The sequence below is a fragment of the Epinephelus lanceolatus genome, chromosome 15 (assembly GCF_041903045.1).
Source record: "Epinephelus lanceolatus isolate andai-2023 chromosome 15, ASM4190304v1, whole genome shotgun sequence".
Lineage (NCBI taxonomy): Eukaryota > Metazoa > Chordata > Actinopteri > Perciformes > Serranidae > Epinephelus > Epinephelus lanceolatus.
The window spans coordinates 27,975,570-28,119,748 of NC_135748.1; the positions used below are offsets into that span (position 1 = coordinate 27,975,570).

The following is a 144,179-nucleotide window of genomic DNA, read 5'->3' on the forward strand; positions in this document are numbered from 1 at the left end:
CGGTGGTTTGATCCCTGGCCCCTGCATGCAAAATGTTGCAGTGTCCTTGCACAAGACACTAAACCCTGAACTGCTGCCGGTGTGTGACTGTGTGAGAATATTTAACTGATGAGCAGGTGGCACCTTGTACGGTTATCTCAGCCAGTCTGAGTTTATGGGTAAAGAGTGCCTGTGAATGGCTTTAAGTGACTGCTATGGCTAATAAAGCGCTGTATACATGCAGTCCATGTATGACTGTACCATATAATGGAGTGATGGTGTCCTGATCAGAGAATGCAGCTGCACTGTGTTGCATTCCGAGCCTGTCAGTTCTTTGATGTGGTAAATGGTTTGGTGGTGCGTGCATATTAGTACATGTTAGTGCAAATGAGTCCCTGTGTGTGTATCCCACTGGCTATTGACGCTGCCCTGCATTGCGCTAATACAGCGGTTACTGCTGGTAACACTGTCCTGACCCATGGGGACGTTGAAGAAGAAAAATCACCCACCCCTTGGAAGAATGACTTTAAAAAGTTTGGTGCCAATCTATTGATTACATGAGATACTATACAGGACTGAAAATGTCAACTTGCAATAGAGAAAAAGAGTCATTAGGATTTAGCATCTGGGGGCCATGAATGTGTGCCAAAAAATTTGTTGCCAATGCATTAAATACATGATGTGATATATGTTACTGAATTACTGCAAACTCAGGTCTGCTGATGGCTAGATGAAAAGTCAGGGGACCACCAAAGTCAGTAAGATTCATCCTCTGGGGACAATGAACATCTGTACAAAATATCATGGCAATCCATAGATTAGCTGTCAAGACATGTCCATAAAAAAACAAACAAAAAAAAACAACAAAAAAGGCAATGTTCTGGTGGCACTGGATGAAAAGTCTTCATCCACTGGGGACCATGAATGGCCATGCATGGTTCAGAACTAGCAAGATCTCCTGACTTTCTATCACCTTGGCAGCACGTCTTTTAACCTCCCACCATGAAATGTACTCTAACAATGACCCTTTGACCCTTGTTGCCAGCAGTTAGAGAAAGAGAATAAAGAACAATTGATCTAGACAAGGTCACCCCACTGGTGTGGGGAGAAGAGAGAGTTTTATTGTTTAGCGGAAATTCCAGGGCTTACCTAAAACCAGCCTATCAGAACATCTGCTGTCTCCACTGCAGGTGATAGGGGTGAATGTCAGGAACACTTTCCTAAAGAGAGATCCCCATGACACTAACAATGACTTTAACCAGCTGTGAACTTCAGGAATGAGGAAAGCAGAGCAGCACTTCCTTGAAACTGTACTATGCACTTGGTTCGACCAGGAAGCTGCAGGTTTGCAACCGGTGCTGCTTTGCTCCCTGTATTGTGTTACTCCTTTTATGTTTTTACTTCCTGCATTTTAATTGTTTGAAAGCAGTGCAATCTATAAATGTCATCTCCAAGTCTCTTCGTCATCCACCCCGTCCTCCCCAAGGGTTCGGAGGAATTCCACGACACTAGGTGGAGTCAATCATTGAGACGTCTTTACTTCCCATACATGCCGTGAACACAATGGGCCAGATCCCCCTTGGGTACGGGCTATAAAGGGAACATCAGAAGCCGCAGTAGAATAGTTACAAAAAGGTAAGCCTTCACGTCCGCGCAAATGAGTCTTGCGTCTCTGTGTGCTTCAAAAGTTTTCTTGGAAGTTAGTGCTGTCAAACGTGACAGTTTAAGTGTCGGATTGGGAGCCACAAGAACAGGATGTTCTTGCAGAAATTCACTGTTCCCACTACACACCTCATCTGATGTCACAAGTGACTGGAGGGTGGATCCATGCTCAAGGGCTGCTGAAATGCAGTGTCAGATATTAATGATTCAGTTCTTTGGGGTTGATTGTGAAAGTCGACTACATAATTAAATTATTAGATGAAATATGCACAGTAGCAGGGCAGATGTACATTTTCAGATTCAAGGAATGTGCCATCTAGGCAGACGAGTCTGTAGGTTTTTATCCCAGCATTTAGAGAAGATGTTAACCTATTGTAGTTTTTGATTGGAACCTAATTCCTCATACAAGTGAGCCTCGAATTCACTGCCATGGCTTTACTAACACTTCATGAAAAAGGAAGATGAGCAGCATTTGATTTGTCATTAGGCGTTCTTTTGTTCACAATTAGCATCCTCCTTTCCAGGTTGTTTACCTGACCTCATCAAGCAATTGTCCAACCTTTAAACTGTCACCTGCGCTCACAGTCTGTGCTCACAGTCTGTGCTCACAATTATCATCATCTCTCTAAAACCTCCCTTATTTAACCCACGCTGCCATTGTACACCACACTACTGTGGACATCAGGTGGTGTGAGCAGCTCCGCAGTTACCACGGCCACTAACACCTCCATATCCCAGCTGCTCGGCAGGTGACAGACGGTCGTGTGCGGCATCCAAAGCGTGCAAATAGACAGACTGTCTGAGGGCGTTCTCTGATCTAATCTCCTCCTCAATCTGGCACTTGGTTTTCTGCTGGGATGCCAGGTAAACATGTCAGATTTGGGCAAAGAAACCTTTGGAGAAGTTTGGAGGGCACCAAGCGGAGGGCTGCGGAGGAGACATGGGGGAGTGCAGGTGGTTGTGCACTGCCCTCTAGTGTTGAAACATAGGCAGTGTAGATTTAGTATGTATGCAAGTTTTAAATTTTTAAAGAGTTAGTAATAATGGTAAAGCTTGTGCTTTACGGAACAAAAAAATTGTATACACTGTCAGGATTAAACAATAAAAGCACTGACAAAACACAGAACATAAAACCATATAAAACAGTATGTAAAAAAATAAAATAGGCAATAAAAGAGGGATAGAAACTCCCTGTAGAAGTAAGTTTTGAGGAGTGATTTAATAGAAGGTACTGAGTTTACTAACCCAAGTCCATCAGGTAGGGAGTTTGTATCAGATTCAGTGCAGTAAACTCAAGTATGGAGTTTTTCCGTCAGTAGATCTGATGACGCATCTCACAAGCTCAGAAGAGCACTGATATATAGACTCTAGGGAGACATGAGGAAGAACTCTATCATGCTCTCCAGACTAAAGAGGCTTTCATGACCAAGACAGCGAGTCACATTTGACTTATCCTTCTAGATACACCATGAGCTGGAAACTGAGGACCTTAAAGGACTAGGCTGGAAATATTCTATCTTGTTCTTACTGTCAGAAAATTCTGTGAGAAGACCAAATCCAAGCAATCCTTCGAACAACCTGTACCATATACTGTGAAAAAAAGTTGTTTTTACAGTTAAAAACTGCCAGAATTCATCATAATAGATACGGAAGAACCTTTTCTACTATTACAGTAAAAGGATATTAATATTGCTGATTTCACAGTCAAGGTTAATTCAATTCTTTTTTATCTATAAAGGCCAATATCACAAATCAGAGGGCTTTACAGCATACAACATCCTTCTGTCCTTTGCCCTCACAGCGGATAAGGAAAAACTCTCCAAAAAAAAAAAACCCCTTTCACTGGAAAGAAATGATAGAAACCTCAGAAACAGCAACCGAGGGATCCTACTTCCAAGGTACGACCACGGCAGCAGCCCAACCACGACCCACGATCTAGGGGTAGCCGCAATTTGAGGGAACCTGCGAGACATTCGAGCACAAAGGCTCCGAAGAAGAAGAAGCAGAGTTAGTGACATGCAGTAAAACCAAGTTAGTGATAAGCATTAATAGGACGTGAATGTTAGCAAATGAAGAACCTTTCAGAATCTGAGAGAGACAGGAGAGAAGGGGCTCAGTGTATCATAGGAGGTCCCCTGGCAGACTAGACCTATATCAGCCATGACTAGGGGCTGGTCCAAGGCAAGCCTGAGCCAGCCCTAACTATAAGCTTTATCATAAAGGAAAGTCTTAAGTCTAGTCTTAAATATGGAGACGGTGTCTGCCTCCCGGACTGAAACAGGAAGATGGTTCCACAAAGGAAGAAGGTTACAGTTTGATTCTACATTTTACATATAAATACAAGATTGTAAATGGAAAACAGAAGACACTGTAATTAAATAAAAATTACTTTATTTTTTAAAATAAATGCATTTTTTACAGTCAGAAAACGAAGCAGCAGGACATGCACTGCTGCTCCTGACACTGGAGGCAAACAAAAACGTCAGAGAGAATAAAAACAGACTAGGCTTGGTTTTCTCTTACATCTGTTCACTTTTGCTGATTCGTCTCAAACTCCAGGGTCTAAACAATGTGAGTCTCCTTCATACGGACATTATTAAATGGCACACTTCAGCTGTGACAAAACCAGACAAGTAAGTGAAGTAATTTAAAAAGGCACTGAGCAAATCCAATTTGCAGCAAAAATTAAGTCACTGTCAGTCTACAGGATGAGCTAAAAACACAACTCAGAGCCACAAACTGACAGAAGAGGAAGCAGAAAATCAATAAAATGAAGCAGAAATGCAAAAAAAGAGCACATTGAAAAGGCATATGTAGTTGTATTTAAAAAAAAATTATAATATGTACTCGACAAATATCTTAATCAAACCTGGAGTTTGAGACTAGTGTTATCTTCATATATATATTCATATTTATCTTCATCTGAAAACTCAGTAAGGACACAACATAAGCAGGCACAATTCTGAATACTACATGTTGACACATGGCTTCCCCCCTCGTTTCTGAAAGGAAAAACTTCCAAACCCCAAAAAGCAGAAAAAAAAAAAACTGTACAATTCTATAAAACGTTTGTGTTTTTACATTAGTTACAAAAAAATAATACTTCATTTACTGATCCTTCATACTGAGGACAGAAGAAAAAAAAATGTTGCATATTCATTCTTCAAACTTGGTGACCTTTTGCTGGTGTGTAATGATAAAAATGATAATAATAATAATAATAATAATAATAATAATACTATATGGTGTGAGAGACAGAAGGGCGATTAAGTCAAAAGGTGGTACAAGGGAACAATGATCCCTCCTGTTAAGTAGTGCACATGCACTTAGCAATGAGACGTCGGGGTTTCAAATCTTTGGATGCAGTTTCAAACATGCTGTTGAGATGTAGCAACGTGTAGCTGTGGTCAGAACAGCAGACATAAACAGACATGTTTGGTGAAATGGTAATGCACTTTGGCACGTTATTTTTACATGCCAGGTCAGAGGATGAAAACACCTTTGCTGTCTAGAGTTGGGAAAAGATAATGGACATCTTGAAAAGTCATGTAGCTTCATGTTCGGTCTTCAAATAGTTTTTAAAAACAAGGGGATTAGATATTTTAAATACACATGAACACATGATCTACCTCCGTTCAAGGTCTTAACAGATGAAAGTTTTTTAACGGAACAGTGTTCAGGATTTAGGGGGTTTAGTGGCATCTAGTGGTGAGAACTGCAGATTGCAACCAGCTGGACCCTCTCTTGGTTAGAATTCCTTCGGTGTTTACTGTTCAGGACATTTTTACCGCATGGTGAATTATCCGCAGAGGTCTCTTCCTCTCCAAAACAAACATAGCTGGTGATTCAAACTTCTGATAACTCGAGATCCAGATGTTCAGGTGGATTTTACCAGGAGCTGAATTATCTGCAGTGGTCTCTTCCTCTCCAAAATAAACACACCAGCAAAAACACTGAATAAAGCAGTTTCATGTCATAAATCAGCGTTTCTCCTACATGTCGTAGATAGCCTGGTTATCCAGCACCTTCTTATGTGTGCTCACCTTATTGCTTATCTAGACGTTCGGGAGGTTTTTACCGTGAGACGAATTATCCACAGAGTTCTCTTCCTCTCCAAAACAAACAGACCTGGTGATTAAACAAGTACAAACACTGAATAAAGTGGTATCATGTTAGAAATCAATGTTTCTCCTAGGCTGCCTGACATGTTGGACATAGGCGGCTAGCTTAGCACACTGGAATGTATGCTCACCTTTCTCTTCTGGTAATTCAATGTGTGTTCACCTTTTCTCTGATAACCTAATATCCAGATGTTCAGGAGGTTTTTACCAGGATTTGAATTATCCACAGAGATTTCAACCTGTAAAAAGGCTGTAGCAAAGTGACCCACGTTTTAGAAACCGTTTAGAAATCGCTCTTGTCGCAGAGGGAATGCTAACTACGCAAATGGCCCTACCTAGAGCCAGAGTTCGGATCTCCGTACATGAGGACCCACTCCCTACGTAGATATAAACGGCTCTTTCTAAGATAACGAAACCAAATGATTCTTATTTTCAGGTGATTACATACTAAAGAATACATACTTGTTATATTATATTCCACTGCTGCCAATAGCTCCGCCTAAATGATACACATGGGACCTTTAATACTTGTTTTCAAGAAACATCAGATACACTCAACACTTGAACTAATGACTTTTCAAGATGAACATTTTTGCAGAAAGGACAGTTAAATCAATTGGAAAAGATTTTCAAACCCACAGCACGCTCATCCCAGTGCACTGAACTGTAGTGTGTTTCCAGACATGCTCGCTATTGAGCAGTCTATTAAATACAAAACAAAACTCACAATGTCACACCTGCCAGCTAATACAATGACAATTCATTAGAGAGACTCGACGCGGAGGAGACAATCGCTCTGGACGAGCTCTGAAACAAAGACGACAGACATCAAAAGCAAATTTAACATCAGCTTATTCATGAACAGGACTGTATAGTGTCGAAGTGCTTACATGTGACTTCAAAGAGATTAAACCCTTCATAGAGTGGATAGGATGGACATGTAGTGCTTTGGATTGGACTCTCTGATAAAGTCCGTCCTTTAGGATAAATAATTCGATATAACTGCACGTATCTGTGGCACTACGATTACAATACGTTTTAATGACAGTTTGATGTCAGCTCCTTCAGTCCAGTTCTAGAAGAGAGAAACAAAAGGCGGTGAAAGAACGAGTGAAGAGTGGACAAAAAAATATCTTTGGGATTAAATCTGGTGTTTGATTGGCTTTAAAGGGTTGTCATGGACGTAAGTTGATGGCCATCAGTCCAGGAGGAGAGGAGGCAGGCGGTCGTAGAGGAACAGAGGAACTTCCCGTTTCAGGTTTGTGTAGCTTCTGCTCAACCACAGGAGTTACGGTTCAAAAGTTCATCTGGACTGTGTTCACCAGAACATTAGTGTTGTAACAAAAGACCTTGTCAGCGTTAATGCAACAACAAAATAAACTACAACAATAAAATCGGTGTCAGCCATGGCAATTTTAGTGCTGCTCTGGACTCTTCAGCACAGCTCCAAACAATTAAACAGACTGAGATAAAGTAGAATAAAATAAACCCCATACACTGTGGTTCCACCCCCCCAAGACCCACCCACAGCCACTCCCCCTCCTGGCCCCTGACCTACAATCGTTGGCCCCTGGTGGTTCGGGGCAACTCAGACCCAGCCGCTGGTCAGCTTATAGAACATCTCCTCGTCTAGAGACTCGTTCTGGTCCTTGGCACGCGTGGACAGGAAGATGTAGCCGCCGATGAACTCGTGGACCACCTTACAGTCCACCTCGGCACAGATGAAAGACAGACTGGGCTCGTCTGCAAATTCAACCGTCACCTGAGCGCAGAGAGAAGCACATCAGTCATGTCTTTTAGCCTAAATAACCCATAATGCAGCTCGGTTGCCGACATTTCAATTGGAGATCTGGGTGTGTTATGCTAGTATGCTAGCCTCAAGTTGAGATGAGGAGCATGCTACAGGGGTCTGATGAGCTCACTTCATTTTAACCACAGACATTTTTCTTTTTCAAACTTGTAGTCTTCAACCCCAACTGACGCCAACTCAAGGCAAATTGTCAGATTTTTCGCAGCTCCCTCTTGAGCCAGAAAAGGCATTATAAAACTTTTCTTTTTCACGTATGCAACAGTACTCCCAAACTGTAAGGGAACTTTAGCCCCGTTTCCACTTTACACTTTTGGTATGGTACCTTTGGAACAAAAAGTAACCCTTCAGACATGGGACCTAGACTCTGGGTCTGTTTAGCGTTTCTACTGAAAACTGTACCCCTAAATGGGGGCGGGGTTGTTGTCACTCACTGGGGCGGGGCTTATGATGTGAAAAAATGGTGGCGTTCCCCTTAAATTGACAAATGGTTTCAGCTTGAGAGACAATATTAACTTCCAACACTGAATGTGAGTAGGCCGCGAAAAACCTAAAGTTAAAATGGTCGTGTTCAGTGGTTCCCCTACCATCTTGATCTCCCAGTTGACGTTCCACTGTTTCATGTTGCTGAAGCGCCAGGTCTTAATAGCATCTCCATTGTTGGCATCCATCCGGATCAAACGGTTGTAAGTGATGCCGATCAGCTCCTCCCGCTTTCCACCCTGGAACCTGCAAAGCAGAGGAAGACAATCAACTGTGAAATGAAAGAGCGCACATCAAATGAAAATCTGAGTCACTGTCAGCCCATAAAACAGAGAGAGTGGGCGATGGAGATATGAGTGTGAAGACACATCAGCTTACTTGGCGAGGAAGTGAGTGATTCCAAACTCAGGCAGGGACTGCCACGCCTGGATGAAGCGCATCTTGGCCTCAATCAGACTCATCTGGGCCACATTCTGGTGGGCTTCAAGGATCCGGGCTGAAATCTGACAAATACACAATCACACAGGTGACATTTTAGCGTGCTCCCACCACTTGAGGCTCGACAAACACTAACCCACTCTCCACTGTAAATAAATGCATCCCATCACCACACACAGAACCACCTGATGCGCCCAAATCAACACACAAACCCAGTGCGTAAACAAGCTGTGGCTAATTCCAGAAAGCCATCAGCACACACAGTGTCGGCCAATAAGCAGAGAGCTGTCACAGTAAAGGTCTACATCACATAGCTACAAAACAGACAGACAAATATAAAGCTACGAGGCCCCTGAGGAACCAGACTAAGGTTAATGTGCGAATGTGTGAGTGTGCATGCATGTGTGTATTCCCTTACTGGACCTACATCTTTTATAAAGCTGAAGCCCAACATTTTAATCAACTAATTTAACTAGAAGAGCAGCAAAACAGAGACATCGTCAGTAAGTAATCCATCACAGTGAACTCCCTTCAGCAACCTCCCACATGTTCCAGCCAGCTACTGATTAGCATTCATGAGCTTCATTGGAAAAAATCAAAGGTGGAGGAGAAACCAAAGCAAATATGGGTGTCAGGAATCAATTGATGAGTTTGATAATTTGTTCAGAAGCAACACTCTTTGACTTAGCAGTCCCTGTTCAGCTGCTTTATAATAAAATAAATAGAAAATATATGAACTTTACTGTGATGGATCACTTATCTTCAGCAAGTTTCTAGTCTCTCCCTTTCATATTTTCCAGACCGAAAAAGTAAAATATACTACTAAAAAAACACATTAAAGCTGCCATCAATCTAAAAACCTGTGATTTACTTCAATACATATTCAGCATTAATGTTAGGTATGTAGAAGTGCTGATAAATGGGCTAAAACATGCAAAAACACCTGCACGTTCCATTGACTTTATGTCAATTGCACCACCATTTGTCCCCACTAATGATGTAATGTAAAGTATAACACATAATACAGATGCCCGACTGTTGTTTCACTACAGTTATGCGTCATTTGCTTGTCTTGCGACACCCTGAAAACATTAGAGCTAGTGAAAGTAACAAACAAACGAACAAACATGGAGGATTCTAACTATTCTACTGAAACTACCAGCCACTATGAAATGTTATACCGCTGCACCACTTTTGGTTAGGTGTAGGGATGCACTGATACCACTTTTTTTCCCCGAGTACTCACATTTGGGTACTTGCCGATACCGAGTACCGATATGAATGCTTACAGTTCTAACAATAACTTTGAAAACATGTTTTATTTTCACTCCTCAGAGGGGTAAACCGATAGTGAAGCGCTTCAGGGGGATGTCGACGATATGAGTGTTCATCTTTACTTATAGTGTGTGTCACGAGTCTGAGAAGGGGGCCAGGATTGGTGGAAATAAAGAAGGGGCTTAAAAAGACTACACATGTTGAAAACTAGCACACCTCATGTTCTGCACAGTTACTTAATGGATTAGGTAAACTAAAACGGCTCGTTACTTGGAAAGTGCTATCCACATACTCATAGAACTGGAGTTACATCCAGGTAACTAGTCACTATTTTCTGTGAAGTGATAATGGCTGGAAATATCATGTTATGTCCAGTAATGTTACACTGAGAAGAAGAGCAATTTACTGGGCTTCGGTTATTTTTTGCGTCCGTTGCGTGTCTCTGGACATTTTTGCTTGCTTCTCCAGCGTTTGCGGCAAAGTTGGTTGCTGTTTCCTGCTAGCATTAGCAAACTCCTCGACCTCTGAATCGTGTTGGTTCTTTGGATGTTATATCAAATTGCTGATGAGCTATTTTCTCACTCTTTCTTGATAATTTAGCAGAGCATAGTTTGCAGACTGCTCTACTTTTGTCATCATGACAACAGGTTAAGGTCACACTGTTGTAAAGTGGTATTGGGTGCTGCTGTAACAGAGTCGTTTTATGAGTACTATTAGTACAATAGCACAGTATCGGACAAAGACCTGATACTGTTATTGGTATTGGTGCATCCCTAGTTAGGTGAAGCAACCCAGACACAAAAAGTGTTCAGAGTTTAGACAAACATGCATAAACATGTATCTAAGGCTTGTAAAGGCACCCAGTGGACACATAACTCAACTTACCAAGTCCCTGATATAGCCTGGCTGAAGATGGGAGGTGGGGATGGGAGAGGGGCACAGAGGAATGAAGGAGATGCATACAAGAAGAGAGGAAAGAAAGAAAGATAGGACAAAGAGAACAAGCAAGTAAGATCAATGTCGAGGGAGGAAAGATCCAAAACGATAAAGTAGGAGGCCACAACTGTAATAACAGAAACAAAGTGGGGCTCTGGAGTCTGGAGGTCATGCAGTATTCAGCCACAAGAGGGGGACAGAGTACAGCGGCAGTCAGACTCTTGTTTGAAGGGGAAAGAAAGAGGTTACACAACATTTGTGTGGTTTCACATTACGGAAGTAGGCACGGGAACTGTACATTTTAGGTCTAGATAATGGCTGTTTATTGTTAACATACTTTCACAATGAGCCATTAAAATTATCACACAACTTCCCCTTTCATCCACAGGGTGGCGGTACGTGCCTAAAGCACCAAGAGGCACCAAGCTGTAGGAGTGCCATGTCTTCACACTCCAGGAGTTTATTATTGTGCCTTTAATGCTTGTTTTCTTTTGTGTAAATGTATCAATTCGGCCAGAGACCACACTGGTCAGAGTAATCTAAAAATTCCTGTGTGTGTATCCGCTGGGAGCTGCTGCACGGAAGTCTCCTCGGACTCGTCTCGCAACAGGAAGTCCAGTTTTAGTAAGGTGGGGAGGGGGTCGCAGATGACCGAGGTTGAACGGGCTTTTCCCAGACAGTTTTCCCGCGCAGCATACTCAGGCACGGCTCATTTCCTGATGCCCCAACGTCCACTCAAATGAGTACACATGTGTGCATTCACATACTGTACATATGCCACTACTCTTTCATGTTGTGTGCCTGCTAGGGATACCCCCTGTCAGACTGGGATAATGAGTGAGACTGGAGCCAGACCAGGAAGAAGTATGGCCCCAGTTGGACACACACCCTGCAGAGCTAATACCCCTAAAAAGGCTGAGTCCTGCCCCCTGTTCAAGTTAGCCTCTATTCTAGGCAGTGTGTTACGCCACAGAGGTTTTTTTGTCCCCATGTCTTTCTAAAAAAACAAACACGATACTGACTTTTTTGTCCATATTCTAAAAAAACAGAAACTGTCTGCCCATGTCCTAAAGTGCAAGGGTCAGCGAAAACTGAGCAGCTCATGATTTCAACTAAGATAAAACAACAATTATCATGTTAACTGTAGTTCCCGTGAGGTTTTAATAGCATGTACATGGGTCATGGGAGCATGGGAGTTTTTGAATGCTAGAAAAATGATAGTTCGATCTTGATTAAAATGCTAAAATATCACTGTCCAGCTCAGTCTTTTAGTGAAGAATATATTTAGGAAACCTCAATGTCATGTTTCAGCTTCTCAGGAAAACTAATACAAGAAACCCTCTATGGCAAAAGCAGGTTATAGAGATGCAAATGCTAGTGGAACCGAAGTTAACCAAGCCAGGACTAACATACTGGCACCATGACGTAGGTTAAACCCACAGGTTGGCTGGTGTAAATGGGTCAATGTGCATTATGTGACCTGGCTTTGTGAGCCTTTCTTAACTTAAACATGGATTGGTCACTCCTCGGATTTATCAAACAGGCTTTACTGTACGAGAATGTGAATTAAATTCATGTAACTGACCCCAACTATATTTAATGGATTTCCCTACTGCTAAAAAAGTGATAAAGTTAAGACGTGGAGAAAGAGGGAACTGAATCTTCATTTGGTACTTCTGTAATTTTAGATTTATTCTCATTTTTAGCAGCACTGTTTGTGCAACTGAAGTTATGGACTTGACAGCAGTCCCATCTTAAAGGGTCCACCATGACCTCAATAAGACCACATCATACTCACATTTGTTGTGTTGCTGGAGTATTAAAGGATACATTCAGACTGCTGCTAAATCAGTTTCTCAAATCAGATCGCTAATACAAACTGTCCGCATCGTTATTTGTATGTGAAGACACCAAACTGGTGTGTCCTCCAGACATCATGGGTTGCATGGGTTGCTGTGATATTGACATTAGAGTCAGTAACTATGTGGCTACACTGGTAACAGCGCTTTCCAACACGGAAGCATGAGAAATGGCGGTCTGTCATTTCACCCACCAAACAATCGCGCTGTCAAGTCATGGTGCGGAATTCCTTTGTCACAAAGTGCCAGCAGTCGAATTGTTTTGGCATCTGTCCACAGACTGTTGTTCTCCATGATTTCCTCCAACAGTGCTCTGCTAGTAGCAGCATGGATTCTGCTCAGCACTTCAGTCACTCTAGATGTGATGTCTTTGTGTGTCGCATTACGAGTCACGCAAAAGACACTTATTTGAGAGGCGAGAGCATCTGGACTGAGACGCGTCAGTAGAAGTCTGATTGGAATCACATTTTAAATCACCAATCCAATTTGAAGAACACAAAAAAACAAAAGGCATTTTATGCAGTTTTTTTTTTGCTGTTCAGATGTTCTGGATACAATCTGTGTCTGCCAAAAACACATTTGGGCCAAAAGGACAATGAAGTCTGGTTTGTATTTTGGCCCACAAAGGGAATGTTTAAAGTGCCTGCAGCTTACAGACTCATCCAGCAATGCTGACACACATTTACAGGACCCGCATCTATCTTCCCGTCTACCTCTCTTTCTTCAGACATTCAGTATATTTCAGGCCCACACCACTTCTGAGTCATCACTTATGGTACCAACACCCTCCAAAAATCCCCCCAACCCCCTGGCAACATTCCGCTTTTATACTACAACTTAAACAAATCCAGACTGAGTGTGTGAGCTATGGGAAGTCAACTCCCCCGACCTCCCTCACCCACCCCCAGCTCACACAGCTATGGCAGCCGTGTACTCAGCTGTTTCAGTGTACACACACCAGCCTGTTGCTTACATGCAAATCTGCTGGGCACATTGTGGTATTCTCTCAACGCTTACAAGAAAGTTTACTGAAACTTAGTGCTTAAATTCTACACATAGTTATTAAGATGTTCGCTGGTGGTGCCGTACTGTCACTCAAAAGTGGCCGCGCTTTATTACCAGGCTAACTGAGCATCTACAAACCCAGTGGCTGAGATCTCTGCACTTTTGTGTATAAGCACACAAACTGAGAGCAGACAAAGTATCTATTACAGTCTGACATGAGCAACTCAAAATGTAAGCAAGTTGAGTGGTTTGGACATCTACTGTCCTGGTTTCCCCTCGGACAGACAGGGGTGGGGAGAAGGAACAGAGGGAAGAGGAGGAGGGAGGAAGAGAGTAAAAGAGGGGGAGTAGAGGGAGGCTACATTCCAATGCAAGACAAGCCTGATGCCAGGAGGCGCCCATCTGGGAAGCATCAGACGCTGCTCCGACTAACTCCACAATCGACTCATCAAACAAGTAAACAACCTCACAAGAATACACATTACAGCAGATAGTTGCCTTCTGAATGTCTGTCTCTTTGTAACTATACACTTTACCCTCCACGTGTACAACCTACGGAGCATTCAGAGGTCCTTTGTTGACGGAAACACATGGCTTACCTGCTTGTTCTTGTACTTCTTCAGATAGCGCGGGGACACCAGGCACTCTGGGTTGATATCGGTGGTGATGGGCTCGATGAACTGAGGATCGGGGTTCATGTGTTGCATCTTGAGGAAGGACAGAATGTTCTGGACCTCCAGGTTGTAAGAGCTGTCAGCCATGGTCTTCCCTTTGGAGGCCAGGCGACATGCGGCCATCCAGTGGGCGTACTGTTTCTCCTGGAGAAGCAAGTCAAACACTGGTTATTAAATATTTAAAAGGACAAGAAATGAACATAAATGGTACACTGACATCAGTCTTACCGTGTCACACCGAAGCCAGATCTCATTCATGCCATCAGCCACAGGGATTAGCAACTTGATGTTGAATTTCTGACCCGAGATGTTAACATCTGGTGTTACCTCACAACCTGCACATGGAAGCCAAAGTGCAGAGCGGAAGATGAGGTCAAAGTTCACACCCATTGTTTAGACAGAAAAATGAGGCATTACATTCTTGCACGGTTGTGAAATGACATCTTCTTTGTGTGTGTTCACACCTCTAAGATTCATTTGGTGGGCAGGAGTCCCATGTGCCTCCTCTTTACTCTTGTAACAGGAAATTGTGATATCCTTGAATGTGCACCAGTACTGCTTATAGCCCTTCAGTGTCAGTTTCTTGGGTCTGGAAAATATATAACAGACATGTCAGATGGAGAAAACAGCCATTTTCTTTATTAGTGGTCAAGAGGAAGAGCGGGGGAGGGGACATCATAAGAGAGTACTAAGGAGAGAGGAGAAAAAGAAGGAAAGCTTCTCAAGTGCAGAGTCAGCAAGGTGAATGGGAGAGGATCCAGCATTGGACACGAACATTAATGGAAAACCATTAAAGAGGAAATGCCTCCTGATAGCACCCCCCCCATGGTTTATACATTTTATGAGACAACCACTGCAGGGGCCACCCTGGCTTAAAGCCAAAAATGAATATGGTTAAAAATCTGCTTGGTCCAACTTTAATCACTCTGAAAAGCTAAACTGAAGCTCAGCCTGTAAATGTCCTCTGGCAAAACAATGGAACCTATTACGCTGATGCAAACCAGGCAACAGGTTTCTCATTTAGCCAGAAAATGCTATTTCCTGGTTCTCTGATAGACTCAATATCTTGTGACAAATGCAATCTTTGCACGATATCATACTGGGGTTGGGTATTGTTTGTAGTTTTTTGCGATACTGAGGCCAAGAAAATACTTTTAAAATGGTATCTGTGCCTAAACAGTGTCTGAACCAATTTCAAAATACCAATAAAATACCAAATCCTATGACAATTTAACACTTAAATCACAGTTACAGTAATAACAGCAAAGATATGTTTTGAGTTGGGATCAATTATTGTGTCCTCAGCAGTTGCCTGAGGAAGATTAAATTACCTAAAATGAATCATTGAGCTTCCACCTTTTATAAGATAACTGCTAACACGAGAACTTGCGAGAACCTCAGACTTATCTAGCAGAGGAAATTAAATTTGAATATTGATAAGGATTCTTGGGCAAGGACAATCTCCAGTGCAGGCTGGTTCACAAGAGAAGCTCGGGGTAAATTTATACATTATAAGATACTTCATCATTATTATTTTACACCTGTCCATCTTCATAAAATATGTTTACTAGAAAACAATCTATGCTCGAAATGAAAAAGGCAGGAAGGCACCTTTATCTATGCAAAGTTGACCTGTCCTCTGGTCCTTCCTTTCTGGAGACAGACAATCAAAACAATGCAAGAGTGTCTAGGTGTGCCTGTTCCTGAATCTGTTCATCTTTGTCTCTTGGGGGAAAGGTCATGCTGACGCAAGATCTCCAAACCAGCATTTATCTCAGCTGCTAGAATCATCCTTTGCAACTTATAAAAAGGACAAATCATGTCACAGGAGCTAGGCACTGTACCGAAATGAAGTACAAGCCCTTCTGTATGGAGTTAACATGTGCTCCCTGTGTCAGCGTGGGTTTTCTCCAGGTGCTCCAGCTTCCTCCCACGGTCCAAAGACATGCAGGTGAAGTGGTGACTCTAGATTGGCCGTAGGTGTGAATGTGAGCGTGAATGGTTGTCTGTCTCTATGTGTCAGCCCTGTGATAGTCTGGTGACCTGTCCAGGGTGTACCCCGCCACTCGCCCAGTGTCAGATGGGATAGGCTCATTGCACTGCGATGTTTAACTTCATACTCTCTGCACCAGTCGCTGCAGCCTTACTTTTACCATCACGCACACACTCTTTCTTTCTCTCTTTGTTGAACACACACTTGCTACTCACACAATCTGGCACCAAAGTGAGGCACCAAAGTCTGCGTTGTGATTTGGTCTGGGTTTCTGTACCCAACTCTAACCTATACACAGTTCTTTTTTTAATAACAGTGAAAGTGTGTGTGGTCTTGTGGGATCAGGTAGCTCTGGATGTGGACTTACTTGAAGACTTTGACATAGTCCGCTAGCTCTGGAATAGATGTGATGTCACCCTAGGGGGAAGTGGAAAAGCACACTGTTAGTATAAACCTGGGAGATTTCAATACAAAAGAACAGGGTTGAACAAAATCGAAGCAATGACCTCAGGCTCAACTTTGTACATTTTCAATGTCACTGCTCAGTTGAATATGCTAAGGACAACACTTCTTATGTAATATCTCAAGGCTCAGTTTCCTCTGATAAGCTGTATAAACTTAACAAGTTCTTGAGGCGGAGCTGCTGTAATAATAGGCCCATATATTCTTAACGTATTCATGTAACTTGCAGCCTTTGTTGGGTTTGTTTCAGTGTCAAATATCTCACACCCCCGATCTTTTGTCAGATGCAGGCCTCATAAATAACCGTGTGAAATTTAGCACTTCCAGTGAGATTCATTGTAATTTCCCCTCTCCAGGGTCAGTGTACAGTGTCTGTGTAGGTTTCCGCTCTTGTTTAATGTGGCTGATGAAAGGAGGTTTCATCAGAATACGGTAGAGACACAAAGGACTAAACGCACTGCCAAGCTGCTGCAACTGGAAAATAAATTCACATTCTGAGTTTGGAGCCCAGTACATGTTGTCCACAACCAAGAGGAGTTTCCTGTAGTGAAGGCAAAGATGTGCCAGAGTGGTCATACCAGTGTGTTGGACGTCTTCCCTCCCTCCAAAGTGATTTCCAGGTCTGACAGGGCTGCATCCACCTCATCCACCTCCTTCTCACTGTTATTCATGTGGTTGTCTGAAGACATGATTGACAGCTTGTTGATGTGGTACTAAGGAAAAGAAAGAGAGGTAACTCCAGTTAGGCCCATTCTTAAATACTTTTTGAGCGCTTAATTTGCTGTGGTATGTTCTATTTTGAGAATACATGACATTTACAGACTTCTAATACATTTAATTTTTCCGTTCAAAAACTTTTCAGTCTAGAATCATCAAATGAATTGTCCTTATGTTTCTAGACTTCTCAGTCATACATATGAACTAGTTACATATGGAGACATTTTAAAGGGATACTTTGCTGATTTTCAATCAGCCTTGTATCTTACCAATGTGGGCAGAATGTGTAAATGAACTGTGGTTATCTAAGCAGCACCCAGATCTCCCAGCTTAAATCTACTGGATGACCTGTTTCGCATCATCTGGTAGTTTTTTGATGGCTGTTGCTTGAACTACAGATTGCACTTCCACATTTTCGTACGCCCACCACCACAAACACAAAGAGTAGGCAGTGCTGATCAAATATAAACCAAGATTCTGTTACTCTATTGCCTATTTCTTGCCTTAAATGTCTCCAGAAACATATTTTAGTGCACTGTTTGGCTGTAATACGAGAATTTATTAACAAGAATACTGTCTGAAATCATACTGTGTCCTGTATTGTAACAACGAAGGCTGAAAATACTGACATCAAATGGTAAAACTAAGCAGTGCTGACCCAACATGGATCAAGATTCTATTGCTGTGTTGCCTTTTTCTCGCCTCAGATGTTTTCAGAAACATATTTTAGCTTATCATTTAACTGTAGTTCAAGATTGTTTGTTACCAGCTGGGCATATTGTTTCTTGTGTCAAAACGGCCGAGCTTACATTAAATCACCCACCAGTGGGAGCGTTTATGGGTCTGGTGCGGTGCAGTGCATTCTGGTAGTTGTAGGTTTTCTACCTCTTGAGCAGAAGCAAACACCAGAGCACTTCTTCTGTTTTCTCTGGTTATATGGCACTAATTTTAAAGGTAACTCTGTCTTTCCACTGCCTAGATAGCCTACTTTTATGAAAAGATCATGTTAGAGCAGAATGTTTTTCTAAATTTAAGCAGGATTTATACTTCTGTGTCAAATCGACACTGTACCTATGGTGTAGCCTGATGTGCACCTACCCAGTAATGTAACTACACGACGTGGCGATGCAGACCTCCTGTCTGTTTCTGTAAGCTGAAACCATTTCCCTCGGTAGAAACAAAGCTTTTATTTATTGTAATTTCACAGATAAGTAACAATAAATTGTGAAGACAATAGAGCCTCCACAAAATAGCATTTTAAGTCTTGTGTGTTATCCTGGCTTCATATGGGTAGAGGAAAAGTCTGCTAGCTGCCAGGCTAATTTATACAGTATAAAATACCATAGGCTTGTGCTAATAACGTTAGCATGTTGTATGTATGGGGAAAATGTGTCCAGTAAAACACAAGTGCTTTGTCTGTGAATGCTGCGAGTTATAGGGAAGCCAACTTGTGTACTTGTGTTTTAAATGGTCTCTATTAAGCCATGTTTAATTTGTGTTTTAAATCAACTAAACTTTATAGCACTTCACAGAAACCCCACCGCCAACTAGTGTTTTGGAGGTGTAACTGCAGAGTGACACAGGCACATCACCGCACAAGTAAAAATGCTCACAACAGCAAAGGCAACGAGCGTACGCTATGGCGTAGACTCTGCACAGAGCTGAGGCACAAGTATAAATCTACCTTTACTCCTGCTTTTAGACATACAGGTTCAGTTTGCACTCCTCCACAGGTTTTGGAGAACAGTTGGAGCAAAGTCTGTGGTGCTGTGGACAAAGTTTCAAAGTCTTGTCCTCACAACACTGTTAAAACCTACAATCTTCCAGTTACATGATGTGTTTAAACTACTAAATTAAATTGTGGTTAAAAAAAAGTCCCACATACTACCTTAAAGTAAAGTAAAAAAGGTAACAACTAACAATTGCTCGCAAAGTCTACCTCCAACTCAAACACCGTCATCAACAGTTCTGCTGATTTCTACAAAGCTTCCTGCTGTTTATGCTACTGGTGCACAAACCCTTCAACTTAATCTTCTAAAAGTGAAAAGGTCTGTGATAATAGCCACATAAATTGTTGAAGAAGTGTTGGTATTTATTAAAGCAAGTGCTGCCAGTGTGCACCTTTGAGTTTACCAGTGATAAAACAAAGACTTTCATCTTTGAAGGAGATAAAGATGAGTTTCAGGATGAGAAGACGAAGTGCTTGGTGATGATGATTCACTGAGAGAGCTGAGGAGTACAGTTTGAACAATGTGTTCTCAGCATGTCTTTGGGCTGTAACAGGCTATGAAATTGTTTTTACAGGGAACATGTGTTAGACTGGGCCAATAAGGAAAAGAGAACACTGGAAACAGCTATTCAGCAGGATGGGGATGTTCATGAAAACCTGGCTGTGTTTACCTCCAAGTGTGAGTCACAGACACTAAATACAACTTGTTGACAAATGGTATTTATAATGTCAACCAGCCACCAACCCCCCACCAATATATGAATGAACAGCTGTCGAGAGAGTGAAAGATACAGACTTTGAGAGAGATATGTGAGGCTTTGGCCCAGATAAGGTTACAGAATGTGGGACAAAGGGCTTGCCATGACACTCCATTCCTCCACCTCTTCCACTCTGACGGTCTTTTAAAAGCTGCAGCACTGAAGGGGGGGTTGTTTCCTGTTTGTGTGCATGAGTAACAAGTACAACTTGTGCCTTAAGTCGGTGACGATGAGGTCGGTTACTGTTCTTGACTCCTGATTACCTCATTTCCATGTAATGCCAAAATAAAACATCCAGGTGATAGCATGCTAACACAAGCCAGCAGCATACTAGATGTGGACAATCACTGCTCTTTATTTAGACGCCGTGTATCTACTCTCACCAGTGAAACCTTAGCCGAAAGCCCTGAGCTAATACTACCCAGTTGTAACATAGTAGTAGCTACCAAAGTGCTAACAGACAGGTAGCGACAGAGTAGCCGCCTGTCTAAACACCCCACTCGGATTAGCATCTCTCTCAAGAGGCGTAATAAGACACCAGTTTAAGTGTCATTATAACCGGTCTAATGAAACGCACCTAACACCTCACAGTGTAGGAGGACTTCTGGGGGAATGTGAACAGGTCTATGAGATGGTGTCTTGCAGGGGGTGGGTGGTCTGGGTTGGGGCACTGGGTCCCATGGCCCGAGATGCTCTATAATTACCCTGGGGGTGAAGACAGGGTGGCGTCCTCAGGTCTTGGCACCCACAGTTTATGAGGGTCAGAAATAGCAGGGGCACCACCCCTAGACGACACGGGGGCTACCTGAGGGGGATGAAGGGGCTCACATCTGTATCATACGTTCACTGCTTCCTATTTCTCCTCCTCTTGATCTGCCTTTAAACTCAAGAGAAATACTTCTATGTCTGATACTGTCTGTGGCTCCAAAGCACAGGGCAGATCAGGTCTGTATGAGTGGCTGCGGCAAAGGGCCTCAAGGTTTGTAGAATTTACTTGATCACATAAAGCCTTGGATCCTTTAGTATTAGTTAGACAATTTAATATTGGAGGAATAATGCTGGGGATTTCTACAGGTTACTGTATATAGACAAGAACATTTAAAGGAGCAGTGTGTAGGATTTAGTGGCATCTAGCAGGGAGGATTGTAGATTGTTTGCCAAGCATGAACTCCTGGTTAGGGTTCTTTTAGTATTCATTGTTCAGGAGGTTTTTACCAGGAGCCGAATTATCTGCAGAGGTCTCTTCCTGTCCAAAACAAATGGACCAGGTGATTCAAACCGGTAAAAAACACTGAATAAAGCAGTTTCATGTTACAAATCCATGTTTCTCTGACACTGTTTGGCTCTTCGCAGATGGGTTTTCTGATGTTGCTCATCGAAGAGGGGCTGCTAACTATGGTGGCTGATGCGAAAAACTCAAGTGGGCCTATCTACAGCCAGTGTTTGGTTTGTTGTTCTGGGATACTGTAGAAACATAGATGCAACATGGCGGACTACGAGGACGAGGACTCACCCTGTAATTCAATATAAAGGGTTCACTGTCAGGTAACGAAAACATACAACTCTTATTTTCAGGATGTTATACACATAAGAAAACAAACTTATTATATTATGTTCCATTTCTGCCAATAAATCTCACCAAATCCCACACACTGGACCTTTAATGAAATTTAAATACGATAGTTGAACACCATGTTTTTATTTCTCTGCCATTATGACTCACTAGGCCTGGTTTCCAGGCATTTAAAGTGCAGTGATGTTGACAGATTTTCAATGTAGTAAATCCCCGGGACCCACAGGTCGTGAACTGAGTGGGTCCTGGGGATATTCAGTGGGTCCCCAATAAATAAAATAATAGTGTGTTCCTGGGACGCATCCATAGTGAGTTTATGGCATCCTTTCAGATTTTAATGCTTCAGGGATTCAAGACTTGTACCTAGCAACATCACTAAAAGTGACACTTCACTCTGGTTAACTGAGGTAAATGCATTAATGTCTTTCAAGTCGACTGGCATTAATTATTCACAAGAGATCTTTTGTTTTACCCTAATGCCTCCCTTTTTTCTATGAATTCTATAAAGTCAGAAATACAGGGATTTGAATGATATTGAGGCATATTTAGAAGCTCAGTGGGAACGTGTGATAATGCCTCCATGAACTAATTCTGCATCAGTGTGCAATAGTCAGGTTTTAGTGTGCGTGCTGCAGCAGAACTGGCAACCATATGTCTCAGCTCTGGGCTGGAAGCCCATCCAATTCATTAGCTTGCGGTTGAGAAGGCAATGTGCCCATTGCCCAATGAAAAGAAGACTGCAGGTCTTCAAATATCAGAGCCTGACTAACGAATGCTGAGACAGGAAAATTAAGATCAGGCACTCACACACACACACAAATGCACAAACACACACAGTCTCTGTACCTGCAGGGCAGCAAACATCATCATTTCCTCCTCCGTGCACTCAATTTCCTCCAGAAGGATGGCCCACTTGGACTGCTCATAGAGCTGGTTCACTCGGATGGCATCATACTGTGAAGAGGTTTGTCGTGGCGTTAACAGGCATGGAAACAAACAGTGAATAAACACAGACTCACACGTTCTCTTCACACCTGATACCCACAGGGTTGTACACCAAATACTCTACTTAAAGGAGCACTACACCAATAAAACCTTTTCACACACCACAATGTCCTCCGGGACTCTGTTAGCAAAGTGAAATTGTACTGTATTGTCTATGGGACGCACCTTTGGGTTGAGGTCAAAGAAACTGTGGTATTTAAACCTCAGCAGCAGCACCTCATTCTCCTTTACATCCTGCTCCATCAGAGACCTGGATGAGTCCAACCACCTGCACAGACAGAGAATATAATGTCTTCTTCAATAAACAAACTCTGTAGCCTCTTGCAACCACAGCATTTCTGGCTATAAACAGTTTAACCAAACCACATAACTACCAAGCAAAGTTCATCTCACCCCTGGTTGATTTTGGCTTTGTCCAGCAGGGACTGGGGCTTGTAGAGTTTGACCAGGATGTCTGGTGAAGAGATTGGCTGGCTGACAGCGAGGATGCTGGGGTTGCCCTCAGACAGGGGGCTGTCCCCAAACCAGGCAGTGGTGGGTGACAGCGGGCTGCCGTCTCTGGAGTCATAGGTGGGAGTCATGGTTTTGCTGTACAAGCCTGGACTGGAGTAGATGCTCCCTGAAAACACACAGTCAACAGTTAGACCCTTATAGTGCATAAAAAGAAAATGATCACATTCATTAAAGTAGTAATATTAAATTAAATTAAAGTTTCATACTAACAGTCAGAAAATCTAATAAACACTCCAATTTCAAAGCAAAGAAGTGCACATTCACAAATACTTTACATCAACAACAGCATCAGGGTAAAAAGGGGTGAACACTTTCTTAAATAAGCACACACACTTGCAGCCTAGCCAGGCCAGCTAGCGATCAACAACACCACGTGACTACCAGCCCACGCTTTGCAGATGAGTGGCTTCAACTATGGCCTCCTGCTGATGGCGGGATTGATGTGGATCAGCATGCAGATGACGCAGAACATGATCAGGGTCACCCACTTATTCACAGTCAAAAAACCTGCAGGAATGCACTGCACACAGCAAACTACTGCAACACTCGCCACAGAGAGGAGAGCGGGAATGAAGAGGTATGGGAGGATACATGGGTTATAACAAAAAAATCAGCCACATCATTTTTAATCTAAATCTTCACTGAGTAAGGGCTCAACATTTTGCCTTTGTTAATTTGGCTGAATTTTGGCTACAGCATCAGCAAGCCACCAAAGTCAAGCTGTTTGCATTTCCTGTTGGCTGGCCCTGTGGTCGTATTTTGGCCCCATGCTCCCCCGTTCCCTCTCTCCCTCTGTGGGGCCTAGGTCAAGAAGCAACACTGGCTAAACCACTAAATCCCTTCTGAAACCAGGAAGTGGACTTGATTTGTGAGTGTGCACGTGTGTGTTTGTGTTTGCGAGCTGAGGTCATGAGAACAGGGTGCGGGCTATGGCCACACATCCCTTGTGGGGGAGGGTGTTATTCATTGGTTCTTTCAAGGTTTTTCCGTTAATGCTGAGTGCATCAGGTCAGGGAGAGGACTTGCATCTCCCAAAGGGGCTCTTGAGGAATCCCAAATATCCAGAGAGACCATCTATAAGGTGAAAGCTGGCAGCACATTAAAAACGCAACTCCATCCTCCTCCATCCTGTTTACTGACTCTCCGATGCAGGCGAAGAGGCACAAAGAATGTTAACATGACTTGACTCCCTGATGCTCCCACATTGGGGATTCATAGGGGGCTTAGATGGATGAAGTTGGACCACCGTGGGCTGTTAGGATTGGAAGTAAACCTTGAGAGGTTTGTCAATAAATTAAAGTGTCTCTTGTGGATTTGATTTTAACCCAGAGACTCTGTGTGGGCTTTTAGTTGTGGTGTGTATGTGGGATTATGGACCAAAAAGTGTCTGATTTCTGAGCTTCTTTCAAAAAGGTAGAGCATAAAACACAAAAACATCTACTAATAATTATGATCATGTCAGTAACCACCATTTTCAAGCACTAAAATGTGATGAACTACCCTTCAAAACAGTCAGCAGGCGCAGTGAGCAGGCCTGGAGTAACTTTGAGCTCATTTCTAATGTGAGGCAAAGCCTTAATCATGTGACCACCCGAATCAGCTGACTTCCTCTGGACGAGCAGTCAGGTGACTCAGCTGTATGTCCCGAAAGGTTACAGATGTCATGTGACCTTACACTCCAGCTGTGGGGGAGGGTGGAGGGGAAGGAGGAAGGAGGGGAAGGCGAGGGTGAGGAAGCAGTGCTGAAGAGTAAAGGACAGAGGAAGAGGAAAGCTTACCTTTGACAGGTCCGATGTATATTACCTCAGAGGCTAGGATGAAAAGAGAAAGAGTAAGAGAGGGAAAGACAGGAAAGAGTCGGAGGGAAGAAATGGAATGGGAACAAAAAACATCAAGTGGACAGATTTAAGATACCGAGATGTCTACGAGGGCAGGAGGAAACAGAAAAGACAAAAAGTAGAGGAATACAAGAATGGGGAGATCCGTGATATTTCCGTGGGCACTGCCAACTGTCAGCCTCAGAGTGGATGACTCAGTTTACCCTCTTCGCAGAGGGTAGATCACCCTGGAATGACTGGTGAGGCTCTGTCATTTCCATCCACCCATTCATAGCCATCCAACGCAGCATGACTGATTGAAAACCCAGGCAAGGCGTTGGTCGACGTGACCCAGCCATGCATGTATAAACTGCAGCACAAATATAAAAGTACTGACTGTCTGAGATATGTTCGCTGACAGGACAGATAATTAGATACGGCAGGCACGTCAAGATGCGGTGGGCCTACAGGGACTGGCATCATGGGCAACATCATGGCTCATTGTCTGAGTCATGAAAACAGCTGAGGATTACATATGTTGTTTTTTTACCGAAATGACCAATTCTGTGGGGCACTTGACATGTGTGCAGACAGACAGGGGACATGGAGTTTCCTAGGCGATACATTTAAGGACAGATGTTGAGGTTTCGGAAAAAGGGTTGCCAGTCTTTAAGTAGAAACGATTGGTCATGTACTTCTTATAGCGCTCACCATCCACCCATGTCATTTGCTCCTGAGGTCAGTGAGGACCTCCTGGTACAGTATATGCACTCTGTACTGTGTGTGTCTGAGCCACTGTATAAGGAATTGATCGATTTGTTGAACCAACATTGTCAGTTACAAACAAGTGATTAAAAAGATGGTGAGGCAAAGGCAGAAAGCCATTTAAATGTGAAGTAAATGAATAAAATTCTGGCAGAAAATATGATGATTATTTCCAGTATTTTCAGTCTACTGATTACTTTCTTGATTAATCCATTTATCATTTAGTCTACAAAATGTCAGGAGAAAAAAATTACCTGTCACAAGTTCCAGAGTGCAAGATGTTGTCTTCAAACGTCTGTTTTGTCTGGCCAACAATCCAAAACCCAAAGATATTCACTTTACAATCATAGGAGACTAAAGATAAGTGTCCACAGGCCCGTCAATTCCACGCTTCCCACTCACTGTCTACGTTAGCAGCTGTGCGATGCATCCTGGTAGCGCTGGACTGCATTTCGAGAGACAGGGCATCTGCAACTCATTCGTCTAAAGTTGAATCTAGGCTACTTTACGCAAATTAGGGGTGTCCGGTGTGACTCATGGCCTCTGGAAACACCTGAAAACATCACTTAACTAACCGCTATTGATCTCAAATGAAGACTGATTCAGCAACTGCATCGCTTATTTCTTGCCTCAAATGTTTTCAGAGACACATGTCGGTGAACTTTTTTCATAATATAAGAGAAAGTTGCCAATGGAGCCTCCATGATTGTCTGGTTTGAAGAATGAAAAATGGAGCCGACAGCCCACGTGACCAGAGACACGCACAGTAGGTGTCCAATGCTGGAAAGCAGCACATCTAAAAACGCCCCTGTGGACACGTACCATAAGAAAATCAGATAATATTCACATTAAAGAAGCTGGATTCTTGCATTTTTGCAATTTCTTGCTCGGAAATTACTCCAATAATTATGAAAATAGTTGCTTGTTAATTTCTGTTGAATGACTAATTGATTAATCCACTAATCACTGCAGCTCCATATGAGATCAAAGTAATTCTAAAAGTGAAGTAAGACCATGGTGAGGTGCAGTGTGCCCTCCACCCTTCATCAGGAGTTTTGCAGAAGCTGTTTGCTGCACAGGAGAAGGCTGTGTCTCTGACTGCATCGCTGCCTCTCTGCAAAACCTTGTGATTCCTATCAGGAGACCTGACCTAAGAGGCCAGCCCTTCCTCACAAGGGACGGAATAATGCCTTACAACTTGGCCATGAAATACACTCTGACTGTAGCATGTGATCTGATAGGGAGGACGCAGGAAGTGTGTGTGTGTGCTCACACACAGGGAGAGTTGTGACAGTAAACAAATTCTGCAAATTCCTGTTGAATCTTTTTCTGCACCACCTAATGGTGTGACCACAGTCGCCCACTGAAAACAAAATGCATCTGTACCAGAGGCATCGACGCAGCACGCCCTTGAAATGTAATGATGCAACTTTGGGCGTGATCGTCATGTGTTGCTCATAAAAACAGAGTTTTCTGTCACTCATTGCATTTCGACACATGGGCAAATAGATGCTGCTAGCATGTCAGACGAATTATTTTTTTCTTGACTCTGACCGTTCACTAAGTTAACAATCATTGTCAGCCCTTTCCCACTCACATGAGAGTGCATATGCATGTTGAGCTGAGTCTAAGGAGCCAGCAGACACACCAGAGGCCAGGGAAGAAGAGACTCAACTCACACAAAGAGTCCCATTCACCCTGTCTCATAGTGTTAGCAGTTTGGGTTAATGCTAACTCTGTGACAGCAGCACAGCCTGTTTTGTTCTGCTCCTCCCTGCTCACATGGTTGTAACTCTCCCATCACTGGCGGAAGGAGGGAGGGAGGGAGGAGGGCCAGTATAGCTGCAGTCGTGTAGCCTGGTTTGGGTTTAAAATGGCAGCATGACCAACTATGTGTGGAATCTCAACCATTCTTTGTCCTCCCTGCCAAGGAGCTGGGAGCCAGGGCTGTGGATCCCATGCAGGCCTCAAACTCACACATTCATATTTGGTCACTAGAAGCAGGGTGCAGCAATCTGGAGTTATCTTAGTGGTTTTCGAACCACAGGCGTGATCAGGCTCAGAAAAAAAAGAATGGAGGACGCTCCATAGCAGCCAGTGGAACCTGTTATTCAACCTGCTGCTTGAGGGAAACGAGATTATTACGTTTCACAATGATATGCAAAAATAAAACCCAATGCTCCATAATTACTTGAAACTAGACCTTGAACCTAAGACAGAGAGTCGGCATGAGCCAACTCATCAGTTGATGCACATGTGAAGTGCAAAACGTACTTGTCTCTTTTTTATTTCAAGAAATAATATTGTTCCTTCCTGCTGCTGAAATATTTCAGAGCAAACACTGTAACAAGTGCCTTGGAGCCATAAATGCTTCATCTCCACGTAGGAGTTACGATCCGTCAGCTCACCTGATCCAGGGGTTAACAGCGGACCCTCCAGCTCCAGATCGTCTTCCTCTGCCTCCTCCAGCTTTTTCTTCTTCTTCTTGGGATCACGGGGCTTACGCAGTAGAGATAGCTCTTCTGGGTGGCGGATGTCTGGAGGAAGGGAAAGCAAGAAAGTTCAACTGATGTCACGTAAACACAACTTTGCCTCACAACAAAGCCAAGCCAGTCAGGACACAGAGAAGTCACTAAAAACATACAGTGATTTAGGCTGTTTCAAAGTACAGGCTTTAAATGAACCACATGACCTCTCACAGAGCACACAGACAATGTGTAGAACTTGTGATGTAGGTGAATACAGTAACAATAAGGCAACTTAAAGGGGACCTAAATATACAGGGTTCCCATACATCTTTACCAAAGACTTTCCAAAACTTTTCTGTAATATTTTGCCACATTTCCATGACTTCATTTAAATAGTTTAAAATAGGTAAGCAGATCAGCAAGCCGAGCACATAAACGAGCGCTTAAACATGACATAAAATTGAGCGGGATTCCACCAGAATCCCACGACACACCTGATTAAAAATAAAAGTAATAACTAAATTCAGTAAAACTTTATACAAATTGAAACAAGCTATAAAAATCAATACTTTCAATTTGCATTGAAGAGTTTTTTAATACTTTTAAAGGGCCTTGATTTTTACCAAACTGATTCATCAACTTTTAGTGCTTTTCAAGACCACACGGACACCTTGTTTTTCCTTTAGCATGACTGGAGACTAACTAGGGGACTGGCTTCCCCTATGGCGTCAACGTCAATTGTTGATATATAGATATTAGGGATGCAATGATTAGTCAACTAATCGATGACTAATCTGCTATTAAAATAATCTGTGTCAACTAAGAGTCAACTAATCGGTTTGAGTCATTTCTCATAGAAAAGTACAATAAAAGTACCCCAAAATACTCTTATTGCAGCTTCTTACGTTCAAATATGGGCAGCTTTACACACTCTCCCATGATGGTGAACTAAAACCCTTTGGCGTGGGTATGAAACAAGACATTTGATGACATAATTTTGGGGTTTGGAAGAGACAGACCAACATTTTTCAACATTTTAACACATTTTTCGATAAAATGATTAGTCGACTAATCCATGGAATAATCGACAGATTTGTCGACAATGAAAATAATCGTTAGTTGCAGCCCTAACAGATATATATATTTTTGGCTTTCATTTGATAGGTGGTGGCATGAAACTTTAATCACTCATTAGACAGTCCTGCCACCAACCAGCTGCGTACACGTATCATGTGATACTACTGACATGTCAGTGGTCACCAAGTGCATTACTAGACGTAAAATTAGTAATACGGGTAAAGTATTCATGTAACGTAAGACATGTTTTGGTATTTTCATAACCATATTTAAAACATAAACTTTTCCAAACGTTCTGATGATCCTAAACCATTTACAGGCCTGGAAAACAGTTTTTCTAATTCCATAACTTTTCCAGCAATTTCATGACTATGGGAACCCTTGGGAAATTGTTATAATGTCAGATGTTCATATTAAACATGGACAACGTTTCAAATGATGAGGGAAACATATGTAAAAGTAATCCCTGTGACCAAAGACCTCAGGCTTCAGACCATTCTGAATACAACTGTGTTTCTACTTTGGCTACAAGCTGAGGCCAGTTTATGAGAGATTTCTTTGTATGATCATCTGCTCCAGGCATGCTACTGTGTTTACATTACATAGCCTACCCTGCTACATTTAGCCACATGCTAACCTCAGGGAATCATTAATTTCTGTCTGATTTTAGATCATATTCCTGCTGGAACATGTCCAGTTGTAAAGATTTTAGCTTAGCAGCTTTTATTGGTTATTTTCAACAGTAGAAAAAGCCGCTCTACTCCTTTACAGTCAAGACCCAGAAACACCGACCAATCAGAGCAGACCAGGCTCTTTCTGAAAGAGACAGAAGCTAAAACAGAGCTTTAGGTGTTCCAGCATGGACAGTATGAGAAAAATAAAGTGTTTTTTGAACATTAAATCAAGTAAACATGTTCTAGTAGAAACTAAAAATACAAGTATGAACCTGAAAATGAGCAAAATACGTCCTCTTTGAATTGAAAAAATGCTAAGGTAAGAAAGGAGAGTAGTAAGAGAAAGCAAAGAGTGTGAGGAGATGGGTATGAATTGTAGACAGCTGTGCACACGAGTGGTGGAAAATTGCAAATCCCTTTTCTCAGGGCCCCAACAAATCTTGCTTTAACTGTAATCCCCAACTGAGACAGGGCAGACGCAACCTCTATCTCCTTCTTACCCTCCTACCTCCGACTACTCCTCTCACACACTATTCGGTTACTGTTGGCGCATAATAGGACGGCACAGCTTTCACAAAATCACCAAAAAATCATCCTTGAAGATAGAGAGGCACCATAAATGAAACCTATCAGTGTGTGAGCTGTGTGCAAAGATCCCAATCAGACAGTGAGACACCACAGTGAATATAATGACCAAAACAGAGCAGACTCTCTCCCCGGCTTCTCTGCCCTCTGCTAACTCCCTCCCTCAGGCTCAGAGGCCAGGGAACCATCACTCAGCGGCAGCAATGATGTTTTAAGATGGGCTTAGGGATAGTTCTGATGTAGTACTGAAACGGCCAGGATGTGTCAGGACGACAATAGATGGTGCAGTCTGAAAGTGAGCACATCTGGAACCTCAGCTGGATGTAGTTGTCCCAAGATTCCATATAAATCAATTAAGCGAGATGATATCTGAGAGCCTCGTGTCATTATTTGCACTGTTGAAAAAAAATGTTCATTTTCTTATATCCACTGATATAAATCTCTCTCTCTTTTTTTTTTTAAAGATGAAGGATTGGAAAGGTGTTGCAGACTGATTGAAGAGGGTGTTGAGGAAAGCACGAGCAGGAGGGGAGAGAGAACGTCTTGGCTTGGTGAGAAAGCTTGTTTGGTTTGTGTAACTAAAGCAAAAGCATTCCAGGAGTTTTAAGAACTACCAGATGGGAGCTCGCCCTCTCTCCCTCTCACTCTCTCTGCCTCCCTTCTCCTTCGTTCTCGCTCGGCTGCAGCGGTGAAGCACAATCCCTGTGCCCTTATACAGCCATGTGAGTTGCAGGCGTGCTGCCGAGCTTTAGCCCCACTGAGCTGTGGCGAGGAGGCCAACACACACAGTCGAGTGTGTATCAAACTGTGTGTACGTGAGCTGGACTGTGTCTCTTGGTGAGGCACTGCAGAGTCATGTGGCGTTTTACTACTTACTGCTCGTTCTTATGAAGTCATTGTCACCAACACCAAGGAATTTATGCTGCGATGCAATGTTCTCTGAACTAAGAAAAAAACAACCTCAGACACGGAAAAGTGCGAGGAAAAGGTCATTTAAGTCGAAATTCCAAGTTCCGACGCTTCATCTAACCGAGTTTGCCAATATCAACACACACATGACGTCACAGCAACATGGCAGCTCACCCAATTTTTGCTTTACTTTTGTGCTGCAACACTGTAGCTGCACTTCCATTCAGTCTATCTGTATTTCATAGATGTCTTCGTGAGCATGCGGAACCCCGTCTCCACCCACAGCAAAACTAATGCACATAAGTTTTACAACTTGATGCTGTTGGCTATGGTTTCAAACTATTACGCACAGCACCCGTTCACACAGCTTTAAGCTGTTTTTTGAATGAGAAAAGATGAGTTGGACAGTTGACCTATTTCACATACCATTTCTCTACGCTGATGATGTTGTGGTGATTAATGGAGGTCTTCTGTAGATGCTTGTGAAGCTCAGAGACCTGATATACAAACAGCAGTTTGAAATGGGCATCTAAGGCCATTTTCCCATGTCAACTCCGGACATTGTCCCGAGTGTGTGACATATGTCTCTTTCACACATGTAGCACACAACAGGAGACTGTCAATGTCAGAAGCATTCTCACCTACTGGAAATACTCCTTATGGTTTGGGTGAGGGGTGGCGCCTGGATAAAGCATGCAGGAAAATGCACAAAAGTGGACAAGGTCTAAAACCTGATCACATTTTATGGTTGAAACTTGTTTATTTATGATTAATAATGTTTGTAGTTTGATATGGCAACAAATTTGACGTCCACATTTGAGGATATTGCGACTTAATTAACATTGACAGTGTTTTGTTTTTTATACTTATCGGATGCTACTGATCCCAAATAGCTAGGAGAAAATAAAAATGCACACCATCAAAAGTTCGGGTCTCAGGAGGATATTACATGGTGGTCACATAGCTAGTTCATAACTTGGTCATTAACAACCGAGTCTCTTGACGTCCCTTAAATCTGTCTGATGATTTCGGCCTTGGCCCTTATGGACAAAAGTGCCTGGATGCCATCATCTCTCTGGTAGAAATTTTTATTGTCATGTCAATGTTCCTTGTTCTTCACCCGCAGGCGTTAGACAATTACTTGCTCTATTCATACATGGGATCAATCAGACACTACACAGACTTAGTTCTAGGGAGCTGGCAAGATAAAGTCCGTTTAATGTCCGATCCAACTGATTCAGACATTTGCGCTCTCAATGTTAAGATCATTTTGGGCTTGTAGTACATGTATGAAAGGGGCTCTTGTTTTTCCGAGCAGAGACACTGGATTGGAAGTCGGAAATACCAACTCAGAATTATCGACTTCAGACTTGCAATGGATTGCACCTCTATCTACAGGGCAAATTTCTACTAAGCAAGACCAATCTGACACATAATTAAACTAATATCATCATAAGCATAACATCCATTTATTATTTCCATGGAACAGTTGCTTCCTGACATATTTTAGCCCTCTATGGATCAAAAGTGTGGCTCAAAAGCAAAAATTTTGGTCACAAAATGCTCATGAAACCATTACTTAATGGGGTAAAAATCCATTTTCTGTGACAGGATCTATTATCAGAGGAGGAAAACATTCCTGTAAAAGTAATATTTTAGGTGTCTCTACTGAATCGCCTGGAAATGAGAGAAGTGGGAAATGGGTGGGTGGGGTAAAGAAAATGACTGATGTGTGTTTGTCATTATTCCCATGAAGGGAATGAGGTGTTAGCATGTCTGCTAAAGTATTAATGCTATCAAAAACAAAGAGATAAAGATGACTAAGTCAGGCTAAGGGGAAAATATAAGACAACGCTCCACTTGTATTTTTCAGACGGGTAAGTGCTGCAGTAAATTTCTGCTGACATTTTCAGTTGAGTGTTGAATTGTATGTTTATAGTGATAATTTCAGAATCATGATCTGTGGGAAAGACTGCTCCTACGCTCACCACATAGTTGTGGCCGGTGTCAGGAGGAGGAGGAAGGGTGAGTGATGGTTAAGAGTGCTTACAAAAGCTTGGTTGATTTCCATTAGCAGAAATGACACCTTAGACAATAAGACCCCGATCCTCCATCCTGCAGACATGTGGCAGTAACCAGGCCTCGAGCCAGCGGAGAGGAGTTGACTGAAAGCCAGCTGGACTTGCGAGATCTACTCCTTGGAACACATGATTCACTGCAGTGAGTAAGGCCAGCCGCAGAAGAATCACAAACACCGTCACAGTCTAATTTTACAGCACTAAAGTTTACCGTACAAACTGTTTGAGACCCTACATGGACAAAATAAAAAAAATTAAAGAGGGGTGATTTTACCTTCTGTTTCTCCCTACGTACTTCTTAATATTACTGAGAGGTAGTTATTGGGCTGCATGGCTGATTGATCAATACTCAAGAGCTATAAATCAAGCATTTGTTCCAGGGAGGACTGAATAAATACAGCGCTGAAATATGACTCACATAGTCTCAGTCAGATGGGAAACAGATAATAATATAAAAATGTAAATGGCATGGATATTTTATATGTAAAGAATTTAGCAGATGATAAGAAAAGTGAAGTTAAATATTTGTACAGGTGGGAAAAACCATCTATTCGCTTCAATACTGCTATTTTTCTTTTTACAATATTCTAATTGACTTTTTTAATGTCTGATCTCTTTAATTCAACTGCGGAAGTGGAAGGGTGTTGCCACTTTTGTTGTGGTAATCTACACATAATGAGGGGTCATATTCTTTTCAAGATAAACAAATCTGATGCAAGAAAGCAGAAAATGGCAAACAGTCTGAGAACATGGACCTTCAACTGCTCTAATAGTGACACAAATTCAGCCAAGCTGGCACAAACTTCCTTCCAGATCAGCAAACATAAAGTTACTACTGTTACACAGATTAGACCCAGTCCACTGTGAACCCCAGCGCTGGGGTTTGCACCAGCTGAAATCGTGTTGCCAAAGCCTCAACTGAGTTTCCACCTCTTCTCCTCCCAGTGAATAGTGTCCTATACCAGTGGTTCCCAACTGGTCCAGCCACAGGGTCCAGACTTCTCCTTAGTCACTGGTTCAAGGTCCACACAGTTTAATATATTGAGTGTCATACTTGTGTTTGGCCATGTTGTCCAGCTAGTTTGCTGTCTCTGTCAAGTAGCTGTCCATTACTCACTCACTCTACAGCAGGAAACGGCACTTCAAAATAAAAGCTCTGTGCCGGAAACTTATTGTACTTAAAAATTAAGTGTCTTTTACAAACTTGACATGTTTGTGAGTCACTTATGGTCCGTTCAGAGTGGACCCTTGACCCATTTGTCGGGAACCACTGTCCCATACAGCAGCGGGGAGAGGCAGAGGGACGATGGGATTCACTAGCGCGCTAATACTCCTCTCATTTGTGGTTTGATAAAGACAGAGAGAGCAGGAGCTTGGCAAGGAGCTGAGCGTCTCAATGAGCTAAGCACAGCTCTGCAGTTGAATAAGATTTTTCCCTTTTAAATCCTAAAAAAAAAAAAAAAAAAAAAAAAAAAAAAGGAAAATCAATAAGTGGCTGTCAGTGTTGATATTGTAGCAGCCGCCACAAATACATCAATGTGTGAAAAACACTACAAGCTTTATTAGCAAGCTAGCTGAATGTAGCAGTTTACTTAGCAAATTTGAAAAGTGCTTCACAGGAATAAAATTCTTAAAAGAAGACCGTAAAAACAGTTATTAGTTTATTTCCAGATTTTCTATGCAGTATATGATGCTGCTGAAATAAAAGTCAAAGACAGACTGACATGAGATGCTCATTTCTTTTGGAGATATGTCTTATGATAAACAGCTATGACAAGTGTATGATTTAACTTTTTCCCATGGTCTAGTTTAAAAAAATGAACAAAAATTGCAATAAATCTTCATTCTGAATCATTGCTGTGACTCAGTGCCATCATATACATCACTTTTGATATTTTTTTGTTCTAGCTTTAAGAAAAATTAAAAATAAAAAGACCTCAGCTACTTAGTGTCAGATGTTCTCTTCATCTGTCAGACTGGCTGCTACAAAGGTGCTAAAAGGCCACTCAAGGAAGGATAATAATGCATTTAAATTTAGGGGTTGGAGCTGAGGCCAAACCGCACTCCTCCTGTGTTGTGACAACAGTAGCCAGCTCACCCGGGCCAGTCAAGCAGACCGCAGGTTGATGTGCCATAAATCTGCTGGACCAAAACGATAAAGCAACAGTCCCACACAAATCTAAAAAGCTTTTAGGAGGACAGAGACCAAACACATCACTGCAATACACCTCCTCAACTGTCAACGCCGTTCTTCAAGCTCCTCCTGTGTTCTTTACGTCCCTGGATATTGACAAACATGCTCTGAATCACTTTCCTTTCCTGCCTGTTCATCCATTTCTCTGGTCGTTTATTTGACTCACTGTAACGTTTCGGTGCTGACAGATGCTAATAGTTACATATGTTGCTGCTGCCCCGTGCATATTCCAGAGAATACTTCTTTACTGTCTCAGTTTTCCCACACATGCTCGCAAAGAAGTGCTTACTAAAAACCACAGCGCTTAAGTGAAGCAGCCTGACTCTTGTTACCCTGAAGTGGTGCTTTGCTGAGAGAGGCAACCTCTTTTTTTTCCACCTCAGCCCCCCAGGTCCGCAGTCATGTGTTAGTCAGTTGTGGAGAGAGTACATTTTGTGTGCTAGCTCACAGGAAGAGTAAAACAGCCTACTGTTGGAGGGAGGAGGTGTATGAGTGTATTTAATGTGTTGGAAGTGATTCCAGGTTGTCTAGACGGGACACGCTCATGTCTGACTGTGACTCTTCACTGGGAAAATTAGCCTCTACAAAAACCAGAGGGCCCAGTTCAGTGCCATTCTTTTTTTTCTCAAATACAGCTCTGATGTTTTGCACTTCATACAACATTTTAAAGCTGAAATACTGAGTCAAATAATTAATTAGAGGTCTAGTGTGTAGGATTCAGTGGCACTGAGTGATGAAGTTCCATAACTGATACCCCTCCTGTGAGTCAAGCTTGTAGGAGGACTATGGTAGCTGATGCGAAAATGGGAATATGCGAATGCCCTTATCTAGAGCCGGTGTTTGATTTGTCCATTCTGGGCTATAGTAGAACAACATGGTGGACCCCGTGGAAGAGGCTCCCTATGTGGATATAAACGCTCACTCTAGGGTGATGAAAACACAATGGTTCTTATTTTCAGGTGATAATAAACTGTACTAATGAAAATACTCTTAAGGATGCCCCTTAATCCTACACACTCAACCTTTAATGTTACTTTTTGATCACCTTTTTTTTCCATCACATTTTTCACTATTTCCTGATGTTTTAGTTGCAGCCCTACAATATATCCGCACTATAACCCAACACTATAGCTGACACCTTCTTAACAAGGTTATTATAGTTAATTAAAACTAAACTAAAAACTAAAACAAGTTAACTGAAATAAAAAGAAAACGACACTTAAAAATTAAACTTTTGCTTGATAGGTGTGTGTGTTTTTCTTTTTATCTATTTTTCCTTGTTTTTTGTCTTCATTTGTCTTTTATCAATTGATTTTCTTTCTCTTTCTTTTCTTGTTTGTGACAGCAAGGTTGTTACTCCTGCTGTTATTCAAGGTGATTTACATTATGGAAAAGGTGGTTCTGTAAATATCCTGTAATGGAGGTCTATGAAACTGGGGCTGGAACATAATAAAAAAAAAAAAGAAAACTAACTGAAATGATATCGTATACTTACAAAACTAACTAAAAAATATACATTTGGCAAATATCTTTGCCAGTTTGGTCAAATTTGTCAACACTACTAACATGAGGAGGCATTGCTGCATGTTTTTTGAGGCTGGGATGTCTACAAAACTGTAAGTCAATTATCTTCACACAGTGTTGTGTTTCTATTGTATTAAATATTTTAACTTCTTAAATCTTGCCATGACAAATAGCCCCCATATTACAATAAAAAACTAATACTAAAACTAATAAAAACTAAACTGAAACTAGAGATGCTGTGATACCATTTTCTCCTTCCTGATTCTGATTCCTGAATTTCTGTATTGGCCGACACCAAGTACTGACCAGATACTAATCCTGAATGGATTTATGATTGCTATTGTTGCTGTATGGCATGGCTTAGTGAAACCCTTTGTAAAACATGAAAACATAGAATGATTGCCGTAGAACTTTCTCTTCTTATCTAGTTTGACTTTTTGCTGACAGCTTTTTTTTTTTTTTTCAGAAATCAATTCTTCTTTCAAGCTCTAGTTGTCAGTGGGTGCACAGCACAACTTACTGTGTGTACAACTCTGTTTAAGAGCAGCAAAAATGTATTCCCAGGTAAAGTTTTTATCCTGGTGTGAAACTACTGAAAAGTTTATTGGTTAATTACGTGGTATCGGATCAGTGCCTTGACTTGTGTACTTGCTGATACCTGATCCAGCATCTTAGGCAGTATCAGAGGCATTTTCAATACGGGTATTGGCACGTAACAACCCTAACTAAATCTAAGCATCTTGAAAGACTAAAAACTAAACTGAAACAAGCAAACCCACTGAGCGCAATCGAAAACAAAAAACTGAAAAACAATATCGAAATAAAAACTAATGAAAAACACAAAACCATTATGACTCTGACTCTTAAGGCTTCATAAATCACAAACTTGGGTTCCGAGAATTCTCTGAATTGTTGACAGAGTTCAAAAAATGTTATCTTGCAACTAAAAGTGGAAAATCCCTAATGCAGAGTAGCACAGGATGTGAGAGCTGCCAAATGTAATCAGAGGTCAAAACAGGAGTGGAATTGAGTGATTTTTCGTGTATTTCAGTGCATCAACCTTTTGCTGAGTCCTCTCAGTTCCCAGCCAGCCCAGATGTACTGTGTCTGTGTCGGGAGCACAGCTGCCACGGCCATGGGAGAAGAACAGCGGTGATAATTGGTTTTATACCTCTAACTTGGGGTGTTACGTTGATTTTCTATGCTTTTCCCACTGTATGGGACGCTCACTGCCAGAGTTTTGAGTTGTGCTAAAGAGGCTGAGGCGCATACTATGTGTTAATATCACAAAATAAGAGCCAGAATAATAATATAACAGCATGATATCATTCTGAAACTGTACAGTGTAACAACAAAAAGAAACTACAGAGGATTAGGGGATGAAAACAGCCAAATACTACGCTGGAGGACTGAACTGCTTTGGAACAGGAAATAGCTTCTGTGTGACCAACTGACTGGATACGCCACAGCAAAAAAAAAAAAAAAAAAAGACTCCAAATAAATTAGTATGGGAAAAAGAACCGGGGCCAAAGGTGAGTTGCACATCCCTGAAAAAAAAACCTCCACCGACTTCCAGTATGTCTGCCCCTCCCTTTCTGCTGTCTGGAGCGAATGCCAGTTGGACGGGCCTCGTCTCTTCCTGTCCCATCTGATTCTCTGTGCTGCACAGCTTACAGGGAGTCAGCAGAAAATATGCACAGGAAATTGTAAAACTCAAAGTTGCCCAGATAACAAAAAATGAAATGCTTCCAGGCCAAGTCAGCTGTAAGTCAGCTGTCATACCCACAGTTACGGTTAGGAACGTCACAGCTGTTCATTAGCATGAGTTCTGCTTTTTGCGAGCAATAATGCACAGTGAGCGGAAGGACTTCACACCGAGGGGCCCTTTACAGCCACCGTACAACATCTTGCGACATCCTGGCACGCGCCATGTCAGCCAAAAGCAATTTGTCCTGAATTCCTACAAAGCTGAAATAAGATTTATTACAGAAGCAGCGGACACATTCCTAACAAGGCCTGAGAGGCTACAGGCCTGCGTCTCCCCCTGCTCCCTGCCTCTGCTCTCAAAAACAGCCTCTTTGTACAGTACAGGCCAAAAGTTTGGACACACCTTCTCATTCAATGCGTTTTCTTTATTTTCATGACTATTTACATTGTAGATTCTCACTGAAGGCATCAAAACTATGAATGAACACATGTGGAGTTATGTACTTAACAAAAAAAGGTGAAATAACTGAAAACATGTTTTATATTCTAGTTTCTTCAAAATAGCCACCCTTTGCTCTGATTACTGCTTTGCACACTCTTGGCATTCTCTCCATGAGCTTCAAGAGGTAGTCACCTGAAATGGTTTTCCAACAGTCTTGAAGGAGTTCCCAGAGGTGTTTAGCACTTGTTGGCCCCTTTGCCTTCACTCTGCGGTCCAGCTCACCCCAAACCATCTCGATTGGGTTCAGGTCCGGTGACTGTGGAGGCCAGGTCATCTGCCGCAGCACTTCATCACTCTCCTTCTTGGTCAAATAGCCCTTACACAGCCTGGAGGTGTGTTTGGGGTCATTGTCCTGTTGAAAAATAAATGATCGTCCAACTAAATGCAAACCGGATGGGATGGCATGTCGCTGCAGGATGCTGTGGTAGCCATGCTGGTTCAGTGTGCCTTCAATTTTGAATAAATCCCCAACAGTGTCACCAGCAAAACACCCCCACACCATCACACCTCCTCCTCCATGCTTCACAGTGGGAACCAGGCATGTGGAATCCATCCGTTCACCTTTTCTGCGTCTCACAAAGACACGGCGGTTGGAACCAAAGATCTCAAATTTGGACTCATCAGACCAAAGCACAGATTTCCACTGGTCTAATGTCCATTCCTTGTGTTTCTTGGCCCAAACAAATCTCTTCTGCTTGTTGCCTCTCCTTAGCAGTGGTTTCCTAGCAGCTATTTGACCATGAAGGCCTGATTCGTGCAGTCTCCTCTTAACCGTTGTTCTAGAGATGGGTCTGCTGCTAGAACTCTGTGTGGCATTCATCTGGTCTCTGATCTGAGCTGCTGTTAACTTGAGATTTCTGAGGCTGGTGACTCGGATGAACTTATCCTCAGAAGCAGAGGTGACTCTTGGTCTTCCTTTCCTGGGTCGGTCCTCATGTGTGCCAGTTTCGTTGTAGCGCTTGATGGTTTTTGCGACTCCACTTGGGGACACATTTAAAGTTTTTGCAATTTTCCGGACTGACTGACCTTCATTTCTTAAAGTAATGATGGCCACTCGTTTTTCTTTAGTTAGCGGATTGGTTCTTGCCATAATATGAATTTTAACAGTTGTCCAATAGGGCTGTCGGCTGTGTATTAACCTGACTTCTGCACAACACAACTGATGGTCCCAACCCCATTGATAAAGCAAGAAATTCCACTAATTAACCCTGATAAGGCACACCTGTGAAGTGGAAACCATTTCAGGTGACTACCTCTTGAAGCTCATGGAGAGAATGCCAAGAGTGTGCAAAGCAGTAATCAGAGCAAAGGGTGGCTATTTTGAAGAAATTAGAATATAAAACATGTTTTCAGTTATTTCACCTTTTTTTGTTAAGTACATAACTCCACATGTGTTCATTCATAGTTTTGATGCCTTCAGTGAGAATCTACAATGTAAATAGTCATGAAAATAAAGAAAACGCATTGAATGAGAAGGTGTGTCCAAACTTTTGGCCTGTACTGTATATTTACATTAAATAAAATGTGCTATTTGTTCTTTTCACTTCACAGGACTGTGTCCTCTGACCCCATCGCCTGTTGAAGAAATAAAAAGCTCCATTCCTGCCAAACTGAAAACGAGGTCGACTGCTACCTGTAAGGGCCAATAAAAACAGGAGAGCTGCCACTGGAGCTCCTGATCCCTTCTGCTGAACACAGTCCAGTGACAAAGTCACAACAGGTGTGCTATAACCCTGCCTGATGGAAGCATTTTTATTGCTGGGGGTTCTCCAAACCTGCAAACCCTACTGGAGACAGTGACTAGGAGACAGGGGCAAGGGCCGAGGTCTGAGCTAAGGAAAAGTGGGCGTTGGCAGGGCAGAGGTCACTGGGGTCCAGAGTGTGACCTCTGAAAGGTCATAGTAAAGCCAGTGATGATGGATATCGATACAATGTGTGTGACCCTTGGGTACAGCTTACACCATGGGGGACAGTTAAATTTGGACATGATATTAGCAGGGCTGGGTACTGAACTTCCATACTTTTATGGCACAGACTGAATGGCTTTGACGCTCTTGAGTATCAAAAAATGCCCTGTCATTCAGTACCACATTTTGATACCTAGGGACTAAATCTCATCAGTGTCAGCTAGAGGTCGACCGATATGGATTTTTTATGGCCGATGCCGATAACGATGTTTTGCCCTCAGCCTCAGCCGATGATCGATATGTACTGCTGATTTTTTTTTTGAGCCGATATTTGGGGCCGATACTGTTTTTTCTCCCTCTATTTGCATGATAGAAATGTCACAATAATAACAATGAGGGGTACAAAAGTGTCAGTTTTAGAAAAAATAACAAAAAATTTATTGCCGGCTTTTTTCCTCAGGCCCCGAAAAAAAAAAAAAAAAAATTGGCCGAATGCTCCCTGGTATCAGCCGATGCCAAATATTGCCCGATATATCGGCCGGACGATAAATCAGTCGATATCGAGTGTCAGCGAGGAAGTATGCATATACCAAGGTCTAATAATGCTGATTGATGATTGGCTGTCTGACGTTACACATTATAGAGGCATACCCGTGTGTGTGTTGTACTTTGAGAGGCTTGACTACAGTGTGCGTCACACAGGTGTAAAAAATGTCTAAGAAGAGATCAAAAGTGTGGTGTATAACCCACAATGCCAATAGCATGCAATGCAATGCCACTGCCAAGACAAATTTGATGAAACACTTGAACTTGCAGGCAATAAATTTAAAAGCAGAAAAGTTGCTCTGTTTTCAACTGCAAAAAGAAGAAGAAGAAGAATGAACCGCAGCCACCTTCCTCTCAGTATTCAAGTCCACGTAACGTTAAAGAGAACTCTTTCCTCCACTGCAGTCTACTCCTCTGTGGTTGGGTGACCACGCAATTAGATTTCCAGCATCATCTCCGAGCCCCAAGGCCACTGTGGGTGAAACCAGGTAAAATTCTAACCTCAAAACCTCTTCAAAACTGCTTTCAGCAGATAAATGCCAAGGTGCTAAAGAATAACACTAAAGAGCTGAAACAGAAAACTTAATGAGAACCACTATGTGTTTTTTTTTTAATAAAAAAAATAAAGTTATAAAACTGTTTTGAGTGTGTAAAAACGCCAAGGAGTTGAAATATTAAGGAATGGCACCGTAATATGTGGCGTAATTTTCTTTTTGTTAAAACAGATTACCTAAAGTTGGGATGGAGAAAATATATTGTTCAGGAACCCATTTCCAGTCAAGGTATCTGTACCGGTATCCAGGGCTCTGTCTGACTTAGAATTACACAAGTCAAATCAGATTTGGATGTTCAATATGAATATTTGACTATTCATTCCTTTTATTCCATGTAGAGTTTAAATGATGTGCGGTGGGATGCTCAGGGTGACAGAAACATTCACAAAATATAGTAAACAAGCCATGTTAGCCCTCCAAGCTAATGCAAGCTAACTACGCTAACAACAGATTGGAAATGTGCAACAACATTTCCGATCTGACACTAAACATCAAACAAAAGCCAGAGACTGTATCATATTAAGTTGCTGTGAGCTGTAATCCATCACTTCTAAGCAGAAGGCAGAAAATAACGTTATCTTGGAGCCTGACGGGGCAATGCTTTTCTGCCTGCGTCTCATTCAGACTCTCCCTGGGTCTGGGTCTGCAGCTGCCTGTTACCGAAAGCAGTGTGAAAGTAAGGGGTGATCACTACGCAGCTAAATCTGGGGACTGAATGTCCCTAAAGAACACTGCACACTGACTGACAACAACAGACAAACAAGAAAAAACACTGCTCTACTTTAAGAATCTAAATTGACTGAGGGGTCTCTGACTGTTGGTTTGAATCTACGACTTTCAGGAGGCAGGCCTGCCAGTATCAAAAATACCCAGCCCTAGATATTCGCAATAGAGATGGTAGGTAGTAGAGACAGTGAGCAAGAGTGTGAGTTATTTACATGTACATGAATTTGTACTTTGGTGTGTGCCTCTGTTATAAGCCTGAGACAGCATGATAATCTCTGTTTACCAAACATTACTGTGAGACCGATGGAGGCCAGGTTCCAAGGACACGGCTCCACAGCTAACAGCGGACTACCAGTCAGGAGACGTGACTCCAGTATGCAGAGCTCAGAGTGTGTTTAATAAACACAACAAATTGCCAGGGATAAAAACAAAGTGAGAGGAAGGACATGATTAGTGAAGTCTGATGAAGAACACTTCCAGAAGCTCTCTGAAAATAGTCTTTCAGGGAGATGTTTTTGGTTCAGCGGGGTGGCCAACCAGACTGTACCACGATGCTACCCTCCTTTCCCATAACTCTTTGCCAGTCAGTCACACCTCATCGCACATTTGCTTCATGACTGTTTTCCACATCTCTGCTAAAATTCAGGATGCTGCCCTGCTTGCTGTCCTGTACATGACTCAGTCGCTCCACTTACTGAAAGTTTTGCAGATGTCGGACACGGCCTTGAAGACGCGGTCAGAGAAGTTGACCTTGACCTTCATGTGCTTCATGTTGGGCAGCTGGAGGCGCAGGAGCTTGTGCTGCGGCGTGAAGAGCAGCCTGGCGTCGGCTTGGATGCCGTACTTGTCCAACGTCCAGTGAGTTTTCAACAGCCATGTCTTCTTCTTCTCCCACCACAAAGCGTGGTCTGACCAGTCCTTCTTCACATCTATGGAGAGGAAGAAAAGAGAAAATTAGATGAGTTTTCTGAACTGCAAAGACGAGCAAAAGAGTTGTATTTTTAAGTGCACAGCTGTGTTAGTTTTATCCATTGACAGCAAGGTGAAGATATTATTGGCAAGAGGAAAGTGTAACTAGAGCGCTCAGTCTGTATCCATCACACTGTACCGACCTCAGCTCACCAAATATGTCCCTCCAGGGCAGAAGGTCACATTTGGGGTGAAGGGATGGTGGAGGGGCACAGAAAAGGTTTGCACTGGGGGCGGTGAAGTCAAAGTGAGAGGGAGGAGACGACTGAGTGTGTGAAAGACGTGGCTGTTTGTGTGACACTGTGGGGATATCAGGTTCATACCTCCCTCTTTGTTCAAAAGTCACACTGTGATCCCTGTAAAGTAGACACAAGCCACCCAAAACCCCATATAGCTCCCAGGCTTTCGCTCCGCGGGGGCTCAGAAACAATGGGGACGGACCTGCGGCCTCACGGTGTGTGTGTCTGACTTCAAGGGGAAGGTGAAAACCACAGGGATTTTAGGGAACTCAAAGCAGCTGTTTCTGCAGATCACCTTGCTCTGGGTTCTGGAGGAGCAGCGCTGTGATGGGCTGAAATGTCTGAGCTGCCAATGAAAGCAGAAAGGTAGAATGGAAAAGGCAGCAGCTCCCACACTTTGCTTCCATTTCTTATCTATGTGCAGTATCACCTCAATAGGATACATTCATAAAACAGCTAACCATCTTTAGCAAGTCAAAATAAATCACCAAGCAGCTAGCTCATGGACTTGCTTTGTCTTCACTCAGCTCACTTAACATGACTTAAAAATATCCACCCACTGTTTATATACCCCACACTGTGCATTATGTTCCTTTTTGTTCTGCTGTAATGGCCTTAGCAGTCGATGATAGCTGAGAAGGAGAGAATAGGCCTATAGTTAGTTGTAGCCTATTATACTTTCAGATGTCCCCCCTGAGCAGTGATGTCATTACTCCGGCATTAGTCCAGGAAGGCACTTCCCAAAGCGGTGTCTCATTTCCTCCACCCACACACCTCTTCATTGCTTCTCCAGCCTATCCTCAGTCTCGCTCTGGGTCTGTCTCTCATTCCGCTCAGAGTCACCGCGTCCAAGCACAGACGTCAGTTTGCTCAGTCATACTTTAATCAAAGCAGTCGATCTGAACTGTTTCAACTCATATAGCCGGAGTTTTTAAAGGCACGCACCCTGATTTAATATAAAAGCTTGCCATCTTGTTACATGGTGTTTGGACATGCACCAATTACCTCACTTGCCCCCCACAGTCGTTTTGTTTTTATTTTCTTATCGTTGCTTGAATGAGAGACGCTACGATTCATACACTGCACTGTAACTTTTATCATTCAAATATTTTTATTGATTTTTACTGCACCGCAACTTTTAATTTTCTAATGCATCGTTTTTAAACGTCCTTTTATATTGTGTTTCTTTTGCACCTTGTGCTTTTGATGTTTTATGTAAAGCACTTTGAATTGCCTTGTAGCTGAAATAAACCTTGCCTTATAAACTTCAAGTGTCTGCTCTGTACAGCAGTATCAGTAGAGTCGCAGCACAAAGTAGCAGAAATCAGATTTCACTTATCACGTGATGAGAAGAGGGGGAGTTCACCAACAAGATGATGGTGGAAGATTTGATGTCAAAGCAAAAAGCAAAAGCGCCTTTTTGGCAATATTTGAAACTGATCCGCAGACAGCTGATGCCAAAAATGGCCGTCTAATTTTGTAGATGCACTTTTGATGGGCAATAGCAATAGTGCTGATCTCACGGACAAACGCATCACATTTCCTGCAACTATTTCATGATAAAAGTCACCTCGTACTTTGCCAGTGACTTTACTGTGAGGAAAAACTCTGTTTGCATTAGCAGTAACGTAATGCAGCGCTCTACCGACATCGAGCATCATTGATGAATATCTTTCCTGTAAAATGTCCTGTGTAATTATTTACACCAGTGTTGTCTTTTTTAATTAACAGTGGAACATTTCTGGCTGCTTGGTGTTGCAGTGATAGCATTGTCACAGTCACAGTTTGCATGTTCTCCCCGTGTCAGTGTGGGTTTTCTCAGGGTGCTCCAGCTTCCTCCCACAGTCCAAAGACATGCAGGTTAATTGGTGACTCTAAATTGTCCGTAGGTGTGAATGTGAGTGTGAATGGTGGTCTGTCTCTATGTGTCAGCCCTGTGATAGTTTGGCGACCTGTCCAGGGTGTACCCTGCCTCTCGCCCAATGTCAGCTGAGATAGGCTCCAGCCTCCTACGACCCCTTCCAGGATAAGCAGTCACAGAAAATGAATGAATAGATGGAAAATTTCCTCACCGTAGCATCCCTGATCGTGGTCAGAGCTCAAATATGCTTATACGCAAAAGTAGTCAGCTACGTAACAAAATTATATACATACTGAGTATTTTTTTATGTATATAATATAGCATATCACAATATTAAAGAGTTTCGGCAAGGTGTTCTTTCAATATTTCAACTCTTAAGAGAGTACTTCACCATGTCTAATGATAGGAATTACATTTTTTACTTTGGCACTTGACTGTAGGGCCGCAACTAATGATTCATGAATTAATTGTTTAGTGTCTACAAAATAGAATAAATTGGAGAAAATACTGAAATACACTCATCATCACAACTCAAGATGACATTCTCAAATAATTTATTTAATCATTTATCTGACCAGAGGCTTAGACTTTTCCTTTAGGTTCAGAAATCACTGTTTAGTGCAAATGAATGCTGAAGACTGCTGTAGTTACAACAGGCAAGAGCTGCATTTGACCCTCATTAAGAGAGACTACTCCGCTCTGTATTCAAGGCCGGTAGCACATTATATAAATGTAGCATCCACACATTACATCTACTTATTACATGAGGAAGGACACAGCTACTAATGGAAAAACTGGAGCCATAATGGACTCCAATTACTTTCTGATGCACGGCGAGCAAACAGCAGTCAGGAGAACACGACTCAGACTTCACATCAGTATGTGGTTTAGATTTTTCACCATCATAATTCAGCACTCTGACTGCTGCCCACTGCTTATTCTCATTTTGAAAGGAGTGTGGTAACAATGTTAAAAGACGGGGAACGATCTTGAATGTTGCCCTACACTGACCTCCTCCATCTGTCAAACAGCTTGGTGCCATGGCAACCTAAACCTTGAGTGGCCCTCTGTTTTCACATGCTGCCATTGTTTTCCCTGACCTTAACTTCACATAGGGGCATCCATATGCATTGTTGACACTCTCCTGCTGATCCCGTATAAAAGCTGAGTGAATGGGATTAGCGGCTGCTTAGAACCAGGAAACAAGACTGCTGTGATGTGAGTAAAGCAAACTGGGATGAGGAAGAGATTACACTGGTGATTAAAATGGGGAGGAAGGTTTCAGAGGAAGAGTGGCCACCAGCATCTCAATGCATTTGTCATTGTGAAGGCCTGGGACTGTGAAGGGTTGTTTGTCAAGCTGTTGGATTTTATACTGTTTACTGCAGGGATAAACACTTGAGAGAAAACATTCCACGCTTTCTTCCTGAGACCCTGTGTGAGTTACTCTGGCAGCACGGGGGTCTAGCTGTCATCGCTCCCTTCTGACGCCTCAGCTGTGCAGGACACATCTTCATTGCTGACCATCAGAGAAACTGTTCCCTTAAGTGCACTGCAGCTATTAAAGGCTGAAATAATGAGAGGGGAGTACGGAGAGGAAAATTGAAAATAGACCTGAATGTATTTTCATAACTCTGCTCACAGTTTTTCCTCTTACAAACTTGTAATTTCTGGTGTCTGGGAGCAATGCAGCACAGCTAGCATTAACATTTGGCGCTCAGGTCTTCGCCACAAACCACGTTCTATAGAAACGTCCTCGTGCTCAGCATGCATGACCACCATACAGTCTGGGGCGAGGCATGAATGCTGGTCTCGGCTGGTCCCAGTAACCCTCAGCATGCTCTCAATGGCCCCTGCTGCACTGTTTCCTCGTCACCGCCCACTGCCAAAACCTTAATGGACATAGCCTTTCCTTCTGCTTGCTTGTGTCGTTACGCAGTGGTTCGATGTGTTGTGATTGGACGAGGCTGGCTCGTGTAGGCGTCCACTGGGTTCTTTCAGCAACAAGGTGGTAACTCAATCCACACAGAGGAAGGGAGAGAGGGCCAATGGCATCTTCAAGCTAAAAATACAGCCTGCCAAGCCTGATGTAATGCAGCAGTCAGAGAAGCGGGGGCCTAAGTAATTGGGTGCATTAAATGTGGACCCACAGCTCCTCAATAGGGTGATGTGTGTGCATGTATGTGTATGTGTGTACGCACAAGGAGGGCTTGAAGACAAGGGGAGGGGAAACAGAATGGGAAAACCATGTTTTATGACCTCTGCAGGATGTGAAAGATGATACAGAGATTGTGCGTGTGCTGGTTTGGGGATTTGTGGAAGGGGTGGTGCTCTTATCCATCCATTAACCACATTAGCCTGGTGTGTTTGTGCGCGTGTGTGCGCTTTAACAAGCTAAATTAATCTATAAATTCTGTCAAACTGAGTTCTTTTCATTCACCGCCATCACCACCACCGCAGCTCTCGAACAAGACCACTTCCTCTGCTTTGTGCACCAGACACCACAGCGAGAAATACTGCCTTAGAAAGACATGGTTTCATACGGAATATTCTTCAAAGCAATTAAGAAAAAAAAAGCAAAGAGCACACGGTGATGTTGTATTGCATGGTCGGCACAGAGTCCCCAGTTTGCAAGGCTTTAATTGGAATACAGGAAACTGAATTGTCCCTCCTTCCCATCACTCCTCTTGGCTCGCCCCATCCCTCCCCTCCCACTTAGAGTATCTGCAGTGTTTACATTAGGAGGCAGCAATGTTTATGGAGGCCTGTCTGTGAGGGGAGGGGACGGGATGACGGAGGAGAAGATGAGAAAGAAGGAACAGGGGAAAGGGCATGAAAAGGAGAGATGAGGAGGATGAGCAGAGGACAAGGGAGGAGCTCTGAGTGTGGACACAGTAATACGAGACAGAGAGAGCAAGCGTGAGGAAGAGGAGAGTCGAAACACTTAATATGTAAAGTGCAACTCCAACTTTATCACATTAAATTGAAAAACTGCCTTTATGACGAAGACAGACAGAAGTATGAATCGACTTGTTGCTCACACACTTTCCATACACTCAGATTCAGTAGCTGATGACACCCTCAGCAGACTGAATTATATGTTTGAAGTTCTGTAAACACTACTTGGTTATTTTTCCATCAAAGAGCTATTTCTGAATTACTGTTTTGGATGTTATTTTGCCAGCTGGCATGTTTCCATCTGCTGCTGTACAACATTATATTTGATTTTGGCAGCTCTGTATAAGACATGTCAATAAAATCAGAACATATAGAAGTGGAATTAAGCAGAATTAAGTACAACACACACTGACTCATGAGTTGATTTTTAGTTGAAACACTAATAATAAATGCTGAATGAGCAAAATATATTTAATCATTGTTGAGATATGACACTGGGCTTTTTGGGCTCAGGGTTCCCTTAGCTTAAGACACGCTTGATTACGAATCTTTCACACTATTTCAGTGCAACTTGGATTAAAATTCAAGACCAAATCTACAATAAGCAAAGCTGAAAAAAAATAAATAAATAAATAAAAAAAAAAAACAAACCATGAATTGACAGTTTTTCAAAGGTAATTACTGTGACATAAAAACATGACTTTCTGGGTCTCATAGCAGGAAACAAAGCTGGTAAATACCTGTCGTTTGTTGGCGAGTTTTCTTGGCGATTTTGTGTTTCTCACTCTACAAGAGGGATTCCACTGCCTTGTTTCCCATAATGTCGAATTTGGTAAAACTGTATTAAGTACACCAAGCCTTGTATACATACAAAATCTTGGTTAAATGGTCAATTTTCATTGAGTCTGCACTTCCCCATATCGTCCAGGATACAGTGGCAGCTAGCTAGCAGACAGTGGATCCTGTGCACTGAGCATCACGGCCAGAAACTGAAAAGTATCATACCATTATCCTGATCTGTGTGAGAGACATACAGTAAATTATCTAAAAAAAATATAGATGTTACCAATTATCTCAAGATTTTACAATAAAAAGTACCAAAAAATCCCCTATGTTCTGACACTGCCCAACATATTGGCAAAATATTTTCCAGTAACTATCAGACGTCCTGGATCCTGATCCACTGACCGCTCTCTTTGGTATTAAAGGTTCTGATCTTGTGTCAACCAGCTCCCATCATAACATGATGTTATTTGTAACTGTACTAGCATGTACACTGATATCATTAAATTGGAAGCAAACACAGGCCCTTGCCCATTCTGCCCTCGTGGAGGATGTGATGCACCACTTACATTTGGAAAAGATTAAACTCTCCTTAAGGGGGTGTGAAAACAAAGTCTACCAGATCTAAGCAAGATGCAATTAGTTCTTTCCCTAACCATCCTTGTTTAAATGACACCTGACATCTTTCCTAATTCTCCAAATTCCTACCTCCCATGTCTTAGCATTTTTAAGACATGAAAGATTGATTGATGACAATTTGATACCATTTAAGGCCTAATTTTTAGGTTAATGAATTCAACACATTTTAAGGCTTTTTAAGGATCTGTGGGAACCCTGGTGTTAGAAAGCATTAGCTCCCTTCTGGTACATGTGCACTCTATGACTCCTATTCACTATGCATTTGGCCTCAACAAACAAAGCAGTGACAGTCAGCTGATGCCTGAAGCAAAATATCCAGGCTCATCTCTAGCATCACTGATGGAGGTGATTTAAGAGTGGAAACACTTAAAGGTCAGGAGTGTTTTTCTGCGTTTGCACAACACGCCTGAAAATGTTTTTCATAAGCTGTCAATGCCTAGCTGTTATTCATCAACGATAACCACGGCCACGCTGTGCACGGCTTTGTCATTTTCAGCCATCAGCTGATAAAAACATTACAAGCTGGGTGAGGCTGGTCATGCCGTTTCCTTGGCGACTCCTGGCTGACGCCACGGGGGCAGTGGTGTGAGGCGACGACTTGTTTTCATACACAACAAAGACGCAGTGCTGCAGGTTTGCCAGTGTTATTCACTCCCTCTGCCACACACACATGCAGCTTATCCACCTCTACAACATGAAAGCCCTTCTCCTTCTAAATATATACCACGTCTGAGACAGGGTGAAGGTTGATATTGACAAGCAAAGATACAGGAAGCAACTGCTCTGCACTATCCTTAAATTAGATCCACTGTAAATGACCTTTTGGCACTTAAATGCTTGAGCAGTCTGGTAGATAGCATCAACATCAGATACACGACATGTATACAAGTTTGATAGGGACAGGTGATGACAATATCTGAGTGGCAGACATGAGATAGAGTCACGTGGGATTACGGTGGAGGATTATCACCATACGTCAGAGAGAGAAGTGACAGCACGAGAGAAGACAAACTTGTTTCTAGACTTGTGACAAATGATCAACAGATAAACTAAACCAAGAAGTCATTCTTGCAATACATCTGTTCCATCTGAAAGAGTGTATTAATGGCAACACATAATTTTCCTGATGCCGTAAAAGGAGAAATCATTTACTAATATTTTGACTTCAGCTGCGTCCTCCAGGGATTCACTAACCAATACCATTAAATCTCAAGCACTTTTCATCGACGACCTGAGTTGAATGAGTTTAGCCGAGCTTATTTCAGTCCGCTATTATTCAACAGCTCAGCTCCCTGCCAATAGTCAATCAGGCCATTTATCACGTGCATTAAATATGCAAAACACGGACGAACCCTTTCAAGCTGTCAAACTTTACCTGACAAAGCATTTGGACAAAGGGACACTTAGTGCTGCCATTAAAGCTTTTTAGGCTGCAGAAGTAGGAAACAAAAGGTTCACTGAGGTTGTGCTTTCTGCACAACCTCAGTGTGACTGATACACAGCTCACGTAAAAGACAGATCCTTTAAAGGTCATGGCTGGCCTAAAAGGAGTCCGGGGACATAGTGGCAGGTATTGATTCAAGAGTGTTTTACTGCCACTACTGCTTCAGCATGTAGACACACACACTCAGTCCAAATCTATAGATGACTTCTATTTCTGAGAGAGCAAGAGACTGTCTGATTTGACAACACATAAATACATAAATCCAAAACATGCTCTATCTATAGCCTGAAGAATACAGGATGACCTAGGAAGATCAGTAGAAGCCCTAGGGATGTCAGTTTTGGTTATTTTGTAACTAACTTATTTAGTAACTAACTAACCACTTAATCTTTGAGAAAGAAAAAGGCCTTTACTTTTAGTCAGGCACTTCATTGTCATATACCCATTTTCCACAAAAAAAGCATGTGTATGTTGGTTTTAAATGTGGCAACAGTCGTTAAAAATAGGCGATAGACTCATTTCCTATTGTCAGTAGACTAGAGCTGTGTACACAGCTCTGCAGTAGATGAGTATGCCTTTGTTTTTGTCTTTACTGGTGTGTCACGTTCGACGTCACAGACAGGATGGAAAACCGCTTGGTAAACAGTAAACAAGAATGGAGGACAGTTAAAATGTTACGGAGGTGCTTAGTCTCTCTTTTAACTCGCTGCCAACTAAATTTGGATCAATGTTCGAGTGCCGCTTGGGTGGAAATGGACGGTGTGTTGTGGCAGCCCATCACTGCATCCCACCAGTAAAGGGGCTAAAATTTGTTGTCCACCTGGGTGTGAATGAAAGAATACATGTGACTACTGCAGAGTCATTTGCTCCGGGTGTGAATGCCGACTGTCACCTTTCTATTAAACACTAAAGCCAGATGTTAGTCAGTGTTAGTGGGTTTTCACTGCAGTAGGAAAGGGGCTTTAGTGTGAGCCTTAGCACTGCATTTCAAAGCGCTATCCATTTAGAGGTGGTGACATTTTAATGTTTAGTGATGTAAACGTCTTGCCCTCTATTTTAGTTTTTGTTGGCTTTGTTGACAAACAGCTAGCCAGCTACCCATGTTGACATGCATAAACACCATGCCCACCCTCTGGACATCACTGGTTAGCTAACGTTAGCCTTGACCACTCACAAATTTGCGAATCTTAGGATAGTGAAGGAATGGCCTCTTATTAGCTTACCCTAACATTATAACCCCAACCAAAACCACTCCTCTTGCCTAAACCTAACAAATCCAACCAACAAAGGCAACAAGTACTAGCCAATCATAAAGAGCATAGGGCGAATCATTCCCTCGGTATCCTAGGATCTGCAAATTTGCTGACTGTTAAGCACTTCGCCCTACCTGGCTTGGGTGGGAGCTAGTTAGTGGCGCCACTCATTTGGAGATTACTGGTGGTAACGCCGTTCCGATGGCAGGACAGCATTGCTTCAGAAACATGGTGGCCACCCTTTGGTCTCCCACCAACTAGCCCCAGTAAGTAAGCAGCTTATATTTTTTGCCGCAACCCCCTTTAGCATTATTAGCAATGTTAGCACCCCTCATGGGGCTGACACTGCTAATTATGCTAACATTGATAACACAGATAACAATGCTAAAGGGGGTTTGCGATTGAAAATTCAGCTGCTTCCTCACTGGGGTGATGTGGGGGAAGACCAGAGACTGGGTTCCACTGCCACGGCATGGCGTTACTAGCAGTAAACACTGGTAGCTTGCTCCACTGACCTGGTTGGTGTGCAGTGCAGTAAACTCAGTGTGGCAAAGTTAACCTATAGACCTACATGCGTAATCGGTCAAAAATATTGTCGGCAGTCAACCGATTAATGGTTAACTGTTGACATTTCTAAGCCCTGCTTAGCACTTGTAACACTCAGGCTCTTCATCTGAGGTTGGGCCATACCAAAGCTTTGGGGCATCATGGTTCAGGTCTTTGTTCACCTGGCAGCTCCAGAGAATAAAAATCTGCTGTGCTAGAACCGAGGTCTACAGGTGAAGTGGTGAAAGCAGAACCAGACCCTGCACCCAGTAAAAGACAATAAGCGAAAAGTCTGAAATCTTAACAGGAAATCTGGGACTATCCAGCCTGTTAGAGTAAGAAAAGAGCACAACAGCCCTGGCTTTGATGCATTAGGAGAGGCCAGGAGGGCTATTAGAGGAAACCTCCTTAGAGACGCATAGTTTGTATCCATTTGTGTCATAATACAAACACAGCAAAACAGTGGGGGTACTCCCCCTCCGTCCTGACACAGCTTTATACAATTAAGTGTTCAGGGACCCGGTGGAATAATGATATTACAAAGAAACTCTGGGACTAAGATCAATGGAGCAGACAGGCAATATTCATCTGTCCTTCTATCCATGTATGCATCCTGCCTGCCAGACGTCCCCTCAGGACTGTGATAAGCCGTCCCGCTGATGCCTCTGAGAGCTGAAAAGGAAGCTCAGTTGCTCCCCAGTTTCTGGCTATATTTCTCTAGAAACCCTGAGGAGAACGTGCAGGGTGAAATGACACTTCTTGACTGACTGCGAAACACAACTGCTTCCAGGTTTATTAATTAGACAATCTACAGCAGCACTGAAACAATTAGCTGATCTATCAATTAATAAATAAGCACAATAATCTGATAATCAATGCGCAAGTACAACTACGACAACTTGATTACAGCTATTGAATTGTGAAAGTTTTCGGCTTTTACTATTTATTCTTATTATGAATTGTATATTTAGTGTTTTGTTTGGCTGTTGTTCAGACAAAATAGCGTAAGTTTTCATGACTTATGGCAACAATTTTTCATTTTGAGACATTTTTCAGACAAATTCAAATGTGGAGCAAATGATAAAATGAAATAAAAGTGAAGCAGTAAGCATATACTTTAAGCATGACAGAGCTGCAATGAAACCATTTGAGCAATTTATGCTCTGTCACAACCGCCTAATAAAGCCTCATCCCTTGGTTATGAAAACGAACAACTCTCCGTCTGCTTTGCTCTGTAAAAGAAAGAGACAGACTGGGAGGCGGGACACGTTTAAAAGAATGAAATCTGGTCAGAGAACCCAGACAAAAACTCCATATCAGTTTACTCCAGTGACACACAGGTGCGTGGCGTTACAACAACAATGTGCCGCTGTAACATTTCCTTCCGATGGACCCTCTGCACTGCCTGACACTACAGGAAGGTGAGAGGGACAAAAAACAACAGGCTTCAGATTCCCCAGAGGAGTCATGAAAGTTTATTCCACTGCATTTTTAAGATGCCAAACACAACTAATTAGATCGTCCTGAACAAGCAAAGCAGTCCTTCCATGACAGAATGAACTGGAAAGGAAAATTTGATATATTTCAAATCTGGCAAATTGATCATGCAGTGCTTTTCGAATATATAAAGTGTGCACGACTTCCAAATACCCTACTACCCTGTTGTGAATGATGCATCGTGATATTAGCAGCTGATACTGTCCCCACATGACCCTTCACTGAGGGGCTCCATCAAAACTAACAGCTGTCAAAGTTTATTTCAGTCTTAACAGAAGCTTTTCCTCATACTGTATGTAAGTTAGGATAGCATGGCTATCACGGCTGATATCTTTCCCTGACACCATCTCCTTTAAATTCTCTATCATAGCACTAAAGCATCAGTCAATGACTCCTCATAAGGTGGTAACTTGTGACATTGTGACTGACTTTTCAATCCACTGCCTGTTCTGCCGAGCAGAATACCGACAGGAAGAAATATAGTATTTTTTTATATATTCCAATATCTGAATGTTCTTAAGACTTAAAGGTTAATTGCTCTTTGAATGGATGTTCTTACAATGGTTTAAAAATGACAAAAATATCGTTTATCGCAATTATTTTGGGGACAGTATATCGTAGTTTAACACCCATTAGTCAAGGCCAAGTGTTTACTCTTGCGACTAACAGACAAGCTTAGCCGGGAACACCAAAGCCTCCATAATCCGGCCGGTGTGCTGCCAGGGATGGTCGGCCTGGGAGCCGGGCAGTTTGTTGGTGGATTTACGAAGTGGAAGATGAAATTGTTGGAAACTACAAACGACGGACTTTGCTGCTCACTGCCAGGAGTTTCCAAGCTAACAACTATCAGGACTGTGCCTCTTCTTTATTTTCATGCAAGTAGACAGGAATGGGGAGAAAAAACAGTTGTTTATTCTGGCATAATGTTGCCTAAAATGTTGATGTATTCCTACAGGAACAAACAGGCATGTAAACCTAACAGGCAATATTGAGGTCAGCAAAATAATCAAGGACATATATTGTAGGATAAGTCGATAACGTCAGTGTTGTGACAGGCCTTGAAATAATTTACGTCTTTCAAAAATGTTTTAGTTTGTGTGGGCTGCTAAAATATATAAGAAACAATTAGTATGTAAATATATAGGCTCAGGGTCTATGTGTGAGCACAAGTCCGAGAGCAGAGCAGCACAATCACTGTAGCATCTTGCTAGTGAAACAGGAAAGCTCTGGCCTGGGCAGGACCGCTACTTAGGCTAACTACTTCCTGTCAGAGAGATTAGAAAGCTGGACAATCGCACAGGCTGCCAGGCCGTTTCTCACCTCATAATGCCAGACATTTAGGATGGCTCCACAGTCGCAATCAATGAGTCTCATTACACACAGCGATATATCTGAAGCGTGTGTCAGGGTAAGCTGATACGAGGAGAGGGAAAGTGGTTATAGCCATCTATCAAAGAATCTTCCACTGCCCTGGTGTGCAGTATCAAATATAAAGAGATGTTCGCAACTCTCAAGACAGATATAACTACAGTATCTAAGCTTCTTATCTCATGCTCTGCAGGGAATGAAGACCTATCTTTCACCCTTGGCACAGCAGAATCATATCCTTCAGAAAATGCCATAAACGCTGAGAGGGCAGGAAGGTGGGAATTAAGGAAGGCACAAGGGAGAAGGCGCATAAAAAAAGCCCAGAGGAAGTTCAGCATCCTGTGTTAAATCGCGTCTGTTTCCTAATGAAACCTGCACTCCATTGTCGAACCAAAGCCATCTCCCTCTGGTCACCACAACCTGCAGCACACAGCATTTTGGCATCGCGAGAAGGACACAGAACTCACATAGCTGACAAAGTACAGCATTATCTAGAAAACCAAAGCTGATCGGAGGAAACGCTTAAATCACGGAAGTCAATTCTATTAAAGAAAAAAAATTATGCTTGCTTTGAAATACATTTCCTACAGGATTTGCTCTGACAAAACCGAAGTGAATGTGGGATGATGACATTCGCTGATTCCCTTGCGAAGCGAATATGTAGGTCATCGCAAATACAAAACACACATTTTCTCTGACATGCAGGGAAAGTTCTCTGCGGCCGGCTGGTGGTAAGGCAGCCAAAAAACTGCAGGCCCCTCACTGGAAACAACCACATGAACTATCAGAGTCACACCAGACCAATTAGTTTGCTCAAGTTCTATTTATGGAACACTGAACAGTCAGCGTACATGAACCTGGTTCAGAAACCCTGAGAAATGAACAATGTGTACTTCCATGTGTTCTACTGATTATTAAGCCTTGCTACGTGGCTGGAAGAGAGGATGGTGTCAAACATTTAGAAGAGGAGGGAGTGAGAGAAGGGGGTGAAAACAGAGAAAGAAAAAAGAGGGAGTTGAGAGAGAGAAGCGGGTGGGGGGGTGGTGGTGGATGAAGCGGGCAGCAGAGAATCCAGCGATGACGGCAGTGACCAGAGAACAACATGCCAAACCCTGGAAGTCATTTCCTGCTTCATCGAAGACTTTTATGGAATTCTAGCAGCGTGGCTAACGTCACAACGAGAAGGCAGAGACGGGGGGAGAAAGCTCAGGCCCTTCTCCCTCCATAAGAGACATTACGACGTACGTGAGATGACGATTCTGAAGAAGACTGAAGTTGACTGTTGAAACATGTCAAGGTAAAGCAACATCTCCTAATCTCATTGTCTGGAAAAAGAAAAACCTCTATACTACTTTAAGTTATTAAAATCTATCCAGTGTGTATGTTTGACAACTGAATAGCTCTGCAATTCATTAAGAAAACAACTGCTGCATCTGAGCTGCTCTGTAATGTTTTTCCCCACAATATGAAGTACAAAATAACAAACCCTCTCTTTAATCTTTTTGTCCTTGTCACTGTCCCAAGGGAATTTCTCTGTCGATCCAGTGTTTGTTGCTTTGATGCAGCCTTTGTTAGTCCCCCTGAATGAGCTGTAAACTGAGTGCTTATTTTGTCACCTGTACATCTTTTGCACGGATTAGGCCACATTAATAAACTACGATTATTGGCTTTTTGCTTGCAGGATTTTGCTGAACTTGCAGTGGCATAGTCCCTCAGCCCAGGGTAAACACCGTGCACCAGAGATGACAGCAACACGGTGAAGTGTCTCACAATGAGTGCTCAAAACTTAGATAAACAACATAAACAGTCTCAAACTGCGTTTTGATGTCGTTTATGGTGTGTGGTGTTTTATGGCAGGCAGGGTGCAGAATGGAGATGAGAAGGAGAGTTGGAGGGGTAATGACGGCTGCAATCATTGAGTCAATGTGCCTGAATCCTTCGATAGCAGAACCACGTGTATGACAGTTGATGTAAAACAAAGGATCAGATCGGGCTCTATATGGCTCAATATAGCCGATCCCAATCAGTTAGCCCTGATTGGCTATGATTATGATCTTAAAGCTCAGTATCAGGACTTCTCTAATAGCTACGTTTTTAGCCGAGCGTCCACACTACTTCAGTGTCTAAAATGCTTTACTTTGAAAACTCCAGGGTTGTGTTTTAGTCTGGACTATTTAAAATGATGACACAGACACCCATGTCGCTCCCTGATTGGGTCGTATCACTGAATCAGTTACAATGTGTCAAGCGAAAACATTTTAGCTAGGTCGACATTACTTTTGTGAATTTGTCCCTCTTGTGTGGGTACTCCTTGCCCATTGAAGAGAGAGGAGGAGCGCACACCAGGGTTGGAGAGGTGCTGACCATTGACGAAAATATACAAATTTGAAAAAAGATGTCAGGCGCACACTCTAAGACTCGATGCAAAAAAACTCCTTGCCCATTGCAATAACTTCCATGGCGATGGATGATGCTCCAGGTACTGCTCAAATATGTTGCCATATTTGCTTTGCAGTGACTCCCAATGTGTTTTCATGTTAATTTCCTGTAACAGTTCCATCATGTTGGCCCAAGCAGAGCAAGCTCTCTAGGACGGAGATTATTTTTGATGCTGCTAAAATGCTTGTGTGTATGGAGATCGTTTTCCTTTTTAAAAAGCTGTTTTGAAATAAAACTTATTAGTGTGGCTGTGGCTTAAAAAGCTGGCCTTTTCACCTTTAGCATGTACAAAACAGCAGTGTATTTGTGTGAAACATTGAAGGTTTAAGCACTTACTGTAAGCCACAGTTCACCAGACCTAAATGCAATGTAACTTGGGAACAATCCGTTCAAATCCAATAAAACTCCCGCCGGCTAATGTTGTTTGTGCAATATTTGTTTTCCCTTCTAAATGGCAATATTGGCTTTTAGAGAGGAGAGCACCACATTTGGATAACATCAACAGAGTCAGAGAAAGCAGCAGTGATGGTAAGCAAGGAGGGATGAAAGGGATTACAGGAGTGGCGGACCAGGGGGTGGTGAATCAGCTGGCTTTAAATACTGCTCTCCTGGAGGGCTGCAGGGGGGAAATGGAGGCTGCGTTCACTACTGTGATCAATAGCTAAGTGCCTTCCTGGCATTTGTCTATTTAATCCATTATCGAAGGCCATTTGAGCCTGCGATGTGGACGAAAGACCTGCAGCTCACAGAAGAGTTGAAAGATAGATGCAGGATACATGTGGGTGCGACACACCCACCTGCCCACACAACCCTGCTCACGTGCGGAAACACATGCACAAATACTACTAATGAGAACACTGCGTAGAAGACGGCTGACGTAACATTTCCACCCAAACACATGCTTCTTCTGAAAACAGCTACAAATGCAGCAACAAATGTTTAATAGAGAAAAAATCCAGAGCACCGTCATCCTCACAGAAAGCAATTACTGAATCACAAGAGGTCCTTCATTTTGGAGTGTCAGAGACGTGGAGACAGGAAGAGAGGGGGGAAGGACAGAGAGAGATTTGTCATTGCACCAAGATGTCCTTTCAATGTGAGACAGACGCACTGCCTGCCAAAACTCTGTGGTATCTACGTGTCCTTTCTCACAGCAGCATGTATATGTGCATGTACGTTTGCACATGTACAAAGTCTATAACCATGAGATCCAAGCAATCAGCAAATACAACGGTGGGTATGTGATAGCACTTAAGAGGTGTTCAGTGAGGACTGTGCAGCACTGTCACCAGCTGCCCCTTTTACACTGCCTGTTGAAGGTGGGAAGGACGCGCCGGTATTCCGTCCTACTGTTCTGTATGACAGGCACAATCACAGACAGGGGGGACAAATGTTTTCTTGTCTTCAAGCCAGCAGTGGAGGTAGTGACAGCGCTAAATCGACGTCCGTGGAAAAGAGACAGCCAGCAAGGACGGGTGTGATGTTTTGTTATGTGTGCGACCCACTGCCAGGAGATTTAAAAAGCAGCAAGTAGCAGTTAGCATGTAACTCAAAGAGGAAGAAAAGCAACCAAAATGTCCACAAACTCGGAAGGAGCTCCTTACCCTTCGCAAAAAGGATAAAATCAGCCACCATATAACAGGGACAGTAAATTATTTTAATTGCCATGTTATTGTTTTGAAAGCTCTGCCCAACGTGTGTGTGATATTTCAAGCTAGCTGCCCACGCTGTTGGGCTACACGTCACACCCATCACGTCTCTTTTGTTACTGAAATGCCAGCATGCTATGTAAGATCTAATGCTGGTGTCGTTCGGTGACGAGTCTTCATTACGGCCCTATTGTGGGACCTCTGTGTAAAATAGGGCCAGTGAAAGATGAGAGGTATTAAGACAGGTTACATACATACACACGAAAAAGATCTGGGGTCTCATTTATAAAACAATGCTAAGGATCCATATTATAAATGTGTGTATGGACAAAAGCCAAAAACAGCATGCGACATTCGACAGTTTCTACTGTCTACAGTTTCTGAACATTTTTCTCACAAAAAGGACTAGAACAGTTTGCTTACCATTTTCTTTAATCTCTAAACGTAACTCATATTGACATATACAGATTGTTTCCTCTTGCATCATATTGTACACTAACACATCAATACACATCGTTGTGTTGGTTTTTAAAAGAAGATCTCTCCTCAAAAATCAGGTTTAAGATGTTATTTCTTTGGACAAATCTAAATCAAGTTCCAATACTCATTAAAAAAATATTCAATTTCTGGACTACTGAAATCACATTTTCATTGCGTGTTCCAGACAGAAAATATTGTGTGTCGTGTGAATAACGTTCAGTTTCCTGCAATGTGTGGCCATGTGGAAAACTCATGTGGTCGGCGGGTTAATGATTACAATGGAAAACAACCTGTTGACTCAGGGTACGAGGGAGATGGCGGTCAAATGAAATGTCCCCACACTCACTCAGAGGCACAAACACACTCTGAAACACTCACAGAGCAGTTTAATGTCAGTTCTGCTCCTTTTAAGAGGGACTGTTACATATCTAAGCGTACTACAGTAAGCTAAACTGCAGTCATGGTGGTAGGAATACAATAATGTGGAGGGGATTTGAATATGTTGAGGAACAGTAACCAAGGCTGGAATTACAGTCCTGTTTTTGTTTGATAAGATAGTGGAACAACCACGCACATCCATGACGTTCTGTTATTTTTTTGGTGCAAGAGCAACCAACAACCATCCATGGTCAACAAATCACAACTACTGTCAACTGCAGACGTCAAGATCTCCGACCACTGGAGGACAAGTCATTAGCAAAACAGCTACATCCTTAAGACAAGGAAAACAGGAATAAGGAATGATGAAAACAAAAACAACCAACTCCCATGAAACCATGATGGCTGAAAACATGTCAGCTTGATTTAACTTTAATACGACCAATACAATTTCAAACACATGACGCAAGATTCTCTAGTGCAAAGTTACCACACTGTTCTGCATTATTCATCCAACTTTTATGACACATACACACTGAAAGACTTTTCCCACTACCCCTCAGAGAAGGTGTCACATCAAGAAAGGTCATACCCTTCAACCAGGCCTTAACAAAAAGTGCAAACACAACTCAAACAATGGATAAGGCCAAGCCTTGACTGGAGCTGGACCAATGAATTCACGTCGTCCCACACGCGGCAGCAACACTGCACTCGCCTAGTGTAGATGCTGCTCAGCACCAGCACAGACAACCACAAAGAACAAAGACCTCAATTATGTGGAGCTCTAACAGGAGAGCTAAAAACGGGACCATGGGCAGGGAATAAAACCTTGGAGCGCTGCAGGAATGCTGAGCGTTCAAGCGCCATCAACACACAACGCACTGTCACTCCCAAATCGCACTGCCGCCACCACTGAACTTCTCCCCAGCCTGCGTGAAGCAGGGCAGTGTTCAAGTGGCTGGAACAGAGGACTCTTATGCTTACTTGCACCCAAAACTTGTCAAGTGCGTAACTGCAGTTGCAGAACAGTGCGTGATACAGAGGGGGGGAGGGAAGCTGTGTATGGTTTCTTTATACCTTGAGTTACTGACCCATATACACTGCAGGGTAACAAAGAGGAATATTAACCCCTGAGAGGCGAGTCCACCAGCCTGAAAGAGGAGTTTGAGCTGGTGTCATGCATCAAATGTCAAAAACGGCGAAATTTCCCAACTCATTTAATAGTCTCCAAAGACAATAATATAGCTTGTTCACAAACTCCGCTTTCATACATTTTCTCCCAGGGTTTCTGGCAGAAAACATTCTTTTGAGTTCCCAGCTTTGACTAATTTAGAGAATGTGTGTTCTTAACTTTGGCCAGTATTGTGAAACATTTATACGTTTGCATAGAAGAGCGGTGCTTACTTAGTGGAATCTCACTTCACAGAAAAGAAGGGGGTATTTATTGCCAAACAAATGTGAACAGATAACACAAACCCACCATTGACACACAGACATTCAGCTTTGGCAGGATGGTACAGGGTCAGAGGTCAAAGGAAAGGGCTGTCATTACTGCCAACAATCTCCACCCCATTGCAAATGGAATGCAATGGAATCTGCAGACTCTCATTTGACTGCTGTTATTTCTGTCATGTGTAAAAATTAGTCCATTAAGACTAAGATCAAGCCTGTTTATTACACTTTATATAAGCTGCTTGCATGCGTACCTAGTTTCTCCACCAGTTTGAGCATGACTCCGCCAATGTGGATCTCCCCAGTTACCCTCAGCGACACGTCCCTGTGGAGGTCAGTGACATGCATCTTCAGTTCCCACGTCCCGTCGGCGTAACAGCCATCGGGCATCCGGATCCCGTCCAGCGCCATCCTGCCAAACAGAGCCACAGTCAGGAGGGGAGAAGGTCCGGCTAATATTCTGTCACACTGGAGTATAAAGAAACTCTTTGACCCTCTGGAAAGGAAAATATGGTGCAAAGGCAATGCATGCAAGGTCTTGAGAATGAGTTGTACCCTGTCCCTGTTAGATATCAGACTCTAGACTGATATTTCTGTGCGTGTGCACTTAGGAGAGGTTTAATTAACTTAAGAGATATACTTGAGTTCTGTTCTTGAGCACTTAAGTACTTTAACCTCTAAACATATGCTTCTACTCCAGGAGAACTACACATATACTACATTCTAAGATTTTACATTCAAAATATGTGACTAGTTCACATATCGATACACTGGTATACAAGAGAACTGGACTGGGCACCACCTTGATGTGTCATGCCATTAAAATAGGATTTATACATGAATGCATCAATACTTTCCAGCACTTTGATGGGGTCTAAGGGTGGAAACTACGACAACAGAAAATGTGTCAACCATTAGATTTTGTCATACCATTAACCTTTACTATACTGGTTGCTCCAGCCATATGACACATCAAAATAAGTTGACTATTCAGCATTTACAGCAACTGTGTGGAGGAGTTTTCCAAAGTAATAGTAAACCCTGATGTTGTCATGGTGATGTCATCAGGGTTAAAGTCAACTTGGACTGGGACTACAGATTTATAGTCAAAAGCCTGCCTAACACACACACACACACACTGGAGGTGTGGAGTTAAAACAATGAGAGCATTTACTGAGCACAGTAAAAACAAATTGTAGGCACAAATTGTACATTTTGCATCAAAGTGATCAAGTTTCTCCATTTGAAGGGGATACAAAACACTAGGTTTGGTAAAAACAGACACTTTCAACTGATAACTTTCTCCATACACAGTTCTTCCAGTTGACACTCTATTGATATGTTTATATATATCAACGCTATAAAACTACATATACCACAATATAAGATTTAATTGTTATTTCTTGCTCCTAACACAGGGTGTCTACAGGTATCAGATACTTATATATGATGTATTTAAGACCTTTCAAGATAATTTTTGCCAAGTTTAAGACTGATTTGGGAGCAAATCATCTTTTTCTAATTCAAGCATTGCAGGTAAGTAAAAAAGAAAATAATATACACGTAGACCCATCCCATCTGAACTGAACAGTGGCTCAAAAACTGAGGTCTGAACTGAATTGTAGCTCAATAACCAAGGTCTGAACTGAACTGTGGGTCAAAAACTGAAATCTGAACTGAACCATGGCTCAAAAACTGAGGTCTGAACTGAACCATGGCTCAAAGACTGAGGTCTGAACTGAACCATGGCTCAAAAACCAAGGTCTGAACTGAACTGTGGCTCAAAAAAACGAGGTCTGAACGGATCCATGGCTCAAAGACTGAGGTCTGAACTGAACCCTGGCTCAAAGACTGAGGTCTGAACTGAACTGTGGCTCAAAAACCAAGGTCTGAACTGAACTGTGGCTCAAAAAAACAAGCTCTGAACGGATCCATGGCTCAAAGACTGAGGTCCAAACTGAACCCTGGCTCAAAGACTGAGGTCTGAACTGAACCATGGCTCAAAAACCAAGGTCTGAACTGAACTGTGGCTCAAAAAAAACGAGGTCTGAACTGATCCATGGCTCAAAGACTGAGGTCTGAACCGATCCATGGCTCAAAAGTCGAGATCTGAACTGAATCGTAGCTCAAAAAAAGAGGTCTAAACTGAGCTATGGCTTGAAAAGCAAGGTCGGAACTGAACCCTGGCTCAAAAACAGAGGTCTGAACTAAAATCTAGGCTCTAAAACAGATATCTGAATCTAGACTCAAAAACCAAGGTCTGAACTGAACCCTGGGTTTGGTGAATCCTTGCACCCCTAAAAACAGACAGTGTTAGGTTCAGTGGCAGGTTTAGAGACCTGTAACATCAGAAATGTGGACTTTTGTGCTGAAGAGCTTGACTCATTGACAAAAATAAATCAAAAGATGGCCAAACTATATCAGATAAAATGTTATTAATTGAGACTATTTAATGACTTTTACAGCCAAGTATTTATGAGACTGAATTTGGGATATTTTAAAAATTAAAGACCCGCAGACACCCTGTTAAGAGGTTCATCCTTTATTTATTACTGTCAATACTTATATATTTAGCTACTGATTCAGTAAAGCGTTGGAAGCACATCTTGTGCTGATAATGGAGTATTTTTCCATTCTAGTATTGGCACTTTTATTTAAGTTAAGTAGGAGGCACCTCTTCCAACATTGCTGTATGGTTACAGAAACACTACAGATGAGTTATTTTATCTCACTAATGAACATCTGACCCGGAGGGATGATTAAGAAAAGGGATGAAGGTGAATAAACTCATCATCACGGTGACTCTCCTCATGCTCTCTGCTGGGAACAAGACGCGCCCTGTTGTGTGAAGTCACTGCCAAAAAGTTACATTGTAGCCTATCTGTCATCCTGGGATGTGAGCCTGTCCGGTACACAGTGGCCTGGCGATACAAGCAGCCGTCTGGTCAATACACACGGCCGAACAAAGGCTGCAGGCCGGCGGCTACAAGTTCAACAAGCACCTCTGGTAGCTATTATCACCGGGAAAGTGCCGGTTCACCTGTTAAAAATAACGGTAAAGGCTGTGTTACAAATAGGCGGAGGAGTTAATTATGTAAGCAGAGTCCGTACAAGAAGCTCCCGGCTACATGCACACTCACCCAGGCCGTCAGTAAAGGCGTAAGTTCAGTTTTAAAGTGTCTCCAAACGCAAATAACCAACTTAAATTAGTAAAACAGTTGTTATTTAAGTTATTTAAAGCATAAACTGGACAACAGAGAGCAACGTTTCCATATTTCCCAGCGGCGCACGAGCAAAGCTTTGAGGACGAACATTTAAATCTACTCACCTTCACAAAGACGAAATAAACCCCACTAAAACAGTCGACTACACGGTGCAGAGCAACTTCCCCCTCTTTAAATCATGTATGAAGAGTTTTTCAGACAATAAAAGCAGAAAGAAATCCCTGAAGAAGTCGCAGAAGAAGTGAAGTATCCCAAACAGTTTTCCAGCAGGCTTCGGCTTAATGGAGTCCAGCCGTCCCTCTCTTTCTCCCTCCCTCTTTCCAGCAGCGGATAACGTCACTGCTCCAGTCCCACTTTTCCTTTCAGACTGGGAGCTGTGCTGGTCGCCCACTGGCCCCCCGTCACCTCACACACTCACACACACACACACAGTCAGGGGGTTGGAGAGGGGATTGGGGGTTACTTCTCCCTTTCTGACCTTTATTTGGTCACCACTTGGTAAAAATACAAGTCATGCTTTTTTATTATCATTATTTGACCTCTAAATACCTCTCTAAATAGGGGAGACCGGGTTGGTTGGCACGCAGCTATTTTCTGGTCCTTTTAAGGTCATAGAAACAAAAATATTAAATAGAAATGTTAAGGATCCAAAAGAACAAATTCTATCAAATGAGTAGCCCCATTTCCACTAAACACTTTCAGTATGGTACCTTTGGAACCAACAGTACCCTTCAGACATGGTACCTAGACCCTAGCGTTTCCACTGCAGTACCCTTAAATGTCGGCGGGGTTGTTGTCACTCACAGCTCCGTCCAGTCTGCGCCTCATTTATTCAAGTATCGTCTACAGAACGAGGTTACATGCCGACAGTTTCAGAACAAAATAAAACAGGCTGCAGTAGCTATGTTTCCATCCAAAAGTGATTCGAATCATTGGGAAATGCGCATTAAATGAAATACGAATCCTGTGTGTTTCCATTAAATGTACAGACTTTGGTGAAAACCACGAAGTCGCGTGAGTTTTCCGCAGAACCGGAAACAAAACAAGTCTCGCATTCTTCTTCTACGTTTTCTGGCGGTTGGCAACCAGCTTGTAAATGTGTTACTGCCTTCCCGACCCGGAGTGTGGATATCACCATGGAGAGGTGCGCTATGTCAGACTTAATTCGAATATAACTGTTTCCATCCCCCGTTTTGCGAATCAACATTTTTTCGAATCAACCAAAACCCAGCTAAAGCAAGCGTATTTTGGTTTGTGCGAATCAGGGGATTTTAATTCGAATTTTGGTGTTTCCATCATAATTTTCCGATGCGATACTTCTAGATGCGCATCTAAACAGGCTGATGGAAACATGGCTACTGAGAGTCTCTCTCCATGGGATATATAAAAATGGTGGGTTTGTGCATTTAGTCCTTCTCAGACAAGCTCAGGGGTTTAGTGTTGCTGGAGCCCACAGGAACTACACTCCACGACACTTTTTTTTCTCCAAGTGAGGATTAGAATATATGCAGCTCACATAATCCGGCCGAAATTAAGATATACGCTTGAAGGTCCACTCATTACTAAAAGTGTATGTCATATAAAAACTAAAGTAATGGTCAAAGTTGTCACAGTGAAATTTAAGGTGTGCTGGTGGATTCATGTCATCAACTCATGCATTGAGTAACAATACAAGTTAACTTTCCACCTTAAAAATTGCCGGCAGCAAAACATCCTTTCCTTTTATAGTTACAGTTCACTAATAAAACTCTCCACGGTATGAACAGTGGTTACATGAGCCTCAAAACCAGCCACAACTCAGCCCTGAGCAGAGTGACCGTCCTCTATTGACCAATCAACAGACTGCAGTGTTCACAGCTCCACCTTTTAGTACCAAAATGGGGACGGTTGTAAGTGGGAATTGTGGGTGGCTGTGGGTTATCCAAAGCTAAACAACCCACAATCTCATCACTATAAAGACACTGGCCAAAAAAATATTGCTTAGCGAGTCATAGCTCTGGGGATCGGCTCTTCAGGTGAGAAATAAAGTTCAGTTAGGGGCTGTCTACGCATGATTTTAAGCTAACACAGAGATGGAAGAGGTACAGATCTTTCAGGAGAAGTAGTAATAACTTTGTGTGGTCGTTTGTTGAGTGGCTGCAGCGTGACGTGATAAATTGTTTCATGTTTCATGTTTTCTGGTTCTTTTTTTTAAATTCGATGTTCAAATTATTTCTATTGGTTGCTATATTCATGAATCAGCTAATTTTAGAAACATTTATGTCCATTAAAACACATTTATTAACTGAGAACTTAACTTTCAATTTGCTGCTGGTCAGAATATTCCAACATAAAAGTGTGCCAACCAACCCCGGTCTCCCCTACTTCACATACTGTTGAAGGTTACTACAGAAATCCATAATTTTTCATCATTTACTTGAATGTTAAATCTTATTATGGAGCTTAACAAGTGGATACAAGAGCAGACAAGTAATAGAAACTGTACTTGACATATAATAATGGCAAACTTTTAAGAACTATATCCAAAATCAGGCATTAATGTGAGTTCTAGCTTCAATGTCACGCTAAGCTTGATAAATACGGTACATATACGTGAACAAAAAAGGTCAGGCTCGGGTTTGTGTGTGTGTTTTATTTCAGCTTTTGTCAAACTGCAGCCCTCCACAGTCGAAAATTCAGCGCTATGTGGATAATGGACACGCAGTGAAGATCTCAAGCTGCCTTTTATGGCAATAGTGCTGCCGAGCCTTGCAGCAGCAGCAGCAGCAGCAGCAGCATCCAGGGACCTCTGGGTCTTTAGCCCCGGGAGGAACAGCACAAAATAACAAGGCAGTTTGGGTTTGTCAATTTTACAATTTCATTAACTGCGTCTCCATTTTTCTTTCCAGTGTGGACTAATTACCTTAAAAGCCTGACTGGAAGACTGTGAAACGTAGAAATTAGCCAAAGTATACAGATATCTGCTTTCATTCCTGACACATCACATATATTCAAGGAGCTGCTTTAATGTTGTAGCTGCTCCAGGTGGAGGTATGTCAACATTACTCTGAGGGGGTTTAACAGTAAAGAAGAAATGCATATTATTTAATCACTTTATCTACAATAAAAATCTTATTTTGGAGCCTGATAAATAGGGGAGAGCGGGGTCAGTTGGGACATATTTGTGTCAACGTGAAATAACCTGACATAACTCACAGACTACTTGAACAGTAATGAAAATAATGTGATCCTTGGACAGATACAGGTGTCAGCTAACAGGTTATCAAGTATTTTAGAGCCTAATCCAAATGTGAAAGGCACAATTTTGCAAAAAGTACAAGGAGTGAGTGCATTTTCCCAAAATTTTGCCCCACTGGGACAGTTGGGACACCTTGTTCTCAGCTAAAATATATGTAAATATAATTTAAATTGAAAGAAAATGCAAATTTGAACACCCTATAGGGTATGCACAGCTGCAGACAAGTAATAAAATCACAGTATTTGCATTTAATATAACGTAAAGGAATACAAATATGACTTCTCATGAAATGATGAGATGGAAAGTGAAGTACCAGTGTTTCCAAATTCTTTTTTACTGCAGAAAATACATAAATATCCTCAGTTCAAACGTCACGATTTCACATATGAAACTCCTTCTGCGTGTGCAAACTATAATCAGCTCTCACACAACAACATTATAGTGTATCAGAAACTCAAGAGACGACAGACATCCAAACCCGTCTGCAGCAGTCTCCGAATATAGCCGTGTCACTATGAGAATATAATCTCATGCAAGCTAACTTCATGTTTCTTCTCCTTATGCACCAAATTTCGATTTGTTTTAGGGATTATTGTAAAAGAATACAAAAGTATGATGTCATCACTGTAAGAAGATCATAAATTTCTTCATCCCCACTGGAGATAATATCATCTGCAGGTTGCTGTAGATGAGTAATGGCCTTTTATGAGCGCATTCAAACAAATGATCAGCTGGGGGGGGGGGGGGGGGGGGGGGGTAGAGAAAGGTTGCCGTCTCCTTTCTTTCCGAAGCAGCAGCACAATACACACTCCAGCCCACACTCTCCAAGTGGTCCGCAGTAAAGACCCATGAATCATCACTGTTTCTGGCTCCGCACCCCGGTGAACTCGCTCAGCTCCAATCCTCCAGCTCAGGAATCTGGGCCTTCAGACGACGGTCGGCATCAAAGCGATTTATAACCTCTCTCTCTCCCCCTGCAGTTCTGACCCCGTCGTCAGTGTCTGGCACCCGACCCATTGCCTTTTATAGGCTGTGTTTTAATTGCAGAGTAAACATTTGAGTCAGATGCAGAGCAGGAGATTCGGATGGAGAGGAGAGCTGGCTTGGCTGCTGCTGCTGCTGATGTAGATAAGGAGGGAGGAGGAGTACAACACTGTCTGCAGGGGTCATCTTTGGAACAAAGCAATCAGTTTTTCTGGTGATATTTAAGTGGGTAAAACTTCTTATATATTTTATGCCAATTCAGTATTTTATCTTAGCAAGCTTAAAACATAAGTGATAAAGCCATATAATCATAAATGAGACCATTAAGTGTAAAAATAGCTCAATTAAAGGTCAATAAATGGAAACAGGAAGTGAGAAAGGGCACTGACTGCACAACAGATGGTCAATAGGACTCTTTGTTCCAGTATTACCAATAGATGACTGACCTCTTGTGGCCAAACAGAGAACAGCAGCACCAGATGCATCATTTCTGACAATCACTTTTGCTCTAAATGGTCCCATCTGTGAGCCCTTGCCTTTGCAGATGTTGCAAAACTGCATTAAAGAGCTAGTAACTCATATGGAAGTCGTGACTGCTTGTGAATAACAAAGTCAGCTTTGTTATTCGCATCAGCGGGGGGCGCTTTGGAAAGAATCTGATCCGAGTCGCAGACGAACAAATAGCTCTATTGTCCTCCAAAAATCAGTCTGGAAATGAGCAATGAGACCATCTTCCTCCTCGTCCTCCTACGCGACAGCAAACAGAGTCCAATTTTGATATTTCCCCCCCCTATCATTACCCATGGGATGTGACGGATTAGGAAGAAGTCAATGTATCCAAAAAAAGAAAATGCTTTAATAAAAGGAAATAAATACAGTGCTTTGGATGGCAGTTAGAATCCATTACAGGCATGGGTTATTGCACAGCTCTAAGGACAGACGAAAACACTTCCATTCAGAGTTAGAGCACGAATTGAACACATTTCATTCAAAACACCCACAATTAATTTTAATGCTTATTTCTTTTTGCTCACTCAGTGACTGATTACATATGGCTGCAGGCCCTTCCTCATGTACGTCTGAACATTTCATTTTTTTTTTTTTACCTAATAATGGCTTCAAACTGGTGTCAAATCGACAAAACATAGAACAGTAGACGTTTCCCTGACGCTTGTGGTGCTTTTTAACAAGAAAAATATACTGTCATCATTCAAAACGCTGTGCATTAAATGCTCATGTGGTCAAAAGTACAAGGTTTTCTTTAATGCTCTGCAGTTTAGTTGCTTTGTTTGCAAGCAGTGAACACAGCTAGAAATCTGTGCTTGAATTGCTAGAACAGAAAATGTGCAAAGTTCATTTTGGAAACACACACTGGCAGGAACATTGTTGTCATAGTTATAATGGTCCGTCCACTCTTACATATCTGCTGTCTGAACCTGCACGAGAGGCAACAATGGATCTGTCCTTTGCTTTACAGGTCTAAGGTCCCCAAGTAAATTGCAAGCCAACTGCTTCCTGTATCTACCGCTGTGATGTCACACATGCTCAGTGAAAATAAACATCAACAACGGGCTGTTTTCTAGATAATTTATGTGCAATTCATAGCTGATGAATGGGCGAGATCCACCGGATCAAATATAAACACTCCCACATTTGTCCCTGCTTCCACACCACTTCCCCTTCTTCTCTGGTCATCCGAGAGGCAGCCTGGTTTCAGTCAGTAGGCCTTTTGCATAAATAACTCAGACATTAAATGCCAATAAAATGGATTCCATCCGACGGTGGACCAGTCGACAACAGCCCTTGATTGTGTGGAACAATAACGCAGCAGCTTGCACCATAGCAAATTAAAAAATAAGCTCTTTGTTGACTATGATATTGTGATGAGGAAAATTTGACACTGGTGATAATCAAGTCTGTCACTTGTGACTAATTCCAATCAGAGGGCGATTCCATTTCTTCATCCATTGCAAAATGTCTTAGAAATGATTTCATTAGAAGTCCATAAACAATAATGAGCGGTTTTCTGCTCAGTAAGGAACACAAAGCAGTTTCTTAGATGTGTGTTGGCACTCTCTGCGATGTCTTCTTGCTCTAACATCCATTTACTATAAATAACACCATGCAAAGTGAGTACATTTTCATTATCAGGTGTGTTTTTAAAAGGACCACATTTGTGCGATCCATCATGATTTTTTAATAACTGCTCTGACAATCCTAAGGCAAGATTCATGAAGCAGCAACAGACATGTTTAGAAAATAAAAATCAGGATTTTCTCTCTCTGGTTGTCCTTTTTGAAATAAAATTGGAATAAAATTTGGACTAAAATCCAATGTTTTTTTTAAGACTAAACAAACCCTTCTTTCATACAGATAAAAAGACAAGCTGACATATCCGTTGCTCAAATGAGTAAGGTGTGAGATGGTCACAAGAAAAGGCAAAAGACATACAATTAACCTCTGCGTGCAGTGAATCACAGATGCCTCAAAATAAAAAGACGCTATTTTTACCCTAGACCAATTACTCTTTTTGTCATGGAGTACGCCTCAGAATGACTAACGCCAAGCAGCTAATAAGCGAGACACGTGAATGTTGTTTGGCCGCGTGTTTGAATCCCATTTTCCCACAGATGAGATCCAGGTTTATATCCACAAGAGCCTGAAAATCACTTGGAAAAATAATTCTTTCTTTTAAGAAAAAATACATCTAGTACCACTGATTTCATCTGGATAGTAATATAAAGATACAGCACAGAAAATTCTCTCAAGAACTCATCCTTGATATAGAAGCATTAGCTTGAATGGAAAAGACCTCTCGACTTGGAAATGACATCATCGAGAGATTTGAAAAGATAAACAGTGTGTAAGAAAATAACTTTACATGTCCAGCCTTGTTTAAGAGCTTAAATGATGCTAACATGACACAGCCTCACGTGGTTGTAAACCTCTGTATGTACAGTACATGTCACATGGGAGCTAATGACGTCCTGCAGGATGTTCAGCTGTAACTGTTGTGTGTTAGTCAGGGACATTTTGTGCCTGCTACTCAAACGGAGATTCTGTTTTAGTTGACTGTGTATAAAAGTGGTGCTTTGTTCGTGGTTTATTTGGTGCATATCTATTTCGAGAGTCAAACTATGTTAAAAAAAAAAGAGGCAAACATAAAAAGAAGAGGAAGAAAAACAAACTAAAAATATGACGTTTGTTATGTCATTCTTCGTTCTTTTAACACATTATTAAAGGGATAATGCCCTACGTTTTCGTTCAGAAAAAAACTAAACAGAAATATTCTGCATGAGTAATATTATTTGGCTAAATCTGAAAGGCATTGCATTTGCTTGTTAGCATTAAGTTTTTGAGATGTAGCTAAAGATTCATTTTAAAGACAAAACTACTTTTTTTCCTCCACAATTATTTTCCTCACTGTTTTTTTTTTTTTAAAGAACAGACACAGAACTCGAAGTCTCAGCGACTAAGGGTCAAGCAAGTGTGTCACAAGGCTCCAAATGAGTCAGTGGGAGGGAGTCGGGGTTTAAGCGTCAATCAACAGGACACGTATGGACACTTTGTCAACAGGCTGTTTGAGGTTGAAGACTTGGGGATGACGTTAGGACGATCTTCCTCTCTTATTCCGTGTCTATACTGTAGCTTGCGGTCATACTGGCAAAAGGTGCACCACCTTAGGGGTTCCTTGTCCAACATTGTCACCCTTAGGGTGTGCGATTGTGTACTAACTACACAAAAAGAGACCAAAATGCACATCTTGGAATGAAGTCAGTTTGTCACCAATGATTCCCAAGAGTTCAAAGAGCTGGATCATGGAGAGATGTAGGAGGGAAAAAGGATGTTAGTGTGTCTGAGCAGTTTGTGTGCATGAAAATAAATGAGGTTTATTTTGTGTCTTGTCAAGAAGGTGACACGTCCGTCTCAGAGTTATAAGACACCATTCAAGTGTCAGGTATGTGTTGTGACGAATGTGCTGCCTCAGTCCGGATCCGGAGCATCTTCCTCTGGGTCAGAGGTTATCGACTTCTGCTTGTATATGAAGGTCAACAGGAAGAGTGCTATGTCGTGTGAGCACCAGTAACCTGTGTGGGAGGTCACCGCCGACCAGTAGCGACTCTCCACCAGGCCCTCTCGGAGCTCGAAGTCGATGCGCCGCTCCAGCTCCACTGTAAGACAGAAACAGACGTTATGATTTGTACAGCTTCTACGCCCACCAGCAAATATGAGACTTTGATTGTTTTAAAATAAGGGAACTAACATGATGTGTCAGTGATGGGTGAGGTTGGCCGGATGATGGTGGAGAGGCCATATGCTGACTGGCTTTCCGTCCGCTTCTGCTCCTCCTCCTCAGTGTTTGTTCCTACGTCCAGGCCTAAAGACACTGAGGGCTGGCTGTTGGAGCGGGAGAAACGTGAGAAGAGGATGCCTCCGATGCCCTTCCCTATGCTCGCCGCTCCTACATGAAGTATGGTAGAAAGACAAAAACAAAATGTCACATGCTGGCAGAAGGCTTCTCTTCCTCTTTTTATTTTCAATTTAATTTATCTCAACCTACAGGGGAGGCAAAGTGTAAGAGTCTATTCTCAATCTCTCCACATGGTGGCAGTGTTGACACAGGGAGCATCTCACATTACTTTAAAAACTGAACCTCACAGGGGAGAATGGATTTCACCTATGGTATAAGGACAATCTCCAGGGTGAAATTTACTGGCTCAGCTCTTTCTCTGGGCTGTCAGAGCTCATATTATTTCCCAGTACCATGTGTAGAAAAACTGTGAAAATCCTTTCTTCTCCACCCCAGACACCTTTCATCATAGTAGTCTATTCTTTCCCATTTTTCACAAGTTAAATGTGGTTTTATTGAAGAATATTACAACTTCTGGACTGGCATATAGTAATCATCAATCATGAGAAGTGGCGGCATTGTCTTACCCAGTATGCTGGCCTTGCCCAGATTGGTGATGGACTCTCCGTAGTGCCTGCGGGCGAGTACAGGAGACGTGCTCGGGCTGGGGATGCTCTCAGTGTCGGATGTTGGGTCTTTGACCGGGGTCAGGAAAGTAGGCCTGATCTCATCGTAGGGTGTGGGGTTAGTGGCGCTACACCTGATAGAGAAAAAACACAAACACTCAGAACATACTCTAAAGACATTCTTAGGCAAATTAACAAAAGGATTGTGCGGCTTTTGCGGCCGCTAATCTTGCACAAACAAACAAAAAGAGGCTGTAATTTTCAAAGCAGCTGCAAAAGGTGAAACGCAGCCTTCATGTTAGCGATAGTGCGGGTCTTTTGATGTAGACAACTCTCATGTTTTTTTGGAAATGTGAGAAAAAAACCTGTATTTTGGGAAACGGTATGTAACGAGCTAAGCACATACTAGGATATGAGGTTCCTAACAGTTGCTTGCTGCTTTATCTATGTACATTTTCTGAAGAAAATGTTATTGCTCGTGATAGATATTTGATCAAAATATTGCTGGTAGCAAGCAAGAAAGCTATAACTAGGAACTAGGGTAAAGAAACGCCACCAATGAAGGACCAGTGGCTAACAATTGTGACAAAATCTTTTTAATGGAGAAACTGACACACATACTGAGACTATAAGAAGCACAACTAGACAGAAAATGGGACAAATGGACTCTATACAAGACTTACAAAAGACGACACTGGACATCGTCATGTCTATCATTTTTCTCTGTCACAGGGCACGCCTGTTCATCAGGACCTGTAGCTTTTGGTCTAAAAATTTCCCTTTTCTTTTTCTCTATGCCACTGTCTCTGCCTAATGTGCTCTTAGCGCAAAGGTGGAATTTATACTTTGCCACAGGGATGACTGTGATCAGACAGAAAGGGGGCAAACTGCACTCAGCTGCAGAATTTTATTGGCGTTTTATGCTGTAATATCTTCTGTGAATAAGACCTTGAGATGGAGGAAATGGCAGTTCCAAGGGATGCACAACTCAAGAGTTTTAAAACTTAAGTTCTTACCAGTGTATCTGAACAGGTGCGACATTGCTGTAATGTTTGAGGATGAGTGGCTCCAGTCTGTAGGCCTGAACACAGCAATAAAACTTCAGTTAGCTTACAGTATAGAGAAATGACTTCCAGGTGTGAAATGTATACATGCACATTTATAATTTCAACATCTGATGGAGTGAGTTGCAAAGGTTTGTTTTCATCAGCCGAGTACAGTGGGAAATGTGCAATAAAAACAGCATATAACCACTTATAAATCTCACCCTTAATGTATGTGGGCGAAGTTGCAAATAATTAAGAGTAGGAAATTTTGATTTGGTGTTAAAGTGAGTGAGAGAGAGTGTCTGTATGGGCTGGGGCAGTTAAGAGAGACTGACCACAGGGTCTGTGGGATGGAAGACATTGAAGAGCCTGCTGCAGATGGGGGTGGGCAGGATGTGGTCTTGGTGGCAGCTCGTACCAGGACGGATCCCTCTCAGAGCCAAGAACACCGCCAGAGGGGAACCCATGCAGAAGAAGTTTTCCACCTGAGAGACACAAGGTGCAAAGATGATATTAGCCCAGTTTCCACCGAGCAGTACAGTTCGATTCGGTACACTTTTTTCCCTGTTTCCACTGTGAGAAGTTGTGGATGGTCATATTGTAATGGCACACATACAGAATGTTGAAAATGACCGAGCATCTCACCTTAAATTTGAGAGCTGGGCGTGCTGGGGCTTTTGAGGCCTCATGTATGAGGAGTTTATTTTCCAGCTCTTGTAGCCTGTCAGAAACAGAAACAGAAAGGGACAGAGAGTGTTCATAAAGTAGAATAATAAATGAAAACTTCCCTGATAGCACAGCTTAGGTGGGTGGTGTAGAGGAGATATATTAAGAGCCTCTTTGCTTTCATTTGACCATGTGGCATCACAACACCCTGCTGCCTCACAAAAACAAACAGGAAACAGAACGTACCGTCTGAAAAAATGGAGATATTGAATTTGGAGTGGTTTGAAAGGTATGAACAGCTAGGTATGGTCTATCAAAAGTTACATCTACCTGTTCCTCGTGATCCGCAGCTGCTCCACAACGTGCCTCTCCTCGTAAGACATCCAGCGCAGGTCCAGCCCCTCCTCCACAGCGTGATGCGTCTGCTGACAGAAGCGCACAGGATCCCACCCCGTCATGATGTCGTAGGTGATGACGCAGCCGAGGGAGTGGGACACGATGGACACTTTGCCTCCCCTCTCCTCGAACTCGGGGTTCCGGGAGCAGAATAGTGTGTAGAGTCTGTTTAGCTCCTGTGTTAGGCCCTTGGTGATCTGAGGGAGACGAGCGAGTGGAGTCAGTAGAAATAGCGGCTCTCAGAGAACTCTAACTTCCTGAAGTGTGTGACTCTCACCTCATCCCGGTAAAGGGGGCTGTTGTAGTACATGATGTCCATGGCACTGCTGTTGAGAAGATCTCTCAGTCCTCTCACTTTGTCAGGTGTTATTGAGTCTACTGTATCTACAGAAACAAGGCAACGATACCACAGTATGAAACATGATGGTGCCTAAATTCATACACCCAGTGGCCACTTTATTGGCTATAAAAGCTACTGCAATCCAATGTAACAGCTCACCCATAAAGTCAACCTTTACAAAGATAATAATGTTCAGATTGGATTGACACGGTCACCTCAAATTCATATCGTGATACTCGCGATATTGCGGCTTGTCGTCAAAATTATTACAGACACTGCGGTGGCTCCAAAAAGAGGAGCAGCTTCAGCAGTGTGGAATAAACTGTGGCGTCCTGAATGTTTTATGAACAGCCCCGGACTTCTCAGACTCTCTTAGCTAGTTACAGCTCAAAGGGAACTCATTCAGTGGCTCCCCTGGCAGCAGCACAGCGTCTCTCCCTCTCCTCTCTCGCCGTGCGCACACACGAGTCAGTATCGTCAAGTGGTTAACACATATAACAGTCCCTAAATGATCACTTTGAATGTGCTACCTTACAAAATTATTTGAACAATGCATGGTTATTATAGGATTATAGGGGTATTGCACTTTGCTGTGCCAGTTCAGGAGTGGGTCTTGAAAAGTAGACCCGGGCAGGACTCTGTCATGAGGTTACGACTGCTGTTGTCACTCCTATATAAATACTAAGTTCTATAAGGGATGACTCCGGCTATGCTTCCTTGACTTTTTTCATTAGACCAGGAAGACTGAACAACTTAAATACATCCACCATGTACAGAGTTACAATAACACAACTGTTCACACTTACAGCACAAAGCAAACAGACTAAATAAACACATATACGCAGGCTCCCGCAGTCTCAAAAACACACACTTACCTCCATCCAGTGCAAGTTTGGAGCGCCACTCGACAGGCAGGAACTCCACGTGCTCGTCATTGTGCTCTGAAAAGTGCTTCTCCTCCATCTTCCGCACACCTTCCCTCAGCCTGAACAGACACATAACAATAAAAACCACACAAGTGTATGAGGACAACAGTGCACGCTCGCATTTTTATTACTTTATGGTGCATATTTTGGTTAATATGCCAAAACATTCAGGTACAAAATGCAGAGAAAGTGCTTCATTTAGAAACAATGCCATCATCATCGTGTGGGCAGCAGTGTATGATAATGACAAGTTCAGCGGATGAGTAACATCCTTGACTAAAGGGTCTGTGTTTGGACTCGTTCTCTCGCAGACTTTAATGACTGTCGGGAGGGGAAGAATGACGCCCATTTTGCTACTCCCTGATGCAGCACACACGCACACAATGGCTGCTCCTCGTCCTATATGGAGCAGCAATAGCTCACAGGAAATACACAAAGAGTGAGGGTGAGGTAGGGTGTTTACGTGGGTAAATGGAGCCTGAGAGTGGCTTTTAGGTGGCTGGTTTGTGAATGGAGTACCTAATGTAGGTTTTGACAGGACTATCTGCAGGTTAGTGTATCTGCGGGGAAAGAAACGCTCAGAGGGTTGAGTGGTGCATTACAGAGCTCTCTGTGCTGTGCCCATAAGGAGCACCCAGCTCTTAGGTTGGCATTAATTGGGCAGTGAGCTTTGACTTAATAGGTTTAGCTTACAAAAGGTTTTGAAAAGACTGTTTTTGTTTTAGAGCATAATAACAGCCCACAATTTCCTCTGTCACACTGACACTCAGAGAGACACAGAGCTGAAATTATGCAGGTTAAAAATAAAATAAACAAAACAAGCCAGCTAGACACGTCAGGTTGATCTTTCCTCTTGGCTGAGGAGAGTGTGTGTGCTGTAATCCACAGGGAGCTGGGAGTGGGGCTTAAAGTGCTCTGCAGCTTGACTTGGTCTACTTTACCTGCTTAGCCGGCCTAAGCCACAGCCAGTGGCCCGACGCTAACTGTGTGACACAGAGACACACATGGCTCTGGTCCGCACGTTCTGTACTACTGCCTGTAATGCTTCATGGGCCGGGGCCAGAACAGTGGTGCCACTCAGGGTCATGTCTTTAAACAGTACATAAGACTAACACAAAAACAAGAAAAGGACTGTGCCTTGCATAAGTAACATTCAAAACTGATCAACAGCCTATACCAAAATGAGCTGCAGTGAGTTTCACTTTTAAAAAAGGCAAGAACACTGCAATAATTTGCTCCATCAGGTCTCTTACGGCAGAAGTGACCGTTGTGGCCTGTCACCGTAACTTCCCCACTGTGGAAGTTACATAGAGATCTACACAGAGATCTAATATTGTGACAGAGTTCCTCATTAAAACGTTAAGCCTGTGAGAGACAAAAAGAACTCATCAGGCTGGTTAAAGGATCAGCTAGTGGTATCAGATCATGCTGACAATTTCGGTTTAATGTTCCAAAGTTGTGAGACATCCATGTCTACAAGTTGTGACAGCACCCTAATAAAATGGGAAGAAATATATTTTTCTTTGTGGTGCTCAAAGCATTCAAGACATTCGTGTAACTGGTGAGTTTACTTGCGTTTAAATACAGAGACAGCCTGTGTCCCAGTTCTTTTGACAAATACAGTTCATTTAGATTCATGTAGAACAGATAAAAAATATTTCCCTGATGCTGCATACGTGTTTCTAGTTTGCTGATGCTGCAGATCCTCACTAAATGCAATATATCAGGCAAATATGTCTCCCTGTTCCCTTGTGTTTCCCCAAAGTTTTGATGCATTGTGCTTTCTTGGCCGCCGTACTGAAGGCAATTTAATAATACCGTGTGTAAAGTAAGAGAACAGCAGGAGAAGACAAAGAGGGTGAGAAAGCTGGGGGTGGAGGGAGGGACAAAACACAAAAGCTGCAGGTGCAGTGTTATCAAAAGGAATGCCTGAAATAGCTTCCACTATGGGCGGCCTTGGATGAACAAAGCAGAGGGGAAAAAGTGTGAGACGTTCAATGGCGGTTTTAAAGGGGGCCAGCGCTCTATATTAAACCTGGACTCCCCTCTGGCCCTGCTAACTGTGGCGAATATTTTCATACATTTTTCATTCCATATTTATCCCCAGAGAGGGGAAATTATTAGGAATATTCATGGGTGGTGATAAATAAAGTAGTATTCTTGTGTTTATAGAGTTCACATTTTAAGACTTCCCTCATCCTCAAGTCAATTTTTGAATCTGTTTTGGTTAGATGCCTGAAATAAGGTCTATTGTTCACACAAGGTTAAGAAATATTCATGATTCTCTCTATGGCAGTGGTTCCCAACTGGTGGGTCGCGGTCCAAAAGTGGGTTGTGGGTCCATTCTCAGTGGAACGCAAGTGACCCGTGAATGTGTCAAGTTCCATCACAGAGATGCCGTTTCCCGCTGTAGAGTGAGTGACTAATGGACAGCTACTTAACAGAGACAGCAAACTAGCTCGATGACATGGCCAAGCGCAAGTATGACGCTGAATATATTAAACCACGTGGACCTTGAACTAATGACTAGGGAGAAATCCGGACCCCGTGGGTGGACCAGTTGGGACCCACGGCATAAAATACATCAGCAAATACCCCACTTGTGAATTCTGAAGTTTCTACGTGTCGAAAAGAATGGTGGCTAGAGCAGGTCGTCCACTGCTCGGAGGTCTGGCGGTTCCATCCCCAACTCCTCCAGTCTGCATGTCGAAGTATACACGGGCAACATCCTGAACCCCAAAGTAAGTATAGTGCCATGTACCAAGAGGCTAATGAGACAACCGAGGTTGCCATGGACAGAAAATGTACTCACGCCTTTACAGCCTCTTTGTGGTGGTGACGTCAAAGTCATGCAACCGTGGTGTAGTTTGCTTATGGCCTAATGTTAGCTTTTACTTACTCTATTGCTATAAGTGTATCATCAGCCTTTTGGAGAATCAAACCTGTGGTGGGGACGCTGGTGATGGTATGATACCCCTAAAATTGCATGTGGCCTAAGCCTGTCTCTCCCATTTGAAACAGTCTAGCACCGTCACTGGAGACATTTGTAAATAAGTTAATGCTTTAACAACAGCTGCGATTACATAATGAGCAGAGACAATATTTTCTTTAAGGACTGTAGTTGGGCATTCCATAAATTCACTAGTTACATACTTGGCAATGTTACTGAAAGAGAGAGTTCTCTGTAAACACAAAAACTGGCCAGACATGTTCACATTTAAAACCCTGCATCAGTTAATAAAAACACAACATGTAATATAAGCTCAATCAAAAGGTCAGGGAACTTACTGAAAATGCTACGGGACACTTAACAACTCTTTAAAAGCACAAGATGTTAGCACGCTTTTGTCGTGACAAACAGAGACACAAAGTGAAAAGAAAGAAGAAGTGAGCCGTCTCTATAAAAGCCACAGGACAAACACAGTGACAGGGTGAGAAGTGTGAGAGACAGACCGTGTCTGGAAAAGAAGAGAAAGGGAACAGCAAACAAACATGACAAATATTACATCATCAAAGGGAGAGTTTTTCTTTACTTAGACTGGATTTGGTTTGTGTGCAAATAAATTTAAACCTGCTTTGTAAAGTCTACGGAACAGAAGTGAACAATTCTGCTGACATAAAACAAATTTTAAAAACTCACATTCCAGTGTTTTTAATTATGCGTCCCTGGTCCATTTTCTGTCCAATCCCATGGACCACAAAGACAATGTGCGTAGTTTGAGGGGGTCTGTCCTCAGGTGAGGCCTCCTCAACGTAACCCCGATGGAGCCGTGTGCCACTGCTGGAGGCTGGAAGAGGACAGAGGACACGATTGGACTATTATCCATCATACCTGGCTGTTTGCTTGTGATTTTTGTGCAATAAGAAAACATTTTCACAGTCATATCTGTACTGCACTGCTTAATACACACATTCCCACACTGTTTACTAAAGGATATAAATCTACATCTATATCTACATCTACATGAGAGTGTTTAAGCAACGTGCTGTTCTGGGTCCAAACAGGCCAGTAGGTGAGACACAAAGTCCTGCTACGTATAACAGTGGCACAAGACTCCGTGCCAGCAACTGAAATGTGCAGTCATGTGCTGTGTGACTAGGTGATAGGAGCCAATGGACTTTGCTGCTGTCTGGACAGCACTAAGGAGATTTCCCAACACTGAGTATTTGTGTGTCAGGGGAGATTGACATCGTCAGTGCCAGCTCCTACTCTTATAATCTGCGAGCAGGAGATGAAAATGCACCGCGGGGCCGGGAGACTGTGGATCAGATTAGAGTCATCCATACAAATCAAACATCAGACACGGGGTCAAACTGCAGTTGCCGTCTTTTCAGTTACACTCGGGCCATCTGATTAAACCTAGACCCTGAGAACAGCAGATGGACACTGCGTGATTCTCTGGGCTAATCCGGTTAAGAGACTGAACTGTACCCAGCCATATTTAAACTACTGTTTAATAATAGCAGATGGTGACACACTGTGAATGCAGCTATAACATGTCTGCATTAGATGAGCAGAAAAGTGGCAACAGGTGTGTATCTCACGAACCAAGGAAGCAGTAAAGGTTTGTGCCATGCTAGCTCTGTGGAGGGCAATGTTGATCTGTTGTCCTCGAAATGAGGTACAGACCCCTCAAGATGATTTGCTCTAACTTAAGTGATCCTCTGAGTGCTCATTTAACACCATCATCAGGTCAAAATTTCACTTTGTCCAATATTTATAATGTTTATTAACATTCCTATCCACCTCAGCAGCACTGCTAATTAGCAACTGTCAGCTTGCTAACACACAACATAACATGGTGACCGAGATAATTACTACCTGCTAAATGGCAATGTGTTAACATTGTCCTTGTGAGCATGTTTGCATGCTGACATTAGCATTAAGCCCAAACCATTGCTCTAAGTATAGCCTCACCGCTAGCATGGCTGTAGACTCTTTGTCTTATCTGACCCTGAGTTTGGCCTATAGACTGGAAAATAATGGACGTAGCTACCGTGACATCACACACTGGTTTGTGGACTGCTGTTTTGAAGCCATGAGTTTGGCAATTTGTCGATCACCATCTTGTTTTGTTGCAGCCAGAAGTGACTAATTTGAGCAAGAGGGTTGGATCTGACTGAGAAGCCGAGGACACTACTGGCAGACAGCCCGACACTTAAAGCAGCCCGCACTTAATTAAGCTGAACTTGAACTTTTGAGTCATATAAATATTCATCCCCTGTACAGATGTCATGAAGGGGGAAATTAGCTATAGAGACCAAAACTGTTTGGGTTTTTTTGTACCACGTATTTCAGGACGTCTATGGGGATTGACTGGCCTCTGGAGCCAGCCCCAAGTGGTCATTCAAAGAACTGCAGTTTTCAGTTCTTCCAAGTTGGCTTCATTTTTCAGCCCTGGAGGTTGCAGCTTGATTTGACTTCAAACTAATTATAGCAAAACAAACTGTTTATATAACTTAGTTCAATAAAAATGTTTCTTTAATACTTTGTCATCAATGCATTCTCAGGGATCAAAATACCATATGCACAGTAGTGCACGTATAATTTGAGTTGTGCGCATAATTTGCAGCTCTACATCTAGAGATGCATATGACTTGATATGCAAAATACGTTGTGCAGTGCTGACAATTCTCTCGCAATTGACACTTTTCACCCGATCTTCTTCCAAACGTTCATTTTCTCATGCAGTAACAAACAAAGTATTTTTTCCCGTTAAAAGTTTTTTTTGGGTTTTTTTCCTTATCTGCTGTGAGGGTCCAAAGGACAGAGGAATGTCGTATGCTGTAAAGCCCTCTGAGGCAAATTGGGATTAGTGATATTGGGCTTTATTGAAAATTGAAAAATTGAACTAAATATGTGACATCACCAAAGAAGTCCCAATATAATAAAAAACATTTCCATATGAGATTTGCAGAGAAGCACAATGGATTGCTGCTCAAAATGTTCCTGTGACCACAGGGAAATTTTAAGTTTCACTGCACAAGGAAAGTCAGCTCAAAGGACACTATCATGAATATGTCCTAATTTTTTAACTCTCATAATTTAATAAATAAATGTTTGCCTTCAGAGGTTTGCTGAAATACTCAATGTCACCCTGTGCATGGTGAGCCTGACTATGACTGTGCAAATTACAACTTATTTTACTGTTCATTTCCTGAGGAAATCAAAGGGAAAGTCGGCTCAAATTACATTATGACGCACTGATGATTTCTTCATATTTGAATTGTCATAAAAATGAAAATGTCACAGTGGCTAATGTTGGATTTCTTCCAGTTAGATCTGGCTGCAGCAGAAATGCCGAGAAATACACCAAACGGTTCAGTTTGGGTGCAGGTAAAGAAAAAAAGGTGCATGTACACAAAAAAGTATTTAAATCTCTGATCATATTTTGTATTATAATATATATTGTTGTAGTAATATGTACAATGAGGGAGTACCTTGTCGTGAGAGTAAAACTGTTTGACCAAATGATTTAAGCTATTAACTCTTCTAACAGTGTCTTTCAAATCATTTCATTACTGATACAAGTACAAATACACATATACAGCATGATTAGGGAACATCTTGTCCACCTTATTATCTGGAAAGATAATGAACATTACAGACCTTTAGAGAATCCCAGTTTCTGGGTGACTGTGCGTGCAATTTTGGAAGTGGTGGCATCGCTGTAGAGGTAAACTTCATCCACGCTGTGCCAATCCACGTGGGTCCGACTCAGCTTCAGGCTGTGGATGGCTGCAGGAGGGGGCAGTGAGAGAGGAGTGAGTGAATGAGTGATCAGAGGAAAGAAAGGAGAGCGTTGGGAGACGGTGCGGGAAATTGGGCAAAGAGACGGGAAAATCAGGGAAAAGGGGAGAAGGAGAAATGTTCATCAATACAAAGGGTCGTGATTACAAATTTCAAGATGATCACAGAGGGAGAGCGATTGAAAACAGTGTAAGAATTGCGATGAAATTAAACGCGGTGCGAAAAAGCAAAAGTCTAAGATCAATCTATTCATACAGCTCAATCAAATGCAGTCTGGAGCATTGATCTGCAGTTGGAAAGAAAAACACATCAAACTATCACACACCATGATTGCATATTTCAGCTCTTGCTTGTCTGCCCTGCTTGTGTCATCAGACAGAATATATTTTTAAATTCATGTGTCTTTAAGTTCAATTTCTCTCTGTGTTGTTGCTTCAAACTGTAACACAGTGACAAGGGCAAGTAAGAGCAGACTTATGGCTAGGGAGGAGATATTTGCTACAGAAGCTAAGAGCGATAAATGAAACTGGTTGACTTGAGAGAGTTATTTATGTCTCTGCAGCGTGTCCTTTAAACGTCCCATGCAGTCAAGTTCATCTGGATGGAATTGGTGGAAGACTTTGGCGTAGGTCCAGTGCACACAGTCATGGCTCTGTGTTCCGCTCTGAACCAATCTGGGGATTAAACCCTTTAAGAAGGGGGTAAAGTACTTGGAGAAACAAAATGCTCCAGATGGCTTTTTTAATAAACTTGCGAAACGTGGAACAATATGGTCCCACAAACAATACAGAATGAAATGCTCCAACAAGTGTTACTATGGTGCTTCAGCATCTTTCATAGAGGAGTGGAAACATGCCCAAGGAATCACTTGTGTCATGTGTCAGACCTGTGCATCCTTTCCATAGGTTTATTTCTTCTCATCCGTCCTATAATATTTGGACATTTATTAGAGATTCCTTGGTGCCAAGTCTACAGGGAGGAGTAGATAAGACATTTGTGAAGAAGTTCAAAAATTTAGTTGTCTCTCTTTCCTGTCCCAGTGTGAATTAATAAAACAAGACATATAAACTGAACCTATGTGATCTTGAGTCACATGGTGGAGTTAATCTGGGACTCTATAGCCTGGCAGGCTAATTTCTTCATTGGACAAGCATGACCATTGGGTAATACAAGGCCAAGTAGTTGTTACACCTTAGGTGTTCACTCTGAGGGCAACTAATGTGAAAAGGAAGGGCTGTCTCTAAAGGAGAAGGACAAGCAGGGTCTGGAAGAAGAGTTTGCCAAGGACACTAGTTCAATTTGGCATAACAGAGGAAAGGGTGATATTTTTCCAAACCAGATAAAACAATAGAGGTCATGTCCTGAGGAACCTGAGGTGAGAGCTATAGCTTCCTCTGTCATACATTTCCATTTATCTTCGCAGATCCCCACATAAAACCACTTCACAGAAAAGCAAACATAGGCTTAACCTCTACCACCACACAGAATATCACTAAATGACTCATGACAGCAGCAGCAAAGGGGAACAATCAGGTCTGCGGAGAAGAGAACCTTTCACCACACAGTTTGGCTTCATCTTAAAGAGTTTAGAGTGGCCTCCTTTCCTCATCTACCCCATGGACTCACAAGCGAGGGCGAAGGAGAAAAGGACGGTGTCGGCTGCCATGAGACCTACTCACCGTTATAGGGTGGGTCAAGCCACTACAGACTATGGAGCTTTATTTGTAGCCAAGTCCACTGTAAAACAGGAGGTACTAGTCCAGCTAGAAGACAAACTACCTCTCCAGAACCCTGGTTTTATCAATACAAAATATTAGTTTGATGGGATTTACAAGTGAAAATGTAGCCAGTAAGATGGAGTGATGCTTAGGTGCTGTACAAGGACACTTCCTGTTTTACAATGAAAGGCAATGCATTGCAAAAGGAGGGGAAAAGCAGGAGGATCAACTTATACAGAGGAACTGGCAGTGAACCAAGAGAGGTTTAAGAGTTTACTGAGGGAGTTCTCTATCACTGCTAAGGCAAATTACTAAGGGACACAGTGTGAGGAAGAGGGTAATAAAATAAGGGATGAAGGGTAGAAAATGTGACAAAGAGTGGGGAGGAACTGGGTAAACTAGAAGGAAGAGTTTTGTAAATATGCAGGAAGCTAGGTGTTGGATGGGTGGGGTTGACATAAATGGAAAGGTTCCTTAAACTAACCACATGTACAATGTGCTCTAATGCTGGTCTGGCACTGAGACATTTATGGCTATATGTCAGTTACGCTTTTTCTTGGCTGTAGCATGACAAACATATCAGCCACATTTCCTTCATAAGGTTTTCCCATCTCTTGTAGAGACGAACGAGACAGAATATTAGTGTAATCTTAAAGGGATAGTTCGATACTTATCCGAACTATCTACTGTGCCTTACCTACAGTAGATGGTGATCGGCACTCCAGCAGTTTAGAGAAGCAGACAGAAGTACCACCATGCAAGCTAAGCAATGTACTGCTGTGGATGGGGGCAGCAGCAAAATGTATTTTAGCCCACCAACAAAATCAGTATCAGTTTTAAGTCTATGCTATATTTCGAATATTTTCACCACTTTACCTTGCCGTCACAAAGCCCTTTTCTAATGGGGAACTAAAGACATTATATCCATCTTTAATCTCTTCACAGCCACTAGAATCCATTGACAAAAACAATAATTTTACACTGCAGAATACAGGTAGTGGTGTTGGATATACTGGTATTGATGACCATAATATTCAAATTTAAATACTTATATCAGGTTAATAATAAAAATAAGATAATCTTGTGTAAATAATCCAACATCGTTTAAATAATTTATTTTTTCACCATCTATTCAATGTATTTTCAATGTCTATTCAATGTTTTTTGCGCTTTTGTACAGCTACAGTTACAGACTTTTTCTCTACCGCCCTATACTCGTAATTTAAGTGTAGTTCATTTGCCGACAAAAAAAAAAAAAAAAAGCCATAATAAATTAAGTTAAAGATGGATTTGACTGATTATTATTATTACTATTATTTCAAATTTTCTATCAACATCACCATAATATTGTTTTGGTGAACTCTTTTGGACACAATAATCATGTCATGAAAACCTGATATCCTGCCAGCCCAACACACAGGGGTCGCTGGCCTGCCGCTGCCTCAATTCGTTTGTTTGTGTTATTGTGTGACTTTGGTGAGTCCGAACTAACCCTTTTAAACCCAAGAGTCACACAATAACCAATCGAGGCAGAGGCAGACCAGCAACTCCCATGTTCAGTGAGGTAAAATTAATCTTTCTGTCAATGGAGACTGGTGGCTGGAAGTCGCTGGTAAACGACAAGGTAAAGCCCTACACTGTTCTAAATATAAACTGATATTGATTCTTTTAGGCTGCTAATATACATTTTTCTCCAGCCTGTCCACAGTAGGACATTGCTTTGCTACCGTGCTGGTGCTCCTGTCTTTTTTTTAATCCAAACTGGGGGTGCACAGACCGCCATCTACTGCAGGTAATTCACTGTGGGTAAGTACTTCAAACAACCCCACTTAAAAAAATCCAAACTGCTCTTTTAACATGATGTTAGTAAAAAGTGTTTCACTAGCAGTACTGCAACACTCTCAAACCTGGGAAATCACAGGTCTATGGGGTCAATGGTGGCTTGGATTTACTATGAGATGAAGACCCAGAGACCTCTCTGTTCAGCATTTCTGAAGAGGGTCAATAGACCCAGAACTAGGACAGTGATGGACCTCTGAGAGGGCAGCTCTACACAACATGTTAGGGGGCTATAGTGAAGGGCCACAATGACTCCACTGTTCAGCTCATCACTTGTGTTTGCCTCTCAACAGAGAGCTTTGTTCATTGCTCTTAGAGCGAGAGCTGGCGACGGTGGTTCATTAATGACGGTCGAACTGCCAGAAGGGATGAGAGAAAGGAAGCAGTGAGAGAGAAAGTGGGAGACTGGGCTGGAGAGTTTTATAAAAAGGGGGTAAAGAAGGTTGGCTTTTTGAGGACCAGGACCAGCTTATTTTTTTCACATCCACTGGTTTATGGGGTCTTGCCCTTGTAGTTGAGTGAACCATGTTGTCTACTCTCTATCCCAGCAAGGAGATAAGAGACAGATACAAAGGTTTCCTCAAAAAGCAGCAACAGCGGTACAAAACTCTGGGTCACAGCACAAAAGGGAAAAATTCTAGCAACTAGGCCCAGTTAAGGCTGCAATGGAAAACTGGGAGGGAAGCCTAAATTCATTTTAACACAACCATTTCTAACTGAGCCTAGGTCTAGGTCTAAATCTCAGAGCGAACAGGTCTGAACCAGAACGGAAAGGAAAATCTAGTTCCATAAGGACCTAGGATCTACCAGGAGAAAGGACACAAGCTAGCAGAAGTTAAAAAAAAGAACTTGGTATTTTACAGTACCTTGGCAGCGTTTGCGTTTGTGACATGTAGTTTTAGCACTCCTCTGATATCCACTCCATTTGAACAGAAAAGGGAGGTAGAAAGGGGGCAGGTGGGAGAGAACTAACAACCAAGAGAGAGTGAGTAATGGCTATTACCCTGGTGTCAGTCACATAGGCTACCGCTGTCATCGCTCTTAAACAGGCCCATCTATCAAGTAGCGCTGCTCTCAGGTTACCACTTTAAGGCCCTGCACACTGAGCCTGTGCTGGTATACTGACAGAGCCTGGTGGCTGCAGGTAGGTGTCATGAAAATAACATCAAACAAAGCCTTGGCCACAGCTCAAAATGCAGCGCTGCTTGACACATGCCTGAGATGACTGAGGTAGCATCTATTTAACACTTCACTGTGGAGATTAACATTTCATGAAGTTAACCACCACTTCTTCAAAACCTTTTGCGAATGCATAATACACTGCTACTCTTCTAAAAACAGTACAGTAGTTGGAAGTTCCTTTCCCACATGATGCATGACTAAAACAATGATTAAAAAAACAACTATATTATATACATATAAAATGGCATAAAAACCACAAATTGGTCAACAAATTCAAGACATTTTGTAAAAAAGTAAAACACAAATACACCTCACAAAACCTTAAAAGTTCCTGACAGCATCTGGCAGTGCTTTTGTTTCCATTTGGATCAGTAAATAGTTCATACTTTGCATATGAGAAACATTTTAGGGAACTGATGATGAATTTCACACCACCAGCAAGGAACAAAGTGACTACAAAAATACAAATAGATCGGTAAGAGTATAAGCGAAGTTGGACTGAAGAGAAAAATGATATGCAATGTGGTTCAATACGTTTCTGTGGAGAGAGACGATGTGTATTGGTATTAGGGATGGGAATTGAGAAGATTATGGTACCAATGCCATTATCGATTCTGCTTATCGGCCACATTCTTCAATTCATTCCATTGATTCCTGATAAATCTTCTGTGTGGAGAGAAAAGTACACCTACACAGTCTTTCAGTATTAACACATCTAGTCTAAACACGGTGTAGGTGAAATGACTAAATAAATATTTGTACAGCATTTGTTTTCATTTAGCTTTTCTTTGTCAAAGAAAACATCTGCAAGGCCTGCCTGTGTGGTGCTGATGCTATAACAGGATATTTAACCTTAAAACTGGACGTGCTGCATGGTTGGAAAGCAGTGGAACTTGTAGAGTGACCAATACATGGCATTCCTGGAATTTAAGCCCCCTTGGCATAGAAAAGCTGTTTCAGCATACTGCTGTGGACAGTTTCTACATCTCCACTATGAATCCTTCTTGTTGCAACTTTCAAGGAGGGTAGACATGAGTTGGACGTCATTGTTTTGCAATGTGCAACTGTCAGGAAAACATGCATCAATAAAAGGAACTGATAAGCTCAGAGGCATGTTTCCAATGGATCGGCCATATTGGAACCGGTTCTTCATTCCCATCCCTAATTTCTATTTTTCTTATATTTATTGTCTTAAAAGTATTAATAAAGAAATGTTGAGACACAACTGATACAGCTGAATGTCCCTGTGGCTTGAGTTAGAAGTACAGGCACTAGTATATGAATTAATCATGTGGCAATAACCTGGACCAAATGATGTTTTCTGTCATTAATTTAAATCCTATACTGACAATAGTTTATGGTTTAATGGGAGCCTAATCCAATCATGTCAACAACTTAGAAATATAAACACTACGGGATAGAAATTAAAGTAAGTTATATAATGTTTCATAGATATTGGTAAACATCTGTTGTATTGAAATAATTAGCAGAACTCATATGCTCAAATGACTGCCCAAGAATCGTCACATAAATCCAAATCAAACTTCCAGCAGCTCTACGTTCATCAAATCACTAAATCAGTCGTAATTGGCTGTCCTGATTTGACATTTAAAAAGACCACCTCTGCATTTGTAAATCAAATCAGCAAAGTCTCGCATCTGACTAAATCCTTCACCCCCGTGATAACACGGACATCTGACTTGCAAATGTCAGCAGTGTGAGGTGAAAGGCTGAGGAGGAGGAAGAGGAGAGACCTGCTGAGTGCACAAGAAGTTTGTTTGCTGCAATAGCTATGAGTAAGTCCATTTGGGCATTACAGCTGATGGATTCATCCATAAAAAGATGTTCTCTAATGATTGGAGTATCTACTATGTGCGTCATATGGTACATTTCATTTGTGTGGTGGTTGGTAGTGTACAATCATCCTCAGGGGGTTTAGGTCACACACATGACACTTGGATCACCTGAAGGCACTTTAAAACAATCTCATATTGATGAAGGTAAACAAACAGGTTAGATAAATCATTTCAAAAGCTAATTATTAAATTAACAATTTCCACTTCTTTTCAGCATGTGTCAGACATCAATCATGCCATGTGTTTCCAGCCTCATATGCTGGTTAAATAAATAAGCAGCTGAATATGTAGTGTACACAAACCAGCATGTGGGACTTGCCTACCTCAAACATACCATTAGTATTATGCTGACAGATGACCCTGTGTCCAACCTGCTGGTTTTATTTTCCTTTTGACGTCTGAGAGGCCTGACAGACTGGGACACACCCTGCAGTTTCCACCACAGGCTCACTGCTCTGCACCCATATGCACACAAATTGAAGAAGCTTAAAAGGAATGGATGGGACTTTATTCTAATTAAATGTTTTTCCCCTTATTTCTCTTTTTTCAATTTCATATTCAGCTCAAGTAAGATTTTCCTCAGCTTTGGAAAATAACACTGCCACCGTTATGCTGAGAAAAGATTCTGCTGATGGAAGCTGGCCAATGAAAATCAAAACATTGAAAGACGGTTTATTAAATCCATCAACTGTAATGCCCTCGTGGCCATTTTCAGCCTCAATATCTGAAATGAGAGCTGTGAGTGCCTCTTTGATGCCACAATGTACGGCAACAACTTCCCTCTGCACTCAAACTGCAGCAGTCACTCTTTGAAGAAAGTTAGCAATAGTAACATTTATGAGGTATGATGAATTTGGGAGGAGAAAAACAAATTGGAAAATGTCTATACAGGTGAAAAAACTAGATTTTGTGACAAGCACCGAAGCTCTTTTTGATTAAGGAGAACATTTCTGAAGGCGATTCATAATTTCAAGCTCACAAAAGCCGTCTAATTAAAACTTATTTCTTCTGATATTTGAAAGATCTGCTGTGGAAACTACCACTGATCATGTATGACTGTATCACTAAAACTATTGATCTGTGTTTAGTAGAATAAACACCATCAAGCACATGCTTTTTCTTCTGATTTGCCTTCCTCCTCTACAATTCACACAGAGGCAGAAAAGTACATTTGTATCATGAGGGAACAGGACATTCATGAACATTTTGTGCCTTGCCCACATTCTGATGTCATGCCTGCATAGCATGCTGGCATTTCTATAGTACGCCTTTACCTGCACTAACCTTTAGTCTCAGCTAGCTACTCAGACACAAAGAGAAAGAAGGGACAGGAGAGTAGAGATAGGGAGGGGGGGGGAAGAGATAGCAGAGGAAACTGTGTGTACTGCAGTAATGTCAGAGCGCAGCTCCCTGGCTTTATGGTCCATTTATCAATTGTAATGCGGTTCAAGGTAGCCCGCTTATGGCTCCAAGTGCTTCAGATTATTAGCTCCGAGATGAAATACTCTACTGTAAAGGCTCCCTGTAATAGAGACCGAAATACGGTGAATTAACAGGATCTATCACTCACACTGCTTTCACGCTCTGCTAAATATAGGAGTGGGAAACGTTGTGCCAACAATGGCAGCAGGAGGGTTTCAAACAGATGCTCGCTGCTTTGAGTCCCATGCGTTAAAGGAAATGATTAAATATGTAGAAATAAAGCAGGCACTGGGTTTAAGTGACATATATCATCAATTGCTGTTTTTGTCAATAGAGTCCGTTGGCTTTGAGATAACAGCTTAAACTTGTCTTGATTTTTTTTAGGTGGTCAAAAACTAACTTACTGAGGCAGTGTTTGCTCAGCGCTGTTTTGTTTCATGTTCGTGATGCAGGGCTTAAACTTTATACTTTATTTAAACTTTTTTTTAAATGTTTGGACAACACATAAACACCACAGAGAACTCTGTGTGGGGGCTCACCAGTTATGTAATCATGAGTCCACATGTTAAATGCCCTTTTATTATCCAGACATTCACGACGATGCTGTGTCCATAACTTCTGAAACATTTTCTGGGGAATATTGCTCCTCTAGACCTCAGGGAAAAAGTCTTTTCCACAATAAAGATCTCCTTGATTATGTACATCTATTGTTTAAGGCTTGGAGGCTCAGATTTGTACCAGTTCTTTGTAATTTTGCTGGCAATAAACAGTATTTTACACAGATACCAATCTTTGTTATGCATTGTATCTTCACTTATTGAACCGAAATACAGGACCTTAACATCAAAAGGTATTTCATATCCAAAGATCTTTTTTTTTTTAGAACTAAACATATTTTTCTCCAAATAGGACATTGTGGGAGTGATTGGCATTCGTATGTCCGCACAGTCTCCAACACTGCTGTTGTGACTGGGATAGTTTGCCCTTAATGTCAGATGTGACAAAAAGACACAGGGCTTTTCTGCCCGGAAGTTATTGTTGACAAACACTGTGATTCGGTCTTTACTGCTCCATATACCCTTGCAGTACCTCAACCACTTGACAAGCTACCATCATATGATCTGTGTGCTGTGCAGTGGAGGGACCTTTAAGCGTCACAAGACCAATTTGTGCGCCCTTCCTGTATATTTCACACACCTGTCTTGCAGATAATCTGATTATGATCCCTCTGTCCCCTGTGCCTGTTTATATATGCCTGCTTCCACATACAGATCTACTGGTGTCCATGTGTACATGTACACGAATGCCTGCGGACCACTAGTGGCCTTCTAGTTTTGATTTAAAACGTCTGTGCTGAATTCAGAGAAGTGCCAGCAGCTGTGAGTACAACACAAGCAAGGCTGACCAACCTACTGTAGTCCCTTTCATCTGCTCTGTTGAAGTCTTTATTTATAGGCGTTAATTTATTCTGAGTAGGGGGTTAGTGACAGTTCCTGACATGCCAGCTACAGCAGTGTGCTAAAAACAAGCCAAGGATTTGAGTGATTGATATCAATTTAACAGTTTGGTGTCATTATGCAGGTATTAGTCAAATATAAGTAATCAGCGTTACAGGAAATGAGGCTAATTCCATGATTAATGCTACTTATTGATGTGGGAAGATGATTTTAAAATTTGCATAAACGCCCCAGATTATCTTTGACACATATTTGCTGAGTTCTGAGGATGCAGACTAAACATTTTCTCACAGGTTGCTGCTGCATCTTTTCCTCTCTGCCTCTCTCTGTTTATCTGCCACATTCACACACCCACACATTCATCACCAGTGAAGGTCCCGTATATCTGGCTGCCTTCAGGAGACTGCTGAATCAAAGAGCCTCTTTCTTATTGCCTGTCGCAGCGAAAACACCCCTGCGTTTCGCTTGAGCCAAAGAGACGTGCCAGAATGTACGAGCTGCACCTGCCTTACGTCGCGAAGGATGACATGACAAAACCTATACTCACATGAATGGAAGCACCTGCTCCATTCAGTTCTCCTGACTGTGTGTCAGTACTACAGCAGGCCGGGCTGTCACATAATTCACTGTTTATGACTCACGACGTCTTTCTTCTGGCTTTATGGTGAAGATTATAACTTAACTTTTTATAGAATTTATTGCTAATGAGAGCATTTCGTCTTCTCGCTGCCTTCACACAGCACTGTATAGGTGTTGTTTTACAAGATACTGCCAGCCTGCCTGCAATAAAAATACTGCAGGGTTGGTGGATGCAGCAGTGAAGCACTGGTGAGTGAGCAATAATGTGTTTTGGCTTTATGTTTCTACCCCAAACCCCACTCTGACTCTGCCAACATCCACTCTCAAATCTAGTTATAATCAAGCTATCAGCTGCGTTTATTTATTCAGACTTTAGTCACCAGAATGGATGCTTCAGTGCTGTGTTGTTTCAAAGATCTTGTAGCTTTCTAGATTCTTCTGCCACACATTCTTAAAAGTCATTCAGCCTTATCCATCTACTCCGTCCCCTCCCCTGCTCTCTCACCATCTTTGCTATCCACGGTCCTGACCACCAAATCCGTCTCGAAGGTATCCTGCATCTGTTGCCCACGGAAATGGTTCAGGTGCTCGTGCTCGATGAGGTCGCTTTCCTCTTCGTCTAAAGGCAGCCAGGTGCCGTCGATAAACCATTGGCCTCTCATGACTGGAATATGATCTTGTTCTGTAAGACAGAGACAGAGACAAAGAATGACTTAAGTGACTTAAGATGGATATTTTGATGCCTCAATAATTTTAGTATTGCCCTATATGGTGCTGTTTTCTATGTGTGTGGATGCAGGTGACATGTTGCAGACTCCTGCCAATGGTTTTACACTATTCCATTAATAACTAAAGGTGGTGGTAACACGCCAAGACATGCAGCGACATGCCAGCGATGGCAGAGAAGATTAATACTGCAAGCTAGTAAACACGAATATCAACAATGCTGGGTTTATAAAATACTGTACAACAGTCACTTTCTAGTAACAGAATGCATCACTCTGCCTCCCAGAATCTGCTCTGGATGATGTAAACTGATTTCCATTTAACTCAACTCTTGCAAATCCAGGAGGGCCAAGTCTCAGTGGATTACAGAGCGAGGCCGGTTTTGATTACAGTCTTGAGTGACATTATTAACTGACTCTCTGGTGGTGAATAAGATTGTAAAGGCAGTTCTGAATTTAGCAAAAAGACAGGGCCCTTTCTGCAGAGTGAGACAGCTCATCTAGGCAAATATAAAAGCACATGAGCATTCTCTTGTTTACAGAGAAGCCCACGACAATGAAAAGGCAAAGACAGACACACTGATAGAGGCTCACAGAGCTCACTACTGACTCATTTGTGAAGGTGGTTCATGTCTGGTCAGAGGAGATAAGTCTGTGTGCCTCATGTGACATACTGTTTTAAGTTCCCATGAAGTGATAAGTGACCTTTTCATCCTGTTATAATAGAATATAAAGTTATCATTAAACCTTCAAAAGCGCTAATCCTTTGTATTTTTATGGATGTTTTCCTTCAGCATCCCCTTCTCTCCACTTGTCCCACTACATGACTCTTTACTGTCTTCCTGGCTGATATGCATTAGTTTCCATCTCAATTGTTGGACATTGTGGTCCTACATGTCAACATGACACTGTGTTTGCAGCGCTATAGGTCACGCTGAGAAGGCACAGCGAGGATCTGAGCTGACTACAAAAGGACTTACATCCATAGCGTGAACACTGAGGGAAATGACTGCTTCTCCAAATGTCACTTGGCGTTAACCTTCAATAGAACCAGCTACCCAGGAACCCTTTCATCGAGGCCAGGTTTGCACTGGCTCTGTAGTGACCACCTTCATTTGTTCCCTGCCTTTTCCTGGAAATATCCATGAATTAGTTAGCACAGATCAGCTGAGGCCAATTGACTGACTTCCTGGGTTGGAGCCAGCGAGAGAGCTGCAAAACAATGCAGGAGTCAGCAAGTAGCTTAACTGGATGGATAATCAAATGCTAGTTTGTGTCTTTTAAAGGGAGCAGGGATGGATGTTGGTTGCAGTGAGGGTCTGAGTGAGCGCCAGACTTGTGAGTGGCTCATTGATCTGCATGCTGTCAGACATTATGCTGCAGGACATGAAGTATACATGAGGTGTATGTGCACAACAGGATGCTTTGGAGATTCAGCATAATGTGTGACTGATGCAAAGCACAAATGTGATTTTATAGACTTTGTTTTGATGATACTCACGCTTCCAGTAAACAGGATTGCACTCCTTCTCCCTAACATCCACCTCATAGAGCCCTCCCCGGACACACACAGGCTCCACGTTGATTTCAATGCTGTCAGGGTCCCTCTCCTCGGATGACACCGTGGATGTGTCCAGGGACCCCCGGCCGCCGTGCACACAGCTGGTCCTCGTCTCCACGGGCACTGCACCGTTCAGCCCCCTGCTCTCCACACCGTTATTACCGCACTCCTCCTCCTGCCCACCACTGACCTGGGACCCTGCTGCACCAGGGTTCAGCTCACAGTATTTCCGGTACATCAGCTCAATTTTAAGCGAGTCATGCCCGACAAAGGGCTTCCAAGTTTTCTTGTCCTCCTTGTAAAACCACCGCACCTCCTCGGGACCGAGCTCCGTGACCACCTCGTTGAAGCGGTGTCTGGAGCTGTTGGACCGCGACCTCTTCCGCCTCTCGAACAGTGGACCCGCGCCGTTCCCGTCGTTGTCGCTGTACTCCAGAGAGCCGCCGTCGAGGAAGGTAGCCGGGGTGCTCAGGTCGAACAGCAGCCCGTCCTGGGTGCTGTGGTGTCTGGGGTGTAGGAACGGCAGGTGTCCGTCCAGTCCCGGCTGGACGGAGGACATACCCGCCTGCATCGTGTCATCCATGGGACTCATCTCGTTACAGTACGATAACACATCGCTGCCCAAATCCCACTCCTTGTTGTTGTTAATAGCGTCGACGCCTTTACTGTCGCTGCCCAAAGAAGACCTTACCATGGAGGTTTGGGTCCTAATGTTGAAACTGCTCATAACTACCTGAGCGAGCCAACCTCACCAACTCGTCTGCCCTCACATCGACAAAGCTCTCACTATTACAACAGCTACTACAAAATTCAACAATGGCCAATGTTACAATAAAAATTCAAACAAAATTAAAGCCCTAAATAAAAGCTCCCACCGCCTTGAACGCCCCGCAGCAGTCGCTACACCAGCTCGTTAGCTGGCTAGCTAGCTAAGCTAAGCTAACGAAGCCGGTTGTAGAACTCCGATGCTAGCTTGTTAGCAAGTCTGCAACGTAGCAACCGGAAAACCTGCTCATCCGTTTTCTCTTCCCTTTTAACTAACGCCAACTTAAACCTTTGTCAAACCACTTCCCTGTCACCGAATCGCTTTAGTCCTGCTTGAGAGGCGTAGCACGGCAGTCACCATACTTCGTGTGTGTGTTCCGGTCTCTGTGGAATTTCAGATTCATTCGCTGTCCAAACAAATCTTGCATGGAGACAGGACTGTAGTATGCGTGTGTATGGCTTGACAGCTGACGCATAGATCACAGGACTGGAGCGTGAACGCGCACGTAGAAGTTGCGCGAACAAGATGACATGCCCTCAGCTTTTAAAATGCATTGTTACTGATTGTCCACTAGGTGGAGACAAACACCCAGTAATGGGTATCAGCCTTGTTTTAAGTGCTTGCAACATGCAACGTCTTGATCGTCCACTAGAGGGCAGCAAATACCTACTCGTAATAATAGAACATCCTATCTGGTCTGCTACCTTTGGAGGGATTAGAGTGAGCGTACTGTCCAAACACACTATCACAAACTACTGCAACTTTTCAAGTCACAGGGGTGGACAGAGCAACAACATGACTCCAAACTCTGCTGCAGCCTCAACACTTTAAAAAGCACAAAATAAGCACCTTTTCTGACACAGTCTCACAGCAAAATCCCTATTTGAGACTATTTTGAGACGCAACCTAGATAGATACAATCATTCCCTATAATAAAAATCTAAATGAAGCAAGTAGCCACGTTGTAATTGTGTCTCAGTTTAGCCCACAAGCCACCGGTGTCACTGAACTCCAAAATCTATTTGTAGCGTGTTTTCATCTGTGTGTGTGCGTGCATGAGTACAGTTTGTGTCCACATTCATGCATGTATGCATGTGCCGGTTTGTTTGTTTATGCAAGTGCATGTGTTTGCATAATGTGTGTTTTGCGTAGCGCCGTTTGTGTGTGTACTGCTGGTCCAGGTGATCCCAGGGCCACGGTGTGGTCTGTGGGGAGAGAAGGAGAGGGATAGGAGAGAGGCCCAGGCAGCTGTATTTGGGATAAACAGACATTACCCTGCTGTGTTCTAATTTACTGCAGAGTGGGAATTAAACTTTAAACTCGTCCCGCCCCTCTGCAGTCCAATACTCCGTGCTTCTGGCCATCAACAACCACTTGCACAATGTGCGTTATTAAAGTGTTTCTCCACCCCAGATCAGTCTTTTTAGTATCAAATTCACACCCCCCGTAGGCTTTAAAAGGTGGTTGTAAAAAATGTTGTCTTTCACAACAAGACACAGTTTCCGGGCTTTAGAGCTTTGGATTTTTTTTTAGAGCAATAGAACAATGTGGAAGCAGCGAATGTAGCTCTATTTTGACTGAAATAATGATAGTTTGAAACATACTGTTATTATGGATGGACAGCTGAGAAGTAGCTTATTCTGCACAAGCAGTTTGAGATGCTTCTGTGGATGTTTTTGCCCATGTTGTCACCTTTGGAAACCATTGTAACTGACTATAAACAGAGAAACTTTTTACAGGTACTTGTCTAGCCCATTGGGACTGAGTGTTTGATACCCAAAAGGTAGATTAAAGCAGGACACTGAGTCATCCCAGGAGTTATTGCAACCCATAGCCCAAACAATCTTAATCTTAATTACAATTCCTAGTTTCGGTATTAGAACAGCCTGAGGCCAAAACTCAGATGGAGGTCAAGAAGTGACAAATCCATAAACTGCGTGAATTGGATAAAGATGAATGTGACTACATAAAAGGGTTGGATGAACCTGCAGGCAGCAGGGTCGGTCAAAGTTGGGCCATTGGTGAGCATCTGCTGCCCTCGTCGGTGCAGTGTGTCCCGCACTGCTGGCCCTCGTCAGCGCTAGTTGGCTTTCTCCCACTGATTCATCATCATACTGAATCGGCATTGGCGACTGTGGAGTCTGTAGGTGAATGAAATCACTCAGACTGCTGATTCAACGCAGTGCACAAGAAGAGAAACTGAAGTGAGGAAAGTAAACAAAAAGCTAAAGTCAAGAGGGAGTGAGCTCAAAACATACTTGATACATAAGGTAACATTATTTTTCTTTACCTATTGAGCTCTTTAGCAGAAACGTTTCATGATGGTTTGTGTTACTGTTCACTGGCGCATGGTAAATTCTTTCAACATTGGAGTACGTTGTTGATGTGCTAACTGGCTAACTAGCGTCAAGATGGTCTTCACGTTTCCCTTTTTGAATTACAATTAAAGACTGACGTCTACTGGTGTCGAGAGTTATTTCCCCTCACACAGGCGCTAAACGAACATGCTGGTTGACCCCTGGCTGTAGTCTTTGCAGTGTGCTCATGTGCAACTTTTTTGGATGAGACATGGTGATGTCAGGCGATGCCGCAGGGGGCTTTCGTCACTGCTAGTTCCCTGATATTGGTTTGGTGTATCTGGGCTTTAACGTATTTCAACTCTCAACTACATGGATGCACCACCGTCAGGTTAATGTTACTAGCTAACATTGTGTTAGCCAACTTTAGCTACTATTTTCAAGCAAAAAATTAAAAATCAATTAAAAATCAGGATCACAGGACACTGATATTTCGCATCGGCGGCCCGGTGGTGTGGTGGTTAGCACTGTCGCCTCACAGCAAGAGGGTTGCCGGTTCGATCCCAGGGAGCCCTTCTGTGCGGAGTTTGCATGTTCTCCCTCTCTGGGCACTTCGTCTTCCTCCCACAGTCCAAAGATTGGGGATTAGGTTAATTGATAACTCTAAATTGTCTGTAGGTGTGAATGTGAGTGTGAATGGTTGTCTGCCTCTATGTGTCAGCCCTGCGATAGTCTGGTGACCTGTCCAGGGTGTACCCTGCCTCTCGCCTGATGTCAGCTGGGATAGGCTCCAGCCCCCCCGCGACCCTCAAGAGGATGAAGTGGTTAGAAGATGAATGAATGAATGAATGCTATTGCATCTTTCGAGGCATATTTAGCACAACACTTTAACATTATTGTTTGACATTAATGGACTCTGCACCTCTGGACTAAGGAGGCTTGTGAATTCACATCTGCCGCTGTTTCTCAGTGAAGGGTTTTTTTTTTTGTTTTTTTTACACTTTACACTTTTTATACTTTTTACCTTAACGTCCTACAAATTTTGAGACCTAAATTTACCCTTGTTTTTTTCCAATTTGATCAATTGGAGCAGCTGTAAACAGCATGAATCATATGCACTTGTGCAGGGTTGGTAATCTTTGCCCCCAGCCGTCTGCCCTCCAACTGGACTGTGCACCCTGGTATGATGTCAAATGCAAAGAAGCTGTTAGTTATAAGTTGCTCAATGAAGAATGTTCCGCAATTCCTGTGAACTCAACACGAATATCATAATATCTTTATTTTCCAGATGATAGTCATTAAAAACTGCTCCACCATTGCGTAATTATGAGTGCAAGACTAATTCACATTGCAGTAATATCTAATCTGTATGGCCAAAATAATTACTGGGTTAAATATGCAACGGGATCTTGCCAAGAGCTTTCTCTAACGGCAGGTTTACACTAGAGGATGACATGTGGCTTTCATATAAGAATTAGTCAAATTCCTCGTCTCTGGCAGTCAAACTGAAACAGGTTGGCCTCTCCCTCTCTCCTTCGCTCTGCTCTGATGTTTTGCAACCACCAGGCCCACCACCTGGATGAGTGGATGACAAACAAACTGCAAATTTTCCTTCCAGTAACTGACCAAATAGATATTTATAACCAGCTGGTCACCTCCCCCACCCACCGGGCCCCCCTCTCCTCAGCCACGGCTGTGAGAGCTCCCTTTAAAGACCAGTTGTGTCACTTCTGGCTTTGTTCTTAAACAAAGAGAACTGCCCCTCATCTGCCCGTAATTGGGCCGACTCTTGGAATGTGCTTGATGTCTCCGCGCGGACCATTGCCGCTCCATCAGACAGGCAAGGGTTGCGGGGACACAGGAGATGAATGAGTGGAAGTCCATCCACCCTTACTCTGTTTTCTTTTGCTTTCCTTTACCTCTGTTTCACCATCTCTCAGCCACCTATTTTCCCAGGATGGAGGATCCCTGGATTGAAATAAAGAAATCCCACACTCACGCTAAATGGAACAGTCTGCTGATTGACTTCAACGGGTCTGTTTGGTCTCTCTGAGCTGCACCACCTCGCTAAGGTTGGGCGGTTGGACGCACTACAAGGCCGATCCGCGGCACATGTCACTAGCAGTTACTGAGGTGATGTTGACCATGGGCAGATGTTTGAGAGGGGATTGGAGGGTGTTTATGGCATTGTTACTAAAGGGAAGCAATTTAGAGAGTTCAAATTCCACTTGCAAGGAAGGAAAAAATGTTGAAACAGTAGTTGGCAGGCTACCAAAAGCCTGAGCCCCTAATTGTTTTCATTAATAGCAAATAATCTCAAAGTGCTTACTCGGTATTCTGGGAAACATTATGGTGTTATGTTCAAGACGCGTACATCTGGGAAGCCTCAGAGGATTAGGTTGGAAATTTGTCTGTAGCAATCACACGAACCCCAGGTGTTCGTGTGAAAGGTTTAGGAGTTTTACGCTCCAACCGCAGATATGTGGTTGGTGTCTTTGTGGAGGTGTTGTGTACCTTTCCTTTTGGTGTTTAAGCAACCTTGTCCTCAGAATCCAACCCTTTGGTTTTGGTCATGACTCATTTACTCCCAAATCCTTCACCTTTCACCCCCAGCTCCACTCTACATGTCACTCGCTAGCAACCCTGAATAAGTAAATACATGATGTAATGTGTGGTTTTTCCTCCAACCCCCAAAGCCCCCACCCGCCTCCACCCACATTCAGAGGTGATTAAAGTGGAGCACAGCAGTTTTAGGTGGGGATAGCTAGGTGTGGTCAAAAGGGTCCTAAAGAGGAGGAGCTGGGAGTAGATGGGAGTAAATGGAGGGGAATTTAAGAAGGCTGGTTTTGGGCAAATATAATGGAAGGGAGGGGCACATGCAGGTCACCAACAGGGCGGGACTTAAAGCAGACATCACAGTCCTGGTTGATCCGTCTGGGCTGGGGGGTCCTCCGTCCCTGCAGCCGAGGTCAGGCCAGCGGCTCCACTGCCCCCCGGCTGTCTGGGCTCCAGGTTTCCAGGTAGGTGATTGGGGCTGTTGACTCCAGCACACGGCAGCCGCTGCCTGGTCCTACTGCCCATAACGATCTCCTCCAGGGCTCCCAGACCCATTGTCATTCAGACTCCCTGCTACACTTCACAAGTCTGATATCCCTCCACACTGGAGCCTGGCCTGGGATGGGCTGCCTGACTGCTGTCCCCATGTTTGTTTGTGTGAGAAAGTGTGAGCTTGTGATGAATAATAAGGCCTCATATGTGATGGTATTTTAATTACAATGTGTTCTGATGGTTGAGACTATTGTTTGTGCTTGTGTCTCTGTTGCTTTCTCGTTTGTTTTCTGACATGAAACACAAATAAAAAAAAGACTTAAATCAAAACTTCAGCATTTAAGAGTTGCAAACAAGCAAGGTTAAAGGAACAGTACAACATTTTGGGAAATTTACTTATTTGCTTTCTTGCCGAAATTTAAAAAAGGACATTGACACCACTCTCATATTTATGCATTGAATTTGAAGCTAGGGCCAGGAGATCAACATGATCTCATCCCTACTCATCATATTTTGCCATTTGGGCAGACGGCCTGTAGCCATTACTAAAGTGACACCGGAGGCAGCCTTTTGCATTGTATCTTGACACAAAGGGCAGCCAGAAAGGCAGTGGCATTTTGCTAAAAAACACTTGATTTTGAGTTCCCCAAGGCAGCATCTGATGTTTATTTGTTGGTCTCAAACACTGCTCTCCTGGGTCAAAGTCTGGTGTTTGTTGGACCAAACGACCTCCACCCCCGTCCACCATGAATGAACTTTCACGCTCTTTAAACTACATCCGTTGCTCTGAACGTGTAATGATGATGCTCATGGGTTTAGATTGGAGTTTGTGCAAAGTCTGGTGCGTCTCGCACAAAACTAAACATTAGTACTGCCCAAGTGGTGTATTTTGGCGCTTTGTAAGTAAGACCAGGCTGAGGTTGAGTTGGCTAGCTTAGCTTAGCATAAAAATTTGAAACTGGGGGAAACAGCTGGCCTGGCTCTGACCAAAAGTTAAAAAATCCACCTGCCATCTCTTCTGAAGCTCAACGTGCTGTATCTTGTGTGTTCAATCTGTTAAAAGAAAATGAAAGTGTGAAAAAGACAAGTTGTGGTTTTATATGAGGTTATGTTCCAGACTATTTCTTGGCTGGGAACGGTGACTTTCTGGAGTTTCCGCTGGTTGCCTGGAAACTTCACAGTGAGGAATCAATGCACTGCAATCTTCTTGTCTCTGCAAGAGACTGAGCAAGCATATTTCCGGAAATGTTGGACACTTCTTTAAAGGCACCACCAGACCACTGCTTCCATGAGACATTTGTTTATGTCCGCTTTAACAGAACAAACGGACATGCCGCTCCTTTTTATAAGGTGGACAAGTCCGCCTGCCTGGTTTGTGTCTGCAGACAGAAGCCTTTCATTGAGTAAAATAACTTGGCATGAATGAGTCAGAGCACTTCACGAGGGCCATCTTTAGACCACAGAACTTATCAGGAATACTCAGTTACTGTACATGTAAGTTTTGATGTGCTCTCTTCAGCACGTCATAATAGACTAGCCCCACTTCTTAACATGCCGGCCAGGAGAGAAAAGTATGTGTCCAAACATATTGGGAATTCCATTTTAAGAGCAATGCAGAGGGCATGAAAGAGTTCAGAAAATAGGACAGCGTTTAAATTACAAACTGTGTAAATTATTACTTGTGGGTGACGTTGAACACTTTGCATTCTAAGGCGGCCGTTTGGGTATCAGTCACTTTCACCTCCTGCTAAAAGTAAACTTGCCAGTGAAACAGACAGCTGTGGAGTGGAAAGTGCCAGGAAGATTAATGAGGTGTGTCTTTCCTCTCTTTCACACTATCCTTCTCTTTATCCCTCTGTTTGTCTGTGCGGGCTGTGGGTCAATGTGTGTGGGGGTCCGTGTGGGGTGGCCCGGTGGGGGTAACATGCTGGAGTAAACAAGTAGAGGAGACAGCAGGGTGATGTTCCTCTCACTCAACTCTATACACATCAAACAGGGAGCTAGTGTTACCTTGTTTAGACAAACACCTTCCCAAGCTCATTTTCTCCCAATGCTAGCCCCCCTCAATCACTTAGTATCAATCATTATTTTTTCTGGCTAAACTTGTTCTCATGCCAAACGTGACATATTAAAGAAAGAGGCCACAGTATGTTTATTACTGATGAGGCTAAAGCCAGCAGCATGTTAGCTTATCTTAGTTTAGCTTAGCATAAAGATTGAATTGAGGGGTAAAAAGCTCAGAGCCAATCTATGTTCTCATGGTCCTTTGCTCTCCAGCTCAATACCCTTTAATATAACTCATTAAGGAGACCTTACAAATGATTTTATGTTCTCAGTAATGTTAAATATTCAATGCATCCTCCACCTACAGCTTATGGGCACGGTCACACCTGAGTGACTGCATGCCAGTGACTGTCACCTGTTAAGGCAATGTTTGGTCATAATGTGGGCAGTGCAGGAATTGACACATACGAATAGCTGGCTTGCTAGCTAATGTTAGCTAGCTTGCAGATAAATACCGGGAAATATGATGTTACTGGTACATCTCTCATGTAGCAGTTTGCATATTTTTTATGGCCAATATCAGACAATATAGTGTGGCTAAACACGGCCACAATCAATGTCTCCTCCACATACTTCTTTGATATTGGTTGAGGCTGCAGCTTTGCCGTCAAAGCTCACCAAAGTTGAACTTCACATGATGCAAAGATGCGAATTTGCTTTGCCACTGCAGGCAAATGTGTTATTCGCCCCTCTGCTTGCACTTAATTGGAGTGATTGGGAGGCAAATATTGGCCAGTGTTAATTTCGCTCATGTGTGACCATACTCTATGGCCTGTTAAACACGCCATACTCTATGGCCTGTTAAACACCTCGAAACCTACATCCTCAAATTCGTTCGGCATTTGGCAAGATACTTTACTTTACTTTAGACACTGATATATTCACAGTGGATGAGCTTTTTTTTAACCTTTCACACTACATTTGAAACATCAATATTCCTTTGTTTTTGTGCAATTTGAACTGTGAAGCTCTAACAATGTTCATTTATATCGAGAGACAAAAGAAGCTAGGAACATAGGGATGACCTGGACGGCTAACAAAAATCTGTCCAAAATAGGGCAAGACTTGTGTGTGTTTACACTTTAGTCTTTCTATGGAATAAACAAAAATGATTCAAGTGAGATGCTGGTATGTGGGTTTGATTACTATCAAGCAGATCCGAGCTAGCTGTTTACCCTGTTTCCAGTTTTAAGTTAATCTAAGTTAAGTTAAATGTCGGCAATAAGTCATTTGTCACTGTCTGCACTTAAGTCTGCACTGCACTGCTTTCAGAATAACTGCCTTATACACTCTCCTCCAGGAAGGATGACAATCCCCACATGAGCACACAGGTGATGTCTATTGTCTCTGAGAACACTTTCTCTTTAAGATCTGCCTGTCATTTACAAGGTGAGTGTTCTGCCCTTAGGACCTCTGTGGCCCTGCATGGAGACCTACATGTGTCGGGCCGATCCTCAGTGTTTTCAGATGATGTTTCACACTGTCAGGGTTGACTTATCTGAGTGGGGAAAAAGTTCCCAGGGAATAGACATATCCCACAGACAGCTTTGGAATGTTTTTACAGAATGGTCCGGGGACCCTCAAAGACGGGGTTAGATCCAGACTCTGCAAAACTGCCGCTGTGGTAACCAGAGCAAGAAGTGCGCATACTTTTTTGTCTCCTAGTCTGTTGTCTATTTGTTATGAGTGGTTCTAGTGTTACAATTATTTGTTGTCTATTAATCTACTCTGTTTATTGTCTAATTATTTTAACTGATAATCACAAGTAGAGCAGGGCCTTCATGAGATGTGTTGTTACAAGCCATGATGACTGGTAATGTAGGAAGACATACCACAAAACCCTGTGGTACTTTTATGTTACTGTTCTAGTGCCCCATCTGTTCAGATTTTTTTGCAACCTGTCTTGTTTATGCTTTGTCCATTGTAGTGGCTATTCAGCCATGTGTTGTTGAAATGATTAGACCATGGTATTAATAAAAATATATAGCAGGAGAACTCTCACTGGGAGTCATGTTAAAAATGTATGCACTACTGCATTGTAGGCTACATGTTGTGTTATATTAGCTTGGTTAAAAAAAGTATGCATATGTTGACAGCCCAGTTGCCAGGATAAAATGTTGGCATTGGACATTTCTGCACACTACAGATGTTATATTTGTACATTTCATAGTTCAGATTCCATGTCTATGAGCTGAGTTTCTCATCAGGAAGAGGAGGGATAGTGGATGGTGTGACACCTAGGTAAAGCAGCTGCCAAGGAGCAGACCACTGTTTGAGTGCAACAAAAGTGGTTGTGTTTTAATGAGAATTCAACACGTGTCCAGCGGTGGTTGTAACAACAAAAGCGAGTGTTTTTTCACAAGATTTTGAGACATGTCCAGTGGAGTCTGTAGCGGCAAAAATGGGTGTTTTTTAATGAGAGTTTGGGACATTTCCAGCAGTGTTTGTGGTGACAAAAGTGGGTGTTTTTTTAATGACAGTTCAGGACATGTCAAACAGTGTTTGTAGCAACAAAAGCAGGTGTTTTTTTAACGAAAGATAGGGACATATCCAGCAGTGTTTGTAGCGGCAAAAGTGGGTGTTTTTTTAATAAGAGATAGGGACATGTCCAATCGTGATTGTAGCGACAAAAACAGGTGTTTTCTAATGAGAGTTTGGGACATGTCCAACAGTGTTTGGGGCAACAGTAGCAGGTGTTTTTTAAGGAGAGATAAGGACATGTCCAGTGGTGTTTGTAGTGACAAAAGCTGGCGTTTTTTAACGAGAGTTCGAGACATGTCCAGTGGTGTTTGCAGCAGCAAAAGCAAGTGTTTTTTAATGAGAGTTTGGGATGTGTCAAGCGGTGTTTGTAGCAACAAAAGCAGGTGTTTTTTGTTTTTTTAAGGAGAGTTTGGGACATGTCCAGCAGTGTTTGTAGCTACAAAAGCAGGTTTTTTATAACAAGAGTTCAGGATGTGTCAAGTGGTGTTTGTAGCGACAAAAGTGGGTGTTGTTTTACTGACAGAGACATGTCCAGCAGTGTTTGCAGCAACAAAAGCAGGTATTTTCTATTCAGAGTTTGGGACGTGTCCAGCAGTGTTTGTAGCGGCAAAAGCTGGTGTTTTTTAACGAGACTGCGAGACATGTCCAATGGCGATTGCAGCGACAAAAACAGGTATTTTTTAATTAAAGTTTGGGAAATTTCCAGCAGTAATTAGTGACAAAAGCGGGTGTTTTTTAACGAGAGATAGGGACATATCCAATGATGATTGTAGTGATAGAAACTGGTAGTTTACGCAAAAAACATGATGTTTTCCCAACCCTAACCAAGTGGATTTTGTGCCTAAACCTTACCCGAGTTAACCATAGCGTTGTCACAACATAAAGTTTCAAAGTATCTGCTAGAAATGAAACATGCAAATGTAAAACATCCAGGGTTTGCAGAAATGTACTGTACAATGCCAACATTTATACTGGTTTATATTGTTGATATTGAAGTTGTTGGATGCCAATCTAGAGGACAAAAAGCATTTGTCGTAGCCCAAGCTGTCAGAAATATCCCCTTTTTTCAATCTCTTTCGTCCTCCCCCTTCCCTTCCTTTCTTTTCTAGGAGAGGAGCTGAGAGATGGGACCGCAAGTCCCCTCAGAGGCTTGGTCCTCCATCAGTATCCTTAATGGATGTCAGATGTGTGTGAGAGGAGGCCGTAGCGTGAGTGTGTTTCATGTTAGTTCTCAGCGTGATGAGCAGGGAAGCAGCTGGAGATGAACAGAAACCGCCCCGGCCTCCTTTACAATACCTCCATTTTTTATTCTGTCCTTCCAAGTAATGCTCTGCTGCTTTTCCCAGTGTAATATATTGGTATTAACAAAGGGAAACAAAGGCAAACATTCTGTAATGGGAGAGGAGAGGAAGATATTTTGGTTTCCTGGAGAACCAGACAGCAGCCTCTTTACTTCTTCTCACTATAAATCTCGTGGCAGTTTCAATGGTTGGATGGCCATGCTCTGTGTTAACGTTTCCCTGAGTTGATTACAAAGGAGTTCAAGGCAAAGTGCTCTGTTATTGCTTACAGCCACGGTACCTAATAGTATGCTACAGTGGAGCACTTCAATCGCATGCGCTGTCATACAATATCAATTTGGACCTCTAAAGGAATTTGTTATTCACCAAAGCAATTGCAGCATAGAGATGGTTCTTTACTGTAAATGGCATCTGAGTGAACACAACTGAAGGCCTAGCCCCTTCTGGCAATGCAACTCACATCCCAATTGCTTAATAGGAATTCAAGTTTCCCACAAACGTCTTTGTTGGAACAGCATCCTTTTACCACAAGCATTTAACACTGCAGCTCACATTTCTTCTGCCTTCTCAGGAACATTTTATTTGCATCACTTGAGGGTTTTTTTTCTTTGCAATATTGCTCCTTGGGGAGCGCTGGAGATGAGGACAGTGCTGGATTGCTAAACCTAATGAGTGAATAATACAGCACCATGGCATACAGTGTGATACTGACTGCTTTTTATAGGGTGACGGAAATAAATAACTCCAGGTGTTGTGTGAAGCAGAACCGATCTAATGCGGTGAGTCAAAATGAGTATTTCCCAGTCGTCAACAAACAGACTTGCTTGCAGTGAGTAAGACTTGGGTGGCTGATGTGTGGGGCAGGCCACTAAGTGGAGCAAGGGGAGTTGAGAAGCGTTTGTATTTGTGTGTGCGTGAGATTGTCACTTTGTCCGCACTTAACAGCGTTTATGTGTCAAAACGACGTGCATGCACACTGGTGTTACAGGTTTTCGGAAAAATCCAACTCTTTTTTCTTCTGCCTAATTAATTTGGCTCTAATTCTTTGCTATAAAGTAATTTGATTGTGTCTCAATACTTGTGTAACCAGGTGAACAGCATTTCCTGTGCTGCCGTCAGGGCCACACTGTCAGTAGAGGCAGACCACGCAAATGTTTGGGGCCCTGCTAAAAAAGTTTGGGAATCCTGGCATGATGTTGGCATGTTTTGCAATGACAACAATAGGTTTGCCGCAGTAGCTGGTGTTACTGGTATTATACAGTGTTTGGGCATACAACTGAATTGGTGTCAGAGATAATGAGTGACTGAAATCACTGTGATTGGCAGTTCAGCTCAGCGCACAAGAAGAGAAACGGAAGTGAGGAAAGTAAACAAAGAGCTAAAATCAAGAGGGAGTGAGACCAAACAAACTTGTTAAGTAAGGTAATATTGTTTGTCTTCAGCCATTAAGCTCTTTAGCAGAAACGTTTTGTGATAGTTTGTGTCGCTGTTCACTGGTGCACGGAAAATATGTTCTTTCAGCATTGGATTGTGTTGTTAATGTGCTAACTCGCTAACTAGCGTCAAGACGGTCTTCTGGTTTCACTCGTATGACGATTACAGACAACCACTATCTGCTGGTATGGAGAGCTTTTTCCTCTCAAGCAAGTGCAGAACATACGTGCTTGGTTGACTGTCAGTTGAAGTCTGAGGTATGCTCATGTGCAACTTTTTGGCCGAGACACAGGCGACGTGCATCGACGCTGCAGGAGGCTTTCCTCACTGCTGGTTCTCTGAAGTCTGTTTGGTGTGTTTGGGCCTTAAGGAGAGTTGACAAACAAGATGATGGCAGAGGATTTGGTGTCAAAGCGAAAAAGCAAGGGGCCTCAGTGGGCTTCTTTGCCTGGGGCCCCCTCACAGTCTAGGATCACTTCTGGCTGCTGTGGCAAGATGTGCTTGAAATCAATTCTTTTTGATAGTGAAGTCATCTAACAAAATAAAGTTAATGACATCCATTACTTAGGTATATTCTCATTTAGGATCAAAAGGGCACTTGGAGAGCACAGATCTCCGCCAAGGCCAAATGCCTTGTTGTGCAACGCTAACAGAAGTGAAAATTATTCATGTTGCTGCCATGTGATTTAGACTTAGTCTTTTTCTGCAATGCTTAACCTCAACCAAACCCTGTTCTTACTCGAAGGATGAAGAGTAATGGGGGATTTTCAAAGCTATTCATTGTGAAGACAGTTTTGAAAAGCTTAGTATATTGACAGAGTCCCAGAAAAGGAGAGGAAAAATGTGTTTTCGAATGTATGCATATTTTGAAGACACATCTTCCAAGACACCTGAATATCCTGATATGAGAAAAAACCTAGAGGCATGGAGACAAAGTGTAACAGAGAATCAGAGGAGGTTCATTTGTGAGGGAGCCGAGGGCAACTGGGGTTGAAGCAGGTTGGCTGATTGTTGGGGAATTTGAGCGAGCAGCCAGTTGGTAGGCTTCCCTTTGCTCCGCAGGACGGGGGCGGAGGGCCTCATTATATCTCTTTCCATGTCGGGCCTTAAGTCCGTCTCCTCAGCACCCGTTCTGTTTGTTTAGAGAGCCACAGCCTTTTTAAGCTACGTTTTGGCCTAATGAGCCCATTATCTGTCAATGATCCACAAAGAGGCCCTCCTCTCTCTGGCTCCCTCTCCCCTCTGCCTCCTTGCGTAGTAGCTTGCTCCGCTTCCCGTCCCCTCCTCTCACCCTATTTTTCTGTCACTTCTCCCCCTTTTTTTATTGTGCACAACCCACAGTCTGCCTTCTTCTTCACCGTCCACCTTGTTTAGCTTGTTTTCTCCTCCCTGCTGCCCCGCTCTTTTCCAAAACCTGTCACAAACTGTGCTCTTTTCTGTCCCTCAGGACAACAGCGTAACCTCCTGCCTTTTAAAAACACCTGCATACATCTCCTTCTGAGGCTGTGCATTTTATGTCGTTGTTGGAGAACAACTTTGGTGTGGTTTTTAACACCTGCAGACTATGTTGTCTCCCTTTATCACAGCTGACACTGTGAGTTGACAGTAGCAACAGAGGGCAGCTGTCCTTAGGGGAGTGATGGACCCTGTTAGGAGCATAATACATCAGACCTGACCTTCACTTTGGGAAAAACAAGACTAGGTCAAAACCAAGTATATGGCTGGTTGGTGTATGAAATGCTAGAGGACTTTGAATTTGAACCGAGGACTTTTTATTTAAACAGGAAGCGGCGGGATGCACTTAGTCACGGATTTTTGTTCGCCATGACTTTTGCTAACGCTGCCGGCCTTGTTGTTGCGGTCCAGCTCAAATTTTCATGTAAATACATATTGAAATGACGAACAGCTCACTTAAACACATTCACGCAGCAGAAGGGACCTGCTTTCTGTGGAACTGGACCCAATGATCATTTAACACAACCCTCCCCTCTTAAACTCCAGTCAGTGATGTACTTCCCCGCGTGACGGGTGGAGGCTGCAGAGCCGTCAGCCACTATCAGAGCCAGGTTTAGTCGATAAAGATAGTTTTTGAAATGTCCTGTTGGCGCCAATTACCAAAAGGAAAATGTTGTCATCATATCGGCACCTGTTGCAACACTGAAACACATAATATTCACTTCAATTTCAATCAGTGTCTTATTTCATCTTTCTCCTCATAAGGGTGGTTCTAACATTGTAACATGTAATAGTCAATAACCATTAAATACATTTTTATTTCCCAACTTGTCAAAGGCCGCTGTTTGGCCAGTGATTTGATTTTTCAGACACCAATGCAAAAAGTCACCTTTGTCGGGTGGCATGAATTTACAAGGCGTGCTGGTGGTGTATCATACGGCTGTGAAAGGTGTGGGCCACTGTTCCCTTCCCACGTGAATGTTGAGACAAACCATGATCTTTTGTGTTATGTCCTTCTTTATTCCCTGCACAAGGAAATGAATGTTAATAAGAGGTGTTTTACCAATGTTTTAAGTTTATTTTGAAAAAGACTGTCTGTGAAATTTCATTTCCTGTGAAAACGTAAGTGTATTTCGAAAAGACACAATTCATTTTACAAGTGTAAAGTGACATGCCTTCCTGGAACGTCACCAGCGGATACAGGAGGATACCCAGCGTGTGATATGTCGATGTGAAAGCCCACTGACCAAGCAGCGATATATGACGAGTTGGGATGAGAACATGTCAGTCAGACAAACTGAGGATGTGGTCCTCTTTTTACTCATCCAAAACTGCTGTTTCACAGCTGGCTATTTAGCAAGCTAGCTTGTTAATTCACCATGCTTTTATGCTAACGTTACAGTGGTTATAGAAAATGAGCAGAACAAAGTTGTCGCCCATTTAATGATAGCGATTTGCTTTTCAATGGCGTGACAAGAATGTGTGAATGAAGCATGAAGTTGTTAACTTTTACTCATGTAGCAGTTGGCTAGTTAGCTATCTAGCTTGTTAATTCACCATGCTTTTATGCTAACGTTACAGAAAATGAGCAGAACAAAGTTGTTGCCCATTTAATGATAGCAATTTGCCTTCCTACGCCGTGACAAGAGTGTGTGAATGAAGCACGAAGTTGTTAACTTTTAATCATGTAGCAGTTTGCTAGTTAGCTATCTAGCATGTTAATTCACCATGCTTTTATGCTAACGTTACAGTGGTTACAGAAAATGAGCAGAACAAAGTTGTCGCTCATTTAATGATAGCGATTTGCTTTTCAATGGCGTGACAAGAGTGTGTGAATGAAGCATGAAGTTGTTAACTTTTACTCATGTAGCAGTTAGCTAGTTAGCTATCTAGCTTGCTGATTCCGCCATGCTATCATGCTACACTGGATACAGAGAATGAGAAATACAGTAATACAAGACTGTTAGGGTCCGCGGCTCTGTCAGCACCTATTCATTTCAAAAGAGCAACGGCCAATGGGGAAACACCAACACTTACAACATCACTTACTTTGACAAATGGTGTGTAGCTCAATCACTCGCTCAGCGACGGACAGACTGACGTTTATAGGCTTGCCTTGCATGCTGCGGTCCAGCCACAAACTGGCTGCGTCTTCATGTAGCCTAGCATGTGTTCACCCATTTAGGCTCATATGTCCATGAATCTTATTGCAGGTGTTACAGGTGTGCATTTGGGAGTAGATTTTCAGACGCCCCCTTCCCCCTATACTCAGCATGTGGGACCCCCTCCTCATTTCTAACAGTAGCCACAGGAAGCTGGTGCGGATCAGCTCTCTGTCCGGGCCTGGTCGCCCTGTTAACACTAAAGACTTAATTATGGTGATCTGGTAATAGCAGAGAAAATGGAAGGAATGCTGTCCTCATGGCCATACTCACAGCAGGATTAACTGCACGAGCTGCACTCACCAACCTCCACAAGCTCGACGGCCCCTCTCACAGCTGCTTTTGTCTTGTGCTCTGAAGAAGGAGGGTGTGAGGAGGAGAGGAAGAAAAGAGAAGAAAAAAAGACAAAGAAAATTAATCTGCTGGGTGCAGGATCTTAATTCGATTTAATGAAGGGAGCTTTAAGTCTGAGAGGCTTTGCTCTCGCACACCTCCACAGGCACGTACACATGCACACACACTCAGCGCTCAACTCATGTAGGTCCTATTGATCTGTTGGAACAAACCCTATTATGGGCAATTATGTTATTCACCAGCCATGGCAAATCCATTTCTTTGCTTTCATTACTTGCTAATACAGGGAAAGGAAATCTATTAAGCTTGAACATGATGCTTCCTGTTCGCACTGAGTGTGAGATCGGAAATCTTTGTTTCCGTCTCGTTGTAATGCTTTTGTCTCTCGTCACTTTGAACCGGATTCTTAAGAAAAAAAGACTTCAAAAGAAAATTCGGCACATTTGTTCTTATTTTTCTCACCTATAATTGACCAAGAGGGGATCAGATTTGCACACTTCTACAATAAAAGTGCGATTTGAATATATCCTAACTTTTATCTCACACTTGTATTTGTAGTAGTTTGGGTTGCAGAGCTGAGAATCATGCAGTGCACCAGACCTTGCCATAAAGCAAAAATAATCACAGAAGAAGGCCTCTCTTTGCACCCCCTTACTGCCCCTTTTCCCTCCCTTAAAAAAGAGAACAAGCAAAACCAGTCTCTCCATCTCTCCACCAATGTAGGAGAAGCCCATTACTATGTTCATCTTCTCAACGTTTGACAGGTGGAAGTAGAACTTTGGGGTTTATGTTTTAATTATAAAGAATTCCAGATGTGGAGGGGGGCTCATAAATTAGAAGCAGAGCTACTCAAATGTCTTTTTTCAAAGGGACCAAGCGGGTCAGCATCTGCTTCTCATTGTAGCCAATGTTATTAAGGGCCCTGACTACAGAAAGGCCCAAGTCCCCTGTCTGGCCCCACAATAATTGACACTATTAAATGTGCCTAAACAGATTTAGAGCGTCCAGAAAAGTTACATTTGTCTTGCAGAATGACTCTAATCATCTATTTTAGATTGAAGGGACCTAAAGAGGAGGAACCAACCACCTAATCTGGTGCATGATAGAGAGGGAGCGAGACAAGAAAGCAAGCAAAGCAGAAAGCTGGAGAAAAAAAATGCACAAATACAAACAAATTAGGCCAGAACGGCTCTGTGTAGGAATGTCAGGGAGGGCGGGAGAGAACGACGGAGAGGAGGAGAGAGGTCTGAACTGTATTACCACACTCCAGACCGTGCTGCACAGGCTGGAGCGGGTTGAGCTGAATGCACATGGATGGCTTTACAAAAGCACCAGTCATGAAAGACCATCTGCTCCACTCCTCTGGTGATCTTTTAAACCCACATTAATGCAGTTTCTTCTCTTCCTGGAATGATGTGATACATTGAGCGATTTTCTCTTTTCTCTGGGGCTCGATTCAGCCTGTTGGCCAGTGTTTGAGTGTGGATGTATTTAACAAGGTACGAGTTTGATTTCTGACACATTACTGTTATTTCAGACAGGCATGTTTGAAGGTCTTCTGCTGCAGCAGAATCAGGAGCAGAGGCAGAGGGAGGTCCTGCAAGCTGATTGGCTGCGGAGCGAGTGTTTGTAGTTGGTTTTGGCCGGTAGGTGAAACGGGGGTGCAACAGGGGGGACGAGATGCAAGGGGAAGGGTGTAGAGGGTCATAAGGTTGCTCTTGGGTTGGTGTGAGGGTGAAATGTTTCTCTGCGGTGCAGAAAAAAAGGAAAAGGATTAAAAAAAAAAGAAACAAGTCCTTCATCCAAAAAGTGGAGCCAGATCGGCAGAAGTAAAGTGGGGCAGGAACTCTCAGGGGTGTGATTGAAAGGGTGAGAAGTTAATTTGGCAGCTTTTCCTCCTCGCTTTGCTAATGTTTCCTCTCAGGACTAAACACCCTCAGCACCCCCTCCGCCACCTCACCTCTCCAAACTCTCTAACCCCCAGACACCACGCTACCCCACCACCCACTCACCCAACTTCCACTTCCAGCCCCTTCCAAACACACACACACACTCCTGCCACCCTACCTATGCCATGGTTCGCTTCTTCAAACATCCACACGCCTTGTTTCTATTTCTCACTACCCCTCCTCTTCTCGGTTTTTCCTCCATCCTCTCACCATAAGCTGACCGACCCCCCTCCCACACCCTCGTGAAAAAGCACCCTCCATCACAGCAGTGCACGCTGACCCGAGACAAAACCTTTTCTCCCCAGGAAACATCCTGCTCTGAAACACTTTGGCTCAAGTGTGTTTTCTCCTGGGACGGTTTGAGGAGGGCGGGTGGGGGTTTCTGAGGTGATGGCGGTGTGGTACTTGAGCTAAATGGAGACCATGTTGGTGTATCTTCACGGCCTGTCAATCAGAAGCCCGCTGATGTGTAGGGGCGCACTGCTACAGCTCAGGAGAGCATGAAGGGTCATGTGGGGCAGTCGCAGAGGTGGTGGTGGTGGTGGGTAATGGGGTCGGTGTGTACAGTGTGTGTACGTGCATTTGGTGTGTGTGTTACACAGGAGAGAACCACATGGTGTCCTTGCTCTCCTCACTCACCACATGCAGGATCACTCCCATCAACAGGAGAGTGTTGTAGAGGAGGGGAGTGTCGCTGCAGAGAGGAAGGGGGAGAGGGGGTGAGGGAGTTTGGGGATGTTTGCTATTAAAAATGCATCTTTTTCTCTCCATTTTGGCTTTTAAAACTTGTTTTGGAACACACAGTCCAGAGTTCATGCAGTTTGTTTGAAAACTCAGGTTTATCTTCACTGACATGGCAGGATTCTTCAATAAATTAGCAATGTCGTGAATCCCACATTCTGTCACCTGCAGCTCTGTCTGTAATCGTTCTCTAGAATTTGTCAATGTGACAGATGCTATATGCCAATACAAGTGGTGCCATAAGGTACTTTTCCAGACACCTGTTTTTTTCCACTTTGCACATGAATACCTGAGTGGAAACACCAGAAACTGGAAAAGTCCCGCCAATGTTTTGCAAAAAAGCAGTTGCCATATCACAAAAGAGAAGATGCAGTAATGTATGAAAGTAACACATATCAAGTACATATCGGTGTTGTTTCTGCTTCAGAAAAATACATTCAAGTCATATTACATGCCTCCACTGCACCAGAAAATAAAATACAAATAAAGAGCAGGGTGTTGGGGGGTGCATGTAACTGCAGTGGCCTCAGTTCTAGTCCAGACAGGGGCACTTGTCGCATATGCCCCTCTCTTTTTATTACAACAGTGGCTTAAAATAAACACCATGAAGTACGCATGGACCAGAAGAGACAAATCCTTTCATCAAAAATCGAAAATGCCACTCTAGAAAGAAAACGACAAAATACAATGCAATGTTTGCATAAAGGTAGTGTATGTATGGAAACACAAACAGATTCACATTTTTGTTTGCAGAAATTTTTAGAAATTTGCTTCAAACCTTTAATGGGAACATAACCATTGACATACAATATGCTTTATGTTAATGCTGTTTGATGATTGAACAAGAATAAAGCTATGATAACAGCACCAATACATTGATTCATTGGTGAAATTGATTACTATTATAGGTGACTTTTATGATCTGCGATCTAACGCGTTCTCACTCCTGACTCATCAAATACCAACATTTAATCAGTGGCCCTATGCTTCAAACTATGACACTTTAGGTACCCCTCTGGCATCAGTTTTGGACGTGTGAGTTTCTGTTTGTTACATGCATACAGTGTCTTTTTAAAACAAACTTTTAGATTTAGGCAACAAAAATACTTTGTTAGGTTCAAGAAAAATTTATGGTTTGGGTTAAAAGTATGTTGACTTTTACTTTCACATGGGAAACAAACAGCAGTCTCCTGGGTCAAAGTTCACCCGACCTCCTCCCAACAACAACTTTCTTTATGTCAGTTGATCTGAGTGTGTAATACTGCCACAGATGGTTTTACACTGGAGTTAATTGCAAGCCTGGTGTGTCTCATACAGACGCTAAAGGTTGAATTGTGCGTCAGTATCAGATGCTGAGGGGCTTGACCAAGCATTGGTATTTGACGAATTGGAAGTGAGAATGGGCTGTGCCGTCAGAAAGAGAGTTTGGCATTACTGTAGTTTATACCTAGGCTTTATACCTTGGGTTTATCATATGAAGGTGGTAATGCACAATAATATTTGTTTGCCTACCCTAAGAGTCAGCAACATTTACTATTAAAAGAGACATTTTTGGGCAAAAAGGCTCTTAAATAATCTGCCTGGAGCTGCAAAACATATTTGAGCCTTAAAATGAAGGTAACAGGAAGTCCAAATTCTCCCATTAGCATTACTAATACGTCTAAATGAGCCTTTGTTGATATGTTTTACCACAAGGTGGCTACTCCGCAGTGGGCTTTTGATAATTGTTGGGTACTTTGATTTTGCAGGGTTGGCGGTAAAAGCAAAGAATATGACCACACACTGTTAAATTTTCTATTATCTTCCAATACTTTTTTTGATCTGGAATCCATGGCTAGCTTAGCTAGGGAGATCCAAGACAAGCCAATGCTACTGAGGTTTGGCGAAATTTAAAGTAAAAGGCGATAGGCTGTTTGACGGATATTTAGTTGATGAAATGTTAAAACATTTTTTCCCCCTGTGAATAGGCTACACCTTTTTACAGTGGAAAATGTGAGAAACACTCAAGACCTAGGGCAATGAAATATGAAAATGTAAAAAAAAAAAGCCATCATTAATTTCTTCATAATTTTTTGCCAAAGCCAGAGGAAGCCAATCAAGAGGGGCCGAGGTGGTTCTGGAACCACAGGTTGCCTACCCCTAGCCAATCCAAACAGGGAGAAGAAGACGAGATTTAATGTGTAGCAATCTGAGATTTTTGTGGATAGAACTTAACATTCAAATTTCTCCTAATGTATTTGTCTCAATGGGGACATGATCTGGGGAAAAAAAATTAAAAAGTATTTCACTGCAGTAAAAATAATCTTTTTATAAATCTAGGCTCTCTATGCCGTAGAAAGACACAAATCTTTTCGAAATTGGTGTTATATGAGTGGAGAAAACAGAGAAAAGGGGCTGTGGCATTCACTCCTGCACAAGAGGTAGAAAACAAAACCCACATTATTCCAATACAAAGCTAGTTGAAAATCTGCAAAGTATCCCTTAAGTGAAGGATAACAAGAAACAGAAAAGAAAAGACAGTCTTAAACAGACTGGTACATCCTCTCTTGGTTCAGGCCACACACAGATGGGAACATGGAGCAGATTACCTTCAGCTTCAGCCAAACATCGTCAGTCATAAGACTGAAAAAAAGAAAGGGGCTATTGAGTGGGAAGATAAATGACAATATATTAAAGTAATAAATGTTCTATGTAATGAACATGGTCGTGACCTCCGTGAGTCATACATTACATAAAAATTTACATTTGGAAATGTGGCAGCGCACCCTAAAGTTATCTGAAACAACTTGATAAAGCCTCAGAAAGATAAGAGTCAAGGTCAACGGCATGTGTATCACTACTTGGACATGGAAATTGAATATGACTGAAATACTTTCTGTATATATATGTGAAATATTTAAACATCTGAGAGCACTAGTGCAGTTTGTAGTGGCCCCCTAGTATAAGGGCTCCGAGCCTATAGCATGGAGGGTGGGGTTGTACTATTGGGTTCCAATAGGACTGACATCACCTTGTAGCTGTAACTCATTTTGCTACAGTGGACCCTGCTGCATGTAGTGCAACACTAATCAAACATACTTGTTGGCTGAGACTAGTCGCTCGCACATAACGCCCATGATCTCAGACATGTACCTATAGCCACACATGTGCACACTTACGTACAATCTCAAACACCACAAAGCATGATCTCACATATGCACAGACACACACATGCTCATAAGCAACAACGTCCCGTAAATTTCTAGTCGCCTCCATGCCCCGTAAGTACCACTGGGGTCCCCATTGCGTGAGCAGCCCTTTTTAGCTGTATTATTTTTTGACATTCCCAGACAATGTCTACGGAGGGATCGCAGGAATCTCACCATGATGTAATCAGATGTGACACGCTAGCTGCAAGCGTGAAAAGTGTTGTTATCCTTGTCTGATGCTTACGCTAATATCAGAGAGATAAGGTGAGGATGTATGTCGTATGTTTTCACTGCTGTTGATTTGTTCTACTTACTTTCTCTGTACACCTGCATGAGTGCATATATATTATTGTTATTTAATTCATGTATGTGTTGAACTTGCAAAATATCACTTGTTTTCATCTACGCCAGGGGTGAGTGTATGTGAGATTATACAACAGCATGCTTGTCTACAGTTGTGTGTACTGTCCCTGTGTGTTTACGTGTACGTGCACATGCATTCTCCCTGAGGCCAGCCAGCCGTGGGTGCCGGATAGAAGCACACGCGGCTAACACACTGCAGGTTGCAGTGTGAGACAGGCCAGGTCGGCTGGTGACAGTGTGCAGCCCCTCTCCTGCCTCATTTATCTACTATGGCAGCGGACAGAATGCAATTTCCTGCGAGGGGGAGGCCGAGGGGGATGGAGCGGCAAGGGAGCCGGGGGATGCAAAGAACATCAAAGGCCCCTGAAAGCTATCAGGAACTTGAGTACTGCCAGCGCTGCGTGCCAACTCGCCAGCCCTCGCTCACCCTGTGGTGCACCCGGACGTCAGCTATGGCTATACAGTGTTTGTTAATATGTGAGTGTGTGTGTGTGTGTGTGTGTGTGAGTGAGTAGGATAAAAATACCCCTCCATTTAGAGGCTCAGACACCTTGAGCTGGAGCACTCAGGGCAGCCATTAGGCATGTTGCAGTATGAGGAGAAGGTCACAGTTTATCACCCCCTGCCACCCTGCCTCTCCAACACAAACACCCGCTTGCTCTCCTCGCTGCCCCTCCATCCCTCCCTCCACCACATCCTCTAGTTGCTATCAGCGAGGTGAGCGCACAGGGCAAAGTGGGGAGGTTCGATTAGGACCATTTGGTGGTGTGCATGCTCTGTAGCGAAACCCCTAAATGAGAAGCAGCTTGGATCAGTATGCTGCAGCTGTGTGTTTGTGTGTTTTAGTGTACATGTGTTTAGCTTCTGTGCCCATGCTGCCTCTCATCTCTCTATGTCTCAGATTTAATACCATCCTTTGTAGGCTCGGTGCTGACAAGAAAGCATGAAAAGTTCTTGCTTTCAGCCTGTTATGTTGGCTTTTTGTATGTGGTTTCTGTCTGTGTGAGTAAATTCATTGTAATGCACATTTGTGTCTGTATTTGTGTGTATATCATCTGTGAAGGAGGAGGGATGACAGGGTGTATGACAGGAAGTAATAAGGCTGCCCCCACTGGATTTCATCTGTGCCTTCCCTTCTTGGCCTCCTCCTAACTTCCTTTTTATGTGGCGTTAAACAGGCCTGCTCTACAGAGTGGAGGAAACAGTCCATCCATGCTGGGCTCATATGACGGCACCTGTACCACATATATAGATCCTTCAAAAACTTTTACCATTGTGTTTAACCAAAGGCCCAATCCCAATACACCCCTTATCCCTCCGTTTTGCAGGTTCATGTCTAGGGTTGGGGTGTCCTGATTCCTGTTGGGAACGAGGGGTAGGGTGAAGTATTAGGGCGACATGGTTTTTCAGAGGCACACTCCAAACCAAGTGGTATGAGAAATCATCGGCAAGATGGCTGCATAAGCAACAAAAGAAACCAATAAAAGCATTTTCTTTATAACGAGCAAAACAAAAAAAACCCTAGTATGCACATGTTTTGGTAGCTAACTAGCTAACTAGCTAGCTAACATTGTTATTGCAGAGTTTGATGTATTTCCATGTGGCGTTCACCCCTTTTTGCCTGTGACACCTGCAATTTTAATTTAAGACCAGCAGCTAAGTTGCTGCACTTGTTACTGCCCCTCTAATTTCAGTGCAGACTGGCAGAGTAGGAGCATGGGTTGCTAACGTTAGCCTACAGAGCACTGCTAGTGGCCTGGTAATTAAGTCTTGCTCGATGTATAGTATGAAACCTAAGATGTGGACAAACCACAAGCGTCCTGACAACCACAAATGGATGCCTATAGGCCACATGAGAAATCACCACAAGAGAAGACAGTATATTCGCAATGTCCGGCAACACACGTCATGTCTGTTTACGCAAACACCAGCATCGATAACTACGTATGTATCAGGATCTTCAGGGGTTGTCCTATTTTATAGAGGAAGATTTCAACAACTGTAGCCCTTGTGACTCTGTTCTGAAGAGATGGCACTTGGAAACACGGGGTAGGGGTAGGGGCGTTAAATGTAGACAGTGCAGGCAGTGTGGTTGCACTAGGGCCTATGAGATGGGGGGGCCCATAGAGAGAGTGGGCTCTCCAACAATGTGTTGGGCAGAGAATGGGCCCTTATGAGTGATTGCCACCTTGAACATATGTCTGTGTTCAATGAAGAACTCTCATTAAATTAAAAACTATGCCATTTGCTATATATGCCTTTGAAAAAGGGAAAACCATCCCCATCATGTTTATTTTTTGTAAAATAGTCAATAGCATCTATAACGAAATGATAGGCTTATTCTTTAACTCAGTTGAGGTGGTTCAGGTATCGGATCAGGATGCCTCCTGGGTGCCTCCTTTTGGAGGTGTTCCGGGCACGTCACACTGGTAGGAGGCCCCGGGGTAGACCCAGAACATGCTGGAGGGATTGCATATCTCGTCTGGCCTGGGAACGCCTTGGGGTCCCCCAGGAGAAGCTGGAAAGTGTTGCTGGGGAGAGCGACGTCTGGGGTGCCTGCTGCCCCCTCGACCCAGCCCTGGATAAGCAGACTGAAATGGATGGATGGACGGATGGAACTATTCTGGAGGAACAATTCTATTAATCAAATATTCTATTACTATAAATAAACTATTTAAATGTTAAATCTTTATTCTTTGGTATTTATTGTTATATACAGATATGTAATGATGATTGCTGGGTAACATGGGCGCTGATGTTATCCAGTGTCAAGTCTCTGATCATGACACGAGACGATATGTACATGATAGCATGCACTGGGGGCCATCGTAACTATCTCACGCCACTGGGTAGGGGTAAAAACAAGACATGGTATTGGGCCCAAGTCTTCCAAGTTTCTGCATTACTATCTTGAGGAGGACAAGGACCCTCTTTTCACTCATGTGAAACAAATCACAAATGCATGAATGACTTTTAATGCGTTTACTGTTTCCACTCCTGCTGTATACATGTTGATCATACAGTACGATAGCAGCTGGCAGCTGGTTAAACAGTCAACAGCACTGACCTCTGTACATCCCAAATGTTTGCATCCATATGACCATGGCTGGGCCTCAGACAAACACAACATTCTCTGCATACAGCAGCCAGCTGCGTGGAGTAGAGTCCTATATAGTCCCTATCTCAAGCCTATCACTAACAGGATGGCTGGCATTGCCTATGGAATGCTTTTGTCTCGGTCTCTTCATTACTGTGCGTGGGGGGGTCATATAAGTGACCTCCACTCGCTGCCTTCCGCTTTCACTCAGTCTGCTACATTTGTGCATTTCAGCGCGAGACCACCTTACTTTGTCTTTCAGTACCAGCTCTTGGAAGGATGGTTAACCTGGTTACTTGAAAGGCCAGAGCTGAAGGTCTGGTCGGGGCTAGAGGGGCTGGACACCGGGGGTGGGATATCTTATCACAGCCATCAGAAATGCCTTGTCGGCAGCCATTCATTGGGCTTGGGGAAAATAAACCAAACTGCACCCCCCTCCTCCCCCAAATGACTGAGTTAGACAGATAACAGCAGACCAAGGGGGTCCCCTCTCTCCTTTCCCCACCCGTCTATCACTCTTGCTCCCCCGTCTCTCTCTCTCTCCCACTCTCCGCCTGGTTTTATTGGAGAGGAAACAGAAAACAGAAAGCCTCAGTGTGGGAAGCCACTTGTTATCTGAGAGTCTTGGGAATCGAGGCCTCGGCAGAGGCTTCACTCAGCGCACTAATGAAAGCAGGACGATTTGACCGCTTTCGTTCCCAACATAGTTAGACCCCCCATCCCCATCGCAGCGCAGGTACTCCTTCTGCTTCCATTTGCCTCCTATTCCCAGCTTCCTTCTTCCTCTTCAGCTGCTCCACACCTTGACCTCTGGTTCCCTTTTGGGGCAGAGTGACCCAGTAATCTCGCTAATTGCTTTTAAACCTTGTGGAAATGCTCACCTGTCGCTTTAATGCCACTACAACTTCTCTATAGGTGCTTGTAGCATCTAATATTCTGATTTAATGATGAGTGAGATGAGCAGGCCTTTCACTTAAAACCTGCAGTTATTCTCACGTGTGAATGACTCTCAATATCACTTCATGTGATAACAGGTATAGTAGTGTAGTAACAGTGCACTTTTACTGCAGCTGCTGAAAATTTAATTTGACTGTCTCAAAACAGATCCCAGAACGTATTGTGCACAGCCTGTTTGTCAGGCCTGCCCCTATAGAAAGCATGATGGACAGGTTTTTAAAAGTCACACATGGCCCCTTGAACCATAGAAAATCCTCTCCATTCAACACTTCATTAAGGCTAGAAGATTTAAGTTTCCCCAACTAAACAATGCAGCAGAGATCCACTAAGTTCACCTTTGTTTGCCACATAGCTGAGGTTTACCATCCCCAGGTGAGCGACTGAGAGCTCCTCTCTGCTCTGATTCCCTCCATGCTGCGGCTCTCCCTGTGGAGCCAGGGCAGGGAGGCAGCAAGGCCATGTGAACGCTGTGCAGTAAGGTAAGACTTGGCCGGCGGGCATCCGGAGAGAGGGCTCAGCTCCCTTTGTGGTGGATCCCTGACAGGTTGGGGCGAAGCGCAGACCAACCCCTCCCATCCACTTTCACCTGTGATATTGTCCCAGGTGGAGGGGTTGCAGAGGAGGCACTGAAATGTCCCCATAGGGCATGGCTTCTGTGTAGCACGATATCCCAGTGGGCTTTGCCGGCCTCCAGAGAGAGGTTAAATGAAGCCAGGGCTGTCTGACGGACAAAGGCCGCAGGTCAGCACCCAGCCCTTTGATCCATTCCTGCCCTCTTCAGACCACAGAGCCAGACCTTTTTGTTTCACCTTGCTTTTCTATCCCTAGGGCTAGCCCCCTTTTTTCCTCTCAATCTGCCCCTGACAATGGAGTCACTTACAAAGCTCTGAGCGCTGTATGGTCTGCCAGTCACCAGAGAGGAGAGGTTTCAAAGGGAAGGTAGTGGGGCTCAGTGTCTCCCAGGTCCCTAGTGAGGAGATAGATACTGACTCTTTCAGTCCGCAGCACTGGGCCACAACCCCACAGCTGCACCCAGCACTTTAGAGGCCTTATCCAACAAAGGCACGGAGAGGGAAGTTCATTTATGGGGGTAAACAGTGGAAAAAGGAGCAGGGAAATTCGTTGACACATGCTTGACTCCACCTCAGCACCTTACTGTGAGAGGATCTGTAATTTTTCACTTTTTTAAAAGTTCTCTTGGAAGTGTAATGACAAGCAGACCTAGGGCAAATACACAAAAGTATTTAGAGGGTTGTAACTTTGCAATTTCGGTGCCAAAAAAACAGCTTGCTGAAATATGACTTTCAGTTTTGTGTGGGGTTTTTTTCTTCATTTCTCTCTAATGGTCAAAAGGGGGAGGAAAGGATTTATCTTGGAGCTGCACATGCTCTTCAGCAGATGTAGAAAGACAGAGTAGACCTAACATGTTTTGAGTTTGTCTCCAGCCTGTTCTCTGGCCAAAACACTCAGGTGGAGCCCTGCTCGGAGACCACAGTCGTATAAAAGCCCAGAAGTAGCTGACACTTCACTCCCCCTCCTCTGCCTGTCCCACTGTGCCTAAGTAACTTGAAGTGTCAGGACATCACCGCCTCATCGAAATGGCTAACTTTCATGTTGGCCAGGTTCCACCAAAAACAAAAGGTGATTTTCTTCTGAATGGTAGCATTCATAGCACCAATATCACTTGAGAAAATTAAAGTTAGTGCTCTACATATTTCGGTTTTCTCAACTTTATCTGTTGGCCGTTTTTACCTAACAATGACACGCTGCATTAGAGGGCCCAGACAAACCAAACCAGCATCAAAGAACTTGTGGCACTAAAGGACAACTACTGAATTGGCTCACATCGCTTGGGTCTCCGCCAAAAAGTTGCACTGAACACACTGCAAAGAACACAGCCGATGGTTGACTAGCACATACATTCTCCACCTGTGTGAGAGGAAAGTCGTCTCTATTTTCCATTCAAAATGCGAAACCAGAAGACCAACAGGAGGGATTCAAGATGCTAGTTAGCCAGGTAGCACATTAACAACACATCTGATGTTGAAAGAACAACTGATATTAAACGTGTACTAACAAACAATAACACAAACAATTATCAACAGTTTCAAGAGCTCAATGACAAAAAACAATGTACCTAGCGTAACAAGTTTGTTTCGATTTCACTCCCTCGTGACTTTAGCTGTTTGTCTGCTTTCCTCACTTGCGCTTGCTCACTTTCTCGTCTCTTGCACTGAATTGAACCATCAATCCATCTCACCGATGGGCTCTGCTGGCTCCGTCGGCTCTATTTCCAATTCAACATGCTGAATTGGCCGATAAAAAGCCAACAATGGCCAACTACTGCCAATGGTGAGGGCACACCACAAAAAACTAGGTTGACAAACGCTCAACCACGGCCCGACGTTGGCCAACCGTCGGCTTGATGTTCCAGGACATTAAGAGAGATGCTTGACCTCAGCATCTACTGTACTGTAAATTGAGAAACTTGATCCTCAGGAAGTATGATTTATTAAAAATAAAACCAGAAATCAAAACTATTTTTGACAAAAATACCTTGTGTTTTGCAAGGGCTTAGGTTTCATTTTAACACTTGAGGGAACACATATGAAACAGGGGGGTTGAGGGTCGTCTTCCAGAAAATTTTGAGCATCAAACCCTTAATTTCCTGCATTAATTTAATTGTTAAACGTCTAGTTTTGTCAAAATAAGAGTCCTCTGTTACTTTCATGTTTTTATTAGGGGGGGACAATGCACATGTTGTAAATATTGAGGGGGACACGTCCCCTGCGTCCTGCCTGAAATCAACACCAATATTCAACTGAGATTAACAGTATTGAGACAATGACTGAGATGTCATACGGTCGTTCATCTTGAAGCACACTGGCATCATATGTATTAGAATGTTATGATAAGGCTATGGGTAGCATTGTGCTAACATTTGTGCTATTGTTCATGATTGTAGTATAACAATAGTGTTGTTTTAGTGTCCCCCATCAAAATAGATATAAATGTGTGCATGAATGTGTGTTTGTGTGTGGTGGGGGCCCCGGGTGATGGCCACAGGGGCAGGAATGTAAAGGCTGCCCTGGGGGCCTCTGTGGTGCTAATGGATTAACAGGCCAGCTTGGCATGCTAATGGAGATTGTCTGTGATGTAATGAGCTTCTAATTAGGTCACCTCTGAGCTTGACCCTCTTGTAATGAGGAGGGCAGAAGGGAGAGGAGGGGCCGGGGCTGGTGATAGCACCCTGACCTGCAGGTGTGAACCGGCCTGGGCTGTAAACAGGGCTGGACATTCCTGGCATTCTCAGCTCAGCATCCCCTCCCAAAACTCCCCTCCTCCTGCCTGCCAATAACCCTTCTGTAGCGCTATGGGTGGATACACACACAGAGAAACAATTGGAGCCACATTTCATGCTCCAAGGTGCTTCACGGTTTGGCTGAAAGAAAAAAAAAAGTTCCCTTGAATTCTATTCTTTGATTGTTGGACACTGTTTTTCTTTATGATATCCTTTTCGCAGGGGTGTCGCAGCATTATGCTGTGACCTGGATTCAAATGCTAAAGAGATCTGCAGGAGGCGAACTATCTAATTAAATTTGTAAGATTCTAATCATCCTGTCTTATTGTGCTGTCTCATCCCTTCCTGACTGCTGTTGGCTCGCAGCGCTGTCATTAACCATTCACTCTAAACCTCTTCTTCCTCAAACTGCCTTACTTGCTCTCACTTCCTTTTTCTCTGCTTTGGCACAAAGTGGCGCACTGATACCACCCCAAAGCCGTTTTCTGACAGAACAAAACGCCTCTTTATTTCCGAGGGGGAGAATAACACCCAGTGTGCCACTGAGCAAGTGAAGAGGTGGAGAGACCAATCCATCTGCAGTCATTAGAAGTGCCCTGTGAAAGGACTCCAGGACTACTGCCAGCACTTTTATTGCACTATTTATGGGCATTGCATTATTATAAGTATTGCATGATTAGTCTAACTGGGATTTTACAATGCGGTCTCTGGGATGGTGTTGGGTAAAGTGTAAATGAGAAGGCCTTTATGATATTTTTCTCTCCTTTTCTATTTGTTGAATGAACTATTCTCAAAATATCCAGGAGCATTTGGTTCTAATTAAGATTATAGCAGCAGTATGTGGTTTGTGAATGTTTGTGCTTCTAAATACTTGTGCATACTTACCACAGGTGGAAGCGTACGCACATGCACATGCATGTGTGTTTAGGTGACTGGTGTCAAGATGTAGCACTTGTTGTTCTCAGTGGGACATATAGGATCAGTGTGGTTTATCAGTCATGGAGGGCGGTGACCAGGATGCACTGAGCTTGAAGGGGAGTGGTATGACGAACGACCTATAGGAGCTCATAGACCTGTTTGTACTGTGAGACTTATCAGATGCTGAGGGCCCATCCAGTCACTTGTTTGGAGTTTAGTTTTTGCCTCTGAGGGAAAAAAGTGTGGGTTGTTGTGCCGGCTGTTTGGAGAATGATTAATTAAAAATCAATGAGTGATGACTTCAGTGAAGATGTAAAAATTGCAAGACCTGTTGCAACTTAAAGGTAAACTATGCAGGAATAGTTAGCTACTGTTTGTAAACACAATCTTCAAACTTGACCCCTCATCCCTACTCTGCTTGTACATACACTGCAAGCATTCTACTATTGAAAAACATTACATTTGTTGTAATGGAAGAGCTGATACTTTTGCAAGCTAAGTAAGCTAACCCCAGCATCTACGTATCCAATGAAAAACCAAAACATTCTCACCAACCTAGTCACATATCGATGTTTGGTCATGTACTTACCACGTTCAGATACGACGTCAAAGGTACCTTGGTTGCGTCGGTTGTTGACATTCTGAGATGCTGTGTCAAATTTGTGTCTGTTACATGCATTGTCTTTTTTCAAAATAGACTTCCGTTTTCACAGGAAACTTGCAGTTTACACGCAGTCTCTTTCAAAATAAACACTGCATCAGCAAAACAATGCGAATTGACGTGATTAGTTTTAGGAAAATGAACAGGGTTTGGCTTCCTAATCTTACAGGATGCTAACACCTCTCTTTGAGGTGAAAGTCTGTGTTTGCTGGACTCATCCGCCAACCCCCTCGCCTGCCCTACAAGGACTTTTGCCGCCTTAACTTTCGTTCTTCCAGCTGTGTTTACCCCTGATGCCGGCAAGTGCCGTTAAAGTATAACCGCGACCAGCTGCATATCATGCTGACGTTAAAGGATGGCCGTTTTTTCGTCAGTGTCTGATGCTGCAAGTCACTGCCCAAGCACCGGATTTCGACGACTTTGGAGTGAGGCTGAGTTGGAAAAACAGACCAACTCAACGTCACTCTTCATTTCAGTGCTCTCTGTCAGTGCTCACCTTTGAAAGTGAAAGCCGAGCCAACCCCAGATTCACTGACATTTAGAATTAGCTTTGTTGGCTTGGCGTTTTGCCTCACTCTATTTGCGTTTTTTTAGTGCGGTGTCTACGATTTTTGTGGCTTCCTCTTGGATGTGTGGTGCTACTACCTCACTTGAGTCCCATCCTCACTTGCACACTGTTATTGGCTGGGGGCTACACGCTCACAAACCGTCCTGAACAGAGCAAAATAAAAGGAGATAAAAAAAAAAACAAGCGGCAACCTCTGAGGCTGAAAAATAAGCTAACGCAGAAGTGCCAAAAACTGCAGTTTCTTGAATGGCCACTAGAGGCTGGCTCTAAGAGCAAGTCATTCCCTCTAGACACATGTTTGCAGCCTGGTACAAAAAACAATTATGGTCTCTATAGTTAATTTCCTCCTTCATGACAACAGTGCAAGTGTTAATTGTTTTATAACTCACCCATTTATATCACATTATCTTAAGTTTTAATATTATTTTTAATTATTAAGGGTGACGCCTCCCGGACAGGCTGTCACTCAATGTGACAGCCTGTCCGGGAGGCGCCACCACAGTCTCTGAGTCAGATCCACCCCTCACACCTCCATGGCTCCACTCTTGCATCCAGATATGGTCACTTCAGGCTCCAAAAATCCAAGATGGTGACAGACAAAATGCCGAAGCTTCAAAATAGGATTGGTCCACAAACCAATGGGTGACCTCACGGTGGCTACATCCATTATTTTAAACAGTCTATGGAAAATACAGGCAGAGGGCAGAGTCTCTGCACATAAATACACTGCCACAGTGGGTCATAAGTGACGATTGAGAGGGATTACTGTAATATGAGTCAATACATTTTTCGTAAGGAAAATCCTTTAAGACAGCAATCAGTGGTCTGGATGTACATCTGTGATCAGAGACCAGTGTTACCCAAGTAGCACGTTTATCCTGCTCCATAATCGTATTAAAGGTCATGGGGAGGTTTCAGCACATTCCAACATACATTGGGGTAAAACGGAAGCACTGTGGACACACACACACACGCACACACACACTTGTGACATGAGTCCACAATCCACATCCTCACAAAGCCCTCCATAACCAGACCACCTCCTACCTCACCGACCTGCTCCACCACCAACCTTCCTCCCACAGCTTCTGATGCAAACCTTCTGTCTCCACCATTCAGGACCAACCATCGGACCTGGGGCAATGAAGCCTTCTCCATTCCCACCTCCTCTCTCTGGAACTCTCTCCCCAAATGCATCTAACACTACAACAATCTGTCCCTGCTGGAGTCACTTATCAAAACTCATCTTTTAAGTACTGCTTCTGATGTGTGATCCGTGTCTTTCATGATCATTTTAACATATGTAAAGTCTCATTGCCCTGAAAAGCAGACATGTATAAATAATATGAATTATTATGTAATGTACTTCTAATACAGGATGAGCAAACTCCACACAGAAGGCACTAGGGGATAAGGATTGATAAAACCAGGATCCCTCTATTGTGAAGCATCAGTGCTAACTGAGGCAGACAAAGATTTCAGGACAAATAAGTTTTCTTTTGGCTTTTTGTAAAATTTAATTTCTATCTGACGATGCTGTTTGGATTTGTCTCCTTGGCTGTGTGTGATTTTGACCTACAGAGGTGACTGTTGTGTTTTTTTCCGACTAGACCTCTGAGGGCAGGGAGGTGCAGAGACAGGAACCCCAAAGTAGTAAGTGGACACTCTCTTTATCAGTCTCTCTTTCCCTCTCTTCTTTTAGTAGCCTAGACTCATTAAGCCGTCTATAAATGGTCCGGTCTTAATGAGGAGGCTTTTATAGGGCTCTCCCTGGGCCTCCAGGGGATAATCAGACTCCAGTAGGAAGTCGTCTGTCTTGATAGCCTGCCCCTTTTCTCAGCGGTGGTCCGGCCAGGCCTAGCCTCAATGCAGCATACAGTCACACCACCCACTACCTCCATCTCCATTTCTTTCTTTTTCCATCTCTCTCCCTGTCTTTGCCGTTGCCCCTGCATGTAGTTATTTCATGACACGATAAAAGTCAGCTGGTGCCCGGCACTCAGGCCACTTGCGGGCCTTTTAATTGCCTCCTTCCTCCCCCTCGGCCGAGCCGGCTGCGGCTCTTTTACGAGGTCCAGGCCCCGGACCCACCGGCTGCTGCTCACCCTTTCAAGGGTCTTCATTCTCTCCCGAGGGATGTCCCTCTGTCTCCTGAAGCACAGACATTCCAATTGTCTCCATTTTCAGATGATATCAACAGAACCGTACAGACATGTGAAGCGTATTTGGTGGCGGGACTGAGGATAGAGGGAGGGATTAGAAATGATGAAGAGGGGCCCAGAAATAAAGTTTGACACCCTTCACCCCAAAGTGATTTGATATCCAAGACTCATATTTTAAAAACTTTGTGTAAACCCTCATGGATTAGGGACTTCACAACAAACTAATCACGAGCTTGAAATCCCCGTTTTGTTTGTATCAATAAAGCTTGCTTGTACAGCTTTACTTGTGACTCTGGTGCTCACAAGACAGCAGTGTTTACTTAGTTACTTAAGTAGATAATGAAGATTCATTTTATGTGTTGCTTTTGGTGATTAAAAGTGTATTCATCAATGTCATGTCAGGCGGTGCTCGAATGTGGGTGAAAGCCTATCCCCGAACAGATGTTTACCACAAAGGTCAGAGAGCACACTGTGTTTACATCAGTGGGTTTAGGACGGACATGTTTAGAATTGGAAATGCTGCTGTAGGCAACGACTTTAATCAAATTACCTTTTTCCTTTCCTCATCCTCTCCCCTTCAGTCTATCGTTGCTCTTAAGAACTTTCTTTTTGTCTTACAAGATTCAAAACAACTGCTGCCTAGCGTCATTGAGTGTATGTCACTTCCTGCCTTAGGGTGAGTGTGGCCTCTCCACTTCCTCCCTTATTCATTCCAGAGGAGGGCTCTGAAACGCTGCTCCATCCGAGCAAGCGGAGGGCCTTGTTTCAGGCCTTGGGGTTCTCTAAAAGGCATGCAGTTTGTGATTTGGAATAAGATATGTAAATCTGGAATGGCCTTTAGTATGTTTCTAAGAGGAAAGTTACTCAGCAGCTGCTTTTTGTAACTGTGTCTAAAGTCATTCCTTTTAATTCTTGGCAGGAGATACAAAGAGGGGCTGAGAGGAGAGAAGGGAGAGGCATGGCTTATGGGAAATGGAATGATAGCTCAGACCAAAACAAATTGTTTCTGGTTTCACTTGGGCCCGACCCTATTATCAGGCTGAGTGTCAGATCAGACAACTGCTGGAGCGGAGACAGTCCAGATGGAAGAGAGAGTGAAAAAAAATGACCACTTGGAGACAGTTTGCACTCGTGTAAGTGGTAATGCTGTTTTAAAATTTAAATTCAGAAGTTTGTAGTCTGTGTGTGTTTATGTGTGCATAGTGGAGGGCCAGTAGGTTGAAGGTCAGGTCTAAGGCCATGGTCCTTGCTAGGGGAGGAGGCCCGCCGTTCCCTCTGAGTTGCGGACATGAGGGAAAAGTGAAATCCACTCTCAGATCCTAATGATGTTTTCTTTTGGAGTGAAAAATCTAAACATGTCCATTGCTCAGTAATGCGACCCGATGTGGGGTTGCAGTCTAGTCACTGCAGGAAAGGCTTGTGTTTCAATTACTGGAGCTTGAAACAACACGTTTGCAGAGGTGGGTAGAATACCGAAAATCTTTACTTAAGTGAAAGCACAATTACTTCCACAAAATACGACTCAAGTGAAGGTAAAAAAAAGTACCAGATTAACAGAATTCTCAAAGTAAAAGTTACTTTCCATTTTAATATTTTTCAAGGGGGTGCGGACCAGTGCAAACTACTGAAAAAAAGCAGCCCCCCAAATAAGTAAGGTCTATACAGCTAAGATATGAACAATCTCCCATTGTCTCCCCATCTCTTTCTCTCTAACCCTGTCTCCCTTATCATGACATCAAAGATTGAAATTTCGTTCGCTAGCCAACTACAGTTTTCACCCACAGTATGTATAGGTTACTGCAATATGCTTGTGGAGGTTAGAAGAGGAGGTTTTAAAATAATAAAATAAAATAAAAAAATCTCAGTCAGCACATTCTCACTCCCATCTTCTCAAATACAGTAAGTTGGTCAATGGTCCATGACATCAAAAAATGATGTGCTAGGTAACCCTGCTGCATCAGTTTTGAACATTCAGTGCAGAAAGGGAGACTTAAACCAGTCCAAATGTCATCTTTACAGCCCAACTTTTTAATAACTGTTTATTAGTCACCGGGGTGATACTGTACTGTGGTGCAGTGGTTGGCATTGTCTCCTCACAACAAGAGGGTTCCTGATCTGAAAGATCGACATAAATTAGCTGTAGGTGTGAATGGTTGTCTGTTTCTGTGGTGTGTGTCAGCCCTGTGATAGTCTGGTGACCTGTCCAGGGTGTACCCTGTCTCTCGCCAAATGTCAGCTGGGATAGGCTCCAGCTCCCCCACAACCCCTAACAAGATAAGTGGTTACGGAAAAAGTATGACTTAGGTCCTTAAATGATATTCGTGTGACCTAAGACTTGCTGGGGGTCTTCATTTCTTCTACAATTAAGATAATCACTAACAGCATATGATGTTCCATTGAATGAACCACTGAAAACACTGCATTCTGTTTTGTCTATACAAGGTCATACAAGGGAAACTAATCTCAAAACTGTATTCCTTGTTTTCTGTATCTTCTAATAAACCTAGAAATGTAAACCTGACACTTTCAAATATCCCAATCATCAGCAGATCCACCCTAACATCTTACATCGAACCTATCTCCTTCCCGAGAAACCTTTCTTGATGAAGCTCAATTCATCACCAATATGCTCCCTATGAACGGATGGTCTTGTCGGTTTTTTCTGCATGTTTTGGTTTTGTTAGGATGTATCTCTTTTTACTTCCGCCTAGGAGGTTATGTTTTCGTCGGCGTTTGTCTGTTTGTTTGTCTGCAAAATAACTAAAAAAGTACTGAACAGATTTTGATGAAATTTTCAGGAAAGGTTGATAATGGCACAAGGAACAGATGATAATTTTTGATGGTGATCGGTTGAAGGGAAGCGCAGAAAATAATAAAATGGCGAGAAATCCGAGCTGCTTGGTGGAGGTCTGCGCTCTCCGAGTGCTCTAGTTTGGAAATAAGTTTGCTCTGTCCTGACAAGAATTACCCCCACTGTTTTGCTCGTTAATGACTTGTCTTCGTTAAATATTTCACAACATCAAAAACAAATATTACTAGCTGGTTTAATTGCAGTATAAAAAAAGCTGACATTGCGTTGGAGTCCTCCAAATACTCTTATACACAACCATTAGATTTGTTTTGTTTTTTCGTTTTTTACTGTAATGCTAAGTATCAATGTGTATCCTTGCTGTCATTATCTATGCATATCTTTCAACTCAATAAAAACTGATCACATAAAAAGTTTTGAAAACATTCAGGGCTGTCTTGTCAATTTATGCTCCTTACATACATTGTCTCTTTTTAAAAATAAACTTATGTTTTTACAGGAAATGTACAGTTTTTCCTCGTTACATGCATACAGTCTTTTTCAAAATAAACTTAGACCTTAGGAAAAAAAAATCACTTTTAGGTTTACTTCATTTGGTTTAGGCGACAAAAAACATGTGGTTAGATTTCAGCAACAAAAATGCGTTGTTAGGTTTAGAAAAACCTTAAAGTCCATAGCTTGTTCGACCCTGTGCACCCTATGCAGACTCTCTTGCTAATTTCATTAAAGCAGTTCCCTGGAGCATTAGCAAATGTCGCAGGCCGGGCTGTCTCATACCATCGCTTGAGGGTGCCTCTGTTCGTTGATGTCATACACCAACGGGCCACTGACCAAATGTTGGTATTTGATAAGCTAGAAAATTAGACTGGGTTGATTTTTCTGGAGACACATTGCACTTTATCATTTAGCTGTTGTCTTTTTTAGATTTTGGTATAAAACGTGTGGTCAGATAGGGATTGTTGCCGGAAGCTGCCGTCATCATTGCATTGTGGTCAAACGACAGGTGGTATTTCTTTTTCTACCAGGTAGCTGCAACTTTGCATCTGCAGTTGAGGTGCTCCTCAATCCCCACATTTAGAGCAGACTTGTTGTAATGAAGTTATAAATGACAAACAAAGGGAAATAAAAAGTAGACTACTGGGTCAAAAAAAAATATGAGTAAGAGTAGAAATATAGGAACATGAAAAGTACTGGTGCGTTTTAAAAAACTATCTTTGTTGTACTCATGCCTGTGTGTTACCTGTCATGTGTTACCAACCACCTCTGCACATTTGCAGGGTGAAACTAAAAAGCGTGTACGTGCATATGCATGTAGGCAGGCAGAGAGGTGAGGAAGACTTTGGGAGACTCTTTGAGATGTAGGCTACCTAAAAATCACTACAGAAGATATGGAAATAAAGTTAAAAAAAAATGAAGTAGTGAATGTATCCAAGTTTAGTGTCTGACTTGTGCGGGTGAAAAGAGTAGCTGTGTTTATGTGGATGAGTGGGGCATACAAGCGATAAGTCTTGTCAGACACCAGCCAATGATGATAATTTATAGCGTTTTAATTTGGGGGTGAGCGGGTGTGTGGGATCCCTCTCCAAAAAAACCCCTGTGGTTGTAAGTGATACTTAAGCGAGAAAAGGAACCACTTGAGTTTTTTTTTTTTCTGTCCCACTCTCTGTTCCTCCCTTCTCCTGTTTTACTCCTGTAATTGCATCATCACACCATGTCTTCACTTCCTTTTTCTCGGTCCTCTAGTGACACCTCTGCCTGACTCACAGTGATACCTATGTGGTGTTATTATGGCTACCGAGCAAAGCATTTGGGTGAGGCCCACTCTTTGTTGTTGACAGGATAGCGGTGATTAACGTGCCTTCTCCTGACCCCAGCTGCCGCCTGCTCCCTCAGCCCTCCCTCCTCGGTCCCTGCTGCTCCTGAAGCCTGAACCTACGGCCCTAGAGACAAGCCTCCGCCTCCGCCGAGTGTGTTTGTGCACATGTGCACTGCTTTGTATGTATGGGGAGGCAGTAATGATGTGTGAGAACGATGGGGGGTTTGTTTAGGTTGCTTAATTATCAGCTAATCGCTTCCTATAACTTTATAGTGTTTCCACTGTTTTATAGAGAATAGCTTTAGCCGTTCCTTTTTTTTTTCTTTCATATGGAATTTGACTAAATGGTGTGATGTCACCCTTCCCCACCCCCATCCAACCCGCCTTGGGGCACCATAGACAAGGAAAATTAGAGGGGAACTTTCACATAAAAGACGAAGGCTTGGCTGGTTTCAAGTCAGGTGATGCAAAGGAAAACAGGTATTCACCGGCTGGGTTCATTTCTGCTGCTCGGTAGCGACAAATTCATTTTTAATTACAGAAAAAACATCCTGGAAGTCATTTCATTTTCCAGCCAGGCGCTGTAATCAATTTCTCTTCAGCGTGGCTCGGTGGAATGATAGTTGACCACAAAGCCTGCAAGTTAGTTAACCGCATTAAAGTTGCTCTGTTAAGAGATGTTGGATTAAAGAACAGGCCTGAGGGGAGCTCCCCATACTGGCCCTGAAACCACCCACTGTTCCTTGTGTGGTTCAACTGTATGTGGGTGGAGATGTGCATACAAGGTGTGTGTGCCTGTGTGTGTTTGCATGGACGCAGACGTGTCTTGACATTAAATGTCTGTGTATGAACGCTTGCGCAAAAAACCGCCACGGCCCTGAATGTAACTCCGAACTCGCAACGACAGGCTGCTTTTCCATCAGCCTCCTCTCCTCGCTGTTTGCCCGAACACAACCTGAGCTTTATTTCGAGGCAGAAAACAAATATTAAGTGCACAGCTTTCTGACTTTACCTCTGCTACTGTGTATCTGCCTTGCTCTCGCTCGCTTCTGTTCCTTCACGTCCCAGATATAATTATAGCTGTCCGAGGGATGATTATATGTTTACTCTGGAAGCTGGCCGACTGCCTGTCCCCAGTCCCTGAGGAGCTGCCTCTCAAAGGGGTTCCTCTTGAAAAGCACCACAAAAGTGGCTTCAGGAGACACATAAGGGAGCAGATTGAGCGGCTCAAGGCAGAGAGGAAGATACAGCAAAGACAGAGAGAAAGTGGCGGTGCCTTTTTAGTTTGAATTTCTATTTAAACGGGTCTATCCACCCCACTATGCCTCTTCTACCGCTGGTTAGCAGAGTCTGGCCAACAAGCAGCAGACGGAGGATGGAATGGAGGTTTTGGGAGTCACGAAATGAATGCCTTTAGTAGAGGACAATGCATTTATATTTATACAGACATCAATCCGTCTAACGTGCTTCGGAGATATATGTTTCTCCTGGTGTGAGGCTGAGTGAGAAAACAATGAACAAAAGTTTTAATAATACTCTTCATTCCTCGTTTGCACAAATAGCTTCTGTTATCTTTGCATTGTCTAACATGTCGCAGCTTTTTAGTCAGCAATTTGGTCACTAAGAAGTATACAAATTATCACTCGCTGTGTGGAGCCTGGCTTATTTTGGGTAGCCTAGCATTAACAAAATCCATGCAGACAATTTATATGGTTTAAATCATAGCTTTACAGTCCACATCTAAACACCGCGTGTAGTTTTGGTGTCGGCACGGCCAAATGAAGTGTTTTTAATGACTTGAGACAGAATTTGCAGACTGCTCGTTCATGTTGCCTAGCAATACCTATTAATCTCTCCATGGCTGCTATGCATAAAGGTCCCTTTAGGCCAGGCAAAGGTCATCATTCCACACCTAATTAACACTCTGCACACACACTGACACCTCATTTGCGCCAGATGCATTTTCTTTAAATAAAGTCAGCCTGTTTGAGGGTACAGTAGAATGCAGATTGCAGCAAAAGGTGGACCAAAACATGTGCTTATGTCATGCTTTGACTTGTTTACAGTTTGGTATTTCTAAAAGGCAGGCAGCGGGGCTGACCTGTAACTGTTAGTTGGCTGGTAATCCTTGGGAATTTGCTACAGCTAATCACCTCAGCCCTCATAACATGCTCAGAACTGTGGGCCAGTTTAACAGGAATGAGAGCAAAAGTTGCACACAAAGAAGCAAAAGCAGGAAACTCGGTGTCTGCTATCAAATCTCTTCCAACATTGTATACACAAGTGAATAGTTTGTTGCCGGGCACCGGGAGGACGGAAGGACAAGCCAATGGCTGACTTTGCAACATTATTTTTGTTGAGCTGTGATCATCAACATAATGTTTGCCCGAGGGGTCCACAGAGTACATGTTGGCCCCGGTAAGGTTAAAAGTTGGATGTGCACAGCTTGTATATTTGTGGATGTTTGGTTGTAAACTGCTCTTGGTTTCCAGTTACCTCATTTCCTGAATAAGAACAAATAAATAAAAACACACTTGCATAAAGAGACTTTAGACGACTAAGCACACTCCGGTTTTATCGGCATAATTCCCGACCTCTTTTTTTTACACATCAGTTAGCGGACGAGCACACACACACACACTCATTCACACACACACTCACTCACACAGGCACACACACAGATACTCCTTTTAGCTGCAGACATACCGAAGCCCACGCATCCAGGCTCGCCTCAGTGCTGTCCTTGTAATGGGCGGTATCAGCGCTCCCTGAGCCCGTGCAGGACGATAAAAGCCAGGATAGCTGGGTTTTATCTGCTCTGCTGAAAGTCAGCCATTGACACTATGCACTTTAGAGGAAGTATCACTCAGTAGGAGTGCCCATCTACCCTCTCATCTCCTCAGTGACAGTTAGTTCCTCTTTCTGTGGTACGGTTGGAAATATAGACAGGGTCCTATTGACAGCTGCTGCTGTTAAATCTATCACTGTCACTGCAAAATTTTATATTCTGTGTAAAATTGGATTATGCATGCTTTCGTGTTTCTGTCCAACAGATGCCAGAGGAAAATGTTGGTTTCATACAACCTAGGTCTTATTTTTATTTCCATTTATATTGGTAACTAGAAAAGTGCACCAAGAAGGGTGCAGATCTCCGATCGTATTCACTCTAGACAGTTCTTATAATTTCAGCTGACATGCTGCAACACATTTCAGCATTTAATAAAACTACACAACTTGTCTATTTAAGACAGAGCCACGGCGCGTTATACAGAGCAGACTGAGTTTTACTGCTAAAGGGCACTGTTTGTGAAATACAATTCAATTATGAGGATGAATGTATTTTTAATGAGTAAAGCACAGCTACAAATCTATGATGCATGTCGTTCATAGCTGGACTTTTAACGGTATAAGGTTTGGCTGTGGTAAGTGTGGGTGATATGGCCCTACATATATGATATTTCAGAGTATTTTTGCGATGCGATATTCTTATCAGATTCTGTATACAATATTAATAGTTCAACAAAATAAAATCTACCACAATTTACAAATTTAACAGCTCCCAAATACAAAAAATGTGCCCTGAGATCTATATATATAAATCAACAGGTGATTTCCTTCTTTTAGTAAAATCCTAAATGACTGAGTTTGGTTGTTTTTCCACCTGGACCTTTATGCTCTGCCATTTCTCCTCTAATCATCACACTGTAACCTCTGACAGGCTGTTATGATACCACAACTATCGCACATTCACATATATTTAGTTTTTGTCAAACTGCGAGCGTCATGTAAGTTTACATTACCAAAGGTTTATGACCAAACAATGCCGACAAGAGATGAGAGGAGAGGGAGAGACGCTGTGCTGCTGCCAGAGGAGCCGCTGAATGAGTTCCCTCTGAGCGGTAAGTCACTAAAAGAGTCTGAAAAGTCCGGGGCTGTTCATAAAACATTCAAGACACCATAGTTGCACACTACTGAAGCTGCTCCTCATTTTGGAACCACCACTGAGTCTGTAATAACTTTGCTTTCAGCCATGCTTGTTGTTGCTGTGGTAACAGTATGACGTTAGTGTCAACAAGTCTAAATATCGCGAGTATCATGATATGAATTTTGCATATGATACTAAAAATGATAACGGTATTATTGTGAACAAGATGATATGGCACACCCCTAGTAGGTAGGCTACACCACAACAAAGTAGGAAATAGCAACAACAAACACAACTAAAAAATAAAATGAAGAAACCATCTAACTACAAAGCCTGCTAAAGATAGAAGCACAAATGTCAAGGAAAGATGACCAAATCAGCAAGATTTGCAAAATCAGGGAGGTAAAACACTTTGCCTCTGAAACACTCCCGGTGCGGACGCAGCTGAGCCTGGTGAAATTGTCCCTCCCACCTCCCTTACAGTCAAGATAGCACTGAAGATAACAAAAATGGGGACTAACTCCATCTCGTGACATGCCTAACTTCAACAGATCATAACATATCAGGTATGGAATTAATCTGCAGATGCTCCGACTCAAAATGAGACCAAACTTTTCAACTGATGTCAGTTTTTGAGCCATGATGAAGGCCAGAATGTGGCCTGTGAAAGATGATACGGCTTGTGGTTTTTAGCCAATTTCTGAAAAACTTGCAGCCACTACCAGCATGTTCAGAGAAGTGAGGAGTCAGTAGTCAGTGATAGTATAAAACAGTCAATAAAGCAAGTTTTTAAACAATTGTTAATCACCACAACCACGAGAGGTTCTTAAGCATAGAATCATACTTGTGCATGCAAAATATGAGGATGATAGGTCCAGTAGTTTGGGAGATTATCTTATGCCTGGAGGGGAAATAAAACTACTGTACATGATAAAAGCTGGTGGCCCAAACTAAAACAGGGTATATGCAGGAATCATGAGGTTAATTTCAATACTTTAAGACTTTTTTAAGACCTTCCAAAAAAACCTTAAGACCTCATCGCCACTTCAAGGTGTCGTTAGCAGCAACGCATCTTTAACTTACTAAACAGTTGTAATTTGCAATTAAATCTATGGAGCACAAACATACAACAGAACTCAGATAAGATGAGAAGGATTTTTTATTGTCTTTTGCTCCTCTGTTTGGCGCCTGGATGTGCGCCATCTCGTGATGTTGCACAGGTACGCGTACGGCCCCGAGTGGCAGTCCGAGTGTGCCTACCTACACATCGTTGTTTGTAATAGTTTCGAGAAGGAAAATAAATTATACATTCATGGATACTTTTTGTCAAAGCTTGAATGCCAAGAAAATTGAATACTTCATAAAATTGCGAATAAGACTTTTTAATACTTTTTAAGGGCCTTAATTTTCCGACATTTGATTTATCAACTTTTAATATGTTTTAAGACTCCGCGGACACCCTGTAAAAAGATAAGACCCAAGCTGAAATTAATCAGCTCCATGCAGCTGTTTTTTTTTAGAGCAACTGTAAGTGACAGGAAGTGCATTGGGTTTGACAGGAGTGACTGTGTGAAATCAGAATGCCCAGTCTTATCTCCTGCATGGTGTCCACCTTGCTCACTTATAGTTAACAATGACTCAGTGTCTCCCATTTAGGCTCCTTATCCACCCAAAGTGGCCATTTTTGTCAGCACCGCGGTGAATTTAATTCTTTCGCAATCACCCACTTCACCAATGGCAACCTCAACAAAACAGTCAATCACGGGCAGCGCCTATTTTTTAGCGACAGACAAAAGGAACAAAACCGGAGTCGGTGGGTTTGTCCACGATAATTTGATTGCTGACAAGTGAGGGGAAAAAGGTCTGTCAGCTTAGCGACGATACCCAACAAAGGGCAATCTCATTGTAAACGTTGTAGCACTCAATTGCTGGATGATGGGGCGCCGGACAATGGAACAGCAGGCAGCGCAGGGCATGGCGAGGACCCTCCCTGTGGCTCTCCGCTGCAGTAATGACAGCCTAAGTGCCAACAGCAGGTGTCTTCCATTCAAGGCTAGGCAGGTTAATAAAGTTTCTCCCTGAAAGTCAATAAACAAGAGCTCATTCACACACTGGCTAATTGTACTCGTTCTTGTCCGTGCTGTCTGTCTCTCGTCCTCTCTCTGCATATGACCAGTTTGTGTGGAGAGGAAAGACATGATAGAAGTTAACAATAAAGAGAACTGAAGAGGCACTGGACTTTCCAGGAGTAAGAAAACATTCATATGTGGTCATTTGTCTAGACAGGGGTGGTAATTCTTTAAAAACTATGCACTATTATCATAATTTCTGTTATAGTGGCCTTAAACAAACATCATTTCCCACAAGGCCAAGACTGTTACTGTAAGTTAAACATCACCAACGTAGTCGGAAGCCAGTCACTACACTTTTTGTTTTTTTTACCTCAGTATCACCATTTCATCAGCTATAGTTTGTAAAGGGGGATATGAGTGTGAGTTTGTGTCCACATGTGTGTAAGAGAGAGAAGCAAACAGTGATGATCAGTTATGTGTTCACAG

The 144,179-nt window shown here is 42.8% G+C and overlaps 2 protein-coding genes across 6 annotated transcripts; both read right to left on the bottom strand.

The window, feature by feature from the left end:
* Nucleotides 1-4,015: 4,015 nt before the first annotated feature.
* fermt2 (FERM domain containing kindlin 2) lies at nt 4,016-66,486 on the bottom strand. Of its 4 annotated transcripts, XM_033642514.2 has the most exons (17): nt 66,246-66,486; nt 63,172-63,329; nt 43,718-43,951; nt 27,980-28,108; nt 24,768-24,800; nt 22,870-23,095; nt 22,642-22,744; nt 22,318-22,425; nt 17,273-17,407; nt 16,600-16,649; nt 14,704-14,828; nt 14,468-14,574; nt 14,165-14,383; nt 10,651-10,671; nt 8,431-8,555; nt 8,157-8,298; nt 4,016-7,524 (listed from the first exon to the last, which is right to left on the bottom strand). In XM_033642514.2, exons 2-17 carry the CDS (start codon nt 63,326-63,328, stop codon nt 7,351-7,353), a joined length of 2,088 nt encoding a protein of 695 aa, XP_033498405.1. In that variant the 5' UTR covers nt 63,329; nt 66,246-66,486; the 3' UTR covers nt 4,016-7,350. The 4 variants fall into 4 exon arrangements, with proteins under 4 accessions (XP_033498405.1, XP_033498408.1, XP_033498407.1 ...); XM_033642517.2 differs by lacking the exon at nt 24,768-24,800 and having other exon boundaries at nt 66,246-66,485; XM_033642516.2 differs by lacking the exon at nt 10,651-10,671 and having other exon boundaries at nt 66,246-66,484.
* Nucleotides 66,487-73,877: 7,391 nt separating this feature from the next.
* On the bottom strand, nt 73,878-98,711 carry ddhd1a (DDHD domain containing 1a). 2 transcript variants are annotated; one of them, XM_033642699.2, is made up of 14 exons: nt 97,745-98,705; nt 96,024-96,200; nt 89,889-89,990; nt 85,325-85,453; nt 82,355-82,502; nt 78,664-78,773; nt 77,726-77,832; nt 77,383-77,645; nt 77,032-77,107; nt 76,722-76,871; nt 76,357-76,421; nt 75,302-75,474; nt 74,628-74,825; nt 73,881-74,535 (listed from the first exon to the last, which is right to left on the bottom strand). In XM_033642699.2, exons 1-14 carry the CDS (start codon nt 98,529-98,531, stop codon nt 74,348-74,350), a joined length of 2,673 nt encoding a protein of 890 aa, XP_033498590.1. In that variant the 5' UTR covers nt 98,532-98,705; the 3' UTR covers nt 73,881-74,347. The 2 variants fall into 2 exon arrangements, with proteins under 2 accessions (XP_033498591.1, XP_033498590.1); XM_033642700.2 differs by lacking the exon at nt 89,889-89,990 and having other exon boundaries at nt 73,878-74,535; nt 97,745-98,711.
* Between the last annotated feature and the right edge of the window lie 45,468 nt (nt 98,712-144,179).

Excerpts from the sequence above, each read along its gene's own strand:
- fermt2 (XM_033642514.2), bottom strand. The coding sequence starts at position 63,328 with ATGGCGCTGGACGGGATCCGGATGCCCGATGGCTGTTACGCCGACGGG. Across the intron at positions 22,426-22,641 it reads TCTTTGACCTCAACCCAAAG|TATGATGCCATCCGAGTGAA; the intron begins GTGCGTCCCATA and ends ACCTCTTCACAG. Across the intron at positions 8,299-8,430 it reads ATCACTCACTTCCTCGCCAA|GTTCCAGGGTGGAAAGCGGG; the intron begins GTAAGCTGATGT and ends TCTGCTTTGCAG.
- ddhd1a (XM_033642699.2), bottom strand. The coding sequence starts at position 98,531 with ATGAGCAGTTTCAACATTAGGACCCAAACCTCCATGGTAAGGTCTTCT. Across the intron at positions 89,991-96,023 it reads GACCGTGGATAGCAAAGATG|TTCTCTCCCACCTGCCCCCT; the intron begins GTGAGAGAGCAG and ends CTTGGTTGTTAG. Across the intron at positions 77,833-78,663 it reads CAAACTTGCACTGGATGGAG|ATACAGTAGACTCAATAACA; the intron begins GTAAGTGTGTGT and ends TTGTTTCTGTAG.